The 132,939-nt window shown below is 31.8% G+C and overlaps 4 protein-coding genes and 1 long non-coding RNA gene across 11 annotated transcripts; 2 read left to right on the plus strand and 3 right to left on the minus strand.

Annotated features, from left to right (window-relative positions):
- The first annotated feature begins 15,548 nt into the window (after positions 1-15,548).
- Positions 15,549-16,882, plus strand: LOC113871649 (late embryogenesis abundant protein 47-like). The gene is made up of 3 exons (XM_027508748.1): positions 15,549-15,648; positions 16,285-16,592; positions 16,721-16,882. Exons 1-3 carry the CDS (start codon positions 15,549-15,551, stop codon positions 16,880-16,882), a joined length of 570 nt encoding a protein of 189 aa, XP_027364549.1.
- Positions 16,883-27,193: 10,311 nt separating this feature from the next.
- On the minus strand, positions 27,194-59,960 carry LOC113871051 (protein MON2 homolog). 3 transcript variants are annotated; one of them, XM_027507754.1, is made up of 44 exons: positions 59,680-59,960; positions 58,962-59,147; positions 58,569-58,658; positions 57,637-57,710; positions 57,316-57,471; positions 57,026-57,138; positions 56,772-56,827; positions 56,529-56,583; positions 56,359-56,415; positions 56,166-56,267; positions 55,820-55,900; positions 55,662-55,714; positions 55,354-55,423; positions 55,033-55,096; positions 48,965-49,113; positions 48,742-48,869; positions 46,544-46,601; positions 46,358-46,455; positions 46,159-46,246; positions 45,937-46,002; positions 45,801-45,860; positions 41,828-41,914; positions 41,369-41,555; positions 41,104-41,147; positions 40,885-41,016; positions 40,673-40,804; positions 40,532-40,584; positions 40,404-40,452; positions 39,349-39,407; positions 38,944-39,083; positions 38,686-38,855; positions 37,866-37,994; positions 37,687-37,772; positions 36,265-36,380; positions 36,065-36,177; positions 35,761-35,884; positions 35,462-35,583; positions 33,955-34,123; positions 33,643-33,859; positions 32,042-32,363; positions 30,075-30,214; positions 29,341-29,462; positions 29,038-29,245; positions 27,194-28,073 (listed from the first exon to the last, which is right to left on the minus strand). In XM_027507754.1, exons 9-44 carry the CDS (start codon positions 56,383-56,385, stop codon positions 27,968-27,970), a joined length of 4,071 nt encoding a protein of 1,356 aa, XP_027363555.1. In that variant the 5' UTR covers positions 56,386-56,415; positions 56,529-56,583; positions 56,772-56,827; positions 57,026-57,138; positions 57,316-57,471; positions 57,637-57,710; positions 58,569-58,658; positions 58,962-59,147; positions 59,680-59,960; the 3' UTR covers positions 27,194-27,967. The 3 variants fall into 3 exon arrangements, with proteins under 3 accessions (XP_027363555.1, XP_027363553.1, XP_027363554.1); XM_027507752.1 differs by having other exon boundaries at positions 57,018-57,138; XM_027507753.1 differs by having other exon boundaries at positions 27,215-28,073; positions 33,643-33,796; positions 46,159-46,243; positions 57,018-57,138; positions 58,569-58,718.
- A 17,676-nt stretch (positions 59,961-77,636) lies between these two features.
- Positions 77,637-88,409, plus strand: LOC113873836. Its single transcript, XR_003505963.1, has 3 exons — positions 77,637-77,647; positions 88,085-88,178; positions 88,364-88,409. It is a non-coding gene; the product is annotated as an uncharacterized LOC113873836 (long non-coding RNA).
- An 8,714-nt stretch (positions 88,410-97,123) lies between these two features.
- On the minus strand, positions 97,124-100,488 carry LOC113872682 (benzyl alcohol O-benzoyltransferase-like). Its single transcript, XM_027510414.1, has 2 exons — positions 99,991-100,488; positions 97,124-98,188 (listed from the first exon to the last, which is right to left on the minus strand). The coding sequence occupies exons 1-2, from the start codon at positions 100,453-100,455 to the stop codon at positions 97,298-97,300; spliced, it is 1,356 nt and encodes a 451-aa protein (XP_027366215.1). The 5' UTR covers positions 100,456-100,488; the 3' UTR covers positions 97,124-97,297.
- Positions 100,489-118,658: 18,170 nt separating this feature from the next.
- Positions 118,659-125,988, minus strand: LOC113873720 (cysteine synthase-like). Of its 5 annotated transcripts, none has more exons than XM_027511982.1 (11): positions 125,212-125,988; positions 125,067-125,131; positions 124,757-124,866; positions 124,598-124,655; positions 124,162-124,425; positions 123,782-123,919; positions 123,614-123,665; positions 121,329-121,408; positions 120,467-120,526; positions 120,235-120,315; positions 118,659-119,339 (listed from the first exon to the last, which is right to left on the minus strand). In XM_027511982.1, the coding sequence occupies exons 2-11, from the start codon at positions 125,103-125,105 to the stop codon at positions 119,250-119,252; spliced, it is 972 nt and encodes a 323-aa protein (XP_027367783.1). In that variant the 5' UTR covers positions 125,106-125,131; positions 125,212-125,988; the 3' UTR covers positions 118,659-119,249. The 5 variants fall into 5 exon arrangements, 4 of the variants coding, with proteins under 4 accessions (XP_027367783.1, XP_027367785.1, XP_027367786.1 ...); XM_027511984.1 differs by having other exon boundaries at positions 118,686-119,339; positions 125,248-125,730; XM_027511985.1 differs by having other exon boundaries at positions 118,686-119,339; positions 125,003-125,131; positions 125,248-125,548.
- Positions 125,989-132,939: the final 6,951 nt, after the last annotated feature.

Consider the following 132,939-nt stretch of genomic DNA (forward strand, 5'->3'; position numbering starts at 1 on the left):
TGCGTTACTCCTTTTAATGCAAAAAGTTATCACTTTGCTGCGCGCTATCACTTTGCTCAATAATAGTGATAGCGCGCGCCTCACTCTGAAAAATCCACTCTCTGGAACATTCACTCTTATGAATAATAGTGATTACGCTGGGAACTAATAATTTCAGAATGTTCATTTTTGTTTAAAAAATTATCACGTGCCCAGCGTAACCATATATAATCCCTAACCTGAGCACGCACACACACTTTTCACGCTTAAAACTTCATCTCTCTCCAAGTTTTCTCTGTAAATCTCACTCTCTGTGTGCGTCTACCTAGAATCAACAAGCATTTCTCATTCAATACTACATCTTCCTGCAAGGTACACTTACTCTCATCCCTCTGTAACTGTAGTTAGGGTTTTCTACATTTGAAGTTTTGGAAAAATGTGGAATGGGGTACTGAGGCACTGTAGGAACAATACACTGAAGAAGTCTTCCCTATCATTTATTGAGCATTTGAAGCTGCATTGTACATATTTGAATAAAATTTCTGCGGAAATTGGGATGACCTAAAAAGACTTCAGTAAAAATGTTTGAACTAAAACTATTGAATGAGATTAACTGTAACCATACATTGCATGTAATACAATCGAATGTTTGGAAAATACCAGGACAATCAATTCTGCATTACTTTGATAGAATAACTTTTTGCTGAAAATATTAGGTTGCAAAATATGTTTGAAAATTGGTTGAAACTTAAAAATATTGCTCTGCACTACCTTAATTCTTTATGACAGTGAACACATCCTGAATTTCCAAATTAGGAGTATCCAAATTTCTCTGAATGTGATGGATTAATGTTGTGCATCTATACTGTGCATCTGTATAATACATGTTCTGACAGCAGACTTGAATTCACACTCTGAGGCTATTTGGTTCAAAATAGAATGGATAATACTCTAAATAGCTGTTCTCTGTCATGTATGTTAGTTTGATGGGATAGTTGAAATCACATTGGACTATATGAACCAAATCTTTGCAGAATCTGAACTGATAGCAACAGAATTTTCTGAAACTGTGGGATTGGAAATTAGAATACATAACTGTGTTAAAATTGAGTTAGACATTAAATTGGGAATATCTGAAGTGCATACTTGATTGCAAAATAAATACAACTTGTGAATTTTTGCTGACAGTACAAAATTGTTTTGAAAATTTGGTCAAGGCATGTAATAATCTTTCTGCGTTATCCTGATATTTTATAAGAGTGTGCACTCTGAAATTCTACTGTTAAATTTTGCATGTTTTGACTAAGTTGTGCAATTGGGTGTTGGTATTTGAATGTGAATGATATTATTAGCAGATTGCATGATTGAACTTTCTGCAGTATAGGATTATTCTATGGTTCTAAAATTTTAAACTGACAATTACTCCTTTCTTGCAGAAAATTACAAAATGGTTAGGACTTCATTCAATACACCTGTAGGTCCTCCTAAGAAGAAGCAAGCTGCATCTTCTACCACTCCTAAGTAGAAGCGAGCTGCATCTTCCATAACTCCAACAAGAAGATCTAGCCGAAATCTCCAAGCTGCAGCATCAAAGAGGGCCAGAACTGATAGTGTCTCAAGTTTCTCACCTATTCAAATCTCTGAACCCTCACCTTCTCCCTCACCTCAGACAAGATCCCCTGCACCTGCATCTGAACCTTCACCTTCTCCACCACCTCAGACAAGATCCCCTGCACCTTCACCTTCACCATCACCCCCACCAAGAATAGTTGCACCCTCAGGATCTTCACCACCTGCCACACATGATCCCAGATTCAGAAGTTTGGCTCATGAAAATTTTTTTAGAGCCAATATTCTAAGAAGAAAAATTGTTCCCGACAGAGCTTTCCAAATAGTTGGGAACAATTATCCTGAATTCAAGGAGGAAATCCAAAGAAGGGGCTGGGAATTCTTCTATGCAACAGCTGGCCTGGATTGGAGGGAAATAACTCAGGAATTTTATGCCAATGCCATGAGGTTTAAAGGAAAAGGAATCCCTAAGTTCAGCTCCATGGTCAAAGGCATAAGGATTGACTTCTCACCAACAAACATCAACAGGGTGCTGGAAATTAATTCTGCACAACATGCTGCACAGCTGGACTTCAAAACATTTAAGGAAAGTCCAGATATAGATTTTGTGCAGATTCTAGAAAGGATTGGGAAACCAGGCACCACATGGGAGCTCAACCAGTCTAAGAACCCAAAGCACATTGTCACCAAGAATCTTCTGTCCTTTGCCAAAGTATGGAGCATGTTTATCTTAAACTCTTTCATGCCTGTCAAACATAGCTCCACACTAGCTGTCAAGAGGGCTGCTCTGCTTTTTGCCATAGTCTCTGACATCTACATAGATGTGGGAGAAGTCATAAGTGAATGCATTTTGGGAACACTGAAGACAAAAAGGGATTCATTAGCCTTCCTTTCAGTAATTACATTACTTTGTGAAGACGCAAGAGTAGAGTTTGGTGATTATCAAGAGAAAATCAGAGCTGCACCATCCATTTTTGTAGCTCTGATAAAAGAGATTTATGCAACTGTTTCCTGCACTTCTGTAGCTCCAATTCCTTCACAATTCAAGAAAGAGAAGCTGATGATGATGAAGGACACTCTGAAGCAATTAGCTGAAGGGCAGAATCAATTGGCTGAAAGGCAGACTGAGTTGCACAATAGCCTCAAAGCTGGAGTTATGTTAATGGAATGTATCATGCTGAATATTGGTCAAAAATTGGGAATGACCAAAGATGAAATGTATTATACTCCAGACTTGGCAGAGAATGCTCAATGCCTTCGTTCTTCTGTGTTTAAGAATATGCAAATCTACAAAACCCACTTTCCTCAGACTACATTTGAAGAGGTAGTGGAAGAAGAAGAAGAAGGTTCTGAAGAGGAAAGCTCAGAGGGAGAAGATACAGCAGAAGACTAGTTTAGGAATTTATTTTTTGTTATTAGGAGTTTGTAAATTTCTAGTAGTTTTAAACTTTTTGGGTTGTAATCCCTATTTGGTACAATTTGGGTTAATTTTCACATACTTGTTCTGCATTTATATTAACTTTCTAACTAATTACCTTTCTCTTGCTGCGAATTGATGGAATTCTGGTGTTTTTGTGCAGAGAATGTCACACACACAACACTCACACACATTGGATGGTGACACTTGCACAAGCTGCCATGAAAGGGGGGTTTCATTCTCTACCTCTTGTTCATGTGTTAGCTTCACATTATACTGAATTAATTTTGAAAAACACCAAAATATTAGAATAGATAATAAACTGCTGGCTGTGAATCAAATAAAAATGATTGACAATTTTGTGAATTTTGTGTGAATTTCTTTTTAAGTTGTTTTTCCCATTCTCAAAATGAGATCACACTTGTATTTTCAAAAATGAGGTAGTTGCCACTAGGTGCATATATTTCTGAAAAGTGCATTGTGTTTTCATTAATCCACATGATCATTTATAAATATCTAGTGAGATTTGAGCTGTCTAATTCTTTTTCTTGTGTGATTAATCATATTTGGCTGCATTCTCTAGAACTTGCCCTTGTTCTTAATTGAATATGCATGTTACAGTTTTCACCCACATGATAGAGGCCATGATTGATATCCTTAGTTAGCCTAAAATGCCTTCCTTTATGCTTATTTGCCTTAGTTCACCCCTTTGAGCTTAATATTCCTTTTTCTTGAATCAACTTCATTACAAGCCTTGCTGAAAAACCAATTTTACCATTCAAAAGAAAAATTAGAGGCATTGTGAGTTTAATCAAGAATGAGTTTTAAAACTAAGTTTGGGGTAGCATCCATTTATGTTGCTTGAGGACAAGCAAATTTATAAGTTTGGGGTAGGGGAATAACAGGCTATCTAAAGTCAAGAAAGCTATCTAAAGTCAGAAAATAAAAATACAGTGTTGCAGAAAAATAAAGAAATTATGCAGCAAAACTGGCTGCAGGAAATTCTGAAAAGTGAAAAAAAAATTGAGTTCAAGAGAAAAAGAATTGTAGTAAAATGCTGCAGAAAAATTTTTTGAACTCAGAAAAGCAAGGAAAGAAAAATCAACATGAGAATTCTGCTGCACAAAAACAAAGTGTTTGCTGCAATATTGAGGAAGTTAAGGAGAAATGAGGCAAAACTAGATTAGTTTTTAAGTCATTCACTCAAAATGCCTCTGATTTTTTTGAAATTGCAAATTGCTTCTTATTTTGTTCAGTATTTGCCTTAATCTAAGCCATGCTATAACCTGTAAAAAGCCCTCTGGATGTGTGATTAACTGTATTAAGCAGAGGAGATGGAGAAATTGGGCAAACATATGGTAGAGTGTAGCTGAATTGATGATTATAGAGAGAAAACAGTACCTAAACACTGTTGAGCAATGAGGGAAACACTGTCCAGTGAGAAGTTATCATGATTTTTAATGTTTTTCATATGAACTTGGCTGATATATATTCACTTAGATAGCAATTTTTGCTTAAAACTTAAGGAGTGCATTGTGATTGCCATGCGGAGTAATTGGAAGAACATCTTAAATGAAAATTATGCAAAAAATACAGAATTACAAATTGGAAAATTCTGATATAGCAGTTTGTGAATTGGTTTTTTAAAATTGAAAGAATTACCCTTAATTTAGTTTGATTTGCTTGAGGACAAGCAAAAATTCAAGTTTGGGGTAGTGATAAATCCATATTTTTACTGATATTTTAGCATAATTCTAACACAATTGATAAGAAAAATATATGAAGAAAGCAGAAAAACTCAGAAAAAAGAGAAGGAATTGAAGTTTGTTTACATATGTAGTTATTTTAGCAATTGTAGAAATTTTGCTTAGAAATTAAGTTTTTAATCTTATTTTTGAAGGAATAAATTGAGCAAGGGTCATAAAAATGGAGGCTTGAAGACAAGGAAGAAGAAAGAAGCAAGTATGGACTCCAAAAACACAAGACCAAGAAAGTGCAGACTGGGCGTGATCACTATTGTTAGTAAAAGTGATCACTCCAGAGTTCAAAGAAGAAGAAAGCTTGGGCGTTATCACTTCTGCTAGAAAAAGTGAGAGATCCTGTGAAGTCTCAGACTCAACATGCTGGGCGTTATCACTTTTATCAGTAAAAGTGAGCGTTCTAGAGAGGCAAATATCAGGAAAAGCTTTGCGTGATCACTATTATCAGTGAAAGTGAACGTTCTAGAGAACCTTTATTTTGGCAAGTTGCGCGTAATCACTTTTTCTCATAAGAGTGATCACGCGCAACCACTTGACCTCTGCGTTGTCACTTTTATCAGCAAGAGTGATAATTCCAGAGAGCGGCTAATATCAGGAAGTTGCGGGTGACCACTTTTTCTCATAAAAGTGTTAACGCGCAACAATAAACCTTCTGCGTAACTACTATTTTTTGTAAAAGTGATGACGCGAAAATCTGGGAAATTATATAAATACCAGAAACGTTCCAGAATTCAGGGATTTTTGTTCAGTTTTAGTTTTGTTAGTTAGGTTCTCGTTAGAGAAAGTGAGAGAGAGAAGTGGGGATTCGAATCTTAGAGCTTCACGAAGAGGAATTGGAGTGGAGCAAGCTTCCATGGCGATTCTGAGTTTCTTCTTCTCTTCTTCTCTTTCTTTTTCTTTCTCTGCTTTCATGGCTGTGTAATTCGTTCATAGTTAGGGATTGTAGACCTGAAACGAACATGTTGAATTGATTTGGATCTGAATTTCAAGCTTTGGAATAGATTGAGTGATTGATTCTGCACTTCACGTGGAAATTGAATGAAAATTTGATTAACCAAATTCAGAGGAACTTTTGTCAATGGAAATTGAATTTGTTCTTCAGATTTGAACCAATCACCGAGATTATAGTTTTCTTAGGGATAAGAGGCTTTGATCTTGCAATCTTTTGGTTTCTTACACTTGAAGCAATATGAAATTGAATCAGATCTAAGGAATTAAAATGGTTTAATTGAATGTTAGGAACTGTTTTTATCTTGGCTTTAACTCTAGAATACAAGGAGGAAGCAATATAAGAAGAAAAGACAAAAGCTTAAATCATCCATTAATAAGCCTCCCAATTCCAAGCTTAAATTTTCTTCTCTTTATTTTAATCCCCATCTTATGAATAATTTTTCTGATGTAATAGGTATTGGGGAGACAAAGTTGTTGGAGAGACAATTGCATATCAAGAGAGTCACATCTGAGACTCATACCTTCTTCTCACCATGATTTAACAGGAATGTCAAGCTCGTGACGTTAAACAAATGCTACCAGGAGGCAACCTCTGTCTTTTATTTTATTTAAATTTTTTTTTGTTTATTTTAATTTTGCTATTGTTATTTTATTTTTAGAATAAAGAATAAGCATATTGAAAAATTGCAAGAACAGAGTTGATTGTTCCCACACTTTTGAGCTCTGATTTGGAAGCACGCCTGTACTCGTCTCATACACGGCTATGCATTTAGTCATAGTTATGAGAAAAAGCTTTACATCATAAGTATGGGCGTGCTCAAGATTTCAGCATGGCCGTGTTCCCTTACTCGAAGTCATCATGCCAAGAATTATCAGGGAACCTCTTTCCCTTTTATTTAGTTGCCCTCTTTGCATGCTTTTAATTTGATTGCTTTCAAACATTGAGGACAATGTTTTGCTTTAAGTATGGGAGAGTAGTTCCTGAATATATAAATGTTATTGCATGTTCTTCAGTAAAGTGTCTATGCTATTTTTTTATGATAATTTAAAACTTTTTCCCTCATGGAACCCAATCTTTCCAGATAGAAGAACATGTTGAGTGATTATTATTGGCATTATACTTTTATTTGGAAACTAATAATTAGCTAAGTTCCTTACTTTTATACTCTACATTAAACTTTAACCCATAGATGTGAGTTTTAAGCCTTAAAGAGGATTTCTATCTTAATTTAATTAATTGTACCCCTTTTCTCATTGTTTTGTGTGATTATCTCCTCAAGATTTGTGCTCTAGAACTTGACTTGGAACCGACTTAAGACTCCTCTTTTTAATTGCATGTTTTTAATATGATTGAGGCATAATAGAATTTTTATTCTTGGCCTTCAGCATGTTTGAGATACAACTAGTTGTCCACTTTGAGCTTTATTAATTTTCTTGGTCCCTTGCATTGAATTTATAAAATATTTTGATGACCTTGAGTTTACGAATAGGGCAATTGAGTTGTTGAATTGTTTGATTAATTCTCCTTTATATATCTCATGTGCAAAAAGAAAGAAAGAAAGTATGAAAAAGAAAATGAAAAATAGAAAAAAAGAAAAGAAAAGAAAAAGGGTTATATATGATTGAAAGGAGAGAGGAGGAAAGATATTGTTTATATACAAAAATATAAAAATTACTTTAAGAGCTTCATTTGTAAACTTAGGGGATGTTTATAATTTATTAACCCTTTGTATATCCCATTCCTTTCATTTATCTCACCTTAATTATTATAACTCCTTGGCCACATCATAACCTGAAAAGGACTTCATGATTTTGACTTGCATTTAATTTATTTAGTGGAGAGTCAGTTTATAGTCAAACCTATAGTAGTACACTTTCTTTAGGAGAACTGAGTGATATCTCATTTTGTCCCTTAGTGAGAGACGGAAGTAGAGTACCTTAGTTTGATGTTTGAGTGAAAAGTATGAAATTATAAGATTCTAATTGGGAATCCTTTTGATTGCTTATGCTCATTAATATTACTCTTGTTGCTCTCTTTGTCTCTGTCATTTCGGGTTCTGTGTGTGGTATTATGTTTTAAGTTATTATGTTATTCTCTTAACCAGCACTTTGCTTGACGACAAGCAAATAGATAAGTATGGGGAGTTGATAAGTCTGTAATTAGGCCCTCTTTTACAGTCCATATATTCATATTTGACCTTTATTTTATTTGAATTTTACACTAATTTATATATTAATTATGTAGTTTGGTATAAAGAGGCCGCAAGTAGATTTTGGGTGCATTTTGGGTCCAATTTGATAGAAGATTGGAGCTTCGCAGTAGCTAGCACGCCCAAACCCTTCCAACAAGAACGAGGGGTGCTTCGAGCTCATGCACGATCGTGCTCAAGGCCTTGCACGACCGTGCTCATTTGCGAGAAGCCCAATTATGAAGAATCTTTAGGGTTTGAAAACCCTATTAAAAGGAAGATCTCAAGCATCGTAAAAGGAACCGTTTTTATCTTAGTTTTGGCTCTAGAATACATCTAATCTCGTCTCCCTTGCAGGGGATCCTTGGCACATGCTTGGCGAGACTTGGAGCTTCAAGCAATCGTACTTGAAGACCAGGAACACATTTCATACTCTAGTTTGTTATTTCTTTTGATTATGGCTTTGTTTATAATTTTTTTAGTTCTTTTCTTTAGTATGACTAACTAAGTCCATAGCTAGGGCTATGAGAACTATTGTTTATGAATTTATGGAATTTTGATATTTGAATCTAAATTTGATTTCCGCTTTGTGATTAGATTTTATCCTATTGCGCTTCTTTCTTAATCCTAATTAATTATATCGTCAGACGACCGTACCTAGGTTAATTAATAGATCTATAGGATAAAATGAGACAAAAGGATTAGGTGGACCAAACCAATCTTTCTCTTCTAATCGTTATTAAATTAACAAGTTCATAGGTTCCTTAAGCTTTCTTAAATTGATGTCTTGCATGACCATTGCGGATGTTAATTTAGAGAAAAGAATATTAATATTGCATGACCATTGGGTATTAATAGTATTCGTATGAATGATCAGTAATCATAAGAAAATTGGATTTAGAGTTAAATAGAAAAATAACATAAAAGATTGAATGGAAAAACTCATATGCCCTAGATTTCTCTTTGATAAGTTTAACCAAGACGTGCATTGTATTCCTTACTCTTAGTTTTATAATTGATTTTATAAATTCTTGTTTTTAATTAATTTTGTATCTTTGAAGCTTAAATAATTGAATTAGGAAATTCTTAGTAATTAAAAATCAATCCTTGTAGGACGATATTTCGGGAACTTAATTTAAAAACCCTTTATTACTTCTCGATGGGTACACTTGCCCTTTGAACAAGTTTTTGGCCAAATCTATGCCATCATCAGATCATTTATATTGACTATCACTAACATATATCTGAACTCCCTCTTTCAACGGTTCAACGGAGGATGAGCACGAAACAATTGCCCATCAGCAGGAAGTTGATGACCAATACATGGATGATTGTGTCAACAGGAGGAGGAACATGCACACTGCAGACCTATACGACAGATTGTATATCTTCGTTGTGCAACAAGTAGTCATCTTGCTGGGCCTAAGCGCAACAGGCATGGCTTATAGTCACATATATCGTCCTTTGAAATTTTAATTTATATACTTTGAAATTTTAATTTATATACTTTGAAATAGCATTTTTACATTCATATCATCTAATAGTTTATAAAATTATTATACAAGAATAAATTTAATTAAAATTATATGTTCTATTTTATTTTGGATAAAAGATTGAAAGTAATTAAATAAATTAGGTATATATTAATCATAATTCAAACTCCAACAATGCACATTGAACACAGACAGTACATAAAAAGCCGATAATCAGACGATAAATAACAAATACACTAGAATAAATTAAAATCAACAATATTACTATTAGTACATAAAACACTGAATTAATTATGTTGGCTAGAGGATGGAGCATGTGAATATATCCGTCTAGTGTGACTGGTATTTCTACATAATCCACATCGTTTTTCCTAACTCAGATCAGTCTCGTCCATTTCATTGTGAATTCTTCTGATAACCGGACAATCCTTAAGTGTACGCTTAAGTGCAAGATTTGGCCGTATAGTTGGCCCAGTGTATTATGGCCACATGTCTGCATTAGGAATTGAAGAAAATTGTGCTTCGTACACATTGAACACATACTTCATGGTGTAAACCTCATGAACAAAAGAGGTCCAATCTCGTTGGGCGTCAGAACACGCAGTGAGTTCATAACAACATGAATAATATAATTTTTGAAATTCTCCACAATCACACTATCGGTCTGTTAAATGCACTCTGAATTTCCTTTGACCATGACTTCCTATGTTGTCTCGTTCAAACACCAAGTATTCTTAAGCATTGCAAGTCACTTGAGAGCTACTCATGTTACCAAAGTGTTACCTGTGCTTTTCAATTGCATTTAACAGGGAATGTGAAAACTTTTTGCCACTTCCAAGTTGCGTTTTCGCCTCTATGCCCTTTTGTACAAACAACTCAATAAGATGATAATAGGTTGACTTAACTATGGCTGTAATGGAAAGATTAGAAGTGCCTTTCATGAAAACATTCATACACTTAGATAAATTAGTTGTCATGTAGCCAAAGCGATGACCCTTATCAGCATATTGAGCCCACTTTTCGCGCGGTATGTTGTTAGCCCATGCACACATTGTGGGATCCACATCACCCAATGCTCTAAACCAGTATAAAAAATTATGTTCAGCTTTGCATATGTTGCATTCATTAGCAATCGCTTTGCACCTTTATTCTTGAATTTTACAACAAAATTTGACGCAATGTGTCGCGAACAGTATGCATGATAAGCTGAAGGCGGATGCCACCTACTGCCTGCTGCTTTGATAACATGATGCCTATCAGATATCACAAGAATTTCCTCTTGTGGTGTCACATGCTCATGAACATTTCTCAAGAAAAAAGACCATGCTTCTTTTGTCTCTCCCTTCACCACAGCAAATGCAATCGTAAAGATATTTGAGTTGTCATCTTGGGCTATTGCCATTAATAATGTTCTAGTGTACTTGCCATACAAGTGTGTTCCATTGATTAAAATTAGTTTTTTGCAATATTTGAATGCCTCATTGCATGGTGGTTAGGTCCAAAAAAGACGCTGGAACATAAAGCTACCATAATCAACAACATCACCAACATAGTATGGTTCTGTTTGCATTTGGACAATAGTACCTGGCATATAAGACTGCAAGCCACCCAATCATCTAGAAAGTTCATTATACGATTCTTCCCAATCTCCATATATCATAGCAATAGCTTTATGTTTCGCCAGCCATACCTTTCTATATGTTGTCTTGAACTTCAGCTCTGACTCCATTGATGCTTGTAAGATTTAATGGAGATTGTCAGATCTGCTTGAATCATGGGGCATATGTGGACACAGATAATATGATAATCCATCTGAATATGCTGATTCATAGACTCTGGAAAAACACATGTGTGTGGTCCTGTTAACTTTCGCACTTTCCAAAGCTGCAATTTTGGCAAAAAGTGACACGTATACTCCAATTACAGTCAATGCCAAACTTCACACACTTGTAATGAAATTTAATGTGGTCAGACTTATAAACTTTATACTGAACACCTCTTCGAATGTTGTAATATTTAACAGCAAACGTCACTTCATCCTTAGTGCAAAATACTTGACCAAGTGCCAAATCATTCTCTCTCCCTATGCTCGAACTTGAATTAGACCCACCCACATTACAATGCATTGCATCTAAATCAACTGTTGAGTAGTGACTAGGGTGTTGTCTCGATTGAGATTTGGAATGAGATCGCGACATCAAATGTTCACCAAAGTTGTGCACATCAGAAAATTGTTCACCTTCTTCATGCTTAAGGTCCTCCTCTTCATCATTTTCATCATCTTGTTGCCCCACAATAAAATCAAATCTCCAATCAAACTACCTTTTGTCATTTCTTGTGCATTTTATAATAGTGGCTTTTCAATCTGTCTAACAAGGTGTTCAAAACTTGGAGAACATACCTCAACATGTGAATTGTACACGTCATGGTAAGATTCCTCAATTGATGGGTCTAGATTTGATGGAGAAGGTGATGGATTTGGAGTTGAAACTCCAAAGCTAAAATGATCACATTGTAGTTTGATGTATAAAAATTGAATTACTGGGCAAGTGTACCCATTGTCAGAGTAATATTATGAAAATTTAAATACCAAGTGTCGTATCCACAGGGACTGTTATTAAGAAATTCTTCCTTAATTGCGTAATTGTTAATAGATATGAAAAATAAATTTTGTTGATGAAATTGCTAAAAGTAAAAGAATAATAAATTAAAAAGGAACAGATATTCTTATGAAAATAAATTATAGAAAATTATGGCTAAAGGTATTCAAAGGAAATAGGCAAGTATCTAAATTGTAAATCCTCCTTAATGTCCAAATAACTGAAATTCTTCTTCAACTACTTAGTTCCAAACCGTTATCGCTGCAGGAAATTCTAAATTGAATCAATATCTTTCTCAAGGATAATGATTCTTAACCCTCAGTTGATCAATCAGAATCTCTTCCTTAATTAATACCCCTAGGTTGCATTAAGTTCATTGTGAATTCCATAATTAGGGTTAATCCTAATACAGAAAACTCACATATTTCTATCTCTAGAAATACATTCAAGTCTTTTTAATTGAGCAATGTTAAATTCATGCAAGAATTTTACTCAAATTCAAACAAGAAAACAAGGTAGAAGAAAATTGATACTACTCAATTAAACCCAAGAGAAAGGAACATGAAATAGCATTAGAAGAATTCCAGAAAATTTAGTCAATTAGGATTCATTACGTCTAGATACTCAAAGGAAAGTTAGAACCTAAACATCTTGAAACTAAAATTACAAAAGATATGAATTAGAACGCTTGATCTCATCCTTTTGCCGTCTCTGAGTCTTTCGTCTCCAAAAATAGTCTCCCTTAGGTTTGAATCCAGTCTTCCTTTTATAGGAATTGTCCTAGGGTTTATTTTCTCACAAAAGTTTAATTTCTGACGTACATAAAAGTACACGCCCAAGTACACGACCATGTACTTTGGCCGTGTACATCTCTGTTTTTTAATAGGTGCCCTTCAAACCTTTCCTGACAATTACACGCTCATGTACACGGCCGTGTATCTAGCTGTGTACATCTCTGGTCTCTGATACTTGTCCTTCACAATCTTTATAGGCAGTACACGCTCATATACATGGTCATGCACCTTGACCGTGTATATCTCTGGTTCAGATGATGCATTCCTTGACAACACCAGTGATGTACACGTTCATATACACGGGCGTGTATCTGCCCGTGTATATCTCTGGTTTGATTATTTACATATTCTCTGCATTCCAGTGAGATACACGACCATATACACGGGCGTGTATTTGCCTGTGTATATCTCTGGGTTCTTCTTTCTTCAATTCTTGACATCTTTAAGGTTTTCACATCCTTGATCCTTTTTCCTGAAATATAAATAAAATGAGATTAATTATAGTAATTTCTATCAATGAATAGCTTAAAAACTCTCAATTATCATAATGTAGGATTAAGTATTTAGAGCTTTTATCATAGTTCAACAAATAACTTTATTATACGAGTTTCAGCAATGAGTTAAAATAACTAAACATGTGATCAATGTGCTCATCTTTCCGTAGTTGCCACCTTTTATATCGAATACCATTTGGTCCAATATCAATTGGCATCCTATAGAATATTTTTGAAACTTATGTGTTATTTCCCTTATACTCCTCCAATATTCAACTTTCCAACTATAGCAAAGTAATTGGTGGACGGATAACTAACCAAGCTTGATTGTCACTGCAAAACATCTTTCCCTCCACTGTGTTTACAGTCTCACCATTATAATATATAAGGACATGAGCATAACCCTTTGTCATTTTACTACAATTTTCACACTTAATGTAAAATTTTGTAAAAAATAATCATGCAAAGTCAAGACTTGTATACGTTGATTTATACCGAATGTGTTAAAGTCGGCATCTGTTTAGGAATCGACTTCTTTGTATGCATAAATTTTAAAATAGTAGCAAGTTAATTCAAATCGATTTTTATTGAAGTTACGTGCAAAAATTATAACAAAATTGATTAAAATTGATTTCTATTAAAATAAAATCTAAGTAAAAAAACCAATGACAATTAACTTACATTTGTGCTTAAATATGGATGTTAGTTGAGTTAGATACCGTTGAAATACAAAGTTAAAACTTGCACCGAACTAACAATCGTTTTTTAACTAATTTATTTATTTGAACAAAACCTATAACCAACTCAACTTGCAAATGACGCATTCTTCAATGCTTTAGATATTGTGGGTTCAGTTAGTGAGTAATATGATGCTCTACCTTACTCCATCACCTGTAATATATATATATAGGAGTAGGATTTTTTTATACTGGTGTAAGTTTAAAAATTCTTACACTCAATCTGAGCTTTTCATTTAACTTAAATTTAACGGATTATAATTTATTACTTCACTGGTGTTAAATTTAAGTTAAATAAAAGACCTATAAAAATTTTCAAACTTACACTTATATAAAAAGATCATTCCTCATATATATATATATATATATATATATATTAACTATTGTAATTCTTTAAATATTTTAAAATTAAAAATTTATATTTTTTAAATAAATTAATAATCTCTTTAATAATTTAAAATTAATAATTATTATTATTATAAAAGGATATAAAATATCCTCTCAACTTAAAAAAACCGTAAACATTTACTTAAAAACTTTTATAAATTGATCATGTTTTTAAATTCTTATAAATTATAATTTTTTTTTTTGTTAATTCTCTTTTTCTTTCTCTTCTCACTTTTCCTGCTCTTCAAATCCATCCGTTTTCTTTTTTCTTGAAACTCAAACAAAGGTTTACAGTTAATATAATTATAAGAAAGGGAAAAAATTACTTAAAAAAATAGTAATAAACATTTAGAAACAGTAACAACCACACCGTCAAATGTATTTGTAACATACTTAACGCTCTACGCAAGTTGAGAAAATTAAAACAAGTTTTAAAATTCTTTTGGGGCCCTAAAACTGTTTTGGTTTTTGGTATCATTGTGAATATTTTGTTCAACTTCAAATGGTAATCAATGTGTGAACAAAGACATTAAGTTTGGGCCTAACTTTCAAGCTTACATTGGGCTTGCGCATTTCATCTTCGAACACAAAATAAGATCACTCATTAAAAGTGTTGAATTGTATTGAAAAAAAAAAACATATTATTTGTTATATTATGCGCTTTCAATCTTTTTATTTTTTGGTTTCTTATCAATTTGTTTCCTCACCTAATGATACGTGAGAATTCAGACGCTGATTTCGTATTAATTCCTTAATAGATCAAAGAAAAAATAGTAAAAAATTCAGAGCAAAAGTCTAGCAATTTCAAAGTCAGTTCTCTATTATATGAATATTAACATAATAGGTATCTATTATGTGAGGAGGAGGATATAGATCAATGAACTCGGTCATCGTGGGAATGCTCTAAAGGACATTTTCGTAGCTTTCTCAATCAAACGTCAAAAAACCAACGGTTGTGTCATAAAACAAGTCCTGGTTTTGCGCCAAATGTTGCTCGCAAGCCCTCCGCATCTCTCTCTAATGTTCGCCACGTGTCAATCCAATCAGTACATCCCCATGCACGTATAATCACAATCCTTCTTAATTATGCCACAGCTCTTCAAAGTTTCAAATGCATTTTAAAGCACCAATTAAGATAAACAAAACAGAAAAGTTTCAGTTTGAAATTGGTGTTAGAGATGAGCCAGGAGCAGCCTCGTGGGGATGAACAAGAAGGTATCAAAGATGGGGTTGATGAACATGAGGACATGAGTAAAATTTGTGCAGATGGTGGTGTAAGTGTAATTGGAGGACAGTGTCCATAGATATGCCAAGAAACACTCCTTTGCTATTATTTAAATTTAATTTTTTGAGGAATAATGTCATGTTGTTTATAATTCTTATTTGATTAATTGATTTCGTAGGTTGTTCACAAACTAGAAGAAAAGGAAAGGAAAATTTATAAATTAGTTGAGGTATTAAATCTTTCAAGAGAATATCATATATATTGCACTAACTTTAAAGTCTTAGTTTAGCTTTTTTGCCTTAGTTGAGGCAATGCAACTGAATTTTTCTAATATAGATAATCCTAGTAAATAAGGATAAATATTTTTAAAAAGGAAAAAAAAAACTTGATCCGTTTAAAAATGGCAAGAAACAAATAGATATGCATGTTATTTGTATTAACTGCTAATCCTTATATTATGAGTGAATAACATGAATCTAATAACGTTTTGTTAAACATTACTTATTTTTAATAAAAAAATTAGTACTTTTAAATATTTAAATTCAATTCTAAAGATTGAGATGAATAAAAATAATATATATATATATATATATATATATATATATATATATAATTTTTATTATAATCTATCCTTTATCTATTACAAGTAATACCTAATACCAAATTAATACAATATGATAAACAGGAAGTGGAGCAATTTAACCGAAAGGGTGCATTGAATATCATGACGCCTCCTTCTCTTGTTCAAGAAATGGTTGCAAAAGATGGTGGCAGCCGAATCACCATAGGTGAAGCACTCGAGGCGGCGGTTTTGACGGCGGGAAAGAAAGCGGTAGAGTGGAGCGATGCGGCGGCAATTCAAGCAGCGGAAGTGAGAGCCACTGGGCGCACCAACATTGTCCCTGGTGGTGTTGCCGCGGCTGCACAATCAGCAGCCACCCTCAATGCTCGAGCTACAAGGGACGAGGACAAGACCAAACTTGCAGATATTCTAACGGTACAGAAACTGAACCATCACTCTGATGATTTATTTAATATAAATTTTTAATTAAAAGATAATTTAATTAAAATAAGAATTTGAAAGAGACACATATTTCAATTCTTATTATATTAAGTATATTGAAGGATGCGACTTCGAAGTTACCAGCAGACAGAGCAGCAACGAGACGAGATGCTGAAGGTGTGATGGGTGCAGAAATGAGAAACGATCCCAACCTCGTTACTCACCCTGGAGGGGTGTCCGCATCCGTGGCTGCTGCTGCAAGGCTTAACCAAACCAATAATTAAGTGAAGCATTGCACTTCTCTTTCCAAAATTCTTTGACCTAATCATGCCTAATTTTCATCAAAGCATGTATAGATATTTCTTCTTCCGTTGACTTGAAAAGTAATTTTTAAGGTGACTTGAAAATTGAGGAGATATTTCATGTCTTTTTATATGCAAAATAGTCATTATTATTAATATTATATTAAATATAACAAGCATTAGAAGTTCATCATAAGAAAATATAAATATTCTTTAATTTTAAGATATTAAAACAATCACAATAATTGATTTAACAAGGAAACAGAATGCCACTGCTAGAATTTTGATATTATCTGAGAATTTTTCTTATGAAATTTTTTCTTAAGAAATTCGTATAATTTTTCATACGAAATTATAAAAATTTTGGTTTTTTTTGCAAAAAAAAAAAAAAACTCTAAATAAGTTCACAACAAATCTTAAAATTTTATGCAAAATTTTTTAGAATAAAAAGTGACATGAAAAACTTATTGTTAGCTGCAATTTTTTTTCAGCAAATTTTCATACCAATTTTTTTTTTTTGCAAGAACAAGTTGTAAATTTGCAGGAAAAGCTTAGTGTTTATGCGAATTTGATTGCCAAAACTTTTGCAGAAAATATCCTCAGAAAATTAATTAATTATTAAAATATTAAAAATTAATCTACTCACAAAAATAATTTGAAAAGATTATTAATAATTCACTTACCAAAAAAATTAAATTAACTTAATTTAAAAATATAAAATGATTTGACGATGCATCTAGATGATCCAAGAATTTTTTTTATTCACATGTTATTAAAGTTAATCATTTTAAAATCTGCAGCAAAATCTTTATTTTTTCTAAAGACTGTGTATTGTTTACTTACACAATTATAAATTTTTATAAAATTTAAAACAATGAAATTGAATAGTTGAATAATAACTTAATTATGATTTGGATATGATTGGAATAGTAATTAAAATATTTAAGTAAAACAAACGATATTGACAAAACAAGTATTGATTAATAATAAGTTGTATATAAAAATGATAAATTGTTTTTGCATTGAACATATTATGAAATAAAAAGATAAATTTTCTGTAAATGTTCAAGTGATAATTTTACTATTATTCTACTGAACTATTGGACTTGAGTGGATGTTTTCATTATGCACAGCATTTTGGTAATCTAATGCTAATATATAGTTTCGCTTTAACAAAAATATTAAGATAGAGTTCAACAAATAATAAAAGGATATATTTTTTTTATCACTCTATTTAATACTAAATAATATGTACATGGTTGTGTAATTATAATAAATACAATTTTTTAAATAATGTATTTATGCATGTTAAGTATTATTATTATGGTAGATAATGCCTTCTTTTATTATTTTTTCTCTGGATTCAACTTAAAGATAGATTTAATTAGCAGTAATTGAGAAGGCACCTTGTAAGAAAGATTAAAAACCAATGTTTGACTAAGTAGTGATATTATGAAATATAGAACCTTATAGAACCTAGCAAAAGGGATCCCGTCCAGCCCTGTAGCTTTTACAGCAAAAAAAAAGGCCTATTTTGAAATATAATATTGACCAAGTAGTGATATTATGATATTTTATATCAAGTAATGCTATTTAACACCTGTTTTAGGTGTTTATATGCAATACCGTATAAAAAAAGAAATTAAGTACTAGGTTGCACTAAACTTATTTTACACACGCGCACTAGTTACCAAACCTCATAAAAAAAACTTTTTCAACTCTCCCGTCAAGTTATGCGTCCTGTTTATCTTTTTTTTTTAAGGGAAAAAACTTCTTCTGCTAATCGCCTAGTGGCCTTGACTTCGTCCTCTTCTTCTTCTTGAACAAATAAAAAAAAAACATTTGAATGACTCTCGCCCTTATTCATGTTCTTGAATATCCTCTTCTTGAATGACTCTCGCCCTTCTTCTTGTACGTCCTCTTCTTCGCCCTTGTTTTTGTTCTTCTTCACAAAAAAGAAACGTTTCTCACTCCCGCCTACTATTCATTCTTCAGTGACTCTCTCTCATTTATTGTTTGCGGCCTACTCTTTCATATATGCATATTGGTTCTCATTCTAGCCTCTATGTTTTGAAAGCTTGAAATACTGATTTAGGCATCACTCAGTATTACAAGTACTTTTTTCCCTCCTCTTCTTTGGGTTTTCCACAATTTACGGGTACAGATAACGTTGATGAGTACTCTGAATTCATTTTAGATTCTTCTGTGGTGGCCTTATAGACAATGACACTTAGTGAATGTAGGTAATTTGACATATTAAGTTAGTAATTTTTTGACCTAGGTTCTAGTAATTTAGTGTATAAGTTGGTAATTCTTTAGGTGTGTCTTGTATTGATGAGTAACTAGAAATAATTTTATATTCTGCTATGGTGGCCTTCAAGACAACAACATTTAGTGAATGTAAGTAATCTAGCATCACAACTAGTAATTTTTTTGTCTAAGATACTGGTAATTTAGTGTATAAGCTGATAATCCATCAGGTCTATAAATTTGTCTCCTACTCCCATCATTGGACTAGGTAATATATTGAATTGGGGATAATACAATGGTGTATATTGTAATCTTAAGTAATATACTATAATTAAAATGATAACAATTTTTCCTTAAGTGAACTGTATATAAATGGTAATTGACCATAAAAAAATTGGCAATTCAATGTTCAAAGTGATGATAATTGATTATAGAAGCTGGTAATGTTGCAGTGTGTACATATAATTTTTTTTCCCACTTATCTAATGTGTGTTACTGAACTTAATTAATGGCTACCATAAGGTTATTTATTTATTTGTCACCAATAGTAGACCATATGTACGAAACTACTACTAATATGATAACAATTATACTGTAACTGAACTGTATAAAGATGATTATTGACCATATAAAGCTGGGTGTTGGATATCTGAAATCAAGAAAGAGAACCTATGTGCAAAGCAGTTGAAGCTGATGACATTTTACTAACTCCTTCTCCATCTGTTCTTCCTAGTCCAAGGTATAAAAGGTTATCTTCTCTTGGGGTTGAAAACCAAAACATAGGTATGTGTATATGTACAGTAGTGCATTGTGTTGATAAGGCTAAATTCATGAATGTTTAGGTAAGCACCTAGCATTGATGGTTGATGTTAACATGTATTGAAGAAAAAGTACATGGAAATGAATGTTAAGCAACTGAACAGAAGACCAACTGTAACTTAAACATTGAAACAAGGGTTAAGCTAAACACATATCAGAGGAAAAGAAGACCAGGACTGCATCGACAAACCCCTTACACTATTAGGAATTTGAGGCCAAGAAAAATCACATAGACTTCATGTTGGGCATTGTCAGACAATATTTGTTATAAATGTTATTTATATTTGATAATATAATTACCAGCACATACAACCATTCAATTACCACCATTGTATTGTTATCATATTATTACTAAATAACATTTTTTTAGTGAATGAGTATTGGTCCTAAAATAGGGCAACAACCAAAGAAATCATAATTAGTTGAATTGAACTAAGCAAAGGAATGGAGACAATTTGTATAGAGCAGTTACAGTAACACATACACTACATTACCAACATTTTTTAGTTAAAATTACCAGCATTATAAGGTTTGTAACCAGCTTTTTACAGTCAATTCAAGGAATATTGTCATCAATTTTACTAGCAGTATAATAATTATTTGCCTTATAGAAGAATATGGGTTGTGGTTCAGAAATAACAGCTATTTAAAAGCTGACACCTATAATAGCAGGCTCTCAAAATTATATAAAAATGTGATAATCTACAATATTACTAGTATCTAGAGTCAATTACCATCATATTAAAAATTTAATTATCAGATTTTTTTGTTCAATTACCATATTTATACAATTCAATTAAGGCAAAATTGTAACCATTTTAGTTTTAATATCATATATTATATTTACAAACAAAAATCACAATAATATATTCCATTCCACAATTTACAACTTTACAAGAGATAATGTCAAGATTTTGTTCTTCTGTCATTCACTGTGTCCTATCTTACATATAACAACAAATAAAAAACTCTGTAGTGGCCAAGGAACCATAATGTCAAGATTTTGTTCTTCTCACATGCATGCTAATATTCTTATTTTTTTAAAACATTCTTGTCTTCAAATGACTCACTTTATGAGAATGATCAAGAACAACTATTTTTATAGACCACTTTCCAAATCCTCATTTCTTTGCTGTAATCTTTGCTTCACATTTGACAACTTTGATACCAATTGATAGGTATGAGAACCATAATGTTAAAGTATGTATTGAATTGGCTCAGTTGAGCAAAAAACAACAATGGGAAGAGAGCTCTTAAGCGGCTCCGCGCCCTAAGACTTAAGTAATTATCCAAGATGCCTATTCCCATCTGTAACCCCATTATTTAAAATATTCTGTTTCCTAAAATCATGCTCCTAACTACAGAAAACAATAACAATAACAAAAGATAAATCCTAAATTACTGAAAACAAAAAACAATAACAAAAGATAAATCATAAACTGCTTATAACAGAATATAACAGCCTATTTCCTAATTCCTCTCCTATAGTTTTGCCACTTATAGACCTTCAACCCGTTCGAAAACTTGTCTCTAACAATACTCTCCCCTTGAACAATCACCTTGTCCTCAAGGTGGAATTTGGGAAATTTGAGTTGGATATCTTTTGCCACCTCCCCAAGTTGTAACGTCCAAAATTTTAAGTGTCTGTTTTATGCTATTAATTGATTTTCTCGATTAATTTACATGAATAAGGTTAATAAGAGATTAATTGAATATTTATTAGAATTCAAATCTATGTTGATTATGTAGACTAGAATTAAAAATTTATAGTAGAATTTCTTCTTAGGAGAGAAATCAGTATAGTTTCAGTAATTTAAATTATTAGAATAAAATAATATTATTTATCCTAGATCCAACGGTGGGGAAGCCATCCACCATACCTTGATCCAATGGCTTATAATTAACCTTGTGGCTCATTTGAGACCACAAGATTTATGAACCAATCAAAAATTTTCAAGTAACTCCATTCATCACGGCCACTTGGATATTTTACTTTCCCTCATTTCTTTATAAATTTATCACTTCTCTCCCTCATTCTCTTCTCCATCTTTCTCCTTTTCTTATCTCCATATACTTTTCTCTCAAGCTCACCCACACTTGCAAATTAGAAACATCTTTGGAATCAAATTGGTGCTCAAAGGAGGTAGGGTTCTATCTTTGTTGTTATGCTTATGTGGATATGTATGGCTGCCTAGCTTATGTTTTAAATATTTTAATCCATGATTTATGTGGTGTTTTTATTATGTATAGATGGATTAATGGTGGGTTGGGTGAGTTTGAAGGTAGATCAAGTAGAAAAACAAAGAAGAGAATGAAAACAGCAAGTCTGAAAACAGAATTTTCTAGAGTTTTCGTACAAATACATTATGTTGACCAATTATTTACTGTTTAAATATTATGAAAATATTTTTAACTTAAACTAGACATCTAGAGCTTTCTATACATATAAATTATTAAGCAATTGAATTAGTATAGAATTAGTTCTGAATTTTTGAAGTTAGGTTTAAGTTTCAGATTTTGATTTTGGGCAGGTAAGCTTGTGTCAGATATAACTCGCTCCACATAACTTGGATTGAGGTGAAACAAAATTTCCTAAAAAGCTAAGATATATTATTTTATACCATAAAAATTTCAGAGTCCAATTCAATTTAAGAAGTTCCCTTGAGTCAAAAACAAAGCAACTTATAACAACCAACTTTAGAACCTTATACCTTGAGTTCTATTTAACCAAATGAAATAAAACTTTTTGGATAATAAAATTTGCTATCTTAACTTTAAAATGACATGAATTTAGTAGTCATACACTTAGAATTCGAATTTTGGTGGATTTTATCATTTTTGAGTGCTATTTTGGCTAATCACAGGACAAGTCATAGTAGAAAGCAAAAAACTTGAGCTGTAGTTGTCAAAACTAAATGGGACCAATTAGGTTAGAAAATAGACAAACAGGACTTCAACATATAAAATATTCAGGTCTATTGAAGTTATATAACAATAACCGTAAAAATAAAACAAGGCAAAATTTTTAAGGAAAGAATTATGAATTTAAAGGTTTTATTTATTTATTTATTTATTTGCTATAATATGTAAATGTTTGTTTGTTAGCTAGAACTATTCATTGGAAAGCAAATATGATTTGTTATGCTACACAAATTTTGTAAGAATTATGGATAAATTGTAAAATTTCAAAAAGATATGTGAGATACAATATGAAAGTTATGAAAGTTTAAGATAATTGAAAGTTATAAGAAAGTCCTATATCACTTGGGCCAGTCCCGAATGAAAAGTTAAGGGGAATAAGTGGGTGGGAGCGTTGGGAAAAGTAAACCTGACAAATCCCGTATAAGAACGAGCTTGATCCTGATAAGCAGACTATTACCTAAGAGTCTTATGGCCAAGAACTCCTAAGGGACCAAGGATAAGAACATATATGAGAATTAACTACATTATTATGTAATTGAAAGTATTTTAATTAATATTAATTTATTTCAATGTTGCTTTCAGTTACAATTTTAAGTATTGCTATGTCACATGTATGATTCATGTTTAGTCTTTTAATTATTTGTTTAATTTTTTGTATATGTGTATCATAATCATTATGACCTTATGTATTACAAATGTTAGACATAAAATTTACTTTGCTTCACATTATGTTTTCAATAATCATAATTGAAAGATTTTCTTATTGGTTTAACAATCCTTTATTTAAATAAAAACCAAAGCAATGTCACATAGAAATACACAGCCCTACTGAGTCCGTTTCATTCTCAGATCTACATGATGGACGCAACAGTAGTGATCTACATTGAGTTCTCGGATATTCAGCTACACTATGATCCTACCTTTGACTCTCTTTATATAGTTAGATCGTGTCATTTTAGGGCTTATTTCTTTAGTAATAAGGACTTTTATGTACCTCTTTCATCCTGTATTCGATCCTGTTACTCCATATTTCACATTTTCATTGTCCGCGACACATCCAGCACTTGCAGATTATACAGAACCTATATTTGTTTTGCCTTTGTGGGTGATCTCCGGAGATCCGCTTGAATCTAAGAGTGACCCATTCGAAGCTAAAGACTCATCATCATCCTTCCTTGGACCTGACGACTATACTCCTGCTAGGCCTGCTATGGCCAATGACTTTCTATTTGAGTAGTTGGTGGAGTAGCTAACTTTGTACAATATGGCCCTCTTTTAGTAGGATAGTTTATTGGGACATGATAGTAGTTGTAAGATACTAATCTTAGTTCTAAATTGTCCTATGAAGTATTGTTAAGACTACACTTTGATGACATGGGCCACTAATCTTTTTGTATGTAGTGGTCCTTATATGTATTCCTGACTATATGTAAATAACATGGTGTCCTATATATATAAACATGTCTAGTTATCTTTCTGTAAAATGTATGAGTTAAATTAATTACTATGTTTATCTAGGTTATTCCATATTCGATTTTCTTTTATTTTTGTTTTTATAACGTCTCGCTCTTTTATACATTCAATAATTACTACTAAATCAACATGAAATGAATGAGCGGAATAAACAAAAAAAAATTATTATCATAATGCAACTAATGTATTTAGTAATTATGACTTAAGCATAAACTAAATATAGTAGGGTGTTACACAAGTGCTCTCATGATCCGGCAAACCTTCCCATTTGATCAACACTTCTTTATCTCTATGGTTCATCAATTCCCAATTCTCATTCAGGCTAGTTGGTAAAGGTTGACTTTGTACGTCTGCTGCCACACATTTCTTGAGCAAGGATACATGAAAAATAAGGTGTATCCTTGCTTCTTCTAGTAGTTCTAGCTTATAAGCGACCTCACCGATTTTCTCCAATACCTTGTAAGGACCATAATATCTAGGGCTAAGCTTTTGATTAGTTTTCGTCGCTAAAGAATTCATCCTATAAGGTTGGATTTTCAAGTAAGCTATCTCTCCTACTACTAGTTCTAGTTCCCACTTCTTGTTAGCTTGCGCCTTCATTCGGTCTTATGCTCTGTTCAGCTGCCCCTTTAATTCTCTAAGTATTTGGTCTCTTTCAACTAATGCAATGTTGACCTCCTCCACTGTTGATGCACCTTCCTCCCCCAGATGATGGCTAGTGGGTCTCTCCCATATAATGCCTTGAAAGGAGTGGTTCCGGTTGAACTGTGGAATGTAGTGTTAAACCACAACTCAGCCCAGCTCAACCACCTAGCCCATTGTTTAGGTTTAGTGCTGGAAAAACACCTTAGATACGTTTGTAAGCATCTATTAATCACTTTAGTCTGAACGTCAGTTTGGAGATGGTAGGCTAAACTGAATCTTAGTTGGGTCCCTGCTGTTCTAAATAATTCTTTCCAGAAAGAGCTCATGAATACTCTATCTCTATCTTAGATAACTGAGGTCGGAAACCCATGCAACTTTACAATTTCTTTGACGAAAACTCCAGCCACATCTTTGGCAGTGTAAGGATGAGTTAGACCAATGAAATGACTGTACTTGGTTACATTGGGAAGTGTCTTTAAAGTTGTTGATACCTTTGAACAACTTTTTCCTTCTCATATGCATGCAAGAATCAAATAATTTAACTCTCCATCTAGCCCTTTCTTGAATTTCTAATCTTCAATCCAAAACCAACTTTAGTTGAATAGTTCTTGTAAAATGTTTTAATAGCTTCAACATCATCAAACTCCATTCCAATAGTTGGCTCAACATTGTCAGAGCTATCACAGCTATCATCCATACTACTAACCTCACTAATGGCTTCAATGATATTTTGCTTGTCATGCATCTATAATTCTTCCTTAATAAACATTTGCACCTCCATATGTTTTAAATGTTCAATATACCACCTGCAAAAAACACACAATATAGAAAGAAAAAAAAATAAACTTTTATAAAACAGAGGGTGTTGTGCTTGACTTTAAAGAAGACTGACGTATCAAAAATTATTCAACTTAAATGCAAGAGACCTAGGTGTCGGATTTGTAATGCACCAACTTTGATAGGACTCGTGTATCCATGAGATCAGAAGTGAAAGAGCAGACCTCACACAGAGTAATCCACAGGCTAACACGAAAGTAATGTGAGGAATAAGTCATATGAAGAAGATCTATTTTTAATAGAAGAACATGGCGAGAGTGAAGAACAACTTTATTTTTCTCGTGTAGACGTGAGAGGAGAAGTGGAGAGTGAAAGTCACACAGTAAAATGCACAACCTAGCCCGAAAGTAATGCAAAGAAGAAGTTACTTAAAGAACATGTAGTTTTACTAGAGGAAAGAGATGGCGGGACTGAAAGAGAACTTTTTTTTACGAGGTTATGAGGTTTAGTAACATGTGCGCATGTGTAGAATAAGTTTGGTGCAACCTAGTACTTTCTTTCACCTAAAATAGGTGTCTAAATAGCATTATTTAGCTTAGTAAATAATATTTCTACATGCTTGAAGTGGGACCATATTCAACAAAATGATCATCTTTGATGATCTCCATAGAATTTTGTTAAGATGTTGGGGATTAAAAATATTAACTATTTATGATTTATTTTTTATTTCTATGTGGTTATATATATATATATATATATATATATATAAAGAACAGATTTTTATGATTTTTTTTTCATCGAAAGTATTTTATTTAACTACATAAAAATGATACATATTTTTTGTTTAACAATAAAATAACTTCATAATAATCATACCTTAAGAGTGAGAATCCTGTTGAAAAATAATTTTTTTTTCTAAAAAGGTGAATAAAAAATATAAATATAACTTAACTAAAATCATAATTGAGATAGTATTTACAAGGTCTATTAGAAGCAACACATGCCATGTGTAGTACAGGGTATTTGTGAGAGTTAAATTTTAAGAGAAAAGAGAGAAAAACATTTTATTTTAAACTAAGAGTTATATAACATTTTAAAAAATAAATAAATAATTGTCTCGTTAAATTTAAAGTAATCTATCATTTTATTTAAAAATTGTCAAATTGAAAAAGCATTTATTAAAAATAAAAATTTTACCCTCCCCAACCTTTTTCCTTCAAAACTAAATCCTCAAACATACCCCTATAAATTAACCATCCGAATATCTGATTAGTTTATTATTATTGTGTAATTGCTCTGTAGATTTATAGCAATGACTGTATAAATAAAAATAAAACGAGGATGTAAAAAGCTTATACTTACGATTTCCCTAATACTTTTAATCTTTCGGCTCTATTAACATATTGTAAAGAATGAATATTATTCTCCAAAAGATGACCATCATATTCATAGCTTAAATGTGATTGTTTGGATATCAAGTATAGTTTTACAAACAACTTTGAAAACAAAAATGTGGCTAAAAGGCACTAGCATCAAGAGGTATCATACAATAATTTTCTCAGTAACAACCGCCCATAGTTTCTTGGTCTCAAATCAATCAGATATTATACATATCATTGACCATTTAACTGAGCAAGAAAGGTTAGTGTTAAGAAACAAAACATAAAATAGAGGCCTGCGCTCAACGTCAGACTCATACTTCACACTATGATTGGGTACAACAAAATTGGCAAGGCAAGCAGCAGATAGATGCTCTCACTAGGATCATTTTAAAAGTTTCCTTCCTCTCCCTTCGCTGTTCCTGCCTTTAGAATATCCGGTTGTATAAACCACACACAATTCTCTCAGGTGCTGTATTCCCAAATTTATGGTTCTCCTAGTTTGGTCCCAAACAAGTTGTGTTTGAGTTGGAATAGAGAATAGTTCAAAAATGGACAATGGAAAACTGATCTGAAGTAACAACTTGCGGTAGGCCAATCATGGGCACGTGGCTGATGGAGTTGAGAAAGTATGGTAGGCTATAATTTATGACAGCCAATAAGAAGAGGACTGGGCAAACCTCCTATATATGTGGTTCTAGTCTACAGAAGAAAAAAAATATACAATCCTAGACAAGGGTAAAAGGTAAAAAGCTTAGTATATAAGCTTGGAAATTTTAAGTAAACGACTTTAAGAATGGGCTTATCTAGAAGTATTCTTTTCACTCGCTAAGCTGAGCTTTTCCAGAGACAAATCTTTGGTGACTAATCGAAGCAGTACTTGCACTAGCTCCCGTATTCTTAATTCTCTGTCCAACAAAAGAACAAAATTTAGAAACAGAAAAGGAAGAAATAAACACAAGATTAAAAAGAAAAGAAAACTAAGAGCATTTTGATTTTGATTTTAAAAACAGAAACTGTTTTTGAAATAGACTTTATTTCTAGAAAGTAGGCCAAACTATGCTATGTCTTTTGATATTTTGTGGTGTTGCCAGTGTTCAATTTCTAGCAGGCATTTCCTTTACATTGTGAAGTGGCTGCGCATCTTTTGAACTAGCTTTTGCTATTTAGGGGGAAGTTTTGAGATTGCTCGACTACCTTATAAGATTTTGTGAAAGACATGGATGGGAAGAAAAAAAAGCAAGAGAGAGAACAGTGCACCTTTTGTTTACATTTGGTGTATTTGGTAGGAGCATAATACTAGAGTTTTCAAAAGCCTGTTTCAGTGGTTTTGTGACTTTAGACTCTTGTTAGACAGACTTGTATCTTGGCCTCCTCACGGGGTTAAAGCTAATGAGTAATGACATCTTCAGGGATTTCCGTCATCTGTTTGTCAAAGTTATTGGCTAGCACTTTTCTAGTGGATATATTCTTTTTCATGCTTTATTATTAGTGTTTTGGACTGTCTATTACAGTTCCCAGAGAATATCTTATCCAGCATCCTCTTAGCAGCTCTCTTTCAAATTTAAGCTTCTTATTTTTCCAAAAATAAGAGAGAACAAATTTATATTATGACAGCAATGTTATGTGATTTGTGAGAGGAAAGTAGGTCCTTTTGGCATTGGGAGGTGTAGACCCTCAAAGTTCTGTAGTGTGTATTCTGTTTTATGAATTATAGAGTTCTTTTCCCACTTTTTCTAATAAAGATACCAAGTTTCTATCACATTTCATTTTCCAATCCCTACCCAACCCACTTGCATCCACTAGCAAAAAGATTCTATTGGGTGCATGCCAAATATAAAGCATGGTCATTCAAATTTATATTTATTTTACCTTGATGTAACAAGCTCGCAAAAGGAAGGTAATAGCACAAACAGATGGGGACGGTTGTCATGCTTCTCCTTGTCCTCTGCTAGGCCAGTTCTCAACAATGGGTGTAAAGGGAGAATGGATGCTGCATCTGGATGAATGACAAGACGTGCCAGTTCTTGGAGAACATAAATAATTTCTTCAAGTCTAGCTTTTGGTAATGGATAGTCACCTGCAGGACAAAGAAAATAGTTAAGCAGGACAAATAGTGGGAGATGAGATGAACATTATGGATGTTGATTATCTGTCATAAAAAATGAAGCACACCTAAGCCATTTTCATCGGTCAGAAACCTGCTCAAAATGTATTCACATCTGGTCATAAGCACTGTAATTGAGATTTTGCTGACTTCAGATCTTGTCATATTCCAATTGACTTCATTAGAATAACTGACAACATTATATAAAAATTAGTAAACATAGATTCAAGATAATATATATATACATATATATATATATATATATAGTGAAAACTAAAAAAGAAAACAGGGTAGGAAATAAGGTCTTGAGATCAAAGCTGGTTAAAATTAACAATGAGTATAAAAAGCACGGGGAAGTCCGGTATTGATTGCATAGTCCTATAGGGTGAATTGATCAGATCTCATCAAAGGAAATTTTGGGAATTGAATAATGCCTCTCATCAGGTCCCTATATTAGTGCTACTCAAAATTACAATGATATAGTAGGAGTTACTAATCAGGTACCTAAATTATACCAAAAGAACAAGCATGAAATTCAGAATATTTTTCTTCTGTGAAACTACATAAATCATAAATTCATAAGGAAAAAAATTCCAGAGAAAGCAATTGTGCACAAAATTGCACAATAAAGGTATAATACTAGGAGAATCCATGACATCTACACCATCAAATAGAGGACAATTTAATTGAGGGCTTCCCAAAAGTTAATTGGCATCAAGTAAAAGATACTATATACCCAAATGTTAGAAATTGAAAATTTACTAATATGAATTAAATTAAATAAGCCTTCAAATGATGTCACCTGCTCAAAGAAAATAACTTCTGTAAACAAGTTAAGGAAAATCTGCTGCAGTGAGGAGGCATAAGCTCTACAGTCTCAACAGGTAATGAGCATGTGCGTGATGCACAACGGTCCAATGTGGAGACCAGTCGCTGCAAAATCTGAGAATATCCACATTGTTAGAACATATGAAAAGTATCCAGAAACATCTTAATTATATCTTACAGAAGATTTAAGGGTATCTTTACATTATCTCTTTGGATTAGTTCCTTCTTTCCTTGGTTTCCAAATCTCCTTATATTTCACAATTTGTTTCCTTATTTAATTAGGAATAAGAGTCTAGTATTAGTATAAATAAGAGTTCTTGCTTTATGTTTTGTATCACATATATAACATCACAATACTCAAGAATATTATTCAAAATCTCTGTTGTCTCAATTTCCTCCCTTAATCCTTAAAACCCTTAATTTCAACACACAGTACTACAAAGGAGAAGTAAAATATTGCTCTGAAACCTCAAGCTGGCACCTTCACTCAACTACACAATCTGAAATGAAAGAAAAGCTAAAAAAATGTCCATTCAGGTGCTTTTCCTTTTGCAGCAAACTAAGCAAGTAACTTCAGTGGCAAGAAATATATTATCAATAACCAAATTAACTATTACTCACAAGTCATGGACAAGAACAGGTGGACCATCATTCAGTAATAGAGCTAACTCCAATAAACAAAATTTAAGAACTTTTAATATTAAATAAATAATTTATATTAGTTTCTCCAGAATAGTGATACAGCAGAATAGGAAGCAGTACCACATGCCAAAATATCACAATTCATTGTAGATTTGCAGAGTCAAACTTTGCAAGGATTAAAAAAAGCTTAGTTTTTATAGTTTTAAGCACTTATATTTTTTTCATTGTGGTAGGAACCTCTATCAATTTATTTCAATACATCGTTTGTAGCTTTATGGATGATGATTAAAAAATTTACTCCAAATTTCTTTAAATCACATTCCAAATCATAAGCATAATTTAACATAGAAATGTTAGCAATTAAGTACTTGGATAAAATTCTTCAAGTGTTAATACTTAACACATTATCATTGATGACATGAAATTAACTTTATATTGAATAAAATATTAAAACTTTCTGATTTGTATTATTCAAAGGTTGTTCAGATCTATACGTATGGATGTCTGTACATATAACTATCACTACATAAGATATAACCAAAAGTAAGAAGTTTCCATATTTGTTTTGAGGATATGCGTATAGGAAGCTGAGAGAAACTGACATTTATTTATGGAACAATAGGATTAGCTCCTTAAAATAGTTAGTAGTCCTCTGAATTCATCCAAACAGAAAAAGAAAAGATTCCACCAGTCATTCAAGAGATCTGTAACCTCCCTAATCCTCATTCAGTGATTGGACACCTCCCTATGGTTCCCAATTTCATATTTTATCCCCCTTACCTGACTGATAACTACCTTCCCCAGGCTTCCCTCCCCCCCCACCCTGCCCATGTTGGCATTCTGTTATTCTTGTAAGGGAATTTCATCTTTACCACCACAACCATTGCATAGGTGGGTTGGTTCCCTCATCCTCTCTTATCAACCTTCCGATGCACACCTTGACAGGAGTTCTAACAGTAACTTGAAAACTATTGACAGTGTAGATCTTTTCTGTTTCTAGTTCTATGTATGGTTAAATATCAAAGTATTCATTTTGGGATCTTTAATGCCAAAGTATCTTACGTATTCCCAGGAGAATATGATAGCAAACAAAACATCCCTTAACACTGACCAGGTAAATAAAAAAAAAATTGTTTTCTACACACAGCTCGCAGACTGATCAGCCTTGTCACCATATAATGCACACATAAGCCAAGCCCATATTTCTTTAATACCCTACCAGTAATACATTGGATGTGCATCATAACAACTTCATGGAGTACCAACTATAGTTGACAATATTATTGGGAAAAAACTTACATCTGTAGGAGTGTCAATTGGCAACTTAAGGATTGTGTCACCAAGAATGTTTAAGATTGATATCTCAAGGGACTCGTCAGCCTCTAGAACAATTGCTGAGAGAGAATTTGAAGGAAGAGCTCGTCCACAATACCCAACAAGGAATATTTCATAAACATCTGCAATTTCTTTCCATATACGTGTTCTAACAGGTTTACTAATGCTCAAATCTGAACCTCCATTGGTTAATTTGGTGTTGTAGTCAACAAGAACACGGTTGAATGCTTCAACGGCTAACCTCCAAAGTGCACTATCTGGATTGTCTCTTCTTGTTGTCATACACCTGAAAAGTAACATAACAGTATTATTGAACAATACTCATAAATCTATAGACAAAATGGAGGATATTACACAGATATCTACAAGGTAAATATCTTCAATCCCTTAGTGTGGTATTTTTAAGGGCATAAAAAAATCTGATCAAATGGTAAAATATTTACAGCTGTCAATTCCAACTCTTAAAGATTTAGCTTTAGGAGAAGCTGGCTTCAGAGGTTGTTGGTGAGTGAATTGGAATCTATTTCTCCTTTTCCTCTCTCACCCTCAACAAAATGAAATCTTTCATAATTTTATTTTGAATTATGATTATCAACTTACTTTTTTTGTTCATTTCTTCTTTGCTTTAAATTCAAAATAGATGAGTTAAGTAAATAAAGAACCCAAAAGTCTTTTTCTCTCTCTGAAGGCGATGGAAACTATAATAAGATTTGAACATGTACTGGCATACAGAAATTAAATTCTGCAAGTCTTTTAAAATCACTTCTAGAATGTATTAAACAAACTTCCAAAATGTAAATTCTGCAAGAACAAAAAAGGGGTGGCACAACTAGCAAAAATGAATGGTGCAAAAAGTAATCTCCCAAACTTTCACAATAGGTCCAGCACTCAAAAAGCCACAATCAGCGGAGGAAAAGCATTGGTAACTTGGCTGTCCAATTTTGGGTTGATACTTATGAGGCCTGGCTTGATATCTTAAGTCCAACCTCTGGTGTTCAAAAGAGAGAAACTATCTAGAGTGCCCAGCAAAGACACTAGAAGTCTCTCAATCATTAAGGTTTCAAAAGAAATAAGATCAGGAAAGTGATCCTTGAGTAAACATCTAGAGAAATTGAAGTGTTATGCAAAATAAATATGTGATAAAGAAAAAGAGAGACATAAAGGAGAAGATATCCCATGACTACGCATCTTCGGCTTCGCAAAAAGAAAGGAGCCATTTCTCAGCAAAGGATAAAATGAGGAGCCATTGCTATGAATAAAGCTTCCAGAGACTCACAAAAGTAGCATTCACCTTAAGCATGACATGACAGGACATTTTTCTTTTCTCTTGTTTCTGTTTAAAACCTTTCCAAATCTTGATGTTTGTAGCTATAGAAAACTAAAATCTCTCTAATCCTCTCTCCATGGAAATGCAATCTCGGCATTTTCCTGGCTGCAGTAAACAAACCTTTCCAACTACAAATTTTAAAAAGGACTCTCCAACCCTTAAGCTAGTTATCCTGTCCTACAGTCCTACCCCGTGCAAGTGAGTAGCAAAAACAAATGAAATTAAGAGCAATTACTACCTTCCGAAGCTTTGAATAATTTCAGGGTATATATTATACTTTTCAACTGCAGGTGCCTGCAAGAAAAGATCTACCAGTACAGGAACTAGCTTTTCAGCAAACATATAACTAGGAATGATTGTTATGGCTGCAGTTGATCCAGAACCTGGAGATGCTGCTATTTTATTGGGTGATATTGGAGTAGTGCCATTAGGTGCTTCGTAGTTCACCTCAGAATCTGCAAACACGAGTATATATTTTCACTTCTTAAAGGAAAAACTGAAAAATAGCACAGGTAAAACCAGATATCAATAACTAAAATAAAGTCAGAACCTCTTGCTTGATCTATTTTACCATCCTCATTCTGTAAATGAGAATTCTGTCTAGGAAGATACTGCAGCAGTTCTCGCAGAAGAACAGGCCACATAGAAGAAATGTGCTTTGCTGGATGTAACAGTGGTAAGATTTCCAGTACAGTCCTTAGCACAGGTGGGACATTACCCTAGAAAAAAGAAACATTGCATTCATAAGAAAATTTCTACTTAAAAATAACAATTCTACTACAACAACTAAATAGGTTCTGTGAATTACAGTGCAGGTTTCTTGTTAGATGTAAAGTCATTCATGTGCTTTTGCCAAACAGCTTAAGCTTTTTGGATAGTTGGTCAACAACATTTTCTTTAAAAGCAAAGAAAGTTTTGAGATATGAAATGATTTTGTAATACAAGAGTACAAAGAAGTCACTTGGGATGAGACATAAGCTAACATTATGGCAATTCAATAAAACTTGGGGAATTTTTCCTAGTATGATTGTTGGTGTAGACCATATATTGATTTTTTTTCTTTTTCTTCCACTGTGTAATGAACTAAATAATAAAGTGAAGAATGCATGGGGATACTTCAAAGAATGCCTGAAGTGATTTTATGACAACTACCTCTGCAGCTATGTTAATATAAACCAATACTATGGTATAATATTATCTCCAATTTTATTTTCTTGTTTTTTGCTAAACTTACAATACATATATTTTGTCCTACTTCTACTCAAGCAAAAACCCTTACATTCTAAAGTCTCCATATATAACTTAAGTTTCACATTAACCTCTTCTTTCAAATCCTCAACCAACATTATATTATCTACAAAGAGCACGCACCGAGGGATAATCTTTTGTAATGTTACTTGTAAGCATATCTAAGTCTATATTAAACAAGTAACAGCCCAAAGCATAGCATTGATGTAAACTTATTCCTATTAGCAAGTCCTTAAATACGCTTCTAGAAATTCTCACACATGTAATTAAGTAGCAATCAGAAAATTAACCATTAATATTCAAAAAATTTAAGTAGCATTCCATCCTTGTCCTGCATTTGCTAGCTAATGTCCAGACTCCTTTTCACTATTTAACAAATTATAACTTCCAAATAATTTTGCATACTCTCTCATGCATCATGAAGAAGCATGCCCTGTTCAACTTCCCAGATAAACATTAGAATTTGTTAATTGTTTCTTTCTACCTGACCTACACCTGATCACCAATGAGATAACTATTGGTTAACAATAACAACCATTTGGTTAATGGATTAAAAATACATTTCTAAATTCTAAGCAAAAAACACAATGTTGCTAACCAATAATTAACATCTATTCTGTAAAGTACATTTGTTAATTGTAATGTTTTGCAGATTGATATAATGTCTTCATTTGTGTTATATATAGAATATTTGCTTTGTATTTCCTGGCATTAGGGGAAAAGCTGATGAACATAAGAATAACAGTTCCAACTTACAAGAGAATAAGAAAAAACAATTTAGAAATAATGTTATTAGAAAATGGACTCACAAATTCCATTTCAAAGTTATCATTTGTAAGCATGGCTTGCTTCACAGCCAAATCTATGATTGCTATAAACTGTTTGTATACAACATCATTGAACAATCCTTGAGCCTGCACATAAAGCTCTCCTGATAGATGATCAACATATTAAGTAACATCAGTATTATTTGAATAACACCATCTGAAGCTAACTTGACTATGGGCCTATGGTGCAAAAAGAAACCAAACGGAACAACTATTAATCCATGAGTATTGTATACTGAAAAATAAAATCTTAATTAATAAAACGAAAATCAATATATTACCAAGACCATGCAAAATCTCCTGCTTCACCTTGTCAGCTGCACTGCCACTGTAACTGGGTGGCTTTCTCAGAACAAGCTCATAAACATCAATCACTGAAACAAGGTAAGGCATTGGCATGTTTCCCTAATTCACAAACATCTGTCAGTACTTAAATTAGTATATTTCAACTAGTTCTGCTTTCTTGATTCTTATGTTAGTTAATAGAAGCCAATATGGCTAGTGTCAACGATGGTCCAGAATGAATTCAGCTGCCTATTCATCTATAAACAGAATATCAGCTCTAACTCAGATCATTATCCCTACCTTTGACGAATGGGAGTTAACAGTTGTCTGCAAACAGCTTATTGCTGCAAGTGCTACCTCTTTACTGCCATTTAAAATGCTATTCTCAACAAATTGAAGCAATGATTCCCAGCCTATGAGCAATCAAATTAAATCAGAACTACTTATAAATCACACCAAATGAAAAAACTAAATACACCAACTTTTAATAATGAACCCACCAGACCAGAAGTTACTTAAGCTTGTGAAAAAGGGAAAGAACAACCGTAATATGCGTGCTATTCCACCAAAAACAAGCATAAGAGTTTCATCCCACTGCTTCTGAGCTGTGTTACGACTGCAAAATTCATTAGAATGTAAGCATATATCAAATGATTAAGGAAGTGTTATGAGATTAATTAAGTTACCCACAGTGCACCTATAGTGAAAGGTGTATGCAGTCATAGTATCAACATAAACGCAGGTATAGGGGTGAGTGTTATGCACAATGTTTTGGATTTTTTCAATCATAATTTTCACTCCATCTTTTCATTCTCCCTATACCTCAACATGTTATCTGAGTCATTTTACCAACCACCTCAGTTTGTGTCAGTTTTGTGGATCGAAAAATCAGATTATATCTTGTCTTGCTTGAGATTTAACATGATCCATTGTTGATTGATTTTGATAGGGCCCAAGATGAAGATGGGCCGAGGGAAACTTTGGTCCAAGATGAGGTTGGTAGACCTAAGTTATGTAAAGTGTATTTCCATGAGAGAAAGAAGAATATGCACGTTGTTGAGCTGGCACATAGTTAGTTACGGGCAAGGAGTGTGCTTGTGGTTACATACTAGTAAGAGAGAATTCGGGAGGGCATCTTTTTGGCATTTGAATACTTTTTGCTCTGTAATTTCCCTTTTCCAATCAAATAATACAAATACTTGTTCTCTCTTTCAGTATTTTGCCTGCCATTTTGCTGTTTTCTGTACAGGTCTGTACTCTGTATCAGATTTCACTCCAAGCTGTGATCTATCAAGCTTGTTGAATAAAGAAAGAAAGGATATAGTTAGGTTAGAGCCCTAGCCTTTATAGTTCGTTACCCTCACCCGAGAGTAACTCACATTCATTGATCTCTGTAAAAGTTCTTTGCTGAGTTTGTTAATTTGTTGCTAGTTTTTTCTTGAAGCTCCTAACACGTTGTCATTACTGGAGTTGCATGAGTTATTGCAAGTAGATGATTGAACTTGTTAAATTTCAAGTCATGATTCTTTGTTTCTTGGCAGAGTTTAAGTCTTCAACGTCAGGTTTGGTTTATTCAAAAGAAGCTGAAATCAATTTAGGGAACTTTAGGGAAGTGTTGTGGGATTAAGAAAATAAGTAGTTTTAGTGTGCCCAAACTAAATGGTACAGGCGTCATAATTTTGTCAATTTTGATGTTATCATTGGCATAATTTTTTTCTTTCAATTTCATTATGGAAGAAAAGATGTGTAGTATAGAAAATACCAGTTTAAGATTCTAGGGACATTTCCAGATTCTTTTCAGTGAATTTTTTTTTCCTTACTTTTGTCTCTACCTTTCATTCTCCACATCCTCTCAAACAAATGTATCACTGAGGCTACAAATAAACAAAATAAGTAAAACAAAGTCTGTCAATTTCAAATACCTGTGATGTATGAGCATGTGAACTGCTTTTCCTCCTCGAGTTCCAAGTTCTTTCCCTTGCCATTCATCTTTCGATGAAGTAGCAGCCTACTTATCAAATATCAATTCCAAAGTACATCAGCTTCTGCTGAAAATTGAAAATAAGCTCTTATATTTCAACTGCCAATAGTTTCAGCTTACCATATGAGAAGCACGATCCAATGTGGGAAATACATAGTTCCAAAGACAATCTTCCCACATGCTCTTTGAAAGCTTTTGCCCATGAGTTCCTAAAGTTTGGAAAAGTGTCCTGACAGAAGAATTCCTCACCTGCATAATGAAACTTTAGTGCCTGTAAGCTTTCACATTTAGCAGCAATAGTTTCATCCAATAGCTTAAGCTTCTGGGGTAGTAGATACATGACATGGCATTAGAGCCTTCACGGCCAAGTGGTCTAGGGTTTAGTCCTTCTTGCTCATTCTTCTAAATATAAGTGAAACATAAGGTAAGATAGGATAGTACATTTCCACGCTTTAAGTCCAAATAGCTCTTATGCCAGAGGACGTGTTAAATATCAAACCTATCATGTGCTTTCACCCAATACTTAAGCTTTTCAGATTGTTAGATTGGTATCTATAAAGAAACATCCAACAGGCACATAAACCAAAGGAGAAAAAAAATCATTCAGTTTCTCACCTCTATAAACTGCTAATGACAAACCTTCAACTAATGTTAATCAATAGATACTATTCATATGAACTTTCAAAGTGTATTGAAATTTAAAATGTGTGATAGCAATAAAAATTAAAAAGGAGTCCATAAGAGAGAGAGAGAGAGAGATTTGCATGCACATAACAGGTACAATTAATGACACGATTGTTAAATTGCAAGCTGGTAGCAAGGCAATCTATCTTTACACATAGAGTGTCTTTCATGATGTCATTCTGGTAGAAAGCCAGGAAAGGAGGGGAAAAAAGAGTAAAATTAGAGAGTAAAGCAAGATTGAATTTATTGACTGTACCTCTGGTCTCTCATCTGCCCCTAGGTTTTGAAGTAATGAGAAAATAGAGAATAGAAGCTTCTCAAAATCAACATCATGTACAGAAGAAGCCTGGTCTCTCACATTATTAGAAATATGTGTTTGATCCTCCATCTTTTCGCTGTCTATGTGCTTCACTATGGAACCAACACCTGAAAGGTAGAACCATTATATAAGACTTGGTATAATTTCAGAATAATGATAGTCTACAAACAGATGGCTTGACAACATAATATGAACCTGTCTCCTTTGCTTCAAAAGGTCCAATGAGAAGGCCCTTTGCAATGAAATCAGTCATAGTCCACAGGAGTCCAACTGCTGTCAAGCTTATGTTCAACTCTGTCTTCTGAGCACTGTATGCTCCAGTCACATCCACACACCTGTAATATATGTAATAATAATACACATAAGACAACAGAAGTAGCCCATCTAGCAGCTAATGTGTGTGCATGTTTGTGTGCAGAGGCATGTGCATACATGCATGTCAGTAAGTATTAATAACATAAATATACTAAATTCAAGAAGAAACTCAAAACTATTATTTTTCTCAGGATTGCAGCCCAATAAAGAGTCAGAAAACAAAAGAAACCATATATATGCATGTATGCAGTATACACATTGGTAATGAGGAACTGGAGATCTCACACTTGAAGGCAGTCTGAAGGTAAAGTGGATAGTCCATCATTCATTATCATTCTTAGGTTCTAGAAAGAAACAAAAACAGGAAAATTAGCGTATATGATAATCTTATAATACTAAAAAAAATAAAAAAGAATTGGGAGCATAAGAATTATTTAGTTCAAATGTGAAAATAAATCAACCCATGCAAGCAAGAGATTTCAGAAAACTTGAAATAAGCGTGATTCATGAAGCATAAAAAATGAGATTCAAGAAACGGACATGAACAAGAAATTAAACCAACAAGGGAGTTATGGAATAAATTCATAAGTGAAAAAGGAATTATGTAAAAGGAATAGAGCTTTCAGAAAAGTTTGTGAAGAAAAGGGAAAAGTCTGAGAAGGCATGTGTATGTTTAGAAAACAGAAAAAAGGTATGCAAAAATTAGGAAAATAGAGGGAACAAAGGTTTCAATAATTTAATGGCTTACTCATGTTTTTAATCCTTAATTTTAGTGTTCTTTTTTTTTTTTTTTTTTTTTTTTGTTTTAGTCCCTTGAAACAATCCCCCCCCTCCCCTATTTTAGCAAAGTATTTAGTCCCTCCAACTGCATGATCAACCAAAAACTGACATTTGGCAATATCTTAGTAAATCAAGTCAGCAATAAGGATTAAAAACAAAAATTCATGAAAAAGTAAAAACCAAAAAAAAAAAAAAACACCAAATTGAAGAAACTAAAATAAAATATTTGTTGAAATATGAAGACTGAAAACATATTTAAGTCTAATTTAATCTAAAAAACTATTGGACTAATTCCTTTAAAAAAGGAAAAGTAATTAGCAAAAGAAATATAACCAAAATGTCTATAAGTATAGAGAGAAATTTTTAAGGAACACCACGAGTAATTGGAGTAGAGTGTAGACAGACAAGAATTAACAAGTTACACCTTGAAAAGGTTACCATTTAATAATGGGTACTTTTCAGAATTACGATCAAAAGGATTGAGAGGGAAGTGCTAACAGTCAACTCAATATACCAATAGCCCCATGGCAGCTGTAAAATTCTTCAAAGTAACTCTATACCTGGAAGCCAAGAGTAACAAGATCCTTCTCTGAAACATCAGCTACATACCTTACAGTAAGACAAAAGTACAGAGATTAACCAAAGGAATACCAATAGACAAGTGCATTAAGGGCATAAGAAGGCCAACCTCAACATTTCAAGTATATTAGGCCAACTGTAATGAAGTTTTTCCCCATATCTCTGGAGGCATTTGAAAAAATAGTATCATGTAAACAAACAAAGAATAAGGAAATAAAAATGACAACAAAACTTGACCAAACAGTATTACCTCTAAGACATGCAAAAGAATTTTCAAAGATCCAACACGAACATCTACACTTTGAGTAGAAAAATAAAGAACCTTTAGCGGAGATATGACAGAACATTCAAGAGACCTCAACTTATCAAGTTTGACTTCCATCTGCATATCATGGACACACATTAAGTGCTGCTTTTAATAAAACATTGGCTGCCAGCTATAAAAAAGGTAGAAGGTCTCACTTCCTGTGATGTTTCAAGAGACTTGGATTGTTTGTAGTCTTGGAATCGATCAGAACCTAAGACTGCAGATATAGATTGATCAAGTGCATCAAGTGCCATGTTTTTCAAATGTGGATTTGAATTATCAGCAAGCTGCAAAAGTACGTCAAAATATCAGAAGGGATAAACATGAAACTAACATTGCCACATAAAAGAAACAAAAAAGAGAGAAAAGGAAACCTCAAGAAAGTGACCAACAACTTGATCCCAAAATGGCTCAACTCCTGCAGTGAAAAAAAGGATAATATAACAATCTTAATACCTTCACTCAACAAAAAAACATCAAGAATGAAATATTCATAAACTCCTATTAAGTGAACAGAATTTAAATATCAAAACTCAGAAGTATCTACTGAGAAAAATAAAAGACATGAGAATGAACAACTACACAACATCCAGCATAAAAGATTTACTATCATGCTTAATAGTTATTGAAACTACATACTGTGAACATTATTCACAAGGATGGATATCATTCTTTCCACCGAAAAGCTGATGCTTCCAATTTTTTGACTAGTTGTTGGTCCCAAACTGCTTGAGGTACCAGGCATACATTGATGTGAAAGTTGACATAATGCCGAGAGGAGGGACTTTACAGCAGATATATGCATCAGAGCAGAGCTCTCAAAAAGCTTTCAATGTTCAAACAGAAAATAATACCAGGTTAGATCAACTAGCCCATATATTCCCAATGGAAAAATAAAGAAAGAAACAGAATGAAAACTTGGTTAGCAATAAAATCAAACGTGCATTCTCAACATTATAACATCGAAAAAGATTTACAAGAAAAAAATAAAGAGAAGTTAGCGATATTCATGAATCATGCCCAACCTAAATTGAGTGTAATAGTTGAAAGTCATCTTTAATGCTTACCACCAAACAAAACTAAAATTGGTTCATTCACCTGAGAGTTCAAAGAAGAGAGTATATTGAAGTCACTGTATTGGGAAGAAGACTCCCTTGTGAACTTTGGGACTGGGGTAGAGACCTCCTGCAGATTTAATTGTCATGAACTGTGTAAGTTTCTGTATAAGACACACCTAAAAGAAATTTCCAACAAAACTATGCAGCATATGGAATTTAATTTGACAAATACTTGGGAAAAAATGTCATATACTTGTATTAGAAGTAAGAAGTTACAGAATATAACACGAAAGGAAAAGAAATCCTAGTTAACAGAGTCACAAAGAACAAAATGGAAAAAGACAGAGAAGGAAATGTTAAGGGGAATAAATAAGAGAGAATTAAGAAAATACAAATAATTTTCATAAGAATAAGAATTTTAATCGTAATTTTTAAAATCTTAATGTAATTTACAAAAAAAATCTATTTTCAAGGTGTGTCAACTTTGAAAAAAAATTGACCAATTACAAGAAATGTGTTGAAAAGTTTATTTAAAAGAGTAAAATATATTAGTAGTTTGTTGTTAAGAAGAATCATTTTGGTGAGGATGTTTAATTATTTTGATAAATAAAAAAATTATTATAAGTGTGTTTGACAAGATCTTTAGCAGCTTTTTAAGCTAGCTATTGATTTATTTAACTAGCATAAATGTTTGTGATTATTCCACCACTGTTTTTTGGTTAACAGTCGACAAAGGCACAAGGCCCATACAAGAAGAGCAGACCACCTAACAAACAAACAAGTCGGAAAAGATAAGGCTCCCCAATCCCTTCATGTATTATTTGGTGGGGGCACCTTTTAAAGAGACCTTTTACCAACCACTAGAGTGGTCCAAAAGGAAAGTCATGTCCTAAAACAAAGTTGTTAGCTGAAAAGACTCCTTGGCAGATACTCTACAGAAAAGACTAAATAGGACGTTAATATACAGCTACTTCTTCATCTGTTGTCCAAAACCCCTGAAGTTGACCTTAGGAAAATGATGTTGATGGATCAAGCGATTGGACAGGGTCAAAAAAGGCAAGCAAACTATTTCATGTTAGTACAATGTTATCAATGGCGGATGGCGGCTCATGGCAGAAACCAAAAAAACTGCCATAAAGTTATGGCAGCCGCCATGGCGGGTTATGGCGGATTTAATAAAATATATAAAAAAAAAACTATAGATCACAGAAAATGATAGAAAATAATTAACTCAAAATATATGTAGCATAACCTACAATCCAAAATATAATTCAATACAAAATATGCAATTATCAACTAACTAACTAACTCTTTGATTAACTAAATATACCTCTAACTATTTATCTAACCAACTAATGTCTACCTATCAAATTCTTCATTTATGGCCCAAATTATCATTGTCAATCCTTCTAATCCTTCTTTTAAAAAGCATTTTCTCACCATAAATTTTTGCAACAATTACACCACCCATAGACCATAGTAAAAGTGAATTAAGATTTTTTTATGTTTCTTGAGAGTCAAACAGATTCATGCTCATAGTTCCTAGTGGTTGATATTATTTGGATTAAAAGTATTGAGAGAGGAAAATGAGAGAATCAAGACTTTGAATAATATTTTCTTGATTTTGTGATGTAAAGTATGGTAATCAAAATCGAAATTCTAAGTAGGATCGGAAAGGGGATGTAAAACAGTATAAATATGAAGATGAGAGAAGCTAAATAAAGCCAGATGCCCACTAAAACAAGAGCAAAGATGAAGATGAGAGATGGGAAGAAGGAAAAAGAAAAGTTAGATAATATATTTTAATGAGAAGACTATTTTACCCTTTTAAAAAAATTTAAAACTGTGTCATTTTAAGGGTAAAAAAGAAAATTCAGTTTATTTTTAAAAGATAAAAAGTCTTTTTTTCCCTTAAAAAAGACTAAAAGATTAAGCCGTAAGTTTAGCAACTTAAATTGACAAGCAAAAACAGCCCCAACAACATAAACACCGAAAGAATCTAGAGAGAGAACAGCAGCGGCGTAGCATCACACAGCAGCAGGACCGAAATGGAGCTGCAGCTGCAGTTGCCGGAAATAGAGACTCAAATGCACCAAAACAAAAACCCAAGGAGCCCAAGACAAAAAGAGATCTCAGCAGAGAGAGAGAGAGAGTGAAATCTTGATGGAGGGCAGAGAGAAAAGAGATGAGCAGAGAGGAGAGTGAGATCGCAGAAAGAGAGAGTGCAATCGCAAAGAGAGGGAGAGTGAGATCGTAAGGAGAAGAGAGGGAAAAAAACCTGGATTTATGGTTGGGTTCTGAACTGGGTCGGGTCGGATCTGGCCCAAAAGTGCAGAAAAACCATATTTTAAAAAAAAAACGCCATTTCTAATGATTTTCGCCATGGCCGGCCGTTACCGCCATGCTCGTAACGGCCGCCATGGCACCGCCACGTTATTCCACCATGCCACACCATCTTCGTAACGGCCTCTATCATTTCCGCCACGCCATTCCGTCATGGTGCCGCCATAACCGACATTAAACAACATTGTGTTAGTATTACCTGATATATGTCAGAAGAAAGAAAGAGCTTTGTAGGTCACCTAATTTGCAGTAAATCATTCAAATATGATTCTATTCAAAGTTGCTAAAAAATGAAAGAATCTTGGAGGGAGCCACATGAAGGAACATTGCACTCTATTTTAGAGTGGGAAAGAAAGTGAAAGCAGGGCTTACACAGAAATTCACTGGGGCTATCAATAATCCACACTCATCTATCAAAGTTAAAGAACAAATGAAAAGATTCTAGTGTCGGTGGTGGTGACTCCTTTAGGACAGTTGCAACATCACATCAGCAAGAAAGATTTCAACATGTAGCTTCTCTGTCACACAAATTAATAAGGAAATAGAGATTCTAGGCATTGTATTTATTACTGTATCATGTATTGACAAAGAATGGAAAGGCTATGAAGGCAAGGGTGGAGACAGAGGAATCCCCAATCCAACAGTCCTAACAACATTTTATTCAAGAACAGTCACTCATGAAAAAGGTGAGCAGACTCAAAAAGGAACTTGTATTATGCTACAGCAAAACAACTGCAATATGCAACAAAGTGGTATGACCTTTAACTTTTATCAAAAGATAATAAGAGAAAAGCATTAATGCTAAAATTCCACTCGAGAGAGAATAAGATATCCTCCAAAACATAAAAAAGACAAAAGACAACAACAAACTTAGAAAGCAACCAAAGTTGGTCAGCAAAGGAATGAAAGAGAACAAAAGCTGAACTAAGATTTAGAGATGAAAGATGGAACAAAGCATAGAGCCAACACTAATTTGTGCTGACTGCAAAAAGTTAATTTCAATATTGATAGCCAGTAAAGGGATGTGAAAATCAATTATCCAAAAAGCTTAAACTTATGAGAAGGGCCTAACCTGAAATGGTTTTGAATTTAATCTCAAACAACAATTACAACGAAACTTAAAAGTGATATTTTGCATCCACTGCTTTCTCATTTAGCAATTTAAAATCAAATAACCAGACCATTTAATCATTTACATGATCATAGCTTGGACCTATATTTTTATAAGCACATATTGTCTATATATCAAGGCAAGATCAAAGGCTTACTTGTTACTATTTAGTATTTCAGGCTTCTGCAAAACTCTTGCATGGAAATTGAAGCCAATTGTTTTTATATTAAAAAATCAGACCTAATTGACTCTCAATATTTAGCTCATAGGAGGAGATTTGCTCAGGTCTTATAAGGAGAAATTTGCCTTTATTCCTAGCCAATGTAAGACATTTTAAGACACTCCCCTCATGCCCAGGACTAAATTCATCGATGACCCAACACTCAAACTGGACAACCTTTGATATCTGATATAATATTAAAAAATTAGGCCTAATTCACTCCTAAAAACTAACTCAGCAGGACGTTTGCTCAAGTCTTATAAAGAATATTCTGATTTCATTTTTAACTGATATAAGACATTTTACCACCATGAATAATAGAACAATAGATAAAATTACTTGAGTAGTGGCATGAGGGGAATGAATTGCTCGATCTAAAGCGGCCAGAGTTTCCAAAACCTGCAAGTATTCATCATGATCACTCATTGAAAAAAAAAATCAACACAACAAATAAGAGGAGAAAAATATAACTTACCAAAACCCAGGATGGGCCCAGAACATTATGCAATCGATGAGCAATGTTGAAAAGAGTTCTCAAGGCCTAGTTCACAAGATCAGTGTGTGTGAAAAGTATGAGTAGTTGCAATGACACAATCAAAAATACAAATCCACAGAGAAAAATGAACAGGAGAAAATCAAAATTACAGTCAAGTGGGGAAAAAGTACACATTGCCATACACAGAACCAGAAGGACCACCTGCACATTCTTGGGAGTAAGCACAATGCTATCTCTCTGGTCAACTGATAGATCTGCCCGTTTTGATACAGGAGATGGCAAAGTACTGCTAAAATCTCAAATTTAGGCCAAAATCTCAGTACTGTCAGCTTGAATTCTTGTAAGACACCTTAATAAATGATAAATAGAAAATACCAACTCAACATTTAAAAAGCCATACCTTCTTTTTTCAGTTTCAACAGGAAAATTGATGGTAAATTTGCAAAGGGATGCAAGAAACGAATTTAAAGGTTCTACAGCTCGAAGGATCCCACAGGCCTTTGAAATCATATAGTTCATACATCATTTTAAGTTCAAATGTCACACAAACACAAAATAATTAAAAAGGGGACCAAAACTGAGTTACCTGAGTGAATGCTTGATATCCCTTTAATATTTCCAACACAATGGCCTCTCCTTGTGACCTTACAATTAACCACAAGTCAGACATTAAGGGATATATTAAATCTTAAGAAATAACATAGGGTTAAGAATTTAAGATTAATTGAAACCAGCACTGCATAAAAAAAGTCTTAGATCACTGAACAATATTTTATAGGATGGTTACGGGCGAATTTCAGCAGATTTATTAAGCCCCCCACCATGTTTGTCAGACTCAATTTCAGATGAATCAGAAAGATCATGTTCCATCTGTATCATAGTTGTTAATCTCGGATAACAGCAAATAGCGCCTGACCCCTAAAACACTATAGCAGAATAACGTGTAACGAGATGACAACTATTTAAAAATTTGTAATATGCATATCAATGTTATCAATGGAGGATGGCATGTCATGGCGGAAAGCAAAAAGACTGCCATAAAATTATGGCGGATGCCATATATATATGTGTGTATATATATATATAGAAACTAACTACATATAAAAGAAGGAAGGTTTTGAGAAAAAAAGAATAAAATGGTCGCTAAACAGTGAAAAAAAAAGCTGAAGTTATAACAGAAAAGTAGAGAAATAAAAATAAATATGGAGAAGGAAACTTGGAAGTGAAAACAGAAAAATAGAATCAAGAAAACAAAATAACAAGGAAAAACAAAAAAAATGGGAGAGGGAAAAACAGAATTGAAAAAAAAAATAGAATAGGAGAGGGAAAATGGATGTTGAAAAACATGGCCTTCCACTCACAGTTGCCGGAAAACAGCCAGAAAGGATTTTTTCTCTGGCAAAAATGGTGAAGGAGAAGTTGACTTTAGAGAAAAAGGAAGAAAAACAGAGCAGAGAAAACCCTAAAAATTTTACCCTTTAAAAAATTTACTGCTTGAGAAGGGAAGGAAAAAATTTTAAGTGGAAAAAGTCCATTTTTCCCTTAAAGAACCCCAAAATGACACTATAGCAAGGGCAAGACCGGACTTTCACTCTCTCTTTCTTCATTACACTTCAAAAGTGCACACCCACACCAAGACATTGTCTACAAATAGGGCTTAACCTCTGCAAATAAAGAAATACTTCACCATAGCAAGCATCACGAGGCCAACCTCCACTCCACCGCGGCACAATAGCGATGAAGAAAAGAAATGAAGAAAATATGTGACTTAGGGTTTGGGTTCACAGATTTTCTCTTTGGACCGGGTCGAGTCTGTGGCCCAACTCAATTTTTCCTGCAAAAATGCCATTTTTCTACATTTTCTGCCATGCACGTAACAGCCGCCGTGGAAAAATGCCAAAAGACACTAACGCTATAACACAGGGTTAAAAACTGCCACTGAATTCTGCCATGGCCGCCATTTAACAACACTGATGCATATTATATATGCTACACAAAATGCTTGAACAGAAAAACAAAGGATGACTAGAAAAAACAGAGCATGAACAGCAAAGCAGAGGATGAACAGAAAAAAGAGCTTGAAACAAGAGTGATCAATGAACGAAAAAACAAGAGAAATGTTGGAAAAACTGATTTCTTTGGTGAACAGAGACGCCGGAAAGGAAACACCAGACAGGAGACCCTGGAAAAGTTGATTTGACCGGTAAAATTGAATGGGTAAGCTGGTGAGGAGGGAAGAAAATGAGAAACCACTTTGCCTCAACCCAACTTGCACAGAAGAGCGTGCAAAGAAGATGAAGTTGATTAAATATATAGGTTTTATAAAGGGTAGTAAATGACCTTTCTAACCTTAAAATTAATCAAAACGCACAATTTAAAAAAAATAGAATTAAATGAAAATGCATCATTTTAATAAAATAGAATAGGGTTATTTTACTTTCCCTTCCCCAATCGCCCAATAGGCACGCAAACTATTCCCGTGTATGGTTGCTACCTTCAGCAACCAATGCAACGTGACAAACGCCCCGCGACGTAGTAGCCGATGGCTGCGCCGGAGCAATAACACCGCTATAGCACGCTATTAACAACGATGATCTGTATGACTCAATACTAACTATGGCTATTCAGGTCCAATTTTTCTAAAATTTTACATTCAAGATAAACACAATTAATAATTAATAGGTTGAGATAGAAGAAACTCAAATTCAATGATAGGTTATTGAATAGTGTGAAAAGCATTCCATTAGTGTCAATGTTTATTTAAATGCATGCATAAAAACAAACCTTGATAGAATAAGGGATAATGCATCAAGTATTGTCAACCACAGTGAATCAACCATTGAGATGCAGAGAACTGCAGTTTTCCCAGTCCATTTCACAGGTGGATCATTCTCACATCTTGGAGACTCAAGCTAAAAGGACACAGAGAAAGTAGGCCATTAAGCAACATAATCAAAGGAAAACACAATGAAAATGGAAAAACAACATAAAGAAAGAATATAGTCACCTCCCCAATATCTATGGCTTCATCGGTTAAAGTTGCAACAGTGAAGACAACCCCTAAGAGACCTTCAACTGCCAATGTTATGGCATGTGCTTCACTGGCAACCAAGACTGCAGCATTGGATGCATCATTATCCAGACTCCATTCAATACCTACAGAAGGAACATTTCATTCACGAATCCTTCAAATACCTCACGTCCCAAGCCACTGCTGAACTTAATAACCAGCAGGTTTAAGTAAAAGACTTCTAATAGTAACTTTTATAGGGTTTAGTCAGAGCACAGAATTGTATATAACAAAGAATCAACCTAATCAAATATACTATTGTCATACATATTTTAATATTTCTTTTATGGTGACTTTCAAGACAGATTCTAATTTACATTAACGAAAGTTGGCCAGTTGGCAAAATATAGTCTGATTAATATCAACGGCCATTTCTCTCTTGCTGTCTATTTATAAATTTGTATCAAATTTTAGTGTGAGAAGCCATATAACTTTGAAGATTGTTAGTGATATAAAAATAACTTTTAGTCTGTGGGGAATGGAGATAAATCATACATTACCAAATAACTCAAACAAACTTGTTAACAGCCAAGAACCATGTAACATAAAGATGAAGCTGTTAAGCAAGCACAGAAGAATGATTCCCATATGATTGTATCTCTACCACAAACTATCACGTGGAAGCCTTAATGAGCTCAGAATAGTAAATATAAGCTCACCACTATCAAGTACAGAACTTTAAGCAGATTGAAGTTACATTTGGTTTGCATTAATGGGGTGGAGGGATGGGAATGAGCCAAAAGTGTGTTTGGTAACTACTAACTACCATGAAGGGGAAAATGCCAAAAGTGCTTGGTAACTAGTATGAAGGTGGTGAAATTTCTAGGGATTAGATGAAAAGGTGAAAAAGAGAATGCACTTCAATAATAGAACTCTGAATAATCTAGGTCAAAATACTAACCCCATAACTCTTATTTATACAAATAATCTACGTCACGTAGAAGTGTATGCAAGCCAAGTCTTACCTTGTAACACTCATAACATAATAATGCTCCTAACACTAATAACTTAATATTTAAACAAAGCCAATGCCCATTCCCTCAAAGTTGGAAGGAAACCTATTACATTCACCCAAGGATTAAATACATTACAATTATACACTTAAAATCTTCTTTAGAAATGACAAAAATCCTCACCCATTGCCACTTGCCTTCAATCACCAACCTTTAGAACCATCACCCCAATTATTGCCATTGCAATTGCAACAACTGCCACCAAAGTCACCCTCCTCTAATTACCCCATTGCCCCCACTACTGCAATGATGTTATTACATTCTCCATCACGATCATTGCCTTTAATTATGCATATTAGATGTAGAGATACGATAGAACAGTATTTCCATTCCTGACCATATACCAAGCATGCTAATGGGAACAATTATTCCACTCAACTTCCATAGGGGGCTTGGGACTTGGTAATTTGGTGTATAATAGCATTCCTCTGGCTGCTAAGTGGCTTTGGCACTTTCCTTTGGAACCTCGCTCTGTCTGTGTAAAATCCATTTATTTTATATACCATAAACCTTTAGAATTTTTAACGAGTAAGGATTTTCACTTATAAATTTGCTTAAGCTATTTTCTTGTCTTTCTAAGCAAATTTTTAGCTTTTATACTGGTTTAAATTCGCTCAAACAAATTTGCAATTTTCCAAAGTGAATTTCCTCTGCTGACGACCCTTTTGCTAGACCAATTGGCTTCAGCAAATTTGTCAAGTGAAATTGCTCTCTTAAGCGATTTTGGAAATAAACACAGGGATCTTATCCAATACACCAACGATTGAACCTTGAAGAAAGGTCCAAGGACTAAAGATTAAGGAACCAATAATTTGTCAAGGCTTGATCAACACAAAAGTAAATGAAGAGCTTGACCAAAACAAAGACTTTTTCATGCCATAATGGAACTAGAAACTGTGACAAGGACACTGGCCAAATATCTGTCGAACTCCAACTAAAAGCCAAGGAAATTTAATTGATTTGGCCAGCAAATAAATCCACAATTTAGTGCAACCTTAAGTCCAGCAAGTGAGTCTAAATTAGATCAAAGGGGTAGTCAGAAGAGTCAATGGATAATAAAATTAAGATTAATGTGAACTAAGCCCTCTTGGGATGACTTGGCATGCAATTAAGACCAACTGATAGGAAGCTAACGTACTGTGCCAAAACTTGTCAAATACAAAAGCTAAAGGTCAAAAAGTAAGTCCTTGGAAGATAACAGAATATCCTATGCTATTAAGACTCCAAGACTGTAAGCAATAAGCCAAAAGAATCAAATTGATTAGGCAACCAGGCACCAATCAAGCTAGATTTTGTGGTCCCAAATAAGCTTCCAACCAGCCAAGGAGGGCATGTGCGAGGGAAATCAAGGAGGACCAATCAAAAGGCCAAAAAAAAAAAAGAAAAATCAAATCAAGGCCAATCAAGGTAAGGGAGGGGGATATTTTACATAAACTAAGGAAATAATTGCTAATTGAACTTGTGTTAGTGTTGAGGGCATCCCTTATGTGTCTTTAGAACTATTAGACTTTGTTTTCACACCATTATCTTGCTAAAATGAATACAAAAATCCACTAAAATCACCAAAGTAATTATGGTTTAATTTTATTTGTTGTTTGGTAGATGAAATCACTTAAGCCTTGTGATTAAGTTGAACTCAATAAAGGAGTATAAGGTATTAAAAGGAACATCTAAAAAGTGTGATTTAGACAGCCCTCCAACTTTTTAAAAGAATAAATTTAATTGATTTCTGTTATTTAATCCATTAACCGTAAATTTATGTTCTGTTCGTGGAATATAGTAAGGGGAGGGTTCATTTATTTTTCATATTATGTCAAGTATTACCTATATAATCCCTGTGACTAATGTTTATTTGATGATGATAATATTGGGTTAATTGTAACTAACTTGACTAACCACTGACCTTTAAATTCCTGCTACTTACCTTATTTTCTGCATCCAACTTTTATTTTTCAGCAATTTATATTTGTTGCTTTTATAATCCAGCAATCTAACACTCATATTTCTTCATACTAGCCTTTTATTATAGTCATTAACCTTTACCTTTGCTTAACATTCTGCTCTAACTTTTATTTTCTGCAAACTAATTCCTTTAATTTCTGCTGCTACCTATTTTATGCTGTTCTTGATTTCCTTTTCTAAAATAATTAATTTTTCATATAATCTGATATTATGAGCCGTGAATATCATGGAAAAGAAACCTGGAATTGTGAACTAAAACTTAAAGGAATTAATTGGTAAATTTCAGCAGTACAAAGCGGATTTTCTGAAAAATGGAACAGTTTTCTGGAAACAGTATGGCGTTTCTGCAGTTTTATCACTTAATCCCTAAGTTACGCTATTTAATCTGGTTTCTACAAGCTAAAAAGGAAAACAAATGTGTGATATCGTCTAAACTTAGTTTCCAAAATCAAACTTTTCAAGCAAGAAAGGTTTTATTAAATTTCCTTGAACTTTTAGTAAAAAATAATCATGAACTTGGACTCTTATGGACTTTGTAATTTACATTCAGATGAACCAAATTTTATTATACAAAAGTTAGGAGTAACCGTGAGCCACTCAGAGGATGGGACATGCATGATAAGGGGTTTTGTATAAAAAGACTATTGCAAATCTTTTCAAACAAACAAGGAAATAAAAATTTGAGTAAAATTTAAGGAATTTCCACCTTGGACTTGAAATTAATTAAATCAGATAAATTTTTGAAGTCCATGAGTACTTTTGAACGTGGAGATAATTGTAGCAATCAAGGGATAAGAGATCATAAATTTTAGACAAGAAATAGATGTTCTCCTCACTATTGTTTATGATTTGTTACAAGTAGGGATTTCTTTTCCACTCAATGCTGCCTTACGCTACCTTGGGCTTGACAGAGGACCACAGGGACACTGGGAAGAAGGCTGAAGGGTTAGCTTTATGTGATAATAATATATGTTATATTCTGTTATATTTTCTGTGAGATGCTGCAGTAGCTCTAATACCCTTTCTTTTTCTCACTGATGTACATTGATAGAATAAGAGGAAAAAATGGGCTGCAAAATATATCTACATACAGTTTAGTAACTTAGAACGTACAACATGGATTACATATCTTAAGGTGTGCTTTATGTTATTAGCAAAGACTTTGCATTAGTATTTATTTGTTAAAATGAAATGTAAGGTGGCTCTCAGTTTGGCCCCAGTTAATTTGTGGTTAGTATGGTCAGTATGGCATAGACCCAAATGGACAGTATGCCAACATTGTCATCTGAGACTCTCATTTTGTGCTTGAAAATTCATTTCTCAAAGTTGAGCTACCTAAAGTCTTTGTTTTCCCTTATGGTGGGTTAAAAATCTCATTAAATTTTGGGAGGACCGATGGGTAGGAAATGTTCCTTTAACTAGTTCTTTTCCTTGTCTTTATTGTATTTCTTGATATACATAATTATCCTTTTCAACTATGTTTAGTGTCCAAGATTCTGCTTTTTCATGGGACATCCACTCTTAATTCATATGACAGTGAATATTCTGAATCAAAATTCCTTTTTGGCCCCATTTATCTTCACACCCAAATAAAGGGATTCAGTTCCTCAATCCTTCTTGGGAATGTTCATGTAGAACCTTTTTTTTCAGTTCCTCATTGATTACTTGAATAGGGATACGTTTCTTCTTTTAGAAGGCAAAAGAGAAACATATAGTGGTACTTTCTTCTTAATAAACCATTGCAGAAATTCAAGGCTACCTCTATGGTCAAGTATTTTACTTTTTTTTTTTTTTTGTAATCCATTACCTAATATAATTAGTACTAATGACATATCATGGGTTCATAGGCCACATAAGGTGATTTCCACCGATATCTCACAATCTGCACCTCAACTGTGCTTGCATTGTTCTACTGCAGTTTCTTTACAGCACTCCTTATTTGGTATTTTCAGTGAAAGTTGGGTGTCCCAGATCTATGGACTAACTTTTGATAGATTAGGTTCTTATAGATGTTCTTTGTTGGTGAATATTACTGATGTGGCAATTTGCAATCAATGGTACAATGAGGTATTTGGTTGCTGATTGTATCTTTAAAGAGGTTTCTTTAGTTCATCACTTGACTTTTGGCATCCATTTGGTGCACAGGTGTATACAGATTTTGCAATGTGCATGCAATATATGGTAAAATATGAGGTATTTGGTTGCTGCAGAACTGTTGTATCTTTAAGGAGGTTTCTTTGGTTCATTACTTGACTTTTTTATTCAATTTGGTGCACAGCTCATGGCCTTATATGAAGTTTCTGTAACAGATATGCTGAGGGATTAGGAAACTTTGTTGCATTGGTATTCTCGTATTTGTGTTTTATGTTTTGTTCTTCTGTTTAGGAGAGGTTTTGTGTACTCCTTGATCTCTGTGATTCACGACTTCACGTCTTAATAAATTTCTCTTTCTATAAAAAAATCATATTCACAGAAGTCATTCCAGCAAATTATTCTAACCTAAAGGTGACCAGACATGAGCTCTGAATTTCAAACAGGTGTTGATAGTTTGATTAATTTTTCAATACGAAAAATAAGAATTTATAAGAATGGAAAGAGAATACAAAAATAGAGGAAAGGGCATCCTCTTTGAAGAAGCCAAACAGCAAACAATACAAAGAACATAAAACATACAACACCAGCAGCACATAAGACCTATCAGCTAAATGTGTTTAACATATGAAAAAACACAATTCTAAAAGAAAATAAAACCTAAGGAACACCATAATCAACAGAGAGTTGGCATAATATCTAAAAAGCAATATATGGAAACAGGAACTGATATCTACAAAGAATCACCCAAAATAGACAGAAAAAAAATAAACCTCCCAACAGGATTACTATGAGACTTGCCTACTATCAGACTTGCCACTGACCTCTACATAATACTCTGGGTAAATAAGAGTCAAAACAACTATTTGACATTTTGACTTCAAAACAAATAGAGATACGGATAACAAAATTGTTCAACCAAAATATGAAAATCAATACCTTTGGCTTTGCTACTAAACATTCCAGCAACAGCTGCCAAGCTCTCCTCACTTGATTCTTGAACCTACAGCATCATTTAAAGCTTCTTCTAACCATAAATTATATTTTCACATACAGACAATGGACAGAAACCCACAAGTACAAAAGCATGTTATTTAAGTTCTGGACTAAAAGAAGTATTAATTAAAGTCAAACAAGGAGAGTAAGCAATGTTCGAAGCTACACAACCAAAGTTATACTTATACCATTCAATTTTTCTTTGAACCGTGACCAAAGACATGACTGAGAAATAACTGGAAGCATATGCTGTCAAAATCATACCTGTACATTTGAAACAACCCTAGCAAGAGCTTTGACCATTCCCTCCACAACATTTGTATTCTTGGGGTGCCTATGATGCCAATGGACAGCACCAATGAATGCAGAATAATGAAGTTAGGTCATGTTCTTGTTGAAATTATGGGGTTTTAGGTATAAAGGAGAGAAGAGAGACAAAAGAGAATTGTTATTTACTGAAATGTATTACAATGTACTGATTTAATCACAAAGCCTAAGGACTAATCCTTATTTATAGTAACTATAATTATAATCCTAACCAAATGAGGAAACAAATCATGGACTAAACTTACATATCAAAATTTTGGAAAAGAATCCGCAATGTCCGTGCCTCTACACAAAACCCCTACAAACCACCATTTCTGGTTGTTAGGTAAGAAACTTACACAGTGAATCAACAGCAAATATGAAAGGGAAAAAAAAAAAAAACAATACAGCACAACTACATTACCCTCAAAATCTCAAGAACAAGAATGCGATGCCATAATGGCAAATCAAGAAAAGTAACCTTCAGTAACATACTGAGAAAAACCTGAACATAAAAAGAATAGCATCAACCAATTTTGTGAGATGTGATCCAAAATATACTAAAGGAGGCCGACATCAAAGGTCAACATAATAAAAGTTTGGTATTTATAATTAGCTTTCAGTTGGGAAGCAACTCTTCACATGCTTACATTATATAATTCCCAAATTTTTCCCTCCTTTAACCCAAAAAAGAAATCTGCACTGATCATTTCCGTGGCTTAATTGGCATGAGCTTAAAAGCTAGATGGAAAAGGAAATCAAAAACTTACCTCACACTCAGTTATAAGGGAAGAACTATAAAGCCTTATAATATGAGCAACTGAACGCAAAACCAAACGACGAAAGCCAGGCTCGCCAGTTTCTCCTTCAAGCTAATTAATATTAAGGAATTATGAAAAATGTCAAGTTACAATTTACACTGAAAAAATTGGAATAAAGAATAAAGTTTCAGGTGCTCATTACCTCAGCATTAGTACGAAGTGAAGTCATAAGAAGTGAACAAATTTGCCGTCGTAAAGCCTAACAAGATTTGAACTAATATATTAACATAAAAGAGCAAAAGATATCTGGGTATAGTACAATTCCAAGTATAGATCAGCAACAGCATTCAGAATTACAATCGACATATTCACCTGTTCATACGGTAACAAGGTTCTGAAAACAGCCACATAATTGGACAAAACAAACCTGTAAAACATGTTAAGAATAAGAATATTATAATGAAGATTAGACTTGTATATCATTTCAGTACAACAATTAGATGTCATTTTAGCTTAAGAGAATAGATCAATGATCCCAGGTGTTTCAATCAAATATGTGATTGCAAAAAAAGATCATGAAAATGACGAATCACATGTTACAAAAATATTTCTTACTCAAGAATATCAAGTGCAAATGTCCTCTGAAGAATATTGACACGTAACCAAATTGCCTGTAGAACAGATGGAAAGTTAATGTCATCCAGTAAGAAATAGCATTTAATGAATATCAGTATCATCACTAATTATGTGAATAAAAATGATAGCACCTAAATAAGTTTCTAACTACCCACACAAGAAATTCTAATAACATGGTTCTAATCCTAGGGGGAGAAAAAAAATTAGTTCCAAATAAGCACATACAGATCCACCTGCGGCAAGAGATGTCAGGTCTTCAAGCAAGCGCAGCCCAATTTTTCCAGTTTCAGTTAAAGTCTCCCTTGTCACAGGAGGCACTCCAGAAGCAGACTCGTGATCTAATGAGCTGCACATGATTATAAACATAGCATAACTGTTAAGTTCAAATCCTGAGAATTAAGTAGCCAACTTGAGACGACACTATTAAAAAAGGAAAATTTTGAGTTACATACTCACTTTCATATAAGGAAAAAGAATAAAAGAACAGTGATCTGGAATTGTATTCACGAGGGAGGAAACATACTCAGAAAAATTGATGCTACGGTTAACATCACCAGTAACTGAACTTGTCCGAGAGAGCTGACCTCCGAAACAAAATTTGCCACTTGGAAGAGACTCAGCCAAAACTACTCGATCAAAAATCAAGGCCACTGCTTGCCTGAAGGTAGCTGCTGCAGTACTGCAAAATAATTGCATAAGAACACCTACAGATAAAAAGGATAAATCTATACATCTTTAAAAACATAAAGCAACTGGTAAAGGATATAAAATTAATATGGACAAAAGGTCACCACGGAGAAAAGTTTGCTAAATCACAACATGATAATAATATATGTATGCTTACTTCCTCACACTATCAGAAGATCGAGTGTTTTCAAGAAGCCTGAGACAGATACCAAGAGCTTGAGACATAGTATCCTGTGATTAACAAGATGCAGTCATATATAACAAATCAGACACATATCCAAAGATAATTCCTGACTATTTATTTTTCAGATAAAAACATTGAAATTGGACAAAATGAGGACAGCATAATATGATGAAACTACCCTCCCATATCTTTTTTTATCCTTATTTTCCTTCAGTAAGCACATAATAATGGGGGCCATTTAGCTGGATGCTGCACCACATGGTTTGTCTAACCGCCAATGCCACAATACCTAGGTGTATAAAAAACTAACCTTAAAAGCAAATGAATCATCTTTTGTTAATGCTATTATATCATCAGATTTTCTCCATGCACAGAAGATTACAGAATCAAGATGTAAAAAAATTAAAAATGAAATGAAGAATTATCATTTAACCTACAGCTGATATAGCAGAAATTCTGCAATAAAATTTATTTTTTATCCTATTTCTACACCAGTCCTATCAGATTATGGCTAAGAATAATAATTTATATTTAAAACAATTTTCTTGCTCAACGGAATTGATTGATCCATGAAGCCAACTGAACCTTATGGAATAAGGCAAGGTGATGGTTGTTATTTGAATCAATAGTTAATTATATATTTACATTTGATCCATTATCATGGTAAACATTCTCCAAAGTGAGCCATATTCTGACTTGTATCAAAGCATCTGTAAAAAACTTCTACTGCAAGTAAAATACCTTAATTACTTCAGTAATATGCCAATTTCTTGTTCATTGATAGAGTGTAAAAATTCAAATTTATTATTTTTAGATTATTAGATAATGACTAGCATGTATTAACTTATTAAAATACAGTTAATATACATAAACAGTAACACACAGTTCATGCAGTTGAAACTTACCTCATTTTCAGGATGTAAACGTGATTGAAATATGATTGATATCGTTTGAAGGGTCTTGAGCTGAACACCCTCATCTCCCATTTCTGCATGCTGCAGCAACCATGGGACAGGAAAAAGAAAGATATGCAGGTTATTGATGCATGAGTTAACCTTCCCACTAAATGAAACTTCAACATAAATCCAGTTCCAGCCTTTGCATAAATCCACAGTAATTGAAACCCAAAAATTGAATCCAGGTAACAAGATTTAAAAGTTTCTATAATCATAGTTAGGCCACAAAACAAACATTTTAACACAATCAATGTGTCCAGACTCCAGAGAGTAGAGCCAAAGGTAAGGTCCCACTGAATGTTTAGAAACCATCATATGGTATAACTAGTTATATAAGCTCACATCTTTCAGTGTAGATAAAATCTCCTTCAGAGCGGATGGAGAAACAGCATCATGAGATATCAGTTTCTGCAGACACGAAAGTCCAATAATGCTAAGCTTGACTGTTCGGACCTCACACGCCATCAAAAAGATTCGTAATATGTCTTCATTATGCGCAATTTCACTGGGACTTGACAATGAACGAAGCTGCAAGTGAACAAATGAAGAGTAAGATTTTATAATTTTTACTTTCTTTATCAAGAAGATAAAATGGACAAAATGTGCAGACAAGTGTCCTTTGAAAATTTCTTATTAGCAGTATTAAACTTCTGCATCTAACAAATAAATTCGGAACGTCCCCAAAGAATTCTCCAACTCTCACTCTTCCTTAAATATTGATTCTAGCATCATTCAAAACCTTGAAAAAAAGAATCACGCATTCCTCATTTTCCGAGCAAACAGGTGTCAAGCATTAAGGTTACTTCAAACTAAAGCCAACAATTCAATCGAGTTACACGCCATTTCAATAATCTTGATGATCTACGAGCCAAGAAGCGAAAATTGAAATCCATAGTTAAATTTTCCTTCTTTTAAAAACAGCTCCAAAAATAACCAAACACTGCGGCACAACCTTCCTGTTTGCAAAATCGAATCGCAATGCAGCAGAACCTTGGAGGCTACAAACAGCTAAAACCAGAAAGCACTAATACGAGACGAAACACCAATGGTGAAGAGTAACCTTGAGGATGGCGTGCTCTGCGCCGTCTTTAACTGCAGGATAGCGACGGCGAGCTTCTGCGGAGAGAGCGCGAAGGTCGGATTCCAAGACCGCCATGAAAGCCATCTCGGAAGTGCGTCGAGGGAGTGAAGACTCTTTGCGGTGTCAGGGTGATCGGTTTGTATGATATGAAATTTCACCGCACGGAGAGAGAAGTATTGTGGTGGTAGATCTTGGATTCTTGAGCCCAGGAGAGAGGCATAGATCCGCTACCCTGCAAGTCACACGTGTGGAGCACAGGAATTCATGGTAAAACGCTGGGCTATGCAGTGATCAAAGCCCATTAATAATATGACTATGAGGATGGTTATGAATCGTGGGCTCTTTTGGGTCAATCTGTGTTCGTCCTTTCAAGTGAGAATCGTTCCATGCGGGTTGCTTTTGCACCCCTATTTTCAATTTGCAACTCTTTTTTTTTTTTTTCATAAATAATTTTATTAAGATTAAATCTTTTAAAGTTAATATAGCGATGATAAATGTTTTCATTTACGTAGTTGAATCAATGATAAGTTCTTATGTCATTCTTTTTCACTAATCCTTCGGATACAATTTGGTTAGAGTTTAAATAAAAATTTATATTTAAAAATATTTTTTATTAATTAATTTTTGAAATCGAGAAGTTTATAGAATTAAAATTTCAAAAACTTGTTAATTATACTTTTAACTTTCAAAACTTAAATGTTATAATTGCAACTAAAAGAAACTAATAAATAATTACAAAAAGTGGATATACAAACTAAGAAGTCTATCTCATAGATATAAGGAATTTTTCAATGGATAATATCACAATCTTTTGTAAAGTTGGGTAAATATAGAAAGATAAGATGAGAAACAAAAAAAATAAATTATAACGATGCATTTGCCACCAAATAAGTGATTAAATAATTAATTTTTATCACAAAGTTATCAATATATAGATTTTAATATATATATATATATATATATATATATATATTATTTTATTTTACTTAAGATGATTTTTTGAAATTGACTTGAGAAATTGAGATAAAAAATAGATTTATTGTCATCATTATTAGGTTAAACAAAGGAAGTGATATTGACAAAAAGACAACCTTAACATTAGGTTGTGCAAAGTATAAATGATATAAGAAAGAGTTAGTATGAAAGATAATAATATCTAAAAGATGTGGTTGTTATTCATGCTTAGAGGAAATTTTTGAACAAATGGTGAAGGATGATGCTTACAATAGTCAACGAATTTTATAATCATGGAAGTGTGAAACTTGGCGGGACATGCATATATCAGTCAACTTATCTATTTTATTATTTAATTTCTAGAACTGAAATTCAACCGCTATTAAAATTGTTTGAATATTATAAATATGTGATGTGTATTGGCATAGAACAATTATAATGTCATATGTTGTGAAAGACATATTGTGAACACATCCAAATGTTATAAACCATTGAATATATTTAACATTGTTTTAATAATTGATAAAATATACACGATCAATAGATAACTTCAATTGACTTGACATTGTTTGTGACATTTGCTTGTTTGATGTTTAAGCAAGAAGAAAATTTCACTTTGACATTACTAAATTTGAAAGAGTTATTTTTAACAAAATGATGTGATGTCTAATGTCTCACATCATTGTGACTAATAAGGATATTGCTTTGATGAATATAATAAAAAATGTATTTCTATTTACAACTCATTTCCAGTATTAATTTCACATCACTAAGAATGTGAAAGTCCAAGTGCAAGATAATAGTGTATCCTAAAAATGATAGCGAAAAGACATTACTTCACCTCTACCATTTGATAACTACAATTTACTAAGGTTGCTAATCCAAAGTATTTGACAATATTTTGTATGTACTTATGAGGTATTTTTAACTCGAGTGATAACTTTTAGCTCACCATAATCCTAAAATGAAAGTTTTAGTATCACTTTAATAGAATAAACCAAAAAAGTAAATTTAATAACCATATTAATTAATATCAATATTACCTAATTCATTTCATAAATGATGAGCAACATGGTAATTAAAAACCTAAGTACAAATGCATCAATAAGCCTCCTAGAAATTGCTTTACTCCTAGCTACTCATAATAGAATAATCCTAAAATGAATGTTTTGTATCCCTTAAACTATTTTGTGGATGCAGAATGAACTTTAAGGGCGTACCGCAACAATGGCTAGTCTTCTCCAAGAGATGAGGGATATTGGACTACAATTTTGTCAACTATACCATCATATTCATAGGAGATGTAAGTCTTATCATAAGTAACATAAATTATCATTCAATTATTCTTGTAATTATGGCTAATGTGGTAAGGGTTGAGATTTCATTTCCACTGTATTGTGCCATGGCATATTTTAGCGTGTAGAATAATCTCCTTTCAAGTGGACTAGAAATGTTTTAAATTTAAATAATTAGGAGACACTAGGAGGACTTGTAATCCTAATTATACTTAGCTACTGCTTATGACATTAGATTTTTTTATATAACTAGAATTTTGATACAGGACTTTATATAGTGTCGTTTTGTTAATTCTGTTGTCGTTATCTGAGTTGTCGATCTGTTAAGTTCGTTGTTGTTAATTTTATTGTCGTATTGATTAATAACGAATAGCTATAAATAGAAAAGAGGAAGGTAGAGGGAGATTATTTAAATTCATTGTAAACATTCTCAATTCTTCTGCACATTCAATACAATCTTTTTCGGATTTCATTCTTTCATTGGATCCCTAATTCCTGCAGTTCTTCGAGTCATTCTTCTCCTAGAATTGTATTAACAGTGGTATCAGCTTGGCACCTTCCAGCGGCATTATGGCGGATGCAACAAGAAATCAGGCAGCATTGCGTGAACAAGAAGAGCGGTTGGAGAACCGTGTCACAGCGCGATTGGAAGCAAAATTCATGGAGATTATGACATCACTACGGCACATGATGGACTCCTCATTTGATGAACGGGTTCAAGAATGTATCAAGAAACACATGTTGAAGGATCGGACGTGCATATAAAAGGAGCAACTCCACGACATTCTTCCACCTATTCTTGTGGCACGCAGTTAGCCCAAATTGAATTTTCCCGTTTTAATGGTGATGCAGTGAGACAGTGGATATATCGTTATGAAGCTTATTTCGCAATTGATAGGACACCTGAGGATGTGAAAACTGTGATTCATTTTGAAGGGAAAGCATTACAATGGCACACTTCTATGGTGAAAACTTTTCCTCTTGATAGTTTATCGGTTTGGTCGGATTTCACTAAAATTTTAATTGAAAGATTTGGAGAGGTTTATGATGATCTTATGGCTGATTTGATGAAACTTAGACAGAAAGATTCTGTTGTTGATTACCATGAGAACTTTGATGCAATTGTATCTAGACTAGAATTGTCAGAAGAATATAAGCTAAGTTGTTTTCTCGGTGGCTTAAAACAGGATATTCAGATGGTTGTACGCATGTTTCAATCAACCAGTGTAATGAAGGCTTCTCACTTGGCCAAATTATATGAATCTGCTTCAAACACTACCCCTACGCCTAAATGCTTGTTGAAATTCCCTAAAAATAGCACTGCATTAAAACTTATTCTCTCAAAACCTTCTTCTGGCACCTTCGTTGTCTCACCTACATCTGCAAAAATCCAAAAACAAACCAATACACAAACCTCTAGGCACCTCACCCCTACTTTTTATGAGTGAAAGAAGATCCAAGGGTCTTTGTTACTTCTGTAATGAACCCTTTACACCTGTCCATGCCTTAACACACAAAAAGCTGCAACTTCATGTCATGGAAGCAAATGAAAGAGAGATAACTGAGCTAGATGAAAAAGAATTGTATCAAGAAAATGAAGCTAACAGGACTGATTTTATAGACCCACAGATTTTAGTGCATGCACTTACTAGTATAGCAAATTTTAAAACCATGCGTGTCATGGGTTATTACAAGAAAAAATCACTGCACATCCTCATTGACAGTGGTAGTACTCATAATTTCCTGGATGTCCACTTGGCTAGGAAAATGGGATGTTTAATTGACGAGATTTTTCAAGTGTCGCAGTTGCAGATGGCGCAAAGGTGAATCTAACTTCCATGGTAAAACAGTTTTCTTGGTCCATTCAAGGATCCACATTTAGTTTCGATATGCTGTTAATTCCATTGGGATGTTGTGACTTGGTATTAGGAATCGAATGGTTAATCACTTTAGGTGATATCACTTGGAACTTTGATAAAATAACCATGCAGTTTTTTGTTCATGGAAAAAAGTTTGTGTTGAGAGGTGCTTCCAATGTAGGTCTCAAAACAATGAACAAAAAACAACTGGGGAAAACAATTGCTTCTGGTGTTCATCTATCAATGCTACAAGTATGTGATCAACAGGAAGGTACACTATTATATTCTTTAACAACTCATGCTCCTTCTATTGAGCAAAATATTTTGATTGAAGCTTTACTGTTCCAGTTCCAAGAAGTATTTCAAGAACCAGCTAAATTGCCCCCTAAAAGAGGAGGCCATGATCATAAAATTCCTTTGGGTCAAGGAGTTATTCTAGTAAATAAAAGGCCTTATAGATATGCAAAACAGCAGAAAGACATCATTGATAAACTGGTTAAGGACTATCTTAAGAGTGGCATAATTCAAAATAGCAGCAGTTCCTATGCTAGCCCAGTGGTTTTGGTGGGGAAGAAGGATAGGTCTTGGAGATTATGTGTAGATTACCAGGAACTTAATAAGCAAACTGTGAAGGACAGATTTCCCATACCTCTAGTGGATGACCTCTTAGATGAGTTTCATGGGTCTAGTATATTCTCTAAGATTGATTTAAGGGCTGGTTACAACCAAGTTTGAATAGATGAAGATGATGTTCACAAAACAACCTTTAGGACACATGCTGGACATTTCAAATATTTGGTAATGCCCTTTGGGCTAACTAATGCCCCGGCTACTTTCCAAGGGCTAATGAATGATATGTTTAAGGAATTTTTAAGGCAGTTTTTATTGGTTTTTTTTATGATATATTGATCTACAATAGCAATTTGGAGGAGCATTTGAGTCATCTTGAGCAGGTTTTATTGACTATGCGATCTCATTGTTTGTTTGCTAAGAGATCTAAATGTTACTTTAGAGTTGAGAAGGTGGAATACTTGGGCCACTTTATTTCAAAAGATGGAGTTGCCACAGATCCAGCTAAAAGCATGGCTGTGAAAAATTGGCCTATGCCTAGAACAATTAAACAATTAAGGGGTTTTCTTGGGCTGGGTGGATATTATCGACGGTTTGTGGAAGGCTATAGAAGTATTGCTAGACCTCTAACTAATATGCTGAAGAAAAACAGTTTTTGCTGGTCCTTAGACGCTAAAGTTGCCTTCCAAGAATTGAAAGACCACTTGATTAGAGCACCGGTTTTGGCTTTACCTAATTTTTCTAAGGAGTTTGTAGTGGAGGTGGATGCTTATGGTATAAGTATTGGTGTTGTCCTCATGTAGGAACACCACCCTATTGCCTTTATTAGTGGAGTGTTAAATTTACAATAGTAATCACTATCTACCTATGAGAAGGAGTTATTAGCAGTGGTATTTGTTGTGCAAAAGTGGAGGCATTATCTCCTTAATTCCCACTTTGTTATCAAGACTGATCATAGAAGTCTTCAATACATCTTTAGTCAGCGGCTGACCACATCTTTCCAACAAAAATGGCTGGTCAAGTTAATGGAGTTTGATTTCTCTATTGAATTCAAACAGGGTCACATAATACTATCATCACCTTCCTTCCTGCGAGTGAATTAATGGATCGAATTAAGCTATCATGGCAGCAGGATATACACTTGCAAAGAATCATCACAGATTTGTAGTCCAATGCTGGTTCTCATAGGCATTTTACATGGCAACGTGATGAACTTCGACGAAAGGGCAAACTAGTGATTGGCAAAGTAGATAATCTTTGAACTGATATTCTTCTCTAGCTACATTCTACAGCTGCTGGTGGCTATTCAGGGAGAGATGTTACATTGAAGAGATTGCAATCTGTTGTCTATTGGAAAGGAATGTCAAAAGATGTCAAATATTTTGTCATATGAGGTATGAAGTCTATCAACGGTGCAAATATGATACAACTACTTCTCTGGGGCTTTTGCAACCTTTACCAGTTCCTGAGAGAATTTGGCAGCATATCACAATGGATTTTATCGAAGGCTTGCCTCCTTCTCGGGGTAAGCAAGTCATTTATGTGGTGGTGGATAGATTGAGCAAGTCAGCTCACTTTATGGCCTTAAGTCATCCTTATTCTGCTACTGAAATGGCCTAAAGTTTTCTTGATAATGTGTTTAAATTGCATGGTTTTCTTGACTCTATTAATAGTGACAGAGATCTGGTCTTTGTGAGTCAGTTTTGGAAGGATTTGATGGCATTTCAAGGTGTTAAGGTCTACCTTTCAACTGCCTATCATCCTCAAACGGATGGGCAGACTAAGGTTGTTAATAGGTGCTTGGAAACGTTCTTGAGATGCATGTGTGCAGATGCTTCTCAAGATTGGTCAAAATGGTTAGCTTTGGCTGAGTGGTGGTATAATACGGCGTATCACAGTACCATAAAAGTTAGCCCTTATGAGGTAGTTTATGGCCAAGTCCCTCCAGCTTATCTTCCTTACTTACCAAGGGAATCTAGAATAGAACTAGCTGACAGAAGTTTGTAGAAGAGAGAAGAAGCTTTGAAGCTGATCAAATTCCACATGCGAAGAGTACAAGATTGGATGAAGTAGCAAGCTGATAAACACAGAAGTGATAGAACATTTGAGATTGGAGATCTAGTGTATGTAAAATTACACCTTTATCTACAAATTTCTGTGGCTTGTTAAAAAAATGCCAAGCTAGCTCCAAAGTATTTTAGTCCATTTCTTATTGAAGACAGAATTAGCACAGTGGCTTATAAGCACCAGCTTCCTGCTCATTCTACAGTTCATAATGTGTTTCATGTCTCGCAACTGAAGAAACATGTAGGAGAGGCGCTGACAACAAGTTCTATTCCTGTGGATAATACAAGTGTCATAGGCGGCAAGGAACCAGAGTCAATTCTTGATAGAATGACGGTGAAGAGGGGCAATAGAGCTGTTACCAAGGTCCTAGTTCAATGGAAGCATCAATTGCCCGAAGACGCTATTTGGGAGTTCTTCTATGATCTAAAGCAAAAGTACCCACATTTTAATCCTTGAGGACAAGGATTTTGTCGAGAAGGGGGTATTGATACAGGACTTTATATAGTATCGTTTATGTAGTGTCATTTTGTTAATTCTATTGTCGTTATCTGAGCTGTCGTTCTGTTAAGTCTGTTGTCGTTAATTTTGTTGTCGTATTGATTAATAATGAATAGCTATAAATAGAAAAGAGGAAGGTAGAGGGAGATTATTCAGATTCATTGTAAACATTCTCAATTCTTCTGCACATTCAATACAATCTTTTTCGGATTCCATTCTTTCATTGAATTCCCTAATTCCTGTAGTTCTTCGAGTCATTCTTCTCCTAGAATTGTATTAACAAATTTCTAAAATTTATATTACTAACTATGATGGAAATTTTAAAATTGTGAAATTTAGATAAAATAGGTATGAAAATGGAGATAGAATTATTTTTATAAATAGTGACATCTCAAACTAAAATCTTTATAATAACTAATAAAATTTGCTATTTTGAATACTATTTAATTAGATCATACAATCATATTACAAACAACTTGTCAAGTTTTCCTTTTGAATAAATCTAGAGATTAGCTAAACATTCAAATAAGGTTTAAGGTGTCAAATACCCTTTTATATCTTACCTTCAATATCCAATGCATCTTATACTATATTGCATAAGGTGAATGTTAGACTATTCATTAGTATCATACTAAATCAATATAACTTAACATCAGAAAAATTTACAAAAACACATAACACAATAATGTACTTTTTTTTATACTACTTAATTTTATTTTTACAAAATGTTGAATTCATTTTAAAAATTTATTTTTATCACACAACTATTCTATTTAACATTACAAACTTTATATGATCACATGACTATGTATAAAGAATGCATAATGAGAGTAAACAACTTTATATTCCATGTAATTTTTTAGAACAAAGTTAATGTATTATTCTATCTTATATTTTGGTTTGAATTAATAATTTACATAGTACAGGTTTCTAACCTCTATTCCTTTATTTATAATGATACTAATTTATTATGTATCCATTCCTATAAACTTCACTCATTTTAGGTGGACCTCCTTACCAAACTCCTAAGCTTCTTAGTACCTTAAAGGATCAAAATTTATAGGATTTCTCCCTCCTCTTATCCTAGGAGATTAGTTTGATCTTAGAGAGTTGTAACTCCTCTTAATGGTTAAGTTGAGTGGAATCTTAAAGGTAAGATGATCACAAACTTTTATAAATGTGTTTACAAACTCATTGTAGAGAAAAAAGGATAATCAAAGTAAATTGTAAGTCAACCCTAATAAGTAATGATATTCCCTTCTTGCTATGGAACCATACACCTTTTTATCCTAATGAATAGTTATATTAAACATAGCCACCAATAAGTTCTCTATTATCTTTAAAAGTAAGTAAATCATGAAACAAGAAAATAGGTAGCTGAGAAAAAAAAATATACCACTAATCATATAATACTATAGGTAAATCAAAAGCATGTGTTTTTTTTTTTTGTCATTCAAATATATAATTTCATGAATCACTCTTCTTTTAGTTTATCTTAGAAACCTTAATTCTACATTAACAATGAATTATCATCATAATAAGAATTTCAAGTGTCTACCATAAATAATACTTATATATATATTCACTATAGCTTCCATATACCTATAACCACACCCTTAAATAAGTCTAATACTCAGGCATATATTACATCACATTGTACTCTTAAACAAGTTCAATACCCAAATTGGTTCATCACATCAAAGATCCTTTTGAACATTACCATTCTTATATATTTTAATAAATTTTAATCACAAGTAGGTTTTAAGAATCAAGTCAATCAATTCACACGAGATCAACCAATAACAAGTAAATAAGGAATCAGTAAGTTTTACTATTCCTAAAAAATTGTTGTAGTTTGTTGGCCAAGACTTGTTAAGCAAATTTTAACGTGTGGCACGCTGACTAAGTCTATTGTAGTAAAGATGAAATAAGGGTTGTCAAACCACAAGGACTTGTAAGATAATAGTAGATGCTAATATCCTATTTAAATCTTGAAAAAATAACTATATACATTATATATACACATTTTGATATTCATAGATTTGAAACATAAATTGAGTAAAATTTAATAATGTAAATAAAATTAAGAAACAACAAGAGAGAGAGATTGTTGAGATTAAATTTCATTTATCTAGTTCAATTGATTCCAAATGTCATATAAATATGATTCTATTAATCAATGCTATTGAGTTCTCTTAAGCTACTCTAAATCAATCCCTTGCATTTAGAGTTACTAAGGATTATAATCCAACAACGATTCCTCAGTTTATTAAATCATGATCCTTACATTAAGTTCAAGAACTAACCAACTAATAACTCCAAATCTATTCCTAGCATTTAGAGCTATTAGATGATATGATTCAAATCAGATTTAAAAAATATTTTCCAATTGCAATCAAAGTCAAAAATCAAAAGATGAGTAAATTGTTCATCTAAAGCATTAAGAGCAAAATCACAATCACTAACATTGAATAATAGATATCATAAATATAATAAAAAAGGAATACAAGAGAGTTTGATGGATTACATTCAATCTCAACAGAAAAATAGTTTATCTACTCATGGTGATGAGTGTCAATCCTAAAATACAAAAGAGAATGGAGTAAAAGAGCTAAAATGATGAATCTCCTTCTTCCCCGGCTGAAAACTCAGTTTTGTGACCTCTATTTTTGTTTTTCTCTTTTTTCTTTCTATCTGCCACCTTTGTTCTATCTTTGTTTTCTATTTATACTATCTGGATAGAGAGAGTAAACTACTCAGCTCTTAGGGAACGGCTGAGCGATTGCGAGAATTTTTCATGGTTAAGAAACCTAAACTGCTAAGCACCTGGACAAGCGCTGGGCACTTTGAAGACCGAGACCTCCATCTTCTATGGAACAAATCTGCTCAGTGCCTGTATAACAGTTGAGCGGTTGAAGGACTTCAAATCTTCCAAAAATCTTTCTAAGTCTTGCAAGGTCAAAATAAAAGAAATTGGTTCCAAAATCCAACAACTCTCAACAAAATATAGTATTTACATATCTTTTTAATTTCTTATAGAAAAAGGGGTTAAAAACCAAATTTCCATTTAAATAAAGTTCTTAAGTGTCTAAATACTTACCAAAATTAATACAAAATAAACACTTAACAACTCCCCCAAACTTTAGACCTTGTTTGTCCTCAAACAAAAGGTGAATAAAAAAATTCACCTCCCAAAAAATATTAATGCAAATGCATGATTCAAAACATGCAATGAAAATTTTGTTGACTTCAAAGTTTTTCAAATGGTGACCACACATCAGTCCTAACTTTGAAACATCAACCATTCCTAAGCAAGAAATTACTCAAGATCCATTGTTTTTCACTTAAGAACACCAATCTTCCTTAAAAATGTTTAACTCTCGAATATTAGAATTGAAGGGTGAGTGTTTCTCTTAATTCAAACACTGAACACAATAAATCAACTTTGTTACCCATCTCCCATCATTCACAAAAATGAGCTAAGCATGGATCACTAAGAACTTTCAGAGGGTTGTAATGAGGTCGGGCTATAAGATAACTTAGTTTTTCTATGATGCAAAAGCCTAATTAGTAAGAGAGCATTTTCAGTCAACTTTAGAGTTTTTACATTTTTACTAACATACCCTCTCACTTCTTTCTTCTTCTTTTTACCCTTTTTTTATTTATAAATACTTTCTCCTTCTTTATAAATACATGAAGGAGGCTTTTGATTTTTCTCCTCTTTTTTTCTTCTTCTTTATATATATATATATATATATATATATATATATATATATAAAGAACTTTATAAATTGAACTGTATATTAATACTATGAGCATTGAATATGTTCTTCCCAACTTTACTTAAACCCAAAAGTTTTCACGAAAATGCTCCATTACCACTTAGGTTAGGTAATCTTTCATAATTTTTCTTTTTAAGCTTAAGTGTTTAGGAAGAAATTTTCATTAAGGCCCAAAGTGGCTAGCAAGGGATAACAATGTTCAAGGTTGGCTTATTTGGCTCTAGCTTAATAAAATAAACAAATGCCTTAATCCTTTCCATGCTTCACTCAAATCATTATTCACTAAAGACTCAAACAAAATTAATCAAAATGAACAGTGTTGACTCTCAAAATTTATTTTGCTGTTTGTTTCACTCACTCACATGGCTTGGTTAGGTGTTTCTAGAGTCAAACAACTTCAAAATTGTTTCAAACTTGCTTGGATATGGTTTATCTACAAAGTTTTGAATCAAAAGAGTTCAACCACTTGAAACACATAAGTCCAAAATATCCAAATTAAAGTTTAAACAAAATGAGCAATTAAAACTAACAGTCAAACAAGAATAAACACATAAGTTTAGATATCCAAATTAAAATATTGCAAGTAAGAACAAACTAAATGCTGAAATTAAATGACTGCAAATAAAACAACTAAACACTAATTCATCATAAACTCAAACTCAGTCAAAATTTTCATCTTCTTCACTTTCAGTTCCATCATCATCCTCATCACTCTGACCTTGAGCTTCCTGCTGCTCATTATCATGTTCATCAGCACTCTCCTCCCCTTCTAGGGTGGGGCATTGGAAGGTTGGACCTTTATGTTATTGGTACTAATTGTAGCACCCCAATTTTTTTCTCAATTTATAAATAATTTTGGATTATGTTAACCTTATTTAACTAAAACTAAGTAGTACTTAGAAACTTGAAAACTAGAATTTTTCTTAATAAAATTTACCAAAACAAGTTCGATCGATAAATAATCGAGTAATATAAAAAGGAAATAAAAATCTAAAAATATTTTATTTAACATTTTAGACTATCTAAAATATTTGTATGCAAATTATAAGAAATTTAGAAAGATATAAAAATAGAAAATAAATAAAATTGTAAAATTTGACCAAAATAACCCTAGAAACACCTAGAATGAAGGTTCATTTTGGACAAGCAAATCAAAGAGATATATTATGAAATTTTTATGATAGATGGCCTATGTGTAGAGGTTATGGATGTGCAAGTATGAAATTAAAAGAGCAAGTATAAAAATTACCCAAAAAGAGGCCCAAAAATCAAGTGTAAATGAAAAAAAGTAGGCTAGGAATAGTAGTAAGGAGCCATGTGACCCATTAGAGCCATGTGAGACTAATCATGATTAAGGGATAAGGTCATTTATGGCTTAATCCCAGCTGGATAAGCATATTCCATAAGAGCCAATGAAATCAAGTCAAAACAATAAGGTGAGCATTTTCAGAAGATAAGGCTAATGATGAATGATTTGTGGACTAATCCCCACCCAATGGATCTTGTCACGACCCCTTTTATAAGGAACCGAGAACATTGTTTCTACACCACATACTTATTTAAGATAGATAAATAATAGAGAATATAAATATAAAATTCACTTCTCATTTAAAATAAAACAAAGTTTCTTACAACAAATATCCAATAGAACAACATAATATTACATTTAGTTCATAATATTCAAAATATACAAAATTATACTACGTAGCTCCCTTTACATAAGGTCTCAAAATATAAGGAAAAAAGACTTTGATGCAAAATTACTCGACTCCAGCTTCTAACATTTCTCTACTGGCCCCTAAGCCTGTGAAGTAGATGCAACACCTGCTATATCTGCTCACGTACCACTGTATGATCATCGGAGTACACACGCACACAACGACATAGACAAAAATACAAGGGTGAGCTTACAAAAAAAATGAAATCGTATATATAGAGCAAATATTACTCACAGTAACAGCCCCATGCATTACCAGCCCATCTAATGCACAACATGAAAAACAGTCTCCAACTGGTTTCACAGCTTAAGTAATCTAGAAGGAACCGAGCTGGTGCGAGAGTGACCCATTCCGATATCTGGATCCAGACAGCATAATACAGCTCAGCATGCTCTACCGTTACACGTCTACCCACCTAAACGATAACTCGACTCTATAATGATGCAAGACAGATATCTCAGCATGATGCAGCACGGCTAAAATCATTTCATCAGCTCAGCTAAGACAAGTTTATAATAAATCAGCCAAATCTCAGTGTTATTAAATCAGTTATCAGTAGTTACAACATAGAAAAATAACTTTCAAGTATTAAATCATTTATATCTCAACTTTTACCAAAGAGATCTAACAAAACTGACTCAAACCTTTCTTAAATAGCATATCAAACCGTTCAAAAAAAAGTTCATAGACTAAAGTAAACTCTCTTTACCTTGGAACGGTGATTCACTCCAGATCTAACAACACTTGGTATTCAGGAGGAGGAGGTGCAGCTGAGGCAATAGCTGCTGTTACCTGTGCTGCAGCAGTGGCTTGGTTTGCAGCTTGGTGGTCAGGGCTTCCTTAAGAATATCAAATGCTTCTTTGCACCTTTCATCAAAGTTGAACTCAACTTCTTTTTGCAAAAGTTTAGAAAGATGGATCACAATCTTGGAGATGTTCTTAATGAATCTCCTGTAGAACCTTGCATGACGAAGGAAAGTACGAACCTCTTGGACATAAGAGGGGTAAGGCAATTGTGCAATAACATCTAATTTTGTAGGATCTACCTCAATGCCTTTTTCAGATATAATATGACCTAGCACTACACCTTGTTCTACCATGAAATGACATTTCTCAAAGTTCAGTACATGGTTAGTGTCAATGCATCTTTTCAAAACTTTCTCTATATTAACTAAGCATGCATAAAAAGATGGGCCATACGCAGTGAAATCATCCATAAAGAATTCTATACAATGCTCCATTAAGTAAAAAAAAAATGCTTAATATACATCTTTAAAATGTACTAGGAGCATTGCGCAAGCTAAAGGGCATTCTCCTATAGGCAAAGATGTCAAAAGGACATGTAAAAATGGTCTTTTTCTTCGTCCTCAGGTGCTATACAAATTTGAAAATAACCAAAAAAACCATCAAGAAAATAATAATGAGACTTACCAGTTAACCTCTCTAGCATCTGATCAATGAAGGGCAATAGAAAATGATTCTTTTGGGTCGCTTGGTTTAGTCTCCAATAGTCTATACAGACTTTTCAACTGTTCTGAACCTTGGTGGGTATCAATTCATCTTTCTCATTCCTCATCACAGTGAATCCAAATTGTTTTGGAACTACTTGGACCGGGTTGGCCCACGTGCTATCTGAAACAAGATAAATGATCCCAGCCTGTAGTAGCTTGGTGACATCCTTCTTCACCACGTCCAAAATAATGAGATTCACCCTCTTCTGAGGCTGCATCACTGGTTTAACACCCTTTCCAACAGTATTTTGTGCATGCACAAAAAGGAGCTAATTCCAGGAATATCAGTGAGTGTCTAACCTATGACTTTCTTGTGCCTCTTTATCACTTCAAAGAGTCTCTCCTCTTGATTAACATCTAGCTTGGTGGAGATTATTACTAGAAGCTTTTCATCTGCCTCTAAATAGGCATACTTCAAATGTTTTGGCAAGGGTTTTAGCTCCAGTGTGGGAGGTTGCTCCATATAGGGAAGTTTGACACTTTCAGTAAAAGAAATTTCTATAACATTCAAATCAAAGGGGTTAGATTCAACTATACTTGCTAAATTCAATAAATCATATTCTACCATTGCTAATTTTTCAATCTCTTCAATATCAAATGTTGTAGAATTTGCATTTAAAAAATCAGAAATACAAGTGTCACACAAAAAGGAATTATTACAATATTCACAAATGGGAGTTTTTATGCATTTAGAAAAATTAAGAGAAAAATCTTCTAAAAATTCAGAAAATTTTTCATCTATTAGAACGTCAAAAAGATCAATTTGGAAGACAGAATGTTCTTCAGATGGGTGCTTCATGACATCCAATATGTTGAAGTGCATAATGCTATCCCCAAACTCCATGGTAAGTGTTCTGGCGTACATATTAATTTTCTTTCTTGCGGTCTTCAAGAACGGTCTTCCTAGGATAATTGATATAGAACTCTTCATTGATTCTCCTTTTTGCATATCCAAGATGTAGAAATCAGCTGGAAAAATGAGGTCATTCACTCTGACTAACACATCGTCCACAATTCCAGCTAAATTTGTTATGCTCCTATTGGCCAACTGGATAACCACACATGTGGGCTGCAAGGGTCCAAGAGACAGTGAAGTAAAAATAGATAATGACATAACATTTATGGATGCTCCTAGATCTAGCATAGCATTATCTATCCTACAGGTATCAATGATGCATGGAATGGTAAATGTCCCTAGGTCTTTACATTTTTCAAGCATTGAAGACCTTTGTTTCTCAAAGAGTGCAAACACATTCCTACCCATGTTTACCCTTTCATTACCCTTAAGACGCCTTCTGTGGGTGCATAAATCTTTCAAAAATTTGGCGTATTTGCATATTTATTTAATTGCATCCAATAAAGCTATATTCACCTCTACCTTCCTGAAGGTCTCTAAGATCTCTTTATCAGTTTCCTTAGTCTTCTTACATGGCTGGATGACTCTCTGAGAAAATGGTAGAGGAACTGCTTTTTCAGCATTTCCTGCTCCCTTTTGTTGGGCAGGTAGGTGCAGGTTCTGGTTATTCTTGAGTATTTTTCTCTCCATTTTGATCAACTATAGCTGGAGTACAGCTTGAGTCTTCTTTATCCTTGGTCATTGCGGGCTCTTGCATCACTTTTTTAGATCTCAAGATGATTACACTTACATTTTTTGGGTTTACAATGGTTTGTGCAGGGAAACTTCCTGAACCTTGAGATTGGATTTGGCTCAGAGAATAGGCTAATTATCCCACTTGATTCTCCAAAGTCTTAATACTAGCCTTAGTTCTCTACTGGAAAGTGATATTGTTCATGGCCATTTGTTTCATGAGCTCTTCCAATGATGGCTCATTTTTCTGGGTGCACTAGGTTATGAAGGAGATGGTTGGTGATGATGTGGGGCTTGTTGTGGTTGATGTTGGGATTGATGAGGTCTACTTGGGTCAACATGATGAGCTTGATATTGGTTGCCTTGTTGCTAGTTGTGCTGTTGCGAGTTACTCTCCCATCTCAAATTTGGATGGTTTCTCCAGCCTGTGTTATATCTATTAGAAGATAAATCCCAAATAGGCTGTTGCTGCGAATGCTAAAAAGGAAACTTATTAGTATAAATTTTTACAGCATAAGCTTGAGGATTACCTTCCAAAGTGTCAGACTCTTGTAATGTGGGGCAGCTGTTGGTATAATGATCTGTAGCTGAACAAATGTCACATAACATAGCTGGAATGGGTGGTGGAAGAGGTGAAGGTGCATCAGCAGCACTCTTATGCATGGAAGCCAATTGCTTTACCATGGCTGCGAATTCATCAAGCTTGTGTTTCAGCTTACTGGGTTCAGCAGCTTGGATTTTACTTGCACTTCTGGTAACACAAGAATTTTGCCTCGTTCCAAATTGTTGGGAGTTAGCAGCCATGTTTTCAATCAAATTGTGAGTTGCAACTGGGGTTTTGTTTACCAACGCCCCTCTACTTGCGGCATCTATCATGCTTCTGTCCATGGGGTGTAGTCCCTCACAAAAGTATTGGATGAGCAATTGATCACTTATTTAATGGTGAAGGCAGCTGGCACACAATCTCTTGAACCTTTCCCAATATTTATAGAGTGTTTCCCTCTCAAGCTATCTTATCCCAAAAATTCTTTCCTTATAGATGTAGCTCTAGATATTGGGAAGAATTTATCCAGAAAAAGTCTCTTCAAGTTCTCCCAACTGGTAATAGATCTAGGAGAGAGATAGTAAAGTCAATCCTTGGCTGCATCCATCAGAGAGAATCGGAAGGCTTTTAATTTAGCATGCTCTTCAGGTACACCTTGTGGCCTTATGGTCAAACAAACTATATGGAACTCCTTGAGGTGCTTGTACAAATCTTCACCAGCAAGACCATGAAATCTAGGCAACAAGTGTATCAGTCCAGTCTTAAAAACAAAAGGAGTATCAATGTCAGGATATTGTATGCATAAAGTTTGATAAGTTACGTTAGGTGCAGTCAGTTCCTTTAATGTCCTTTCATTGTTAGCCATTTGGTTCAATTCGGAATCTAAAGAACGTGGTGAAGAGTATATAGATGAAGGAGATGAAAGTTCCTCAAAATGTTCAGAATAATGCCTATGTATTCTAATGTTACTATGAAATGTCCTATCAATTTTCGGATCAAGTGGATATAAATCTATAAGATTTGATCTAGTCATGCATTAAGAACTAACTATGAGAAATGAAAAGAAGCAAACTAAATGAAGTAACAAAATTGCAAGAAAGTGCAGGTAACAATTATGCAGAAAAATAATGACTAGGTGCAATAAAATAAAGCAATAGTACTAAGTAACAAGAAACAGAAAAAAAAAACCACAAAATAAATGCAAAGAAAAACGCAGCACAAAGTTAAAAATTCTGCAGAATTATGCAGCAAACAGAGCAAAGATGCAGAAAAATTAGAGATGTAGAATAGTGAAATTAAAAACGCAAAAACTAATACCCAAAACTTATAGAAAAACAGCAGAAATATGTACCTAAACGCAGAACCACTCTATCTATTAAGAAGCTATATCAATGCTAATGTATTCACAATGTAGAAAAATTCAAAAACAGAACACTAAAACAGAGTGTTTAACAAACTCAATGCAAAAATTAACACCAAAGTCTCGGCAACGGCACTAATTTGATATCACTCAGATTGCATAAAGATTTATTGCCAATCCTCATCAAAATATGCAGAAATTGTTTTTGTATAGTTTAGGATGTAAGTCTAGGTTGTCTCCAATGACTTTAATTGAAAATATACATCAAATATGTTACAAACATTCGTTATGAAAGCAATTAAATGGGGTTTTTGTATGATTCCAACTTTAATAATAAGAGCAAGAAACAAAATTATAAAATTCAATCAATAAGATGCAACAATCCCTAGTTCATTCACGCGATCCTATCCCTATTCCTCTCAAGATTTATTACTCTTCTTTTTCCTCCCAGAATTAGGTTAATTTAACAAGCAAAATCTAACCTTATACTTCCACACGAATTAAGCAATTCAATGGACTCCAATATGTTTTTTCAAGATTATGCAACCTTAGAAATAAACCCAGAATTAAGTAATTCAAGTTTAAAATCTCATTAAAACGAATTAGGGTTAATTAAGCAATGTCCCCCTCATTCAACCATTAATTTAATTCAAAACATTAGGAAGAAGAAATTCATGGAAGAAAAATAATTATATTTATATTCAAAACCCAGAAATTTAAGAATCTAAATGAACTCACTAGAGATTACAAAAGGTTTAGTCCTCCATGAGGATGGGTCTTACAATTACAAAGTAAAAGTGAATAGAAATCAATAACATTAATGTAAAAATCAAAAAGAAGTAAGGAGAAAATGAAAATCAACCCTTAGGTTGGATCCTTGACTGTCACCTAAGGCTGACCTAAGCTCTCCAAGTGTTTTCAAAATGGAAAAAAATCTAAAAGTGTAAAAAGCTCTCTAACCCTAATTTCTAAAAATCTATTTATAGTCAAGTGGGCGACATCCATAGTAGCCTCTCAGTCCTGTCATTCTTCTTTGAATTTGTCACTATGACAAGTGATAGTGGCTACGCGCACTCTGCGTCAGTGTGGCTCTTGCTATAGTTGTCACTTTCGCTTCTAATAGTGGCTACGTGCAGGTCTACTGCCCTCTGGATCTAGCTTGCTGTATTATCCACTATCACTTCTGAAAGTGACCACTTTCACCTCAAATTTTCTTAAAGGCTAAAAATCCATGGAATAAGTCTAGAAATTCCTGCACAGTTATTCAAATGATCAAAATTACAAATTATATCTATGTAAATCAATGTAAATTAACCAAAAATTAAGAAAGCTATGATATTTGACCTAAATAGGATTTTTATCTTATTTACGATTTCTAAGTCTACTTTTTCTATTAAAGAACACTAAAGAGGCAAGTAAAAATTTAATAAAATATGGATTCATCAGAAAGACTTGCATCTTGTTTCCATCCAAGGTACTGATTCTAATTACCTCTCCAACCTTGGTTCTAATTGTAATTACCAGAGTTGTTACCTTGTCTCTGAGCATTATTCAAATAACTCACTTCTTCCTCTAACTCTTGTTCAGACATAGCACAATGACCGTTTGGGTGATCACTTGCACAAAAATCACATCTCATTACCTGTTGTTGTTGAGAATGAGGAGAAGATTCAATTTGCATCTTAGATATTTACTTCTTCAAATCCTCCATTTATTGAGAAAGAAGCTTATTTTGGGCTAAAATTGCATTTTGAGTATCTAACTCCAGAACCCCTATTCTTGGAGTGGAGGGTTGCTTCTATCATGATGGGCTTGAAAATCACTAGTTGCTAATGCATCAATGATTGTAATGGCCTGTTCAGAATCCTTCATCATCATAGAACCGCCTATAGACGCATCTAATAACATCTTTGTTTGCGGTCTAAGCCTATTAAAAAACATGTTTAACTGGGTAACATCATCAAATCCGTGATTTGGACACTTCCTCAATAAGGATTTATATCTTTCCTATGCTTCACATAGGTTCATCAGCTCCTTGTGAGAAAGTTGTAATATCCTACATTTTGATTTAAATAAAAGGAGATATATTAAAGTGTAATTAGAATAGATTTGGTAAAAATATATATTTAAAAAATAAAAAAAATAAAAGAAAAATATTAAAAAATAAAATGTGAATAGTATCAATGAACAGTAAAATCGCGTACAAACTGCGTATGAACATTAAAATCGCCTATGTACAATGACCGCTGACATCATCAGTGACATCATCCTGACGTCACATATGCGTAAAACTTGTGTATAGTATACGTGCACAGTGTTTTCGGCATGAACAATGCTGGTAACGTCCTGAATTTTAATAATATTAATTATTATTGTTCTTATATATATATATATATATATATATTCATATGTGTGTTGATTTATTTGAAAATGATGTTTATATGTATTAAGTACATAGATGTGTGTATATACGTCTATGTATGACTGGATAGGCTGAAAATGGGCACAGTTTGGGGTTTATTTCTGGGTGCAATCTCACTGTAGCGACAGGATCGCGCTATAGCAAGATTCTGTAGAAACCAGAGTGCAATTTTCTCTGATTTTTTCGCTATAGCGAGAGGGCGTGGACCTAGCTGCAGCGAGAATATCTTGCTGTAGCGAGAGTGTCGCGACCAGAAAAGGATTTAAAGGGAGTTAGGGTTCGGGGAGAGTGATTTCTCCCTCTCCCTTTGAAATTCCTTGGATTCTCTCATTCCCAAAGCCCTATTCCACCGATTAATTGCCTCCAAAGCCGTTCAGGAGAAAAATTGGAGCTCGAATTTGTGTGGGGAACACTTGGAGGTGAGTTTTAAATGGTTAGGGTTTCGATTTTTCACCTTTTTTCTCTGTTTTTGTGGTTTCCCTAGGTTCTCATGGAGTTTCTCCATGTGTTTAGGACGAAATTTGTGAGGGAGAGCGCTTCTTGGTGGATTTAACGTGTGGGATGTCGATCCGAGGTAAGGGAGACTCAACCCTACTCTTTGTATGCAATTTACCGTTATTTAGTTGAATATTGTGATGTGGCTGACTAGAGAATAGGAAATTACTGTGAAATATGATGTGGGCCATGTGCTGATATATGAATATTATGTGTATGGATAAGAGAATATGTGGTTGATAGAATTTTGCTATGTATTGCGGTGTGTGAACAAATGTTGGCTATGTGCCGTGTAATGTGAAATGAATGTGGGCCTAGTGCCATGTATTTGAATGTAATGTGGGCTGTGTGCCGTGTGTAAGCATGATTATTGCATGCGTGAATGAAATATGTGTGAATGGGCGTGTTAACGCCATTGTAATGTGTTGTGAATGGTTCAACGATACATTAGGGGGTGTGGGAGATGAGGACGGTAGAAATACCTTAGGGAAGAGGGAGTGGTGGTGACACTGACTATGGAACGGGTGCACCACGGGTCACGCACTCTCTTCCTGACTAGACCTCTGACCATTACCTTTGTTGAGCGACCCGTGACTGCCCACGTGGTATCCGTGAGGCGAGGGTAACTGACGACCATTTATAGTGTAAATATGTGATCACAGTGCTATAGTGAGTGTGACTCGTGTGCGTATGCATGGATTTGTGTTTTGTAATTATGAATGTGAAATGTTGCCTGTGATTGTGATTGTGTAATGTGTTGGAAATGTGCTCGAGGTGAGATTCTATGTTTGGTTGTGTTTTGGTAGCGTAGAGTACTCACCCTTACATTCATTTTTCAGGTAATCAAGACGATCAGCACTGGACTCAGTGAAAAGGGTGGATGGAACTGCTATAGGACTGAGAGTTTAATTTGAAACTAATGTATTTGAATGGGTCCTGTAGTAGTGACTTGATAGAAATTGTAACCCCTCTTCTTATTTTAAAAATATTTGATGAAACCAAGGGTTGAGAACCTTATTTGAAATGAAATTTATTTCATTTCAAATTTGTGAAATTATGATTTATTGAAATTAAACATAAGGTGTTACAATGCCCGTGAACAATGTTTCCGCCGTGAACAATAATTTCGCCGATGAATAGTAAATTTCAAAAAATTTCTATAAGAAAAGGGTTTCACACAAAATTTTCATTTCTTCACTCCTATCCAAGGTTCTCAAAGGTTCTAAGGTTATATCTCACCATTTTCTCTCATACTAAACCCTCCTAAACTTAGATTTCTCTTCAAATCTATGATTCTACGTCTGTTATGAAGGATTTCAAGTAAGTTTCTTTAAGTTTGAAGCTAGATTTACTATTTGTTTCTCTTCTTCTTTTTCTTATAGATATTCATGGTGTTCTTAGGAAAAACTCTGATCATGAGTTAAATCTTCTGTTAAATCCTTGTAAAAGCTCTGTTTTGAGGTAAATGAGGCTCTACTTTATCATTTTGTTATGTTTATTACTTGTATTCTCATAGATATTGTCATATATCTGATTATATATGGAATAATCCTTATTTTATGAAAGATAATCACTGAAAAGTGAGAATAATTGGTTGTTTATGTGATTTTATGATGAATACATGGTGAAAAAGTGATATTATGTTCAAATAGTGCATGATAAGGTATATTGAGGACGGTTGATGTGATTTTATGATTTTGTGATATGAAATATACAAAGAGATGGATGTTTCTTGTTTGAATATATTGTGGTTCATGTAAAAATGATGTGTATTGTGAATATACTATGGTTTGATGTATATGATGAAAAGTATGTGGAAATATAATGAAAAATATGTGAATATGAGAAATGACATATGTAAACATACTTGAAAAAGTATGAGATGGAAAATGATATAATGTAAATAGTTATAGAGATATACTGGGGACTAATTTTCAGTGACTAGCTTTTAGTAACAAATATAAAATTTGTCATTAATAATTAATTATTTGTGACAAATTTTTTTATATCGTCACTAATATTATTATTAATAATGACTTAATTAAAAATCGTCACTAATAATAAAAATATATTAATTATAAACAATTTATTAATAATATATAATATAAAAAAAAAATTTATTTTTTATTTTAAGTTCATTATTAATATGTACATAAAATTAATACTTATAATTTTATTAATAAATTTTTAATTTAATAGTATTTTGAATCTTTATATTTTTATCAGTGTTTAAATTTAATTTTTAAATTAATATCAGTGTTTAAAAACTTTTAAATTAAGTTTTGTATCTTAAAATTTTATTTGATAATTAAAAAATTATATAAAAATATAGCATTTTATTAATTGATTTATATAAACAAGTAAAGAAAAATTGTAAAATATATAGTATAAAAATTTTATTTTTAAAGTAAACTTAATTTAAACTTCTAAAAAATTAAAAATAAATAGTTAAATAAAGAGGTCCAGAATCACACCACAATAAAGTAAAAGAAACTAAAAAAATAATTAATAAGTTTAAATTTGTTTAAAAATTTAAGCTTGATTTTTTCATTTAATAGGTCAAATAATCAACAATGACATTAGTAGTGACATTTTATTTTTCACTAAAATTTAATATATCTTTATTTATAATAAAATATTTAATACATTATAACAATAAAATATAATTTTTTAAAATTAGTTTTGATTACAAATCAATCTATGTACATTATATTATTGATATCAATTACTTTTTGATAACATAGATTCTTACTTGTCCCACTTTACTAAACTTAGCTCAACATACTTTCTTTCATGTAATGGTTTGCCAAATTGTGAAAAAATGTCAAACTTTGATTTGTTACATTCGTCAAAATTACCTTCATAATTTTGTCCACATCTATTTAATCTTGTCTTAACTCCATACAAATACCTCGAACAAAAATGCAAATATTCTTGTGCAATATATGCTTCAGCAATAGATCCCTCCAGACGAGCTTTATTTCTGACATATGATTTAAGCCTACACAAATATCTTTCAACACGATACATCCAACGATACTGCATTGGTTCAACCAACTTTGCCTCATTTACCAAGTGAATAGGTAAATGAATCATTATGTCAAAAAAATGAAGGAGGAAATATTTTTTCCAACTTGCATAAGGTTGTAACTATTGATTTTTCAAGTAAATCCAGGTTTGCCATACTCAATGTTTTAGAGCATATCTCTCTAAAGAAGTAACTTAGTTCATTTAGTGCCTCACAAACCTCATTTTGCAGAAAACCACGAATTGAAAGTGGAAGATAGCGATGTAAAAATACATGACAATCATGACACTTCATTCCACATATTTTCCCTTCTTTAACATCTATACATCGAGATATATAGGACGAGTAACCATCAGGGACTTTTAAGTTAACTAAAAATTGATAAAAGACACGTTTTTCCTCATATGACATAGTATAATATGCAGGTTGAAATGTATATTTACCCTCTTCAATCATAGTTGCGTGAAGCTCATGTTGTATACCCAAATATTCTAGATCAAAACGAGATTTAATATTATCTTTAGTCTTTCCTTCAAAATTTATCAATGTTCATAGTATGTTATCACAAACATTCTTTTCAATATGCATGACATCTAGATTGTGCCGTAACTTTAAATATCTCCAATAAGACAATTCAAAGAAAATACTTTTTTTCTTCCAATTCCCACACAATTGAATTTCTCCTTGCTTTTTAAAAAAAAAATAAATTTACCAAACTCTACCTGAAACATAATTATTCACATATAAATATAATATTAGGCACACATGCACACATATATATATATACATAAGAAATATATAACAGTTAATGTATAAATACTATTTTTATAGTTTTTAAAAATTTAAAATGTATATAAAAAGTGCATCTTATCATTATTAATATCTAATATAATATAAAATTAAAAAAAATTTAAATTGTTACGGTTGATATTATATTAAAATTTTCTTTTCTTTTTAAAATTTGAAAAATATATAAAAAAAACAAGAAGTAGAATTGTAATACAAAAGTTTAGAAAAAATATAGATGCAAAAAAAATTTGTTTCTTGTTACAGTTGATATTATCTAATATAACAAAATTTTATTTTTATAATTTTTAATTCAAAATATATAAAAAATAATTATATTATCTATTTTTCATTTTTACAGCAATTTAAAATATAAAATATATATTAAAAAACAAGTTTACAAATTTAAATACAAAAGTTTAGCAATAAAAATTTAAATACAAAAATATATATAATCTAACTTTTTGGCAATAAAAATTTGGAAATGATATGTCCATGCTAGTTATAAATGATGTTAAAAATACTTACTTGATCAAAATTTTGATATTGTTCAACTATGTCGTCTCCAGATAATAGTTTAGGAGATTATCGTTTTTCTTTGTTGCCATCAAAATCTTTTGCATTTTTTCGCCAAGGATGATTAGGTGGCAAAAATCGACGACTTCCCATGTATGCGAGTTTTTGTCCATTGGGTAGTCTTAAGCAACATATATGTGAGTGACAACATGAACATGCAAATTTTCCTTTAGTACTCCATCTTAAGAGGTTTCCATATGCAGGAAAATCATTAATAATCCACAAAATAGATGCATATAATGTAAATGTTTCTTTTTTTTATGCATCATATGTCTCTACACCTTTCTCCCATAATTTTTTCAATTCATCAAGTAATGGCTGCAAATACACATCTATATCATTTCCTGGGGCTTTAGGGCCTGAAATAAGCAACGACATTATGAAATAAGGATCATTCATGCACATCCAAAGTGGTAGATTATAAGGAATTAACACAACTGGTCACACATTATATGTAGTGCTCATATTTCCATAAGGATTAAAACCATCACTTGCTAGTCCAAGTCGAACATTGCGTGGATCTGCAGCCCAGGAAGGATATTGAGAGTCAAAACTCTTCCAAGCCAAGGAATCAGTCGGATGTCTCATTTTTTCATTTTCAAATGGTATTTCTTTATGCCACCTCATTTTTGTAGCAATATTTGAGGACATATATAATCGTTGTAACCTTGGTGCTAAAGGAAAATAACGCAAGACCTTTTGGGGTATTTTTTTTTTTTTTTGGATCTTTACATCGAGGATCGCCACAGGTTGGACAAGACGTAGATTTTGAATAATCAGCCCGATAAAGTATGTAATCACAAGGACAAACATTTATTTTTGTGTAATCAAGCCCTAGTTCACGAATAATTTTTCAAGCATCAAAATAAGATTCATGAAGTTTATTATAAAGAAAGTAAAGCATTAATTGATTTTGTACTCATACCAAACATACACTTGATGTTTAATAGTTGTACTATAAATGATAACTTAGAAAAATTATCGCAGCTAGGATATAAATCTTCTTCGGCATCCGCTAATAGATTATAAAGTTACCAGCTTCTTCATTCATTTGACTGATGTTTGGATTGACCATATAACTTGTTTCCTTACTTTATGTGATGATTTCAGTGCTGATGAAATTTTTGAGATCATGCAACATATCATGAATTCCCTCGTTACAATCTTGCTCATCATCATTATCATTGTCTTCATCAGATTCACTAGCCACTTCTCCATGATACTCCCAAAGAATATAATCTCTTTTTATCCCAACTGTGGTTAAGTGCTCATATATAATTTGTCAAGACCAATGCAGATTATTATTGCATTTTTTACATAAACAACGAAGTAACTTTCCTTCCTCAAGACCATTGAATGCGAATTCAAGAAATTCACATACTCATTTGTTGTATAAAAGATTTGTTCTATTAGTAAGTTGCATCCAACTTTTATCTAATCTCATATCTAGCTACCACAAAAAATATATATCAAACAAAATAATAAGTAATCACTCGTTAGAATTAAACTTATTAAATTAAAGAATAGATAATTATAGGTAACAACTGCTCTTACCGATTTGGAAGAACTTCAAGAACCATTCAACATGGAGATATAAATTACAACATTGATTGACCATTTAAATATGAATTAAAGTTTACAATTTAAAAATAATATTATCTAAAATAACAAACTTTTATTATTAATAATTCTATTTTAAAAATAATTCAAAAATAAACAGTATCAAGTTTATTTTTATTTTACCATATAAGAATTTAAAATTTAAACATAAAATTAGAGGAAATGATACTATAGCACAAATTCTAAATTTGTAATGTACTGAATTCACTTACTATCGTTTAGGTATGTTTATTTTTTATTATAACAAATGTTTTAATATAAAATTCTTTTATTCTATGTGTTATAAATTGGTAAAATAATATTTTTATTTTAAAATTTCTTTGATTCAGAATTAATTCAAAAGTATTATGGTGATGAAATTATTCTTATCTGATATGCAACATATATGAAATTAATTAACGTATAGCGTGATATAAAAAAATGCAACAGTAACTACCATAAATCATAATTCCACTTATCCTATTATGTGGGAAGGAAGTGCTCCACTATCTTAAAAAATTATACCGGAAAACAATAAAGATTTTGCGCACATAACTCTTCCTGCTTGAGTTTTTATTTTGCTTGCTCTTAACATTGGTGTTTATTGGAGCTCCCGCTTGTTTTTTGCTTGCTCTTGACATTGGTATTTATTGGAGCTACTACGACTATTGTACTGGGATTAATTGGTGGCAGGATCAGAAATATATATTGCGTTGGAGCATGCGAGGTAGAGGCCAATGCCAATCTCATCTATTGCAAAGCTGGTATGAATTTCACCTTCACATTCTGCATAGTAAAAATTGACAAACATTTTGGAGAAGAAACTCCAATTTTGATTAGAGAATATCAAAGCACTTGTGAACTTTTGTCCATCATAAATGCAAGAAACAGATTATCGGTTAATCTTTTGACAGATTTACAAACTTGAGAAATATATCCTTGAGGATTTTGCTCTTCGCTGGATAAAGTTTTGCCAGTTTTTTCTACGATTTTAGCCATGATCAAACCTGACAAAAGAAGCCCGATAATAAAAGCCCCAATAATTAGCATAGCAAAAATCTGATCCCATTCCGTTGTTGATATGAAATGTACGGGCCAAGAGCTGCACCAACTGATCCAGTACCATCTATAATAGCGGTTACTGTAATTGCATTGTAATCAAATAGCAAACTATTTCTGTCAGCCCCTCCTCTCATTCGTTCGACTCACAAACTTGCTAATCTCAGAAAGAATTGGAAAGGTATGGATCTTGACCGTTAGATCTTGTTTTACTTTTATCTAACAAGGTCTTAGTTCTATTTCTTGTATAAAATGGCTAATAGTTTTTTATTTTTTAAGTAGTATTATTTTGCACAAAATTATGTTAGAATACGAGAAAGAGAGACTACAAAGAATTGCAGAAAATAAAGCAAAATTAGAAGAGTTGGGATTGTCTTAAATGACTTTATTCTTCAAGAGTCTACTTGAGAATGTCAAGAACAAGAAAGATGAAGATCAAAAGATTGAAGATGAAGAAGATAAAGAGTATAAACCTGAGGATGAAGAAAATGAGTACCATAAAGATGACAACTTTGCCATTGAAAATACTCATGGGTCACGAAAAAGAAAGGTACTGAGATTAATTGGTTACTATCATGTTATTTTGTGTCATTAATGTCGTCTACTGGGATGGTTTTTACTAGTGCTATAGGATATGTAATTTGACATGTAATTGTTTTCAAATATGACACAGATAAAAACTATTTCTGAGAATGGTGATATCTTACAGTCTTTGGTAAAAATGGGTTACAAGCGAGAGGAGGCTTTGATTGCTATAGAAAGATTAGGTGTGTTTTATCTGATTCATTTTTATGTTTATTGTAGTCCATGTGTTTCATAATATAATTATGTTCGTTTATGTTTTTGTAATGTACAAGTTGATTACAGTTTGTGATAAGACTCAGATTAGGATGGTTTATATTTCCTTCTACTCTTGTTTTTCTTGGCTTCATTGTTCTAATAAAACACTAAGGTGCAAATTCCTCACTTATGGAATTGATAGATTTTATTGGTGTTGCTCAAATGGCAAAAGCAGAAGATGCCCTTCTACCTCCTGAAGAAAAGGTAGCATATTGCCATATAAGTATTGGTATCTTGGGATGAATAAAATAGAAATTTAATGCATGTAATTTTTTGTATTTTTTCCCCTTAAATTATTCACCACTCATCTATTGCTCTGTTATTTTTTTCATTCATCTGTCACAAGAATAACTAATTTTAAACTTCATTTTTCTAGCTTCAATACAATGACTATGCTAAGTCCAATAAACGTGAACAAGACTCAATTTAATGTTGTATCTAATGACTCGCAAGTGATCGATGTTGAACAAGCTGAAATGAATATAGGTATGAAAATTTTTTTCACCATAGTTAGTAAAACAATATGTGACATCCTGAAAATTGTATAAATTTACAATGTTATGCTTTTATTTTATTTTAGACAATATTAGAAAGGGTCGTGGACATACCATTAATGCAAAACTCCAACAAAAAAGCGCAAAGAGAATGGTGAAGGGAAAACGCTTAATATCCAATTTCCTCCACCATACTACAAACTTTGTGGAAAGCATGCAAATTTTTTTAAATATGAAGCACTTATTTGTATACGCTAACGAGCACTGCTTCAAGTTAATAGTTGGAAAGAAATATCCGAAGATGATGTAAATGCAATGTGGAAACATATGAAGGTTAACATTACTTCACTTATTTACTTGTTTTATACAATATTTTCTAACCTAACAAAATATTTTATAATATTTTGATTTGTCTCTTCTAATGAATTTACATGAATTCAGGAAATCTTATGGTTGTCCGATGAAGTTAAAGAATATGCTAAGAAACAAATGCAATCTCAGTATAAGACTAGGCATCATAATTTGTATCAAGCATATCTTAAAAAAAAGGCCAAATGATGTGTCTCCTGAGGATTGGAATTGGCTAATAGAAAACAAATGGAGTGATTCTAAATTTCAGGTACATTTCCTTCTTTATCTTTAACTTTAGTTTATTTATTTTTTTATACTTATAATAAAAAATCATTTTCATTTCATGTAGGAGAAAATCTTGAAAAATAAAGCTAATCGAAGTAAGCAAGAGATTAAATCTATCACTGGTACAAAATCAATTGTGCAACAAACATTTGAAATGGTATTTTTTTGTGTTTTATGTTAATTTTTTATGCATTATATATAACATGAGTAATTTGAAATGGTATTTATCTATGTTTATGACAAAAATATGAGTAATTTTAACTATAATAGATATTTTTTATATCTTTTATTGGAATTTATAATTGGTAGCTTAATCTATAATGACGTTAAATTATTGTTTGTGTTTTGATATTATTGAATTATAATTGATATCTTTCAAGTTGATGATGTTGAATCATAATTGATGATGTTGTATTACTTTTTATTTTTTATTGTTTTTTATTTTTTAGTAATTTATCAATTAACTTTTATTATTTTTAAATTCTTATTTATTTATTTTTTTAATAGAAAGAAGATTAAAAAAACTAATGAATGGCTAGATGCTGTGAAAATATGGAAGGCCACGTGAATGAGATCTAATGGAACATGGTGTACTCCAAATGGTGCCCAAACTATGGTAAGAGAAAATATTTTTAAAAGTTGTGGTAGTTGAAACAAAAATTTCATTAATATTTTTCTTTTCCAAATTATCTAATTCTTATATTTTCAATTTATTTATTTTAAACTTTCTACAGGAAGATTTGAAGAATATAAGAGATGTATACCAAGAAGACATTTCTCAAGCTCAAGTGTCATTGGTTGAGCATTTTGCACTTGTATTAGGAAGAAAACCAAATCACTCACTTGGTTTAGGGAGTGTAGCAATAAAAAAAAAATTATAAACAAACAAATTATTGAAAATCAAGTTGAGAATGCAAAAAAAAGAGCAAATGATTTAAAATTAGAGGTGAAAAAATTGACTGATATTTCAAAAAAACAAGAGGACGCTAATTTTCAACTCCAAGTTGAATTGTAATCTCAACGTGAATTGATTGATGCTTAAAGATTAACTTTTAAATCTCAACAAAAACAAATGAAGTAAGACCTTGAGATGGAGATGAAACATCAATGGACTATCTTATTAGGAGAATTATCATTTAACAAGCTATTTAAAAATTCATATGCTCCAACAGTAAGTTTATTAATTATTTTAGTTTTTATTACTTAACTATTATATAATTACATTCTTAAAAATTTATTAATTGATTAATTTACATTTATTAATATCATTTTATTTTCTTTTTTCTTATGTGTAGGATCAGAATCCATTAGAGCATCTTTCATTCTATTTTATTTGTTTAATTTAATATTAATCTTTTTTTTTATTTTAGAATTTTAATATATTAATGATGTATTTTAATTTCTTTTATAATTTTCATGTGTAAACTTTTATTGGATATTTATTATATTTAAATTTATGATTCAATTTATGTCTTAATAATTTATTTATGATTTTAATTTATATTTATTTTATTTAAAAATACAATTGTTATAATATAATCACTTTGATATCATAAAAACGTTAATTTTAAAGAATAATAATTAAAACCATTAGTAATATAAATTTGAGTAATAATATATAAATTGTTAATTTAAAGTAATTATTAATTAAATATTAATTTTTAAAAAAATTAGTTATAAAAATATTGTTTAAAATAATTTCTAATAGTGATGAATACATTAGTCATTAATTTTAGAATAATAGTGACTAATATTAGTGGTGAATTATCTTGTCATTAATACTCATATATATTAGTGACGTTAATTTTTGTTATAATAAATATTTTATTTTAGTAACTATATAATATCGTCATAAATATAATAGTGATTTAACTATTAGTGACGATAGATGACGAATTTAAATATCGTCACAGAATTACTTTAACAACTACTTTTAGAGTGTTTAATGACAAATATTATGGTCACAAAATATGTAAGTTCTTGTAGTGGGGAGTGGAAGATGGAGACAATATGGGATATCTTGGTAAAATGCAGGATGGTGAGTGACATTCAAGATTGTGCACGAAATATTGTGTATAAATACACCACATGGCCGCACACTTGTTTTCTGACTTAACTCTTGACCATTACCTTTGCTAAAGGGCTGTCTATTGCATGTGTTTCCGTATTGCATTGGGCCATCTGACGACTATTTACATGAATGTGTATGACCTCAGGATAGAGGTATCGGATAACTATGGCCACATGGCAAGGTAAGCACGGGTAAAAGAAAATGAAATTGTGAATTTGTGGAATATAATATGTGTTTATGTGTTAAGATGAGAACTTGCTTTATATGACACTGTGATATGTAATATCATGATGTTTTCATTATCGTGATCAGATGTGTTTTATGATGAATATGTGTTCTGTATGAGTGGTAGGGTAGAGACTCACCCTTACACAACATTTTCAGGAAATTAAGACAAATAGTATCAAGCTCACTGTGCATGGATGGATGAGAACTGCTATAGGACTTAGTTATTTTGAGTTATGTAATGGATGTTTTCAATTCTATAACATTCTTTTGAAACAGTTATAAAACTATTATTTCTTTTTGTTGCTGATGAAAATTTAGAATCTTTATTTTTCTAAAGTACTTATAAATTAATGAAAATTTACTCAATGAACCTTATATTATTTCATTGTTTCTTTCTCATTAGAGAGTTTTTGAAAGAAAATTTACTTTACCATTTAAATTTTTATGAAAATTTATCATATATTGAGGAAAGAAATATAAGACGTTACAAAAGTGGCTATGGCTGACTTGGCACTGATGTATCGAGAAGGAGGGAAAAGTCTAGTCAAGAACTTTCTTTCCACATCCTCCCACTGAGTTAAACTTTGATTTGGATGAGATTGCAGCAAGTTCTTCCTTTTCCTGTCAAAGAGAAAGGGAAAAACCTAAAGTACACAGATTCTTCATCATCACCCGGAACTCCTATAGTGCCACACAGCTCATAAAAGGTAGACAAGTGATTATAGGGATCCTCATGGTCCATTCCTGCAAACTAGTTTGATGTGGTCAAAGATAATAGAGCTGGCTTCATTTCACTCCTTTGGATAGCCTCACAATACTGGAAAAATGTCTAGGCCCCAATTGGTGAGAGTATTCTCCTAAAAGTCTTCTGGGATTATTTTTATTATTATTCCCAAGACCACTATCTTCAACCATTGTTTCAGATTGAGATTGTTGAACAAAAACTGAGGTGAATGAACCATCCTTTTGTTGCTGCTCTTTTTCAAGTTTCTTTTGTTTCCTTTTTTTACTATTATTCCGTCTAGCTGTTTTCTCGATTTCTGGATCAAAAAGTATCTGTTTAGCTGAAACTTTTCCTCGCATATGCAAAAGAAACTAAACAAAAGGATTAGCACAAGAACAATAATTTCTAAATATAAACAAAATATATACTATCATTCTAATTATAAACAAGCTTTATTAAGGATAACTCAGAACTACTAACTAGCTTGACACAAGTCCCCGGCAACGGCACCGAGACTTGTTAAGCAAATTTTAAAGTGTCGCAAGCGGACCAAGTCTATTGGAGTAAAGATAAAATAAGGGTTGTCGAACCACAGGAACTTGTAAGACAATAGTAAAAAGGAATACAAGAGAGTTTGATGGATTACATTCAATCTCAACAGAAAAATGGTTTAACTACTCATGGTGATAAATGTCAATCCCAAAATACAAAAGAGAATGGAGTAAAAGAGCTAAAATGATGAATCTCCCTTTTTCCCTGGATGAAAACCTAGTCTTGTGACCTCTGTTTTTGTTTTTCTCTTTTTTGTTTTTCTCTGCCACCTTCGTTCTGTCTTTGTTTTCTATTTATACTATCTGGAGAGAGAGAGAGTGAACAGCTCAACACTTGGGGAACAACTAAGCAGTTGAGAGAATTCTTCATGGTTAAGAAACCTAAATCGCTGAGCACCTAGACAAGTGTTGGGAACTTTAAAGGCCAAGACCTCCATCCTCTCTAGAACAAATTTGCTCAGCACCTGTATAATAGCTGAGCGGTTGAAGGATTTCAAATCTTCCAAAAATCTTTCTAAGTCCTGCAAGGTCAAAATAAAAGAAATTAGTTTCAAAATCTGACAACTCTCAACAAAATATGATATTTACATATCTTTTTAATTTCTTAAAGAAAAAGGGGTTAAGAAAATTTTTTTTATTTAAATTAAGTTCTTAAATGTCTAAATACTTACCAGAATTTAGACAAAATAGACACTTAACATTAGCCATTTAGAAGTTTAATTACGACGAGACTAATTTCTCTATAGGATGCAAAATATTGTAAGGATGAAGTGACATGATTAGTGGTACCGAATCAAAGATTCATGTCACTTGATCAAGTCTACTAACAACACAAACTAAGGGTAAAAATTACCTATAATGCAATGAGCATTAGAAGAAACGATACTAAGTTGATTAATGTGATGAGAACTACTTTTTGAATTTGAAGGTTGTTGTTGCAACAAATTCCATAGAGTTTGATAGTGCTGTGAAGTAAGCTTTAAGTCATTGGTCTGAGTTTCTTGTAATTGTTTATTATTATTCTTAGAGGTGTTTTCCTCTGCAACTGTATTATTGATTATGGCTCCTTGTGGTTGTCCAAGAAGATAGCCATGTTTCTTATAACATTCTTCAACAGTATGACCAAAGATATTGTAATAGGTACAAACTTTGTCATTATTGAAATTCTCTCTTCTTGTGGAATTCCCGATACCAAAAGAGCCACAAGTGCTTCCTCTATTATTTGATAAGTTTGCATGATATCCATGTTTCTTAAAACAATTTTGTTCAGTGTGATTACTCCTACCACAATAACTACAAGATACACTAGATCCTGAGACTAAACTGGCTGCATTAATCATGCTCATGTTTCCTAACAAGCTTGTTTGTTATGCATTGTCTTCTTGTTGAACTACGTAAGAAAATACTTTGGCTATGGCAGGTAAAAGATTTATCATGAGAATGTTTGATCTCATATTGTTGTATTGGTTATTTAATCCTCTCAAGAATTACATCGCATGATCTTGCTTTTTTCTTTCCATCACACTGGTGTGCATGTACATACATGATCAAGCCTATAGCTTTCTAACTCATCCCAAATTATGCACAATTTCATAAAGTAATCATTAATAGAATTGTCACCTTGCTTGATTAAGGCTATGTCTTGTTGCAATTTGAGATTCTCAACAATTTCCTCTGTGAATATTGTAACTTGAAATCTTTCCATATATCACAAGCATCGTTTATCCATAGTATGCCCTTCCGAATTGAAGGTGAAACTGAATGCACAATCCATGATACAACCATATTGTTGCACCTCTTTCATGCCGAATGAAGAGCATGGTTTGAAGCTAGTTTCTAAATCGTTCCATCGACGAATTTTGCTTTATTCTTAACACTCAGTGTCATGAGCATGGATTTGTTCCATGAATTGTAATTTGTTGAATCAAGAACTAGAGAAACAAGCGTCATAACAGGACTTTCTCCAGGATGAAGGTAATACGGGCTATGCACCTTAGATGCTTGATCTTGAACCTGTTTTTCACTCATAATGAACTCAACAGGATTGTGAAACACAAAAACAAAAAAAGATGAAAAATGGATTAAGTTACACATTGAAGAGCTCTGATACCATCATGAAAATTGTGGAAGCCATGAGAGGCAAGAAACCTTAACAATTTGTAGAAGAAATAACAAAAAACATAAAGAGAAAGAGATGAAGAAAAATGATTATTTCTTAATTGTGTTATTCATAATGGTTGCAATACAATGTTTATATACAATGATTAGTTGCTAACTGAATTGAAACATCTATCTAATTGTATTTAGTTAATGTAATTAGTTAGTGGTTAAGTACAATATGTATATGCTAAGTCATATTGCATACATCAAAATGAAGAACCACATTACATATATTTGGTCTTGTACACATCATTGCATACATCAAACTACCCACAATAAATGCGTAAGGAAATCCCTTCATATTTAATTATTAGCTTTATTTCATCGACTTTATTTGAAACTCAACTTCATATGAGTTGTAAGTGGAATACTCACAACCTTAGCATTGTCCATTTGGAATCTTTGCAATACCCTTTTAATATAGTGTTTTTATGATATCCAAAGTTTCTTTACTTGTCTATTACACATGATTCTTATAGCAAGAATGTGCTTAGCAGCTCCTATATCTTTCAAAGGAAGTCTTTTCCTTATACCTTAAACTCACAATGGATCTCAACAAATACAACTTGTTCCCAAATTTTAAAGCATATGAAGATTCAATCTTCTCTCACAAAGTCCTTACATATGTCTCACTTGTAATGTGGTTATAAACATTATTATCTACAAAATACCAAATGAAACCACACACTTTTTAATGTTCATAGTCTCATTTTTCATCAGACATAGAATTCGACTTTTGAGTAACAAAGGTAGGAAGATGTGTTTTCTTTACAAATAGGAAGTCTTTCATTTTTACCTTCCGCAAGTGATACTTACCCTCATCATTTAAGCAAGTAAAACGCCCTTAAACCAAAGAGTTTTGATGCTACTTTGATGGGGACGCCAACACAACAACACAAATCCAAAAACAAATAACACAACAAAATCAAATCTCCTAACTTACAAGAATCTACGAGGAGTAACAATAAATATTATAGCAAATAAAAACACCAAAATAGAAAGTAAACATCAAGTTGTATAACATATAAAACTTCCTCAATGTGAGAGATAAAAACTAAAAGTTGTAGACAAAAGAAATGATTTTACTATAATTAAATAAGGGTGCAAAAGAATTATAAATAAATGTACAAAGTATGCTTACAACTAGTCAATCAAACTCTACAACAAAACTTACAAAATGAGAAACAAGAAAACGAAAATACTCCAAAAACATAGCAACTTTGTGGTCTTAGTTAATTGCACCAAATACCTCATTTCAACAATCCAATCATTTAAAACAAAGAGCCATATGTCATGAAATTGCAATCAAAATTTTAGGCTGATCCAATGGTAAATGACTTTGCCAACACAGACTTTACTAAGACTATTTTAAAGTTGTTTACAAATGATTTTCTCTCTTCTTCTCTCACAACGGTGGTTACTTTATCAGTCCAATAACTTTTCCTATCTTTTAACTCTAAAGACTTTTTATCTCTACTTCTGAAAATAAGATAAAGTGAGCTTGCTATTTTTTTTGGCCATTCTCCAAGTGAGATGTGAGTTTAATACCCAACAAAAATATGGTTAATTAATCTTAAATTTTAGTTAATTTTTTACTTATAATATATATGAATGTTTGATTGCCTTTTACGTTTAGAAATTCATTTTCAACATAGTCATATAAAAAATTGGTTAGCATTATTCCGAAAAATGGCGACATTTGGTTTTAAAGATTTTAACTGAATCAATGATTTAGTAACATATACCCAATACTTTGTTTCATATACACATATTTATTCAGTTAACATAAAATTAAAATATAATTAATTACTCTTAATATTTGATTATTTTATGCTAACCGTAAAAATAAATGATACGTACGATAAAATAGTACAAAAAAGCTTCCCATGCCATGAAAAATACATAAAAAGAATATCTAATAAGTCAAATATTGTGATGCAAATATTATAAAGAGGGTAAGCGCGACCAAACAAACTTTGATAGTAAATAATTATTCAAACCATGATCTGAGTTAACAACGACTCATCTTGTTTCCAGTTCCCCAAATTTATTTGGTACAGCGGTAAAACACCAACGTTTAAATAGACACACGACGTTTTACAAACTACCTATTACTCCTAATTACTTTATTTATAAATGCACGCAGGATATAACTGGATAACTGTGTAAAAACTCTCTTGGTTCATACGTTGTTCTGAAGGAGCATATTATCATCCAACTCTTTGGCAAAAACTTTCATAACTTGGGTGGGCAAGCAAACCAAAACCAATATACCTTCTTCTCCTTTGGCATTTTGAGACGGCACGTGAAAGTTTACAGCAGGAAAAGCCCCAGCACCAGCTTTAACCATCCCTCCATACAACGCCTTACCCCAACCAAAATCCAATCCTCTGAACCCAGCATACGTAGTATCCAAAACAAGACACGACCTAACCACTGTAAACAATGGTCGTCCCTCAGTCACCATAAAATCCGCCAAAGAATGCATATACTCCCCACTCACCTCCTCAATCGCTCCCTGTATTAACTTCAACGCATACTCAAGCGGCTTCTCGCAAAGCTCTCCTGCGCTCGTTATTGCCGCTGGGAACGCAAAACAGTTCCCATAATAGCCCCCTGGGAAGGGAGGCTCGAACTTGGCGCGTGCATCAGCAATACACATCATTCGCACGTCCTCCTTAGCCTCTATCTGCAGCGCTTTCGTGCGGCACCGCCAGACGTATGACGTCAGCACCTCGAACGTTGTCGCGTGTTGGTCCACATCGTGGGGAAGCAGGCCTCGGATGGCGGCTATCTCGCTCGGTCCGAAGAAGAAAGAGCGCTGTTCGAACTCGAGTGGAACGACGCCGCTTGTGTCAGTTAGTTGTTCGTACTCGCGATGGTTACACGTGACACGTGGGGGATCCCTGGCACTTAGTAGCTCCCTGCGCCACACCGGTAAAATTGAAGGCTCTTGCTCTCCCCGTGCTATCTCTGCCACCGCATACATGAAATAAATTGTGCCAACTCCGTCTATCATGGCGTGGTTAAAACGCAGTGCAAAGATGAAACCACCGCACTTCAGACGTGTCACCTTTGTATATCAATCAACGTATATTAACAAATGAAATTGAAAATTTGTAATCACACATCAATGCAAATTATAACAGGTAAAGTGAAGAATAAACTCGTGATCATATCATGAATAATATTTTTCTTATGCTCAACTGCTCACATTTTAATTAATTACTCTAAGCATTGCTGTTCTCAAATAAATTAATTTTATATATTTTATAAATAAAATTAATAGATATTTTATCATTTTATTTTATTTTTGTAGATAATATTTTTAAAATATAAATAAACATTAAAGTTTAAATAATATACATATAAATATTTAAATTATATAAAATTAATATATATAATTATAAAGATAATATAAAATAATTCAAACAAATGAATTGATTAATTTTATATTTTACAAAAATTATCAAATAATATAAATGAATAAATTTTACGTGATGTCAAAGAGATCTTGACTCGTATTATTTATGAGAGAAACTTTTTTTACATAAGTTGGTAAAAAGTATAGATTTAGATCATATAATATATAAATAATCATGATTATAATATTTAAAAGTCATGTAATTATCTAATTAATAATTCTTTTTATATAACTTACGTGTCTTAATTTTCATGAATCATGATAAGATTTAATAATTAATGTTTATTTTTATAAATTTTACTTAAAAAGATATTTCGTTTTGTATATTAATAAAAATAAAATAAAGTAAAATAGACTAGACTTTGTATAAAGAAGTCTAAATTATTTAATAATTTTAAAATTTAAATTTTATTTATTATTTATTATATACTTTTTATTAAACCCATTTTAATTTTTTTAAAAATTTATTTTATTTTATTAACATTTTTAATAACCTACTTCGTATTGAGACTTTTAATGGTGATTAAACTTATTTATAAATAGGCTATGACAGATAATAAATACTATAAAACTTATATCTAAAAAATTTATAAAAAAATAATTTATTACCTTAAATATATGTATAAAAATTACATATTTTTATTTCATCAAAATATATAATTAAAACAGTGCAAATGCAAATAAGAATTATACATATAAGACAAATCAAATAATAGTATTCTTCAACTCTAATAAAAAAATATTTAATATTATATTATATTATAATTTTATATAAAATTATTTAATATATTATTATAAATTTTATGAATTTTAAATAAATTATAAATCTAATAAATTTTTTCTTAAACTTAAAATCTTTTTGTATTTTCATCTCTAGTACTAGAGATGTAAATTATAAGCTTTTAGAAAATTACATATTAATGTAAAATGTTACAAAGTTTTCTTAAAATTGTGTATAAGTTATAGATTTTAATTATGATTATTAATGATAATATCTAGTAATTAAAGTTTATTCTTTTCCTTTTTATATATGCAAAATTTCTCATAGATCCATTACTTGTACAAAGGAAATGTATCCGCAAGAAGAGTGTTTTACGTGAGAGATAAATTTGGACAAAATAATTATTTATGAGTTATATTCATTCACATCAAATTTCAAATTAAAATAATTTTATAATATTTAATAATTTTTCATAAAATACAAGATCAGTTAATTTAACTATTATATTATCTTTATAATTATATCTAATAAAGTTTACATAATTTTAAATATTTATAAATATATTATTTAAATTTTAATATTTATTTATATTTTAAAATATTAAAATATATAAAATAAACTGGTAAAATATTTATTATTTTTTTATGAAAATTCATTAAATGATATAAGTGTTTATGTATGACAGCCACTATTATATATATGTAGAAGATTGTAAATATATATGTTGGACCTGGATGAGTAAAATGGGGCTGTCCGTAACTCCTTCAGAGCCGGGAGCTTCGTAGAGGAGTTCTTGGAAGCATGGGAATGGGGGTTTTAGAGCGTCGCCAAATTGGTCGAGTGTGACATCTGCGTCCGCTTCTATGAACATGACGCCATCTTCGTTACAATCCACCATGAGTTTGCCGCCGGAAGCTTCCCTGAGTCTACCGGCGAGTGGGTAGTAGAAGACGAGTGCTTGTGCGAGAGCGTGTCGAATGACTTCAACTGGGTCCTTCCCCGCCATCGATGGCTCCTGGCGGTAGAACTGTATGATTGGAATTTGGGCGCGTAGACCCGCCTGACAATCTATGTCAGATAGAAGCTTAACTTCGTGGGGAGTAGGCTTAGCTGGCGCCACCAGCTCGGGTTGGCTCCTCCGCACTGAAAAGACCAGAGATGGTGGAGGTGATTCCAAGTCCTCAGAAAAGGCCATTGCCGATGAACAAACTAGAAAGGAAAAACAAAGTCAATGGCTTCAAAGATGTTAGGTACTGAGTTGGTGCTAATTTATAAAGAGAAATGATCGATATACAGTACACTAATTAGCTGAATATTTTTTTGTAGTGAGTACTGGTTACCTGTAAATGTGGTAAGGAAAACGTTGTTTGTAATATAAAAATGGAACAGTTGTCATTTTAAGGTGGTTTTTAATATTTATAGTATATGTTTTGCTATTTATATAAAAAAAGAGAGAATAAAATAATAATATTTATGTTTTATATATTATTAATTTTTAATAATTTAAATTACAAAATTATATATTTAATAAAAAAAAATATTAAGTAATGAAATGAGTTAAAAAATATCAAACAAAATAAAATAAAGAAGAAGAAAAGCAAAAAGCAAAATATTTTGTTCAAGTCTAGAATGAGGAGTGAAATGTGAAATGAATAAAAGAAGAGAGATAAAGATAACAAATAAGTTAAAAGTATAATCATTCAAAATAAATATTATAGAATCGTATATGTATAAATATTATTCTTAATCTTAATTTATACGTATAGAAGAATATTCAATCCAATTATTTATATTTTTTGAAGATAATTTTATTTTTTAATAATTATTTTTTTCGTTCCATATATTTTTCTTTATACTTTTTCTACAATTTTTTAAGTATGAGTTTAAAAATTTATATAGTATAATAAACAAAATTGTACAAACATAAACATGTGTATTCATAAAATTTATATAACTTAATAAAACTTAAAATATAAAAATATATAAGCAACAATTTTTATTTCTAATACTTATAATAAAATTAACAAAAACGTAATTAAGAAATAACAATATTCTAATAAAAGAAAATATATAATAAGTTATTTTTAGTTAATTTTAATTTTAAAAAATATATATAACTAATTGTGAAATAAAATAATTTTATTAAATATTTTAGCTTTTAAACTTTACTGTATTAAATTTTTTTATAATTTATAAATTTATTTTAAAAATAAAATATATAATAAATTTACGTTAAATATTTTATATTTATAAATTAAAATATCAAATCGGGTGTCATAGCTAAAAAGATGTTTGTTACTTAAATATTTTTTACTGTTTCACGAGTGACACGTTTTGTACTATTTTATAAGTCTGCCGGTAGGCCAAGTTTGCATGTTACAATATTTTGTGTACATCAACATCTATATATGTTACATCAGGAATATATTTTAAGGATGGGTGTATATTAAAAAGTAAGATAAATAAAATAAATAAATATAATATTATATATAATATTAATTAGTAATCTAAATAATAAAACTACTTTTTATCATGAATTTTTAAGTCGTTAATATATATCATTTTTTAAGTGTAAAAAAAATTAAAGTAAAATTTATTTGTCGTACTAAAATCTTTTTTTATAAATACAATACCACAATAATTAATCTTTCAATAACATAATTAGACACAATTATTTATTAAACTAATTAGTAGTTGACGTAATACATAAGTTATATATATATATATATAATAAATAATTTTCTTAAAATTATTTTAATTTAACTCTATAATTGTGATATTATTTGTTAGAATAATAAAAGTTTGATAAAATAAAATAATTCTAAATATAACTTATTTTAAATTAAAAACATATTGTACCTAAATATAATAATATATACATATAATTTTATTTATATCTTTAAAATAGTTTTTAAAAATTACTAATAAAATATTAAGTTATCAACATATGATATTTATTTTTAAAAAACTTATATGAAAAAAATACTTATAGATCAAGTAAAAAAATAATTAATTTTGTAATATTATAAATTTAAAATATCATAATACATTATAAAAATTGAAAGTTATATAAATTAAAATTTTTGTATAATTTTAGATCAATTAAATATAATATAATAATAAATATTAGATATATTATAATACATATTCAAATTAAAATAAATAATATATATTGTTAAAATATTAAACATGTAAATATAAAAATATATTATTTTATATATAAGATACTATGATAAATATTAAAAAGTAAAGAATATATTAATTGTATAGGATATTTTTATAAGAATAATATTTTAAAAAACATGATTCGTAAAACATTCTTAAAAATTAAGATTCGTAGAACCTTTTTTCCAATGAAACGTGGTTTTTAAATTAAATTCTACCTATGAAACGTTCGTACCAACTGAGCTCCGCTAATCATTAGATATTTTCATTAAATATTTTTTCCCAGTTTCACGCACGACAGGGTGGGCCGCGGTCGGGTTCAGGCCCAATAATCTAAAACTGACGCAAACTGATGGATTAACTTCAAGACCGAATAAAGAATCGAGTCACACAAGTTTCGGGTTGAGCGGATACTGGGTCAGACGGGTGGGTTATCTCGGGTGGGCCAAACTATTGGTTCTTTAAAAAAATTGCAGATTGTTCAGGCTAAAATCTCTCTTTTTTTTTCCTTTGAATTTTTGCTACTTTATTCCATTTTTTTAAGATAAGGTCTAATTCTAATTTTTGCTTATTTATCATATTTTTTCAGATTATACAGGTCCAATCCATTTTCAATTATTTTTTTACTGAATCAAAAATTATTATTTAGTAATGAAAAAAATCGTACCATTCTTTTTAACACTTAATTAAATCATCTTTATGTTAAAAAAAATATAAAATAAAATTGATGAATAACTTGCATCATTTTACAATATTTACAGTTCAAAATCCAAAATAAAAATATTTTAAAAATTAAAATTTATCATAGTTCAAACTCCAAAAAAAAAAAAACATAATCATTCATCACAATTCAAAATCTAAAACATTAAATATTACATCAATAATATCATCATCATGATGAAAGAGTAAATATTATATTAATATATCATCATCAATCATTAATAGTCAACATTTTAGTTTATTGTCCATAACATTAAAAATATTATCATCAATCATAATAACTAAGAGTTTAAAGTTTGTTGTCCATTATAACAACAATGATAATTAACACAAGTAATCATATTTAATGATGTCTAAAGTGGTGCATATGTTCAACTTTAGTAATTAGCAACCAAGTAGCCTGTATGAAAAAAAAATCAATGCATTAGTAGAAAAAATAATACACAATTATTTTACCTAATTTAAACTTCAAATTAACAGAGAGGAATATACTTACATAGAATATTCTATGAATTGTTTTAATAATCAAATGATTCTAACATAAACTTCAACGACTTGATTATAAATTAATTGAAAATAAAAGGAGAACAATATAATAACCAAAATGCACAGGATACAAAATTATAATCATAGTTAAAATAAAATAAGGAATATGCTTGAGATAAAACAAATTCTTATTTTATGAAAGCTAACTTGAACAGAATTTGTTGTGGATTTTTGTCAAACTCCAAAAGCAGTAGAGGCACCTTCGGAACAACATTTCTAACACAAAATAAAATAAAATGAGGCAATGAACAAATTTCAAAACAATCAAATCTGAAAATTGTAATTGCAAGACATACTGAAAAATTCATATTACCGTTGTCTTATGATATATTTGCAATTCTTATCATGACGAAGTGCAAAGATACAACTCTAAGCCTCAAAATTATAACAATAAAACAATTAAAGTAAGTGAAATTATAAATAAGTCAGTTCTAACTAGAATTTAGAAATAGTTTATAAGACTCAACTATCAAGTAGAATCCAACAGATACTCCATACCAAAATATATGATGATGAGTGATGACTTCCAAAAGTATTGAGTCCAAGTGTCCAATAGCTTCAAGACACTCCAAGAAGTTCAAAATGATAGAAAAAAATATAAATTCTGAATTAATGGCACAAATAATAAACATTAAATTGATTTAAAAATCAGTATGAAATAAAAAAAATAACCAGATGATGAGATTTCAATGATTTCCCATTGGTTGTGACTGAGTACACAACCCTACTCCAACCCCAAAACCAACAGCAGCACCTCCAAAACCAGTGGTAGCACCTCCAGAACCAGAACCAGGGGCAACACCTCCAAGACCAACATGAAATTCTTGGAAAAATTCAAAGCAAATTAGAAACAGTCAAATAATTAAATACATTAATTGAAAAATATTCCAAGATTAAGTTAATTGAAAAATCAATTACCTGTTATAACTGTTTCTGAGTTCTCTTGTTCCTTAACTAGACTAAACTCTTTAAATTGTTGAAAAGAGGGCCTTAACCAATTTTGGGCATAAATCATCTCTGCCATTTCTAGACTGAGAGAACTTCTAAAAGTGTCTAAAACTCTACCCCTGTGCTAAATATACTTTCAGATGCAATAGTGGATACAGGGTAGCTAGAACATCTTTAGCCATTTTAGACAAAATTAGAAATTGTGAGGAGTTTTGCTTCCACCATAGAAGTAGATCAAAATTTTGATCTCCATTTACACAAATGCAATCTTCAAAAAGGTACTTTTCTAGCTTATTTTTTTGTTCAATGGAATTTTTTTTCTTTAAGTGTTCTTTATAGGCATCAATCCTATTTTTGTGGAGAGGAATTTCAGTAGGACCAGCAAGTCTAGCAACTGAAATCCCCTCTAATGGACGACGTAATGACTGGCCACCCCTCATTTGTTGCTCATGGGATGTTGCATACCAACCATACATTCTAGACAAACTTGTCTTAACAGCACAAGAGATTTCAACCAAAAAATCTGGTTCAGTTATGTACATTTATTCAAAGGACCAAATCACATAATTTAATTTGTAACGAGGATCAAGAGTGACACCAATGTAAAGAAGATGATTAATATTGAGTAAATGTCCCCAATATTTATCATATTTCCTTTTCATTTCTATTCCCATAGTTGCTAGAATAGGATTCAGGTTCATGCAAGATGCCATAATCTCGTCATGGATTAAGGCAAGCTGATGAAATGCAGAATGAATGGTAATATACAAAGATCCAAAAAATATTTTGGTTACCTCATAGAATATCATTAGAAATTAGACAAATGCTCTTGCATTTTCCCAATCTAAACTTCTAGGATCACCAATAGCCCTAAAAAATTGCATGTATCCAATGTCATCATCCTCCTCAAATTTCTCAAATGCATGCTGGAATTTCTCCGTAACATCCAACATCAAATAAGTTCAGTACCATCTTGTAGGAACATCAAGGCAAACAAGCTTTTGACAAGATATGTTTGTAAAGTCTAAGCATTATTTAAACTTTGCAAGACGTTGAAGAGAAGACCTCACAAACCTCACAGCAGTACGGATGCTTGCAATTGAGTTGTTTATATCTTTTAACCCATCATTAACTATAAGGTTAAGAATATGTGTTCAACATCTGATGGGCAAAATCTCTCCATCATTATTAGACAAAACCATTTTTGAATTTTTTTTCTTTAAATAGGTCATGGCTATATTATTTGAGGAAGCATTATCAACTATATTGTTGAGATATTTCTAATACCCCACTCCCTAAGGACCTCCTCCATGTTTTCCAATGGTCTCACCCTTATAGTTAGGAATTAGAGTGAAACTAAAAATTCTTTTTTAATATTTCTACTTATTATCAATAAAATGGACAGTAAGTGTGAGATAATTCAAATTTTGAGCCGAGGTCCAACAATCGGTAGTAAAAGTCACACTACTACTATTAGAATTCAAGAGGGATTTTAATCTAACTTTTTCTTCTTGGTAAATCTTAAAAGAATCCCTTGCTACAGTATATCTTGAAGGAGGCTTCATTTGAGGTTGAAGTTGTCTACAAAGATTTTTAAACCCCTCACCTTCTACAACCTTAAAAGGTTGTTCATCTAATATGACAAACAATACTACTGCCCTTCTACAAGCCTTAGAGTTAAACCTATGACTAGACGCAGTTAACATAGAATTATCCTCACTCCTATTAGGTTGAAAGGTTAAAATTGTTTGGCTAGGATCACTACTAATAACATATGGAAACTTTGGCTTGAATATGATTAAGCATGTTTTTGGTTCCATGTATCTTAGTGTCACAATAATAAGGTTTGGAATAATATTTATATTTTACAATTGGAAAGGTAGTTTCTTTGTCAGACAATCTTTCAAAATGGTCCCATGCACGAGATGACGTGCGAGGACCACTCGCATTAGGTTTTTTCTTCTTCCCCCATTTGATGGGAGAGGAGGATTTACAACTTCAGTTGTAGCTGCATCTTGGTTAGAGGGTTGGTTTAGGGAATTAACCCTTGGATTTTTTGTATTAAATTTAAGTTTTAATTTATTAATATTTTAAATCAGCCCTTGTACATTACAGTTTCACATACATAAAAATAGAAATACATGATATACATTCACATGCATAATATAAATAGAAATGCATACTATACTTTCACAATTATATGCAAAAAGAAACATGTTGTTTAACATATTTTTCCAAAAAATATCATTTTCCAAAAAAAATAAAATACAAACAACATAAAATTTCCAAAAGTATTACAGCACCTGGTATTTCCCTGCTAAGCTCAACATGGTCGTAGCCACAAAGCCACTCAATTCCACCTAATGCTCTCATTCCATAGTTGCCTCCATGTTCTAAAGGAGTTTACATGTTAAAAAACACAAATAAAACATAAACAAATGTTGGCATAAACAGAAAACATCTCACCAAAAACATTTTTTTTAATACACAATCGAAGGTCCATTGCTCTCATTTCCTAGTTGTAACAGAACATTTATATTTATATAACATAAATATGAAGTTCTATTATGTGATATCACATATGTCAAATGTAGGATCTAGTGCCAAAAACAGAGACACAAAATACACATATGGGAGAAAATAACAGATCTAGACACAAAAAATACACACATAGAGGAAAATAACAAAAACATTCAAGGAAAGTACAAACCCTAAAGAAGTCCAAGCATAACAAAATACAAGAGAAAATTTACCTTCTTTAATTTCTAAAGGATCCAGTGCCAAAAATAGAGATACAAAGTGGGATTAGTGAGGATGCGTGAGAGAGAAAACCCTAAAAAATGATATTAGAGATTTACAATTCAGAAACCCTAATAGGGATAAAACAAAATAACATTTAAGGAAAGACTAAATAAACACAAATACTCAAATAGGGATAAAAAACCCTAACCCAAACGGTAAATAAGACAAAAATAAACCTTCTTCTTCCTTAGTTTTTTTTTATTTGTGAAGGGATGAATATGCTGACTGTCGAGAAAATAGGAGAGGAGGTAGGGAAGACAGGAGGAGAAAAGGGAGGAAACAACGTTGAGAAGGGAGGCAGAGGTGCAAGGAAAATAGGGGAGATATGAGAGAGCTTGAGTGTTGTGTTTTAGTTTTAGGCAAAAGCTCTCGGGTTCTGTCGGTAATCCGTACCCAAAACCGAACCCAACCATTGGAACCCCCCAATACCCATTATCTTTCACCCGTTTGGAGTAGGTACCGACCCAGCCCAACGAATTCTCTCTACAGTGACATACAATGTTGTTAAAATCACGATTTTAATTGTAAAATGGTATGATTTGTATCCTACCCCACGATCTTAATCAAAACTAAGATCGAAAAATAGCAAAATCAGGTGAGATCCCAATCTTTCTCCTTAAGATTGTAGGATTGATGATCTGATCCAATCAGATCAAATCTTGACAAGTAGGTTTCTGGACTTGGGTTTCTGGGTCAAGTTTTTGCGACCCAATTTTTAAAAACATTTCTAGGATATTTTTTTTATCCCATGTGAAGTTCTCTTTCGTGCGACAACACTCATTCTCTCATCTTCTCTCTGTGTTAAACTATGCTCCTCGTACAACAACACTCAATCTTTTATCTTCTTTCTGTTTTGAACTGTGCAATGATGACTATTTTATAGTTCCTCTCATCTTTTCTCTATTTTGAGTTGTGCGACAATAGCTATTTGTGGGTTTGGGTTTTGATTCTGCAACTTCTACAATGTGAGTTTCCACTGTTCTTCCCATTGGTTTTGCATTGGTGGGTGTTTGTTGTTCTGGTTCACTGCTCTCCTTCATAGTTCTGCATGGGTGTGGGTGGTTCTATATGAGTGAGTCTTAGTTCTGTGTAGGTGTGGGTGGGTCTCAGTTCTTCATTTCTCCTTTGTTTTTATTCTTTCATTGCTATATAACGGCCAATATTAGAAATGAAGTTGATGGCAGTGGAAAAGGGAAGGGGATTCAATCAAGTGGAGCTTCAGGGAGTGAAATTGTTGGTGTTAGTGAAACTTTGAGATTAAAATCAAACAATACTGTTGAAACAAGAAATGATGTGGCATGAAATTATGATGTTTCTACTTTGGAAATGCTAGAAGAATTAAATATAAATATTATGAGAATGAATACACTGAAAGAGTTTATCGTTTCAAACATCATTTGGTAGGAACAAAGCTAAATGTTAGAGCTTGCATGACTGACCTTGATGATGTTCGAAGGCAAATGTAGGACATTGTTGTTAAATTGCAAGAAAAATTCATAAAAAATACAAACGCACAACAAGAGCTTAAAGGAAAGGCAATAGAAGATGATGTTGGTGAATTTTGAAAATATGGGTAAAAGAAAAATATAAGGTGATGTTGAGAGTCCAACAATTCTTTTCAAGAAGATGGGCGTGACCACCTAAGATACAATCAATTCAATTTTTAAGTAAAGTTTAAGAGAGGATGCATATTTAGAAATTGCTTCATTTTTTTTTTTTACAATAATGCAATATCTTTCAATGTTGTGAACAGTTCAGAATTCAAAAAGATATGTGAGGGAATTGCTTGACATGGTTTGGATTTAAGCCATCATCTTATCATAAGATTCAAGTAAAATATTTGAAGCAAAAAATTGAAGAGACAAATATCATTTTGGAAGAACACAAAGCTACATGGAAAAAAAAATACGATGTACCATAATGACTAATGGATGGACCAACCAAATAAGGAGAACTATACTTAATTTTTTAGTACGAAAATGTGTTTTTGAAGTCTATTGATGCATTTGATATATGCAAAATGGTAGACAAAATTTTTGAAGTCTAAGTATCATTCGTGCTAAAGGATCACTCAACTCAACGTGCAAGACCATTTGACCTCCATACATTGGTGGGAGTAGGGGCTTGTAATCCATATACTGAGTGGGAGTCCTTGACAAATTGGATATATATATATAGGGGTAGAATCTTCTTACACCAATATAAGTCTAAAAACTCTTACACTCAATCTGAGTCTTTCATTTAACTTAAATTTAACGGGTTATAATTTATTACTTCACTAGCCATTAGATTTAAGTTAAATGAAAGACTCAGATTGGGTGTAAGAGTTTTTAGACTTACACTGGTGTAAGAAGAACCTTCTTCATATATATATATTCCTTTATATTTGGAACGTTAACTTTCTTTTGTGCATAATTGAATTGATTAGATCACTTTTGCTATGTGAGTCTTGGATAGGCCTTAATTCAACTATTTTAGCATAACACATATTTTAATATTAGTTTGTCTTTGAGTTATAACTTGAACTCTAGACTTCGTTTTAATGTGATTTTTGTTTAATAGGAAAGTTAAGAGAGGAACATATAACTCTCATAAGAAATTAGAGGTTGAATCTAATGACAAGAGCTAAAATTGAGTCTAAACCGGAAGAGAAAGTAGGCAAACATAGATTCTGACTAGTGTGCAATGTTTGAATCATATCTCGATGCACAAATATTTGATTGGACGTACATTAGTGGCATTTAAAAGCTAGTATCCATAACTTTAATTTATCTTCAGACCAAGAAGTTAAATAGATGCAAAATAATATAATGTTAGAGAAGACTTTTATGATGATCAGATCCTCACACCACTTATCATCATAATCTCCATGAGCTTCTAACTTTTTTTCCCCCTAAAATAACTACTGCTTGATGAAAAAACTGATTCTTTCTAATGATGTTCGCGATTCAATTTTTACTCAAAAAGTCATTCGAGTCGCATATAAAAATAACATATAGTTTGATTCGATTTAAATATAATTTAAAAATAGAACCAAACCATAAAATATCATTTGGTTTCCTTTTTTTTATTTACTATTAAATTATTTTATTAAATATATGAATTTAAATATATTTTTAAATTTAGAGTAATTAGTAATCTAAAAGTATGAATTTGTTGAAAAAATAAAAAATAGAGAAAAAAATAAAGATTAAAAAAATAAAATTATCAATAGAGAAGAAAATGAAAAGATATTAAATTGATAAAAAAATAAATATCTAAAGTAAATAGAAGTGATGCACTATATATTTTTATAATATTATGATAAAATTGAGCAAAATAATAAGTTTAGATAAAAATATAATAAAATAATTTAAATTTATTATAAATGTGATTTGATTCAAATTTAAGAATTGAATTAAAAAATCCAACTAAACCACAAAATGAAATACATTTTTTTTTGTTTTCGATTGATCATTTTATAATTTTTTAAAATAAATTTAACAATGTGAAAATGGTTTGGTTCGATTTTGAACATCTATAATTATCTAAATTATCAAGTTTTCTTTTAATTTAAAATTTCTTCATATTCTTACCAAAGTCTAGAAAAAAGATTAACTAAAAAAAAGATTATTTTATGTATTCAATTTTTTATATATATCTTTAATCCTATTAAAAAGTTTTCTTTTATGTGAAAAAATATTACCAAAATTTAGGTGATTCTTAAGATGAAACATTTTTCTTGAATCTATCAACATTGCTAGATAGCTATCACTAAAGTACCAACTGTTTGTCTAGTGAGATAATTAATGAGATAAAAATTTAAAATAAATGTTCTTGTTTGAAAGCTAATAAGAATTTAGTTTTAACCATAAAAGAACATGATTAGATTTTACAACAGGCACACACAATATTATTAATATCGCGATTAAGATTGTGGGATTGCACGATCCTACGATCTTTCTCAACCTTTATGATGTGGATCACAAACAGGATTAGACTCCTACAAGATTGCTTGAGATTGTGGTGTTTTCTGATATGATCATGGGATCTGCAATTAGATTGGATCCCACTGTTTGGGTCAAATTTAACAACCTAATTAAAAAATAACTTGTTTTCCATTATTTTTGTCTTACTTCCCATTATTGGAACCCTATCTTATATGCAACGACAACTTCTTTTTTCTTCTTCATGGTTGTGCTTATGCATGAGTGACATCTTCTTTATGTTTGTGCTTCTTCATGAGTGGCTTGTGTTAGGTCATTCTACGTGGTCACGTGGGTGGTTCAGATTCTCTGGCATGTTGTTGCGTGGGTGGTTTGTGTTCTCTAGTCTTGGGTGGTTTGTGGTTCTCTAGGCGCGGGTGTTCTCTAGGTATTCTCTAGGTGATGTATTATGTTTTGTTGCTAAACTATAGAGAGTGGGTACTTCATGTAGTTTAATGTCTTCATCACATATCATTCTCACCCAAGAGATTTTAAGGCCTTTTGTCATTTTGCATTGCCCAACAAGCCAACACATGGGTCTTATCGTTCCTTTTTTGCTTATTGGGCCTCATTATTCTCTTTGCAATTTTCTCTCTACTTGGTAAATTAATTAAACTAATTCAACAAGGTAAATTTATAATTAAATTAAAGAGAAACATTGTCATTTTCTTATTACAAAAGTATTTGATAATAAATTTTAAATCGAATGATATCTTACTAGACATGAAATTTTGTTGTCTAAATTACATGTATCCTTTAAGCAATTTTATTTGAGCTAACTATAACTAATGTGAATAGCAAAGTTATTCTTCCAAATATTTAATTTACTTTCAGTTTATGAGTCTTCCATTTGTAGTAGACTTGCAAAACATGCTAATTGACTAATTATGTGTTGTGTTGGATCTTAAGATTATGAATTTTAAGTTTATGTTTAATTAAATCATGTGAGTTAGATATTTGTTTCTTTATCTATGTTATTTTCTATATAATATATATATATATATATATATATATATTATATGTGTGTGTGTGTTTAAATATAGTTTTACATGTTTAATAGGATCTTATAATCTCACGATTTACAATCTTGTACCCTCTTGATTCTAAGTGTGATCTTGATCTTGACAACATTGAGCACATGAATAAGAGTTTAGTTAGAAACTAAATTCTATGACCTATTATTAACAACCACTTTATCAATTATTTCCTTAAGATTTCCTTTTTACCAGGTAGAAGGAACTCCTTTAAAATTGATATTAGAAAACCTACAAGAATTCAGGCAAGAGCAAAATCCATAGTTTCTCTATTATTAATAGGCTCCACCCTCTTTTTTCATATTCATAAAAAATTGAATTAAAATCCTCTACTACACACTAAAAGCTATTAACATTTATGCTAAAATTACACAGCTCTTTTCAGACCAACTTTTTGAAACATTCTTATAGATTAACTTGAATAATAGATAAAATACAAGGAAAAGCATTAAATTTACCAATTGAAGGATGAAAGACTTTTTAGATTCTAAAATTAAAGATATATCAAGTTTAGAATTATCCAAAAAGCACCACATATCCTCATAAAAACTTATAGCATCAACCTTAATACAACTATTAATTTTTATTTTTCAAATAGTATCCTTAGCTTTCTAGTTACTAATTCTTGGTTTAAACATAGTAATAAACCCTAACCTAGAATTAGTTGTTACTAAATACAAAGTTTCCCTACCTATTAAACTATTATGTCCATCAATATCCATAAGTTTATTCAGAATTAGAAGGTCTATCCTTAAAGAACTTATCTTTCTCTACCATCAGAAGTTATCCTGAATAGGTTTTATACATAAATTCTCCTCTGTTAGACCTCCATCTTTATATTTATTCAATATTTCTTTATGATGCTATTCGTTAATAGCAAAATCTCTCAATCCATTTTCTTCTTTTCATCCTTTAATTTGAGCTCCTTGTGATTATATTCATTCTTAGATTCAACCTTTTTTTTCTTAAACATCATTAGAAATTTTATGTTTTAACTTATCTTTTTGAATTATTTTACCCATTACTGTTATGTATGAAAACTTAACTTGTCATTAGTTTGATTAGAATAAGATAATTGACCGATCTATTCTTTCATTTTATAAATTCCTAGTTGGACCTTTTTATTATTAGACACATGTTCCTTTTCAGTAATATTTTGACCTAAAATTTCAAATGTAGACCTTGAAACTAACTCTATTTTGATTAGAATTTTAAAGTCTTCTGTTTAATTGTAGTGTCTCAAACTGAGGTGTTATGATCCTCAACTACCAGGCGTTACGTTCATTATATTAGATATATTTTTATCTTTGCTCATATCTTCTTGATTAGTAAGTGTGTTAAATTTTATGTCACTTTGAGTAGATATGATAAATTCTAGATATATCTCTTGTTTATAATCATATTTACTATAGGAAAAATATATTAGCATAGACCTTCATACTTTATTCTAAATTCCTGGCCTAAGATCTTGAATGAAAGAATTAGTTTTTATTTTAAATATATTTCAACATAAATTTTAACAAATTTACATATAGACTAATTAATTGTAGTATTATTATCAATTTTTAATATCAACCATGAACCAATTTGTCAAAGAAATTTATTATTATTTAATTATAAAGGTAAATAAGAAATTGTTTGTAGGTAAGTGTACTCGTAAAAAAGTAATAAATGATTTTAAATTAAGTTTTTGAAATATTGTCTTATAAGGATTGTTTCCAATTATTAAGAATTTCTTAATTTAATTGTTTGAATTTAAAGAATATGAAATTAAATTAAAATAAAGATTTTCAAATATAAAAGTAATTAAAATAGAATTAAAATTAATGCAACCTCTGATAATAAACTAATCAAGAAGAATCTAAGGCGTATGATTTTACCTTTACAATTCTTTATATTTACCTTTAAATTAATTATAATTTCAATTTTCATATGATTGCTAATTACTCATACTACATCTATTAACATCTAATGATCATGCAATGTTAATAGTCTTTTTTTTAAGTATTATCTTCAATGGTTATGTAAGATAAAAAAAAAAGAAGAGAAAACATAAAGAACTTATGAGCTGTTAATTTAATAATAATTAAAAGAGAAAAACTAAGAACGATCCACCTAATCCTAATCCTTTGTCTCGTTTTACCCTATAGATTCATTAACTATATGTAGTATGGTCGCTTACAATATAATTAATTATGGTATGTCAAAGAGTTGTTAATTTCAAACATACAAATACAACACAATAAGGTATCAAGAAAGGAAACATGAAATTATTATAAATCACAAAGATCCCATAAAATCAGGCAAAAGATTCAACATACAAGTATAACTATGAATTTAGCTAGACATAATATAGTAAAAAATTAAAATAACAATAAACCAATCCATAGTTGTTCAAAATGTAAATGCAAATTAGAGAAGTCTCCAATAGAGAAGAGATGAAGAAAGCTATTGATCCCAAGATATGCTCCCAAAGCTCTAATAGTAGTCAAGGATTGACCAACACCAAGATTGAAGATGCAAAAAAGTGAGAGGTGTAAAGAGATGTGAAAAGAGATATGAAAAATATGCCTAAGTCGCAGCCTATGAGGTTCCTTTAATAGAGTTTCAAAACCCCTTTCTTGAAGGCAAGCACGACCGTGTAAATCAATATGCACGATCATGCATATGGTCAAAGGCACTCTTGTGCTGGCTATAGGTTGTGAGAGTGTTGGCTGCTGCATAGCCCTATTTGCTAACCAATTTAGGCACAAAATGCACCCAAAATTCAACTGTGGCATTCTCATATTAATTTGCACAAAAATCATAGAAATTAACGTGAAAACTTGATAAAATAATGATCATGCATAAATATATACGCTATAAAAGCATGTCAAAGTCAAGTACAGACTTATTAGGAATCTTAATCCATATTGTAGCCTTTTCAAAAGAGTAATCACTAGGTTTAAAAAAAAGGTCTCCAATGATGAACTAAAAGTTAATGATCCAATACTAACTAGGGATTCTAAAAAAGTTCACTCCTATAATAATCATATGTTCAAACATAACTACAAAAAAAATATTCATTCAAGTCTAAAATTTCAAGGTCCTCATTCTTATCCTAGATATGCTTTAATTTGGTATCCAAATAAATTAGGCTAACACTTTTTCCTAAGAGTTTCATGATTAGAGTATTTTTTTAAAGAGCACACAAATTTTTATAGTCCTTTAAAGAAACCTTAATCTTAGAATAAAGAAGCTTACAGAAATATCAAGATCGTCTTCTTCTTAATCAAGATTCATATTAAAATCTTTTATCACAATATTTATAATATCATTATTAAAATGTGAAGTATAAGCATTCAAATTCTAACACTTATCCTTACAAGAGCACAAAACAACTTGAGAATGATCAGATATCATCTAAGAATTTTTCTTTCTTAAACAATCGTGCTTTAAATATAAACAATTCAAAACAATCTCATCCTTCTTGCAAGTCTATTTGAGACTACGATGAACCTTCATCCATCTCCTCTATTTTTTTGCCTTTTCCAAACTTCGTCTTAATAAATTGTCTTATTTTGTTGAATCTCAATATATTGATTCTGTTCTTCCATTATCCATCCCTACAAAGTTTGTAGATTTCTTAGGAGAAAATCTTTCTTACAGTTATTTCTTTAACTTGCACCTCTTATAAGATTGAAGCAGATCCTTGACAATGCATCTTTAAAAAAAGAGTTTTCTCGAAATCCTAGTAAAGCTTTCCAAAACTGAAAGAGAAAAGAGTGTAAAATTCTTTGAACATTTCTTTTAAAAATAATAATTTGTCACAAATTTAACAATTAAATTTATTAAAATAAACTAAAAATAGTTTATTTTGATAAAACATATAAAAAAAACTTATTGAAATAAACTAAAAATGACTTATGAGAGACATAAATTAATTTTTATAAATTGTTCATAAAGCCCAAAGATACTTCATTTGCAATTTGTGGTGAAACACAAAAAAAATGTATAATAGAATTTTGAATACAAATTTTTTTATTAAATTGATTAACCTCACACATGTAAAGGTAATAAAATTTATAGTATATTTAAAAATTCATAATTATTTTATTAATAAAATAATAAAGGTTTTTGATAAATGATAAATGATAAATGAAGAAAACTTATAAATTTTCAAAGTTTGGCTTATAAAACTTTACTAGTAACATTCAATTTATTAGAAGTTAGCAACTAATATTTTATTCTAATTTTATTTTATTTAATTAAAAAAATATAACTCTTTTTTGAATCATTTAATATATTTTAATTACTTATACAAGTAATTTTATCAAATAATTTTAATTTAGTTAGTTAATAATAAATTATAAGTTTTCAATCACTTCATTAGCTAATCAATAGTGGTATAAGGTTTCATTGTATTTACATGTGTATAATTATTTTATTTAATAAAAAAATTTGTTTAAACCCTTTAAACTTTGAAATATCTTACATGTATATTTGGGAAAAAAAAATTCATCAGCTATAAACTACAAATAAGTTACTTTAACCATACAATATGTTAAAGTGGTTAACATCAATAACCTATAATCAATGTGCCTATAATAATTATATAACATTTTTTATGTTTTTTTTATCATTCACTTTAAAACTTTAATATAAGAATTAAATGATAAATAGTATTATCTTTTTTTATTAAATTTATTATCTAATTTATCAATAGAGGTTGGTTTGAGTGATAAGCAGTTCGATATCGCTTAAGAAAAGTCTTGAATTTTTTTTTTATAAAAAAGTAGACAAATGGAGCTTTAAAAAATAATCAAATATAATATCTACTACTGTTAGATAGCCGGATTCAGTGGCCACAAATTTTGAAAAGTGAAACTTAACGAATTCAATAACCCAAATAGAATAATTTTTATGAAGTGTTTATCAAATATGATTTGCTCACAAAACTTAGAGATGTTAATTAATTACATAAAACCTTTCATTGATGTTGATGCTTAGTTTTTGAGAGGAAGAGTAAAGAAAAAAAAAGTTTGTGTAATAATTAAGTTTTTTTTTGTATAAATATGGTAAAATTTAAAATATATTATCAAAATTAATAAATATTTTTCTTATCTAAGATGTTTTTTTTGTCATGTCACTTTAAGTGTCAAGTCTTATAGCGGTTGACTCGTTAAAAAGAAGGCTGACACTATCTATCTCACAAGCTTGAAGCTTTCTCTTCTTTATTCTCCTCTTTATCTCTTATTTCTATTTCTTACTCAAATGTCACTCTATTGCATTTTAATATTGTTAATTACATAATTACTTTTTTCATTTTCACCTCCTTTAAACTCCCACTTTTTCTTGTCCTTTTTTTATAGCATATTTATGCATCCAAAAGTTTTAATCTTCTTTCTTACGAATTCCAAAATCTCCCCTTATTTGTTCATAAAAAACCCAACTTGCTTTCGTACAATACAAACCATGGTACAAAGCATCCTATGCAAATACATGCTGCACCAAACCGTCAACAAAAATAAGTATCGGCCTTTTTATTAATGATACTTACTTTTTTATTATTAAAAAATAAGTGTCAACTTTTATATGATTAATACACATCTTTATAGGATCGACACTTAAGGTGACGTGACAAAAAATACCCTAAACAGATAAAATGCTTATCAGATACTTTATTTTAGTAATATATTTTAATTTTTATCATATTTTGGCAAAAAACCTTAATAATTATTTTGTTTGAGAATTTTTATTTCAGTGAATAATAATGATTTATAAATATCATAATTTTATACTTTTGTATTAACCTACCTTATTTTTTTCTCTTTTTCTATTATTTTTTAAACTATTTTTTTCCTTCAAAATCTCAAATAAATTCTTACCCATAGTTTCAAGAAGTGTCTAGAAGAACTTACAAGAAAGCATGATTTTTAAGACAACCATATATATAATTATATATATACGGTGTCAAAAGAGAAACCGAAGCTCATTTACGTTTGCTACAACTATCGCATGCAAAAGCACAGATATAGCGTATCATTGTACTGCTACAACATACACAAATTCTTTTGTAGCATCTCAACTTTTTTCTGATTTCTGTAATAGCATATTATAAAGGGTGAATAGCTAGTTTTTTTTTTTTGTTTTTTTCCGTTTTTGGGCCTTGGCACTTTCTTAGCGCAAAAACTCAACAATTAACAGATAAAAGTAAGAGGAATCCTTCCTATTTAAGTGCCCCAATGCTATTAATATTGAGTTTGCCCCATAAAATTGGAAACTATGAACTTTGCAAGTTAATAAATAAAATTCTTACCAATAATTTGAGTAAAACATATGGATCCTTGAACAGGGGATCACTGGACAGTTAAAGTGAAAAACTAAAAACTGCATTGCTGCAAAAAATAAATTTAAAAGATGGATTACTTGATTACACAACACACAAAGAATGTGACGTAAATACTGATGATCCCAAAAAAAGTTTTAGTGATATATGGAAAACATATCCGGTTTTCCTCTTCATTTTTTGCATAACTTTTTAAGACACTGTCAGTTCTGTCCAGCAATTCTTGCCAGACATAATAGTATAACTTCTTTTGGTTGTGTAAAATCAGCACAATAACACAGGATTTCTGATCTTAGTCAAATGTCATTTGTTCAGCTTCATGCGTAATGGATTCAAGCAAAGGTGAAGTGTAAAAGCCGGAGATGACAGTAACATAGGATTTCTGATCTTTCAAATGCATTTATTCAGCTTCGTGCCTAATGGATTCAAACGATGGTGAAGTGTCAAATCCGGAGAGCACAATGACATAAGATTTCTGATCTTAGTCAAATGTCATTTGTTCAGCTTCATGCCTAATGGATTCAAATAGTGGTGAAGATAAATAACGCTCTCCATAACTGGGAAACACAACCTGCGCAACAACATTAGCAAATGACATAATTCAGCACATGCATTTTGACCATAAATTCAAATCATCTGCACCTCTAGGTAGAATAGAATTATCAGAAATTCACACACAATTTGGAATATCCAGAAGAGTGATGTATCTGGTTTGTATCTAAGGAAGACCCATTACAATAGTCACTCCAAGATGACATACTGCATCTCACCACAAAACATAGCATGATTGTGAATCTCTCATTAAGTACTGAAATCTAAAAGCCAAATATACCCAACTCTCACAAAAAGTCATCCCTCATCAGAAATACACTTGTCCTTTAAACGCTTCTTAGTAGTGGCATTTTCACAAGATTAATCTTCACATCCTCATCCATATTCATCAGTGCGTTAAATTAGCACGGTTATTGTTCATCCTATAGACCGTAACCTCCCCTCTCCCTTCGTGGGCTTGGCGCGGACATTCTCTAGAGTCAGCCCATTGCCCCGTGTTGAATTTAGAGGAAGAAATTTTAGAGAGAATGAGAGGCTGTTTCTTAGGCTAATATTAATTGAGTGCAACTTCCTAAAATCTAATAGCCATGAATACAAAATTCATATAAACATGAGATCATGAACATACTGTTTTATTACTTAAGTACATCAAATATCATAATTTTCAACATACTTCCTCAGGGCCAAGTGCTCTCTCACTCCTCATCACTGCCTCTCCTTTTTTCTGTTTATTCGCTGACATCGTTCATTACTGTTGTTTTCCTTTGGCAAAATTTTCAGTATGAAAGAAATATGAAAAAGGGGAAACAACTTATCTGAAGATATAAGGCAAATGTGTGTGTGTGATAAATTTCTAGAATATAATCATCTCCTTAATTCCGGTCAAATAAGTTTGTCAAAGGTTAGAAACTCACAACAATGAGTTTTCCTGCATTTTCTGGTCTCTTCCCCAAATTTATGGCAGCTGCTGCAGCGGCTCCTGACGAAATTCCCATCTGCAAAAGAAGTAATAATATAATCATCATGAAAAATAAGTAATTTTAATACTTGGACTTAGAGATGTATAGAGTTCGAATTTTACAGGAATAACTGTGTAGAAACTTCTGTAAAACCATTAAGAAGAGCCACAAATTATCATTAACATACCAACAAACCTTCTTTCAAAGCAAGCAGCTTAGCAGTTTCTATAGCTTCTTCACTTGATATCTGCAATTTACAAACCGTTTTAGTCAACAATTTTCTACTCTTGTATTAGTAGCTAGCAGTGTAAACACTACGTATGTGTAAAGAAACTTGTACTAATTGTAGAGCCTTGTCAGTCTAAGTCTGTAATAGGAAAGATTGTAAGCCTAAGATAATGCCCGCAATTAAGGCCATGATTTGTGATTATTTGCTTTTCAATACAAGGTTGGGAGGATTTTATCGCCAGCAATTCATTGGTGTTTGTCCAATTTTTTCAAGCATATCTATTTATATATTCCTACAAAATCTAAACATGTTTTAAGAATCATATATTCATAATCAATATGCCTCACTGTGAAGTGTGAACTAATAGGTGATACTTGTCCAGATATTTAATCTCAGCACATGCCAAGATCAGAGTCCAAGAAAAAGGAAAAGCAAAATTTCGACAAGAATCAGACATGATTGCCGCTCTTATCCAATGGAGAAGCGTGTAACATTTGCAAGCTGCTTCAAGAATCAGAAATGAGAAAGTACAAAAATAAAACACACGAAGAGCTGCCTTCAGTATAGAAACGTAAAAAAAATTGGTTAAAAAGTGAGTTCGTACTGCGAAAAATTGAGGCTACACTTGACTAAATATATTAAGATTTATCTGCGAAAAAACTAAATATATTAAGATTATTCCAGTAATTTTCTGCATAACAAAAAGAACAAATTATGAGGATACACTTGACTGAGAGAGACTACTTCAAATTGAAAAGAAATGGCCACTTTCTGACTTTCTGTATAAAAATTGAAAATTGAATGGCAACATAAAAAGTACCTGAATAACTTCTTCTAGGAGACTAACATCCAGTACACTCGGAATGATACCATTACCAATCCCTTGGATTAGGTGATCACCTGAACGTGTACAAATGTATAGAGTAGTCAGTAAGCAATCTCAAATTGTTGTTAAGATCTCGAACTCTTTCTAAAGCTTAAAGGACAAAATTTTCAGAATTGATGTATGCCATATGAATGAAAAGCTCATTTTAACAATTCAACTAATAACAACATTTAGCAGTTAAATTAGGAATAAAACAAATTCACAAGAAGACTGAATCAAACTTTGAACTTCCTACTCCACAATTTAACAGGATCCACTCAGATGGGACACGTCTAACTGTGCTGCCTGAATTTCAAGTATTGTTTCGAACCATTTTTGATCGAACATATATCCTTTCTTGAAAGAGACATTACACATGATCTTATGTTCTGTAATTTCTTCCAAATAAATTGCTTTGTACGTTGAGTAACGAGCATTTTTGTTGTTCTTCTAGCACAGGAATAAGTACTACTTTTGCCATTTATTTTCTAATATTAGCATTTCCTTTGTAACCGTCCCTTTCAGTTAATCTTCTATTCAAACTTTTGAACTTTTCTAGTTAATTCCTTTTTGGGGTTTAGATACTGCTTACTATTTTTCAGTGATTTTTCGAGTTAATTTTGTATTTCTTTGAAAGTTTTGAGGGAGAGGGAAGAAAAATATTTGAAGGGGGAGAAAAAAAGAGAAAAAATAGTTCATAAAATAATTAAATTAAACAGTGTTAAAATTATGATATAAAATCTGCACAAAATAGTATAAAAATTATAATAGAAAAGGTGGTTAATAAAAAAATAAAATTCATTCCTTTTTCTCCATATTTAGTTATGCAAAACTTCATTAAGTAACTTTAAATTCGTAAATTTTTGTTCTTTATGTGTTTCTACTATAAACATAAAATTATAGATTTAGGATGATTATAAAATCTCCCATCCTCATCTAGAATATCTCAAATAAGAATTATTATCAAATAAGTTTTTTTTCTTTCTAAAAATTAACTCTCAAATAAAGTTCAAAGAAAAATGTAAGACATTTTGCATAATTGGGAATATAATAACACCTAATTTATGAACACATATAGAAATAATATGTAAATATGATAATTTTTTAAAATAAAATAAAATATGGGCAAGGAAAATATATTAAAATACTTATGCTTTCTTAATTAATTTATTTTTAACATAACTGATATTTAATTTATATTAGTTTATCATAAATATTGTATCATTATTAGTCTTTTTGCCCTTGACAAAATTATTTAAAAAGTATAATGACGATCAAGTTAAATAAAAATATTATATCTAAATTATGCCAATAATTCCTTTATTATTTAAAGGAAAAACTATACATTAAAAACTTTAAAGATAACGAAATTAAGCTTTAATATTGAGATAATCTTATAATATACGTATTGAATATTTGGCATGAGTACGAACTCGTCTTCTCAACTGTATGTACAGCACAGGACTCTTCTCTATGCTCGCATCATTTCTATTGAAGTTCAACTTTTGCCCAAAAAATACGAGTTCAGGTCCTTCTGTTTGCATATGCACACAATTTCCTTCCTCCAAAATACTCACATCTACGTGTCTTCAGCTTAGTTGGCTTCTTTTAATGACCCAAGTCTCTCTCGTCTACTACACCAATCGTCCACTTCTTACATGCTACATTCACTGATTCCAGATTATAGATATTTACCAGCTAAGCTATTAAGGGTAAATTAAATTTATTCCTAGATACTAGATATGTACTTAAATTACGTTGATATCCTAATTTTTTTAAAAATGTACCCTTTTTTCTTGATAAATTATATGTTTTCCAATTTTATATATTCAACATTAATGAATGTCTTAATATTAACTGTTCTATTTCTCTAGCTCTCAATACCATTAACTATTAATCTTAACGTCTCTTAACTCCTATTCCTATGCTCTAATTTTAATTCCTACTGTTAATTTTGTGACTTCGTACTTTAACCTGCAAACTTGATAGCAATCATGCTTAAAACATACTGTCTTTGAAATCTGAAATCATAATTATGACTTTAAAATTAATTAATAGTGAAATTAGAAATTGCAGGAAAAAAAAATATGCTTATGAAACTCAATCGTAAATGCTCTGCTTCATTAATTTATGTCACGAAACGGTAAACTTCATCTCCTTGAATCAATGAGTTACATGAACACAATTTGTAATGAAAAGACAAAAAATGATGGGTGAACTGGGCATAATGGTAAAATTACCAGGCTGTCCTCCGCTGAGGACTGCACTTTCGGTTGGTTCTACACCGTACAGCTGGGCGAAGAGAGAGAGAGAAGTGAAGTTAGCTTAAAATACTATTAAGAAAGAAAGGTTGGTTTCCTCGTTCATTTATTTTAAGCCCAGAAATGATGCACGGTAAGCAATTCAACCTTGATATCCGGGTTTCTCTCCTTGAGGAATCTGCCAGCACCCGTTATTGTTCCCCCAGTTCCTATCCCTGCAACCAAAGCATCAACTTTCCCTCCCGAGTCCCTCCAAATCTCAGGGCCAGTTGTCTCATAATGAATCTATAAAGATCATCACCATTGTCAATCACAAAATTTAATACCCTCAAATATAATATAAATAATTTACATTCATAATCATCATAACAATATTAGATAAATTAATAAAATTTATTTTTAATTAAAATATTATAAGTTTTTTTTATTATATTTAACACTTAATATTTATTTTTATCCACGTAGGAACATGCCGGTGCACATGTGTGTGTGTCTATATATATATATACATGAACTGAGAATTCAACCTTTGGATTGGCAGGATTATCAATCTGGCGAAGCATAAAACTCCCGGGAGTCTTGGATACAATTTCCTCGGCCTTCCTAAGAACTGCATCTGTTCCTTTGGCAGGGTCTGTCAGATACACCTCAGCTCCAAAGGCTCCAAGTACAATTTTTCTCTCTAGACTAACAGAAGCTGGCATAGCCACTATTACTTTATAGCCCTTCAATGCTGCTACGAATGCCATTCCAATGCCTGTGTTGCCACTTGTAGCCTCAACTAGAACACTCTTTTCAACCATTAATTGTTAACAGGAAAAACAAAAGGAAACACTCAGCATATATATGGACAACATAATGAGATGTACTTGAAGAGCACGTAATGGAATGGAATATGAATAAGATTATTGTCCAGATAAAAGGCATATCTTTGACATGTAAACTTCGATGTGACGGACTAACCTTTCCAGGTTTAATGAGGCCTTTGTCCTCAGCATCTTTAATCATGCTAAATGCTGTCCTGAGTGTGAAAAAAAGATTATCATTAAAATTTCTGAAATGGAAATCATGATATATTACATCTGTCGACAACTACTCTATAGTTGGTAAATACTGTCATGCCTATCTTTGATACTGAAGCAGGGTTGCATGGACTCTAACTTAGCAGCAATTCGGGCTACACACCCCTCCACAATGTTGTTCAGATATACCATTGGGGTGTTACCTATTAACTGCACAAGAAAAATGAAATATGATAATTATCAATTTTTTGAAATATATATATATATATATATATATATATATATATATATATAGAGAGAGAGAGAGAGAGAGAGAGAGAGAGAGAGAGAGTTATAATAAAAATACTGTAAGCATGGCTGAATAGCTAAGATGGTCGGGGGGAAAGGGTTATTATGACAAAATATATTACTTCAGTGGCATCTTTCTTAATTGCACACTGTGGCTCCATGTTTCCTACTCGAGAAGGCCTGCTAGCTGAACAAAGGAGCTTCAGGTAAGAAAACAATTGAAAATGCAATGGAAGAGATATTTAAGTAGATTTTATAATTATTCACCAAGGCAAGGGGTGTGCAGAATAAGAGAATGCCTACACAGAACCCTGTCAGTCTTTCACAAAACAAAGATTTGGTTGTTGTCTTGTTGAATTCGTCATGGCTATAAAAAGGGAAGCTAAGTATTGTATTACAACCAAGGCCCACCAACATAAGAAAACACAAAAACAGTTCAATTATTGAGCATGTAAAAACAGATTACTCGACGCATGAACAGGAGGGTATTTGGGCAAACTAGAATTATCGTATGTCCATAAAACCAATCTCAAAGGGTTTCAGCAGAATTGGATAGGTTGTTCATTAAAATATATTTATTATCTTCAATTTTATGACGGATGCTGCTTCTCATATGGGCATGGGTTGGTTCAGATAAGGAGTTGTCAAGTGGCTAATAAGTGGCTACAAAATGCCTCATAGTAGTGGTAGGAGGTGTTTTACAAATCAGATCAATTAGTTGAATCACTAAAATTTAATATCGAGATATTTATATCTTACATACAAAAAAGACACAGGTATCTCTTCCCGGAAGTATATACTTAAGCATTTTCCTTTGTAAAATTATCATAACAATCTTTCTTGGCTGTATACGGAACACTGCACATGTTATATCCTTAATCGGAAAGTAGGAATGTAGAAAGCCAGGAAGCATCTAATAGATAACCCAATTCAGCAATTCCGAATTCCAAGAAGACAGATAACCCAATTCAGCAATTCCGAATTCCAAGAAGTTTTCTTATCCAAAAGAAAGGTTCCCCATTTTAATGCTTGCAACATTTCAACAAGTTACACAGAACGAGAGGGACATCATGATAAAGGAATTAAGGTTTTATTTACGAAATAGCCATACAGTGGCGCATACAATATGCAATTCCAATCTGTACTTGAAAATAATCATTTTTTTTTGTCTTGCAAGCACAGGAGGCCGTGTTACGTCCGCGCACAAGACAACACGAATCAGTACTTGAAAATATGCCCAAGGAAATTTGTGGACTGAAATAGCGTTGCAGTGTCCCACATTGTAGAAATTTGAAAAAGGAAGGAGATTTTGTGAGTATAAATTCTTAGCCAAATTAAATAGTAAAAAAATGATTACGTGGCGAAGTGAGGTTGCGGCGTTCGCGCGGCATTCGTCCAATTTAGGTCAAATCATTCTTGTTTGAATTCGCCGACCAGCGTGCGAAGGGGTAGATTTTTTTAACAAAAAAAATGGCAATGAAAACGCCAAGTGTCTCTTTCCATTTATATCTTTTTCACTGATGAGAGACGAGTGGAGGGTTTATATTTAGATTTAAGTATTGCTTTTTTGGATATTGGGGAAAATATTGGCAGAGGATTTTTATGGGTTATTTTTTCAAGAAAAAGTACTTTTTAATAATAAAATTTGAACTTCATCCGAAATAAATTAGCATTTAAGTGATATAAGAACACATTATATTATTTTAGCTAATGAATATATATTTTAAAAAAAATTGACATCATACTGTTTTGTATTAATCATTGAATATATTTAAAACTAAATTTATAATAAAGATCTTTTATCTTTATTTTATAATATCAGTATTTACAACTTTAAATTCATACATTTTCATTTGAGCGATCATATTTTTGTTTGAACAAAAAGCATTCTCGCTTAGACGAGAACACTAGTCTGAAAATATCTTTTTTATTTTTTATAATCTTGCCTGAATGAGATTTTTTTTTTTGTTTGAGCAAGACTTAGTCTACAGGGCTCTTACTCTTTCTTATGACTTCTCGTTTGAGCAAAATATGCTCTAGCCTAAGCAATAGAACAATTAGAACAATATCATCCAGTTTTTCCTAGGCGAGACTCATTTCGCTTGAGCGAGAATGCCCTACAACGAGTGGTCTAAAATAATCATCCTTGTTTGAGCGTGACCTTCCGTAGTTTTCAAAATTTTAAAGACTTTTTATTCAAAACCAAGATAAAATACCAATTAAAATAAAGATGCAATAATAAAAGGAAAATATTACAGGATTTAGGGTTTAGGGTTTACAATACAACATTCACTAAGGATGAATGATAAAATATACTCAGTTAAAATTATCGATTCATAAATTGCGGGCAAATAAATTTTTATAAAATTCTTGTCTTTAACAAATACTCCCTCCAATCCCTTTTATAAGGTCCCGGCATGACAATCATGGTTCTTAAGAAAACATATAAATGAGTTAGTTAATGTATTGAGATTTAAAAGAATAAAATATTCTTCCACTTTTACCCCTATTTAAGTAAACCCACATCAATCATGGTATATTAATTATGCTCAACTATTCTTGTAAGTATAAATGGAGCATTCACTTAATCTCTTCATCGAGCATTTATTTAATCACAATAAAAACTTTTCGCTTCTCTTGAATAATGTGTAGTTCTCACCAAATTGAACAATGTATAGTTCCCACCAAATCCAAATTTTGGGGAAAATTAATTTGAATTAGGTGCTAGATAAATTTTCATTCCCTCCAACTTTTTAAAATGAAACTTAAAATGTAAAATTTGAAAGAGTATAAATTGTTACTAAGAATCCATGTTGCTGAGTACTTGTCACACCAAATAGCTTTAGAAATTGACCTAAACCATACTCCAACACATTCAAATGAGGAAAATTCCAACCAATTGTTGGAAGAAAATTAAGGAATCGACTTGAATGTAATTTGCTCTGGAGATGTTGAAGTTGAAGCCATGAGTGAAAACTTGATTATAAATGAAAAGTGTCATTCGGTGGAAAGGGAAATAGAGTATGGTGGAGGATAATTGTTTGATTTGAATAAACCATTTCTCATAGAGGATACAGTGGAGACAGAAATAGAGGTTGAACTTGAACCAATACAAGGGTGTCTGAATGTTCATGAAACAAAGGATGCGGTGATGACAGAAACAAATGACAAAGAAGGTCAGTTAGATTTTGATTTGAATGAATTGTTCTCATTAGGAGTTGAAGCTGAAAAAGAGTTGCAACTTAGTTCAGAAGATAATGGAGTTGAACCTTTTGCTGAATTTGAAAATGAAACAGAGGAAGCGGCAGAGACAGAAATTGATGGAGCAACCGAATATGTTCCTGGTACTTCTTAGTCCTTGTGGTTCAAATAGGCCTTTTCTATTAATTGTGTTAGATAATTAACAAAAAATGACTAAACAATATTGTTTTGATGCTAAAAAATCCTATGTTAAAATGACATAGTTTCATCATTTTCTATTGATTATTTAATGAAACTAACTGAAATTGACCAAATTAACTCGATAAAAGAAATTATATGATCAAAATGCTTTATGATAAGAGCTTTAATGTTTTATTAGGATTTGTAGAGGCTTCTATTTTTATTATAAAATTATTGTTGTTTTTCTAAAAAATATAATGGTGATAATTTGTGTAGGAGATACAAGTCAGGCACCAACTGATGGAAGACACAAGAAACATAGATTCCTTACCAATGAGCAACGTTAGTTAGTATCTCGTTTGTTGATGCAACATACTCATAATGGAATTCTGGACAAAGGTACCAAATCAATGATTGCCTCATTCTATTCGATCTCTCCTAGTGTTATTAAATGCATTTGGTGTCAAATCAAGGAAACAGGGGATGCATCTCATAAAAAAAAAAAAAAACTGTAGACATAAGAGAGTTGAATTCAACCGTACTCAATTTTGTGACATTCCTTTATCTAAATAGACTACTTATCAGTCTTTAGCTTGTGCGTTGAACATAAACAAGACATCACTTATTAGACTTAAAAAAGATGGGGCCATACGATGTCACTCAAACTCCATCAAGCCATATTTAAAAGAAGAGCATAAAGTAGCTAGATTGAAGTTTTGTTTGTCTATGCTTGAAAGAGATATTATTCTATATGATCAAATTTTTAAAAGTATGCATAATATTATTCATATTGATGAGAAGTTAAATCTATGAATTATTATTTGCTTCCAGATGAAGACGAGCCACTGCATAGTTGTAACAGTAAGAATTTTATTAAAAAGGTTATGTTTTTGGTTGCCCTAGCCCGTCCTAGATTTGATGAAGAAGGGAATGAACTTTTCTCTGAAAAAGTTGGTGTCGTCCCTTTTGTGACAAAAGAATCAACAAAAGAGAAGTAGCATAAATAAAGCTGTAAGGACACTAAAAACTAAGCCTATTAATTTTGTAAACAAGGAAGTTAGCAAGAATTTTCTGATTGAGAAAGTTCTACCTGCTATCAAACAAAAGTGGCCTAGAGATGCATTGCATGAACCAATTTACATCCAACAAGATAACGCAAGGAGTCACATAGATGAGAATGATCCTAAGTTTTGTCAAGCAGGCAAAGATATGGATTTGATATTCGTTTGATGTGCCAACCCGCAAATTCTCCTGATATGAATGTACTATATCTTGTTTTTTTCAATGCCATTCAGTCACTACAATACAAGGAAGCCCTTAAGACAATAGATGAACTTATCAATGTTGTGGTGAATGCCATTGACACATTCTCTTCTATTGAATCTAATAAGATTTTTTTGACACTTCAATCATGCATGATTGAAGTCATGAAGACCAAAGGTTCCAATAACTACAAAATTTCACATATAAAAAAAATGTGATGCAACGACAAGGTCAATTGCCTACTCAATTGGGATGTTATCCTCTATTAGTGGAGGAAGTGGGTCAGTATTTGAGAGATGAGAACAATGTATGTCTATTTTAAAATCTTACATGTAAGGCAATTTTGTTTCTATTTTCTTTTAATTTGATTTGTTGTAAACTTGTCAGTTGAGTTGGTCATCATTTTGCTTTAGTATTATTGTTAAGACAAGAAAGAACCTAGCTTCAGTTATGCAAATAAACACCTTTTTTTTTACAATGAATAACTGGATTTTGTTTTTTACATGAAAATTGTTAATTTTTAGGTTTAAATGAGTTTAATCTCAGCAATTTTTATTTTTCACTTTAATCCAGCTTAGTAGTTCAAAACTTTTACTTTTAGTCTTTAATAATATGTGATGAACCAATGACCACTAGTGACTAATAGAGGTAGTTTGCAAATTTACTTTCTCTTGTTCTCATCTTGTAAAAAATAAAATGGGTATTATTAAAAGGTTTAAAGTGTGAAAGCATGTTAATTATTTTAAATAAAATAATGGACGATGCACTATGTATTGATGAAGAAGAGGAAATTTTTTGGTACAGATCCTTTAGTACCTGCATATAAGAGAATTCTTATTTCTTTAAAGTAGCAAAAGGTGTCAAACCAAATTCATTCAATCATATTATAATGTCCATAGGAAAATTGAATTTCATACAAGAGTAAGGCACATGCTCAACATATAGACTTCTGAGGACACGTTACCATCCAGATGTTTTTCAACTAGAACTATATGGTTATAATCATATTAATCTCCATAGCAAATTGAGTTTCATATATTAAAAACATAAATTTTCAATAAAACCTATCAAGATAAATTTTTAACATAACCAATTTGACTTCTTGATGTGCACATTGCTCAGGTTCCTCAGGTCTATCTTCATCATTAACAACAGGTAATTCATTCAAATCAAAGTCTGCAATTTCTTGAACAGGAACCTCATTCAAATCAAAGGCTACTACCCTATTAACATGACGTTCTGCTACTTCATCAACCTCTGCTACTTCATTAACTTCGTTAACTAGAACCTCATTCATACCAAAGTCTATAACTACATTTTCTCTTGGCATAATTCCAATGACGTCCGCAATGGAATTTTCAAAATTTGTAGATTGAACCTCCTTTTCCTCAAAAAAGTTGTTTGCATCAACCTCTTTGCTTTCTTCTAAACCATCAAATGAATCTGGAACAATCAAAGCACTTACATCTTCCTCAAAAAAGTTGTTAGCATAAATCTCTTTGCTTTCTTCTAAACCATCAAATGAATTTGGAACAATCAAAGCACTTAAATCTTCAGGACTTTCATATTGATTTTCTTCATCCATAGAAGCGTATGAATCTGGAACAATCTCTACATTTGAGTCATCAACAATCTCACCCTTCATAGATTCCATATCTTCCTCCATAGAATCTTCGAGTGAATTTTCAACAACCTCCATTGTATGAAAAGAAAGCAAATTGAGAGAAAAAGAGATAGAGAGCCTACTATTAAAATTGTTGGCAATGACAAATGGGACGTGAGTTGAAATAAGACCGGAAGTGTCTTGAAAAAGTGCAAATGTCATGAAGAAATAAAAGGGATTTAGTTGAGAATGAGTGACGTAATTAATTTTTTTGTAATAAAAATTTTGAAATTAATGAAGGATAACTCATTATGAAGGGTAAATATGAAAAAATAGTATTCGATGTTTATAAATTTTCATGAAGGGTCTTATAAAAAGGACTAAAGACATTGTCCGAAAATAGTCTTATAAATAGGATCAAAGAGAGTATTTCAAAGGACTTATAACAAATATTTAATAACTTGATATTTTTAACATATAAAATAGCCAAAGGAATAAAACATTCTATATCATTTTTCTATATTTTAATTAATTATTATACAATTTTTATTTACTTTTTATTCTTATATTCAACAAAAAGTAATTTGATTTTGATATATCAAAATATTTGTAATTTTTAGGTTTAATTATTCAATGAAATTTGATAAACATTTCTTAAGGGAGTTAAGTCACTAGAGAAATAAAAAATTATTATTTAGTTTTTAATTGGGAATTATTAACTTAGATGTATATAATTATTTTTAATTTTTTAATAAATTTAATAAAATAAATAATTTTATTATTAATAATACTTTATTTATCATATTAAGTTAGATTAATTTATTTTTTAAATTAATAAAAATATTATAGTAAATTTTTTGTTTTAATCCCTTCAAACGTTTTTTGTTGTTGTTTTAGTCTCTATTTTTTTTATAATGTTTAATTTGTAGTTCCGAATGCTGATTTGGTCCATTGAAATATTCTCACTTATCATTGTTTGATTTAACCACATTAATATTAGGGACTAACAATAAAAAAAATTATAAAAAAGTAAGACAAACAAAAAAAAAATCATTTAAAAGATTAAAATAAAAAATTCTTAAAATGTAAAGACTAAAAATATATTTAAGTTCTTTTTAATCATTTCAATCCAAAAATATATTTGTTTCTCTCACTTATTTGTTTTCTCTGTTTGACATGCTAATTTAAAATAAGTGTATTTTATAAATGTGGTTAATTTAAAATGTCTTTAACATTAACCATACAAAAGAAAAATATATATACATATATATCATATTTATGAAATATTGCACCCAAAGTAGTTGATGTTATCATTTCTCAAAATCAAGATCAACAAGATCATTCATGATGTAAAAATGTTTTGATAGTGTTACTAGACCATGACGATGATCACAAGTTATCAATACAATGATTTTAATTTTATGTTTAATATTTTGGCACGTGGTAAGTGTAGCATTTAACTAGTTTAATTAGTTTAATTTCTATGTTATTTGATGTAGATAAAGAACAATATATACATTGCTTATTCTTAGCTTTTACAAACGTGAAGCAAACATTACACTCTGTTTACAAATCATACCATAGTTTCAATATATATCATGGTTATGCTGTGTGGGAGAAAATGGAGCATCAAGCTAATTTTGAATCTAATGCATTCACGAGTTTTGTTGGTCTTGCTCAAACCGCAGGCAGTATGAGTGTTGATGGTTGCATTGTGTATGTTCGGCCTAGTTGTAGTTGTAATTGTA

This window comes from Abrus precatorius, unplaced genomic scaffold (genome assembly GCF_003935025.1).
Source record: "Abrus precatorius isolate BTA unplaced genomic scaffold, Abrus_2018 Scaffold7, whole genome shotgun sequence".
Taxonomy (NCBI): domain Eukaryota; kingdom Viridiplantae; phylum Streptophyta; class Magnoliopsida; order Fabales; family Fabaceae; genus Abrus; species Abrus precatorius.

Bases quoted from the DNA above. Each gene is read 5' to 3' on its own strand.
- LOC113871051 (XM_027507752.1), bottom strand. From the start codon at position 59,784: ATGGCTTTCATGGCGGTCTTGGAATCCGACCTTCGCGCTCTCTCCGCA. The intron at 56,416-56,528 runs GTGAATATGTCG...AAATCTTGTTAG, and splicing joins CCTTGTTACCGTATGAACAG to GCTTTACGACGGCAAATTTG. The intron at 30,215-32,041 runs GTAAGTTTTTTC...GGATATTCTCAG, and splicing joins CAATTGACACTCCTACAGAT to ATTTTGCAGCGACTGGTCTC.
- LOC113871649 (XM_027508748.1), top strand. From the start codon at position 15,549: ATGAGCCAGGAGCAGCCTCGTGGGGATGAACAAGAAGGTATCAAAGAT. The intron at 15,649-16,284 runs GTGTAATTGGAG...ATAAACAGGAAG, and splicing joins TTGTGCAGATGGTGGTGTAA to TGGAGCAATTTAACCGAAAG. The intron at 16,593-16,720 runs GTACAGAAACTG...AGTATATTGAAG, and splicing joins AACTTGCAGATATTCTAACG to GATGCGACTTCGAAGTTACC.
- LOC113872682 (XM_027510414.1), bottom strand. From the start codon at position 100,455: ATGGCCTTTTCTGAGGACTTGGAATCACCTCCACCATCTCTGGTCTTT. The intron at 98,189-99,990 runs GTCCAACATATA...TGATATACAAAG, and splicing joins GCCCCATTTTACTCATCCAG to GTGACACGTCTGAAGTGCGG.
- LOC113873720 (XM_027511982.1), bottom strand. From the start codon at position 125,105: ATGGAGCCACAGTGTGCAATTAAGAAAGATGCCACTGAA. The intron at 124,426-124,597 runs GTTAGTCCGTCA...ATGGTTGAAAAG, and splicing joins GCCTCATTAAACCTGGAAAG to AGTGTTCTAGTTGAGGCTAC. The intron at 123,666-123,781 runs GTTGAATTGCTT...CTCTTCGCCCAG, and splicing joins AGAGAAACCCGGATATCAAG to CTGTACGGTGTAGAACCAAC.